At 40.2% G+C, this 144,179-nt stretch overlaps 1 protein-coding gene across 2 annotated transcripts; it reads right to left on the bottom strand.

The window, feature by feature from the left end:
• Window positions 1–45,552: 45,552 nt before the first annotated feature.
• Window positions 45,553–47,389, bottom strand: LOC145117391 (uncharacterized). 2 transcript variants are annotated; one of them, XM_079053687.1, is made up of 3 exons: window positions 47,220–47,389; window positions 46,662–46,794; window positions 45,553–46,556 (listed from the first exon to the last, which is right to left on the bottom strand). In XM_079053687.1, exons 1-3 carry the CDS (start codon window positions 47,350–47,352, stop codon window positions 45,812–45,814), a joined length of 1,011 nt encoding a protein of 336 aa, XP_078909813.1. In that variant the 5' UTR covers window positions 47,353–47,389; the 3' UTR covers window positions 45,553–45,811. The 2 variants fall into 2 exon arrangements, with proteins under 2 accessions (XP_078909813.1, XP_078909814.1); XM_079053688.1 differs by having other exon boundaries at window positions 46,662–46,791; window positions 47,220–47,386.
• Window positions 47,390–144,179: the final 96,790 nt, after the last annotated feature.

Raw genomic sequence — 144,179 nt, forward strand, 5'->3', positions numbered from 1 at the left:
TCACATACTCCAAGACGCAGGAGGAGCATGAGGAGCATCTGCGAGAGGTTCTGGAGTCCTTGAGGAGGGAGAACTTGTACGCCAAGTTCTCTAAGTGTGATTTCTGGTTGCGCGAGGTGCAGTTTCTTGGGCACCTTGTCAACCAGAACGGAATTTCGGTAGATCCGGCCAAGGTAGAGGCCGTGATGAGATGGGAGGTTCCGAAGTCTCCATCTGAGATTCGGAGTTTCCTGGGATTAGCTGGCTACTATCGGAGATTCATCCAGGATTTCTCCAAGATAGCATTACCCCTGACCAGGCTAACGAGGAAGGCTGTGGTCTTTCGTTGGGGGCCTGAGCAGCAGGCAGCGTTCGAGACACTGAGGCAGAGATTGTGCGAGGTGCCAATCTTAGCCCTGCCAGAGGGCATGGAGGATTTTGTTGTGTACTGCGATGCATCCATCTCAGGTTTGGGCGTAGTATTGATGCAGAGGGGGCACGTCATCGCCTACGCGTCGAGGCAGCTAAAGCCTCACGAGGCGAACTACCCGACGCATGATTTGGAGTTGGGGGCTGTTGTGTTCGCCCTCAAGATGTGGCGACATTACCTCTATGGGGTTCGATGTACGATTTACACGGACCACAAGAGCTTGAGGTACCTCATGGATCAGCCGAATCTGAACATGAGGCAGCGTCGGTGGTTGGACGTGGTAAAGGATTACGACTGCGAGATCCTTTACCATCCGGGAAAGGCCAACGTGGTGGCCGATGCGCTTAGCCGCAAGGCGGCACCGATCAGGGATATCTGTCTGAAGATGACAGTGGTGACTCCGCTTTTGGAGCGGATCCGGGAGGCTCAGCAGGAGGCTATGAAGGAGGAACATCGGAAGAGCGAGCGGATTGTGGGACAGGTTTCCTCCTTCGACTATGATAGTCGAGGGTTATTGACACTACATCGTAGGGTGTGGGTACCGTATCACGGGGGTGTGCGTCAAGTTCTGATGGAGGAGGCGCACAAATCCCGATTCTCCATTCATCCCGGGGCAACGAAGATGTATAGAGAACTTCGTCTAGACTATTGGTGGCCCTGCATGAAGCGGGATGTAGCATGGTATGTTGAGCGGTGCTTGACCTGTAGGAAGGTCAAGGCCGAGCACCAGAGGCCACATGACAAGATGCAGGCGTTGGATATCCCGCTGTGGAAATGGGAAGACATCACGATGGATTTTATCACCAAGCTTCCCAGGACCGCACGGGGAGTGGATTCTATATGGGTCATCGTGGATCGGTTGACCAAGATCACTCACTTCATACCGATCTAGGAGAGTATCTCGGCAGAGAAGTTGGCCAAAATCTACATCCGAGAGGTGGTGGCGCGGCACGGAGTGCCAGTCTCCGTGATTTCAGACAGAGATGTACGGTTTACTTCCAGGTTTTGGAAGAAGTTCCATGACGAGCTGGGTACTCGTCTACATTTTAGCACCGCTTTTCACCCCCAGACCGATGGTCAGAGTGAGCGGACCATCCAGACTCTGGAGGATATGTTGCGGGCGTGCGTACTAGACTTCGGTGGTAGCTGGGATACCTATCTTCCTCTAGCTGAGTTTTCATACAACAACAGCTACCACGCGAGTATCGACCGACCTCCCTTCGAGATGTTGTACGGGAGGAGGTGCAGGAACCCTATATGCTGGGGGTGAGGTAGGCCAGAGGGTCATGGGGAGCACCGAAGTGGTGCTCAAGACGACCGAGAGGATCCAGCAGATTCGGAGCAGGCTTCAGACTGCACAGAGTCGGCAGAAAAGTTATGCTGACAAGCGCCGATCAGACCTGGAGTTCCAGGTCGGGGATATGGTCCTCCTGAAGGTGTCACCACGGAAGGGTGTCATCCGATTCAGGAAACGGGGAAAATTGGGCCCCAGGTACATTGGACCCTTCATGGTTCTGGCCCGGGTGGGCAAGGTGGCATATAGGCTGGATCTGCCAGCCGAGCTCAGTCAGATCCACAACACCTTCCATGTCTCCCAGCTGCGGAAGTGCCTAGTGGATGATTCAGCGGTGGTGCCGTTAGAGGATATCCAGGTTGACGACAGGCTGAATTACATTGAGCGCCCAGTCGCAATCCTCGACCGGAAGTCGAAGGATCTGAGGAACAAGAGGGTGGAATTAGTGAAGGTGCAATGGCAGCACCGAAAGGGTTCAGAGTGGACTTGGGAGCCGGTGGAAGAAATGATGGAGCATTACCCCGATCTGTTTCAGGACCGAGCAGCAGACTTCGAGGATGAAGTCTAAAATAAGTGGGGGAGATTTGTAGCACCTGGTTCCTGGTATGTAAATTTATCTAAGTATTTTGCATTTTTAGCCTTGGACTCGGCGAGTTGTAGGCCCGACTCGCCGAGTAGAGCCGGGACATGGAACACGTTTAAGTTGGCGACTCGGCGAGTCCATATTCTGGACTCGGCGAGTCCCCGCTGTCTGGTGAAACCCTAATTCCAAGGGTTTGCACCATATTTAAACCATCCTTATGCGCCCCAAGCTCGCCCCCATTCACCCTCAGAGCCCCCTATATCGTTCTAACATCGTTCCTTGTGAAATTGAAGTGCTTGGTGTGATTTCTTGAAGACTTTGAGAGAGAAAGGAGAGTAGATCAAGAGGAGAGGAAGGAGGCCAGGCATCTTGGTGTTATTTAAGAGATTTCCTTGAGGTATAACTCAGTTTCCCTCTGTTTTCATGCTTATAGTCCCTTAGAGCTCCATTAAAGTCCTTCTTGAGCCATTTCCAAGCTTGGGTATGAACTAGGGTCTGTGATAAGCTGATTAACCTTTAGATCTAGGCATGATTGAGCTCCAGGAGCTCGGATCCACTGCCTTTATGAAGCTATATTGCATGAAAGCCCTAGATCTACTCTTTTAGTGCATTTTGAGCCCTAAAACCTTCATTGGTGTTTATTTACACGTAAAGTTGGAAACTTTACGTGTTAATCAAGCCCTAGGAACCTAGATCTACGTATGGAATGAGCTGGATCCAAGCAAAATCGAGTATATAATAGTGGCATGTGGCCGACTCGGCGAGTCGTTCATCGGACTCGGCGAGTCGAGTCGCGAGTCCTCGAGTTTTCCCCTATTCGTGTTGCTGAGTGTTGTCGTGAGTCATGGGGGGGGGGTGACTCAGTGAGTAGGAAGCCAGACTCACTCATGGAGGAACTCGGCGAGTCAATGCCCTGACTCGGCGAGCCTCAAGAACAGACTCGGCGAGTTGTTCATACGACTCGGCGAGTCTCAGCATAGAATGTTCTTCGGTTGAAGATGAACTCGACGAGTTGTTCATACAACTCGGCGAGTAGGATGAAGGACTAGTGGTCATCGGTTTAGAAGGAAACTCGTCGAGTCAATGCCTAACTCGACGAGTACAGACGAGATTATGGTCAATCGAGTGGATAGGGACTCGGCGAGTTGGCAAGCCAACTCGGCGAGTCGGGTCAACTGGAAGTTGACTTTGATTTTGACTCTTGGTTTAGTTAGGGGTAAATGGTCATTTTACCCTGAGGTCGGTTAGCAGTATTTGACTGAGTGTTTTTGTGGGAATTATAGCCGGAGGATTTCCGGAGCAGCAGCAGCAGAAGTCAGTCAGTTCCCACGCAGATCAGCAGCCACTTTGAGGTGAGTTACCTTCCAGTAGCGGTGGGTCTACGGCCACAATGCCGGCCCACCAGTAGGAGTTGCATGATAGATGATTGTCTCTGTGATATTCATCTAGGGTTGTTACTACCTGTGATATGTTTATGTGCTAAAATGACATGATGCTATGTACTAGTGACTGTAGGGGGAGATAGTCCCCAGATTACTGGCCAATAGGGTCGAAGGGGCGGTCGTGCCCAGCCATGCTAGATAGATTATATGATAAATGTGTTATGTGGTAGTAGTAAGGGGGTGAAATAGTCCCCAGTACCCGGTCGAGAGGACCGAAGGGGAGACATGCACCCAGATATGCTAGTCAATACCCGGTCGAGAGGACCGAAGGGGAGGCCAGCTCCCACTTATGCTAGACAGTACCCGGTCGAGAGGACCGAAGGGGAGACCAACACCCAGATATGCTAGTCAGTACCCGGTCGAGAGGACCGAAGGGGAGGCCAGCTCCCAGATATGCTAGACAGTATCCGGTCGGGAGGACCGAAGGGGTAGGTCGGGCACCCAGATATGCCGGACAATATATGTATGTTATGTAACTGTATGGTAGGTGGTATGATGGGGGAACTCACTAAGCTTTGTGCTTACAGTTTATAGTTTTGTCTTCAGGTACCTCTTCGTCGAAGGGGAAAGAGCTGGCGCGGTAGCGGCACATCATACACACACATTGATTTCCGCATCATGAGTTATTCTGGGATTTGTACTCTGACATTATTATGTTTTTATAAAATGGTTTCCGGACACGCGACATTTTTATGAAATGATATGATCAGTGAATGTTTTATTTCTAATGTTTGCTAAGTATATGTTTCAAAAATGAATTTTTTTTGGCTCGTATTTTGGGATGTTACATGGCGTCACTATACCCCACCACTCTCAACTCATCACTCCCACCGAGGGTAAGGACCCAGTCCTTAGTCCTCCGCAGGTACTTAAGAATGTTCTTAACCGCAGTCCATTGAGCCTTACCAGGATTCCCTTGATATATGCTGAACATGCTCAAAGCAAAGGCCACATCAGGGCGAGTACAAGTCATAGCATACATGATCGAGCCAATAGCGAAAGCATATGGTACTCGACTCATCTCAGCTATCTCAGCCTCTGTACTCGGACTCTGAGTTTTACTCAGTTTGGCATTGCTCTAGATCGGTAAGTCACCTTTCTTGGAATCCATCATGCTGAATCTTTTCAACACCTTTTCCAAGTAGTACTTTGAGTAAGTCCAATTAGTCTCTTACTCCTGTCTCTCAATATCCTTATCCCTAGGATGTATGCAGCTTCTCCAAGGTCCTTCATCGCGAAACACTTCCCAAGCCAGGACTTAACTTCCTGCAAGGTTGGAATGTCATTTCCTATGAGTAGTATGTCATCCGCACACAACACCAAAAAGCTAAATGTACTCCCACTAGCCTTGACATATACACATGACTCATCCTCGCTTATCAAAAAGCCAAACTCTTTGACTTTATCATCGAAACAAAGATTCCATCTGCGAGATGCTTGTTTCAATCCATAAATGGATTTCTCAAGCTTACACACTCTATTAGGGTACTTTGCATTGACAAAACCCTCTGTCTGACTCATGTAAACATCCTCAACCAACTTTCCATTAAGGAAAGCGGTTTTGACATCCATTTTCCATATTTCATAGTCATGAAATGAAGCTATGGCTAGCATAACCCTAATAGACTTAATTTTCGCCACTGGTGAGAAGGTCTCATCATAGTCAACTCCCGGAGTTTGAGTAAAACCCTTCGCCAACCAGTCACCCCTTATATGTGTGTACTTTCCCATCCATGCCGGTCTTCTTCTTGAAGATCCATTTGCACCCGACTGTCTTACGACCCGGTACATTGTCAACCAAGTTCCAAACTTGATTGTCATACATGGACTGAATATCGCTGTCCATTGCCTCTTTCCATTTAGCAGACTCGGGGCCTGCCATGGCTTCCTTGTAATTTTTATGTTCATCCAAATTTACCAGTGTGCTATTACTGATAAACGTATCACCCTCAGATGTTATATGAAAACCATATAACACTGGTGGAACACTAACTCTACTGGATCGCCTCAGAGGTACGGACTCGTCAACTGGATCAACATGAGTTTCCTCCTCAAGTTGATTGCTAGTGTTTGAGGTTCCTTCACTGCTTGACTCTTGAAGCTCTTCAAGGTCAATTGTCCTCCCACTGTCTCCTTGTCCTATAAGCTCTCTCTCGTGAAATACTCCTCTCCTCGCAATGAAGACAACATTGTCACTCGGTCTGTAGAAGAGATAACCAAAGGATTTATGTGGGTAGCCGATGAAGATACACCGCTCACTACAAGGTTCAAGCTTGTCGTGTGTCTCACGCCTCACGAAAGCCTCACAACCCCAAACCTTGATGTGTGCTTACGAGGGAATCTTCCCTGTCTACATCTCGTGAGGTGTTTTGGCAACCTTCTTAGTTGGGACTAGATTAACGATATGGGCGGCAGTCTCTAAGGCATACCCCCAGAATGAGATAGGTAACGAAGCTCGACTCATCATGGAACAAACCATGTCCAACAAGGTTTGATTGCGCCTCTCAGCAACACCATTAAGCTGTGGTGTCCTAGGTGGCGTCAATTGTGAAACAATCCCACATTCCTTAAGATAGTCTAGGAACTCGATACTAAGATACTCACCACCCTGATCGGATCGGAGCATCTTTATCTTCTTGCCCAACTGATTCTCCACTTCTTGCTTAAACTCTTTGATGCTTTCAAAGGTTTCTTACTTATGTTTGAATAAGTAGACATAGTCATATCTACTGTAATCATCAGTAAAAGTCACATAGAAGCGGTTAGCATCCCTTGTGGCGATTCTGAAGGGCCCACACACATCGGTGTGCATGAGATCCAACAAACCTTCACCCCTTTCACAAGTACCAGTGAAGGGTGACTTGGTCAGCTTTCCAAGTAAGCAATATTTGCAAGTGTCATCCGTCCTTATGTCGAATGACTCCAAAACTGCAGCCTTTTGGAGTTGGCCTATGCGCTTCTTGCTGACATGTCCAAGACGACAATGCCACAAGCATGCCTTATCCAGTCCATTGGAAGAATCAATGTGCAACACATTATTTCCTAAGTTGTCTACAACCATCACAGTTTCATATACACCATTATAAGGTAATGCTTTCAAATTAAAAAACCATTATAAAAAGCTTTCATAGCACCAATTTCATTATCAAATGAAAAACTAAAACCTTGTTTGTTTAAATAATGAAAGGAAATAACATTTCTCGCCATTTCAGACGAGTAGCAACAATTATTCAAATATAATTCTAACCCACTACACAACAATAAAGAATAAACTCCAATCTTGGTGATAGGTGAAACCTTCCTATTCCCCATGATCAAGTTTATCTTCCCGTGCTCCACATCCTTTTAGTCCCTGCAAATCAGAACAAATGTGTATTCCACAACCTGTATCAAGGACCCAAGAACAAGAATGTGATAAGTTATTAGACATAATAGTATAAATACCTGCATGGGTGGCCTTAACCTTCCCATCTTTGACATCCTGCAAGTATTTGGGGCAGCTTCGCTTCCAGTGCCCTTTATCATGAAAGTAGAAACACTCTACTTCCTTAGGAATGGAAGAGGGAGCACCAGAACCATCCTTGGTACCACTTGAAGAGGATCCATCAAGAGACTTTCCCTTGCGGCTCTTAGAGGGAGCCTTCATCTTCTTCCCCTTCCCTTGTCCAATTGCCAAAACAGGGGCGGTGGTAGGAGTAGTAACAACCGATTTACCATTGAGACTACTTTCAGCAGTCCTCAAAAGCCCTTGAAGTTTTCTAAGTGTGACCTCCTCCTTGTTCATATGACAGGTCATGCGGAACTGATCATAAAATGGAGGTAAGGAGTGTAGAATGATATCTGTAGCCAGCTCCTCATCGAAGTTCACATTCAATTTTAGCAAACGGTCCACAAATCTTTTCATTTTCTGCAAGTGGGCCGTGATGGGTTCACTATCCTTCATCTTAGTTGTTATCATGGAAGAGATGATTTCATACCTCTCTTGACGAGCACTCTAATGGTATCTTTCCATCAGGTCGTGGTGCATCTCAAAAGGGTAGAAGTCCTCATAGGACTTTTGGAGTTCAGCTGCCATGGTCGCCAACATGATACAAGACACCTTCGTGGCATCCTTCTCATGAGTCCTAAACTCCGTGATCTTCTCAGGAGTACCTGAAGACTCATCGATTTCCTTAAGCTCCTTGTCAAGGAAATATTCCTTGTCCTCATAGCGAGTGACCATCTTGATGTTCCTAATCCAGTCATTGAAATTAGTGCCATCAAAGATGGCTCTCCCACACAAGTTCATGAGAGAGAAGGAGCTAGCAGGGTTTGAGCCAGAAGCAGTGTTGGAAGACATCTGAAAAGAAAGAAAAACAAAGTTTAGATTAGATAAGATTCCCTAATATAACACCCAAATGAAATATTAAGGCTAGGACCTAACACAATATTTTACAATTTGGAAGAGGGATGCCGTAATCTAACTTGAAAAATATTTGAAGGTAGGTAAATGACAATTTACCAATTTCCACCATGAAAAATGAAATTGATTATTAAGTTTTAATTGGATTGAAATTCCTAGATTCCTTTGAGATTCATTGTACTTTTCAATGGCATGTTTAAATCTGGATTATGCCCTTCAAGTTTGTGACTGGGATACCGAGGATCACAAACAAGGTGTGAATAACCATGCAAATTTACTTGGTACACTTGAAGTCAATTATCACCTAATCAATGTGCCGGTTAACCACACATGCTCCATTGATCTATGACAAACATCAAGCTACCCTTTGCCACCCTTACTAGTCCAAGTTAGTGTGCCGGTTAACCACACATGCTCCAATAACGACTTGGCAAGGTGCAAAGTGCAATTTCATGGATTAGCATCAATTTCATATTTTCCTAAAGTAACTAAGATTGAGAATTTAATAAAACATTTAGTTACTTTATAATTATCATTGTACTTTTAATGAGAATTAGTGTCCTATCCTACCTATTCGGCTAACAACCCTCCACCAGTCAAGGAAGCGGTGGGTGAAAGTGGACACCCATTAAACTGCCATTTTATAGGCAGTAACCTTATACCCCCCCTTGTAGACCGACTTCGTGAATGAGGCCTGCTAACGGTATGACTGACTTGTCTTATACATATATATAATTATTAAACTTATAATATTATAATAGTATAAGGGTTGAATTTTAAACTTTTAAAATTCTAGGGTTTAGAATTAAAGTATTCATAAGTGTGACTTTACAAATTCCAAAACTTGAGGTCAAGTTTTGAAACTATTCAAAACTTTTCATTTCCATAACTTATGAGTTTAATGACTTTTAAGGAAAAAACTTTTGGTTTTCCATAACTTGAGGACAAGTTATGGATTCCTTTAAAACCATCTAGATCGTTATTTTAATTAACACAATAATCAAAAAATACATACATGATGTAGTTAAACTCATAAGCACAAGATAATTCATATCTTCAATCTTCAAGAAATTAGCCTAATTATATAAACTAATACAAATCTTGAAATTGTGACAATTATCTTTTAATTGGACAAGCATGATCATTACCTTATGAAAAAACAAATTTCATGGTTCAAAAAACAGTTTGGGGTAATGATCCTAATCCAATTTCTGGCCAAAACTTGAAATTCTGCACACAGGGGCACCAACTTGGCGAGTACATGAACTAGACTCGTCAAGTTGGTCTATTTCTGAGTGGACTCGGCAAGTCGCCCAGTGGACTCGACGATTTTACCAGTCAGAATGCAGAAATTCAAGTTTTTCAACTTTGAAAACCAATAAACATCAAGTATAATAGAAAAAAAATCTTAGGCTCTGATACCACTGATGGGTTTTGAGCATCCTAACAACCTTAAGGTGCACATACAACCCTAAATGCTTTGGATCTATGTTTTTTCTAATTATACATGCAATTTGATTTTCCAAAACATTACCCTAACTAGCATGCAAAACATGGGTACTTGTATAACAAAACTAGTTAGATGACATAAATTTTATTGTAGCTTGATTCCAAAGATTACTAGTGGACAATTTCATGTGCTAAAGGGGTTCTTATATAGTGTGACAAGGATTAGGGTTACATCCATGTAAACCCTAATATACATGACCTTTCATCTTATTTAGGCTCCATGGGTTAAACCTCCATGGACTATCCATGGACTACCATGTTGGTTTAGCCCAACCTAAATAACCATAGGCCCACACTATACGAATCATTGATTTACTAAATCAACCCCTTACATTTAACTAGTCTCTTTTGATCACTAAATTAATTCCAAATTAATTCTTGATCAATACTAATTAAACAATATGATTTCATATTAATATATTAGAACTTATAATATATTAAAAAAAAATCATAAATAGCCTCTTCTCAAAAGTCCATCCTTACAAATGTTCTGGTGACATGCAACCCAAATGGACCATGCTACTCTCGGGTCAAGTACATACCAATTGTAGTTATGGACTTAGACACCTTATCCAACAACCTCGTCTTCCTTATATCCTCGTCTGTAGCATACTGCGGGATCAACAGTGCTCGTTCCCGAAACTTGGCGGTGATCTCCGCCAAAGTCTCGGTGGTCTGCTGGAGCTCCTGGAACTCCCTCACTAACCGTTGCACCTGAATGGGTGGTGCAAACTCCAAATCGAAGCGTCTGGAAAACTCTACCCATGTCATCTCAGCCACACCAGCTGCCCCCACCTGACTGGTCACCTCTCCCTACAAGTCTCGGGCTCGGTCCCCCAGCATACACAAAGCAAACCCCACCTTTTCTGCATCATGGCAAGAGCTCGTGCGCTGGGCGTTCTCCATGTCTACCACCCAACATCGGCTAACTATGAGATCCATGACCCCGATGAACTCTGGCCCCCACACGCCTTGAACTCCCGGTACGAGGGAGTTCGGGTCCCGAACTGGCCTGCAACAATATCTGCTCTGAACGACCTGAGTCGCTCCTCCATGATCTCCATTATCCCTTCCTTGACTGTCCCAAAAATCATTGGGGTAGAGTCAAGGAAGCCCCTCGTAACCTCGGATGCAATAAGCTCGTGCAGCCTCTCGTCAATCGGCGCTGTACTGTCGCCCGGCCCAGATCCTGATCCCCCTGCTCCAAGTCGTGTCACCACCATCCTGATAAGACAAAATGATCAAGATAGTCAAAAAGGGGGTCCTCCCACACCGGTTCTCCTTATAGCTACCTGTACCTTCCCCAAAGCTCCGCCTGATAACTCTAATTCGTCCCATAACAAAACATATCTCACGGGCTACAACATAATCAAATCCTAGGTTATCCTAAGATTTTCTCAATCCCATCAAACCAGAACTCAAATCAATCATAACAGTTGCCTTATGCATGCAAATTATACACAGAACAAGATCAAATAGACTTTCGAATAACATACTCTACCCTAGGACCACAACCGTACAAGGAACAGGAAATAAGGCCAAATCAATCATTCTAAGGCTATAAGATCCTGACCTTATACAATTTTTAAAGCATACACATAGCATAATCCATCCGACTATCATAATCCAATATCAGTATAACATGGCTAACATATTGGGGAACCACTTACTTGAGCTCGGCCGATCACGCGCATTGCAGTCTCCCCTTTTTCCGATTTAAGAATTTTTTAACTTTGATTTTTTAAAACAATTTTACTATTTCCTTAGTTTGAGTCCTGACACACCCGAGAGTGTGCCCGACTCCCTCAAACCAAGGCTCTGATACCAACTTGTAACGACCCAAACTTTTCCAAATAATTTTTTCATTTTAAATAATCAAAACATTCCCATAAACCATAAAATCTCATTGACAATTGTTTTCAAATTCATAACATCAACATTTCATTTCAAATATCAGAGTGTCCCCATAAAAATGCCTGAGAGAGTGCATGACGCGCCATCAAGCCTTGCCCTTGACCTTAGGCTCTGAAGTACCTGAAACAATCAACAAACTGTAAGCTAATGCTTAGTGAGTTCCCCAGAGCATACCCCACACAATCCACATTATCACATAATCCATATTAGTTATATAAGCTCCATAAACGACAAGCCATGCATACAAACATATAAGGATATCGTGGCCTCCTCCCAGGGTCTTACTACAGGATGCCATGGGCTCCCCCTCATGGTCTTACACCTAGATTCCATGGGCTCCCCCATAGTCTTTAACTAGAAAGCCATGGGCTCCCCCACATGGTTTGACATCCAAGTGCCATGAGCTCCCCCATGGTCTTTACCTGAAAAGCCATGGGCTCCTCCACATGGTCTTACATCCAAGCGCCATGGCCTCCGCCATGGTCTTTCACGCAAGTATCACATATACAACTACAATACCACCTAGCATATAACCAACTAACATACCACATATCACTATATCAACTAGTATACCACATATCACAAAATGGGTCGGCCTTGGTGCCTTAGACCCATTGGTATGGCGAGGAGACTCACCTATCAAGAATGCTGAACTGATAAGATATGATAAGTCCCAACCCGCAGCTCCAACTCAACTGCCTACAACCATTATGTGACTAACTTTGTCAAAATCCTGAAATACCAAATATTCCTTCAAAGTCAAACTTGGTCAACCATGGTCAAAGTTAAGGTCAACAGTCCATGTTGACCAAACTCGTCGAGTGCATCCAGCAACTCGTCGACTTCCTTTAGTGTTCAGAAAACTGGGAAAAACCCTAACCAACTCGCCGAGTTTACTCTGCATACAGAAAAATGGAAAACCCGATCCAACTCGTCGAGTTGCCAGGGAAACTCATCAAGTTTTCCCTTGTATTAACATATTCAGTCCTTCAATTCGAATCTAAAGCCCTAAACTACAGATCCAGTCCCTTAGGACTGAAATACCACGTAAAGTTGCAAACTTTACGTGCATGCAAGGCTTCGAGAGGCTAAAACACTAAAACTAAGTCTCATACAAGGTTTAGGGCATGGAGAAGGGCCTAGAATAGATAAAGTGGACAACTTTATGTTCATGGAGGCCTAGAGGTGTCCAGATCTTAAACCATATCCACATGACAAGTTCAAATCTGAGAATGACACCATTATGCACCAAAGGTGACCATATTGTAACGCTCTGTTGCGAATTGACTCCTGGTCTGAGGATGTGGCTCGAAGGTCGGTCATTATAAGGATTATGGCTTTGGTAAGGTAAGATCTAGGCCCATTTGGGTGCGGGTGATGTATTAGAAGTGATCCGGGTGTGTGGTTCGTGTTTTGGAGCCTAAGGGTATTTCGGTAAAGTGGCAGTTCGGGATTTTGTAGAAAATGAATTTTTGTTCAGAAGGTCTTAAGAAAGTTTTGAGTTGATGGAAGTGTAGGGCTTCTCGTCACCTTTCCGTGGATATAAGGATCGTCGGAATCGGACTTATAACGAAGAAGTTATAGCCTTCGGAAGTTTCGTGGTTTTCAGGCTTAGCTGAATACACGGGGCGTACACAAAGAGTACGCAGGGCGTACTATTGAAGAAGGAAGTATGTTGGGCATACATTGGAGTACACTGGGCGTAATGACCAGGATGGTCGTGAATGTTCTTCGGAGTACACTGGGCGTACCAGAATTACGCTGGGCGTACGCCAGTCAGATTAGAACCCTATTTCAGGGTCTTGGACCCTATTTAAGCTCCTTATCTCATAACCTAACCCTAATATCTTCAGCTTCCACCCCTTTAATCCTAGAAATCATCATATATCATCCATGGTGGCATTTTTGAGCTTATGGAGTCCATTTTTGGGATGTTTGGCCTATATTCAAGAACATGGAGCTTGTTGCAAAGATGGGAATCAAGGAGGAGATTATGGATCTGGATTTTGGGACTTATTTGTCAGCTTGATAAAGGTAAAAAGCTTGGAACTTGATTATTCATCTTTTAGATCTACCATTTATGGGTTTTGGTTCCTTTTTGGTCCCAAGGATGAAGCTTTATGGTTGAAATCCGATTCTTAGGCTTGGGGTTGCCACCCTTGATGCTATTTGAGTCCCTAAGACAGAAAGTTGCCATCGTGAATGTCTTAATGGGTTCATGCATGAGTTAGGGTCCCTTTTATGGAAGTAGAATGCCATTTTTGAAGTTTGGGTTTGTTTGGGCGATGCAAAGTCATCAAGTCAGTGACTTTATGGATTAAGACGTTAGGTAGAGCTCAAATCTGTAATTTGGTCCCTTGGTTTGAAGCATTAAGCACTTAATGGATTTTATGCATCATCCATTTGTACGCTGGGCGTACAACCCTTTTGCCCAGTACACTAAGCGTACAGAAGAGGTACGCTGGGCGTAAGCTCTCAGGAAGACTTGGGCCTTTGTGGACTTCGGACCTTTAGTCCCTAATGGTTTTGGGCCTGGGTTTGCTGATAGTTGGGCTTGAATGAAATAGTTGGGCCTATTGGGCCTTGTGGCCTAATATAGAAATGGACTTCACATTATGGGCCTTGGTTTGGGCCAATTCTTGGACTTGGTGGCTACGGGCCTTCGTGGGCCAATTAGGGACAAGATTATTGACTAAGGCAAATATTGGGCTTTAGTATAAGGTCCATTAGAAAGGTCCGGTCCCAATTTGGAAAATTGGGCCATTGATAGTTTTATGGACATTATAGTGTCGGGCTTTCGTTTTGGGTTTAGGCCTTAGTTTGGAACTTTCTAGACCAGGGGTAGAATGGTCATTTTACCCCTTGCATGGATTAAGGATTATGGTATGGGACCCAATTGCTAATTGGGTATATTGTTTGGTAGTGACAGCTCGGGAAGCTGGCGGGGCAGCAGCTAAAGAATTCATGCGGGAAGCTTCTGCAGTGCGAGGTGAGTCTTCTCACCATACCAATGGGTCTAACGCACCAAGGCCGGCCCATTTTCTAATAGTTGGTATACTTGTTGTGTAGAGGTGTGTGGCATATTTATGTAATGATACGTGGTAGAGCTAGCTTTTACAGCTAATGGTAGAGATAGCCTTTATGACTAATGGTAGAGATAGCCTTTGGGGCTAATGGTAGAGATAGCCTTTCTGGCTGATGGTAGAGTTAGCCTTTATGGCTAAGGGTAGAGATAGCCTTTGTGGCTAGTGGTAGGGATAGATTTATAGCTAATTGATATGAGATATGTGGTAGAGGTAGCTTTTATAGCTAATTGATATAGGATATGTGGTAGAGGTAGCTTTTATAGCTAATTGATATGAGATATGAGGTAGAGGTAGCTTTTATAGCTAATTTGATATATGTTATGTGGTAGAGGTAGCTTTTATAGCTAATATGATATGTGGATTGTGTGTGTGGTATGCTCTAGGGAACTCACTAAGCTTCATGCTTACGGTTTACAGTTTTGGTTTCAGGTTTCATCGATTGGAAAAGAAGGGATCGGAGAGATTGCATCGCACACACCTATGATTTCCGCAATGAATGATTTTGGGATGAATTCTGATAAATGTTATACTTAATGATTATTTAAAATGTTTGAAATAAATGGTATCAATGTTAGATTATATTAAAAGTGAAATTTTTACCCTTGATTTTTGGGTTGTTACAAGTTGGTATATGATCTTTGGTTTGAGGGATTCAGACATATTTTCGGGTGTGTCTGAACTCAAACTGAGGATCTGTAAAGTTTTCAAAAGAAAAATGTTTTTAAGGAAAGAATTTATCAGACGAGAAAGTGTGTGGTGCATGCAATCAGCTGAGCTCAAGTAAGTTTCCCCAGAATACCCATATATGTTATCTGTTATGATTTGGTTTATGAATCTGAGAATCACATGCTAGTTAGCGCTAGGAGAGATGCCTTTACATGTTGTATGAGCTGGTAGACTTGCATGCTATTGTTGAGTAGTCAGTGATAGATTGGCCTGATATGTGATGCTTGTAGCTTTGGAAATATTGTATGCCATGCTTGAATGAGAAGGATTATTGGTATTAGTAACTGCTAAGTGTATTTTTAAAATTTTATACGGTTAGGATCTTATAGACTTAGAATAATTGATTTGGCCTTATTTCCTGTTCCTCGTCTGGTTGTGGTCCTAGGGTAGAGTCTATTATTCGACAATCTATTAGATCCTGTTCTGTGTATAATTTGCATGCATAAGGCAACCGACAGCGAGGGTGGATGTGGACAGCATCGGTTGTGGTATGTGGGCCAAATGTTCTATGATAGTTTGTAGGTCGGAGATTTCCCAAGGGTGAGCCTAGGATGAGATTAGTGACATGAGTCGCCAGATTGTGAATTGTATGTATAGATAGAGTTGTTTGATTGGAATATGTTGGTTAGTTTTCCGTTGTCCGAATGCTGCTTGCTTTGTGCTTTGTGGGACTTCTAGCAATGTGAGCTAGCTACTAAGTGAATATGCTAGGTCATGTGTGGCACAGGCGGGATAATCTCAGAATAATGGATTTTGCCCTATTGTGCAGCTCTCGTTTGAGTCTAACCGTTCTAGGATTGAGCCTATTACTCGAAGGATTATCTAATCTCTGTTGCATGTGGCTATATTCATAAGGTAGCTAGTTGACATTATTGGTAATCTTTCAGCAGCTGAGGACAGGGTGGGTTGGGAACCTAGGAGAGCATAGGATATGCTCCAGTGAGTTAGTGGGGCGATTCAGTGAGATTGGGAACCTAGGGGGAGCCTCGGAGGTGCTTCGGTGGATATTGTGTTGCTGTTTAGCAGACATTTAGTACATCATGGGAGTAGGTGACTTAGAAGATTCGGGATGATCCCGGAGGAAAGTATGGATAGGTGTGGAAGGTAGTATTGGGCCCGTACTACTGAAAGGACAGGATCCATACTCGAATTGGGGAAAGTCTTGGAGAACCTAAGAAGCCTAGGAAGGAGAATTCTTGATTATGATTGGACCGTGGGGATATCTGTTGTGCAGAATGAGGATGAGCACGTATGGGAAGGACCATGGTTGGTCCCGGCTCCGGTGGTGAGCCAGTTATTGGAAAGAATGTCAGAATTTTGAGTCCGCTTTGGATCTCTTGTATCAGGCGTCAAGGATTGATTGTGCGATCTATTGCTTTTTGGGATTGGAGACCGTGTATTGGGAGTGGTTTGTAGCCGGTTTAGAGCAGAGGTTGCCCTAGCAATTGCAGTTCAGCCGTGAAGATTGAGTTGGTGAGCGCGTCGGGGCCCTGAATGATATGGATCCCAGATCCGACGGCGGAAAGTAATTAGGAGAACCTCGATGAGAGAGGTTCAGGTCAGATGAATCTAGTGGAGGATCTCGGGTGGAGACCCAAGAAATTCGGATCCACTTTTGAGAGGCCAGTAGGCCGAGTTCAGTGCAACGCTTGTGGAAACTGCACGATGGAGTTTCGTTCCAAGGGTTGGGATTGTCGTTGGGACTGAAATGAAGTGTTACATCATCTTCTCAGGGTGGTCGAGGTAACACATAAGTAGGTGGTCAGGATTCCTTCATATGTTTGCGGATATGCTATCTTCTGCCACTTCAGGTGGATGTCGGGAATTTGCATCACTTTGGAATTGTGATAAGTTGGATCTTGGGTCGGTTATCTGCTATTGTCTGAATTAGCAAGAGTTTTCAGATGCCAGTCATCATGCCAAGGAATCTTTGAGGAATCTTCAGATGGAAGTACCTCGCAGGACGGGTTCCGCAGGTACTGTGATTGGTCAGAGTCATTGTCAGAATCTGTTAAGTGATCTGGGTTGCTACAGGTGTAGCAGTTTTGGTCACATCAGCAGGGATTGCCCACAGGGGGCAAGCCCGTTATATTCTCGTTGTGATCAAGTGGGCGACAAGGAGGTCGACCGTTTGATGATCAGAGAGGATCAGTGAGTACATCTGCTCCAGTTATTTTGGGGTTGTTATCTCCGTTGGTGGTTGAGTTGATTATGTTCAAGAAGAGTCATGTGTCATCTGCATACCATGGATCTTTGGTGGAGTAGCACGAGGTCGCCTCCTTATATACATCAAATTCCCTGTATTCGAATTTCATCTTGGGTGTAGTCGGGATTGGATCAAGGGCTTGTGCGAGGGAATCATGCTAGTTTTCAGTAGCCTTAGTATTTTGTGATTGGAAGAGCATTCGGGATCACCGAGGGAAGAGAGAGAGTTGTTTCTTAGGTCTTGGTTATACTATCCGTTCGTTGGACTCTGAGGTCTGAGTGTGATATCTCTTTTAAGCATTTGAAGTCATTGATGTTGTTGGGATACAAGAAGTGTCAGCTGGTTTTCAGGAGTTATGTTGTTTTGGGAAGGGTTACTTTTGGTGTGCTAGCTTTGGTAAGCACCGGTCGTCAGCAGGGTGAGTATTGGAACGTAAGGAGGATTGGGAATCCTTCAATTTTTATGTGTCGAGCGGACTTAGTTAAATCTAAGTGGGGGAGAAACATTCAGGTATCCAGAACAGAAGCAAGGGTGAAAGTGTTGTAAGACTACGGGGGGACCGTAGCATTCACTAATGTTCAGTTAGGGTGGGAGTGTTGTAAGTCTGCGTGTGTAGCCGTAGCATTCACGAGGTTGGTGGATAAAGGTTGGGAGTGTTGTAAGTCTGCGGGTGTAGCCGTAGCATTTACGCGGTTGTTGGATAGTGTTGGAAGTGTTGTAAGTCTGCGGGTGTAGCCGTAGCATTCACAGATTCGTTCGGATGACTTAGGCCAGGGTGGGCCAGTTCGCGAGGTCGTGAGTAGGTCACAACATAATTGGAATCAGGAAACGATAGGTCGAAGGAGACCGGGTATGATACAAGAATACAGTTATTCTGGTAGCATTCACCTTTTTACATTGGATTCAGTGGCGACGGGTCGTCAGCCTATCTCGATCGGATGGATCAAGGGATTGAAGGAGTGATGAGTAGCGGTATAGATAGGGCAGTTATTGTCAGACGAGGTATCCTTCAGAGATCATGTAGAATTGTTATACGTGTGTATTAGCTCAGCAATCGGGTAGGTGTACGGTGTTTCGGACAGTTGGCAGACAAGTTGGGACAAGGGAGGTCCCGGTTGTCCTTCAGGATAGCAACTATGTGACAGCAAGAAGAGTTGGAGCGACGTCAGTGATTTGGGGTTCGTATGTGGATCTGCATGTTATTCGGTAGCCGCAGTTGACCGGTGATTTTGCTCTTTTGGAAGCCTCAAGGTATTACGGGTGGAAAGTATTCTATTTAGGATGGTTTTCTTATAGAATCAGTTCGATGATGATTCGATGTGGGCAGCCTGTCAGGGAGACAGACGATCTCGAAACTTCAGATTTTAGATGGAGCAGATGTGATCAGGTTGCAAGGAATTCGTTCATCTTCAGGTTCTAGAACCCTACGAGGGGTTGTTTCAGTTGCCTTGGGAAGGTTGTGGTATTCTCAGGTTTGTGTCAGTGACGTTCAGGTTGTCTGGTATGTCGGGGATGGTGATGCATGATTTCGAGGACGATATCTAATTTAAGTGGGGGACAGTTGTAACGCTCTATTCTGAATTGACTCCTAGTCTGAGGCTGTAGCTCGAAGGTCGGTCATTATAAGGATTATGGCTTTGGAAGGTAAGATCTAGGCCCATTTGGGTGCAGGTGATGTATTAGAAGTGATCCAGGTGTGTGGTTCGTGTTTTGGAGCCTAATGGTATTTCGGTAAAGTGGCAGTTCGGGCTTTTGTGGAAAATGGATTTTTGTTCTTAAGATCTTAAGAAAGTTTTGAGTTGATAGAAGTGTAGGGCTTCTCGTCACCTTTCCGTGGATATACGGATCGTCGGAATCGGGCTTATAACGAAGAAGTTATGGCCTTCGGAAGTTTCGTGGTTTTCAGGCTTAGCCGAGTACATGGGGCGTACACAAAGAGTACGCGGGGTGTACTATTGAAGAAGAAAGTACGTTGGGCATACATTGGAGTACGCTGGGTGTACTGACCAGAATGGCCGCGAATGTTCTTCGGAGTACGTTGGGCGTACCATAATTACGTTGGGCGTACGCCAGTCAGATCAGAACCCTATTTTAGGGTCTTGGACCCTATTTAAACTCCTTATCTCATAACCTAACCCTAATATCTTTAGCCTCCACCCATCTAAACCCTAGAAATCGTCATATATCATCCATGGTGGCATTTTTGAGCTTATGGAGTCCATTTTTGGGATGTTTGGCCTATATTCAAGAAGATGGAGCTTGTTGCAAAGATGGGAATCAAGGAGGAGCTTATGGATCTGGCTTTTTGGACTTATTCTCAGCTTGATAAAGGTAAAAAGCTTGGAACTTGATCATTCATCTCTTAGATCTACCATTTATGGGTTTTGGTTCCTTTTTGGTCCCAAGGATGAAGCTTTATGGTTGAAATCCGATTCTTAGGCTTGGGGTTGCCACCCTTGATGCTATTTGAGTCCCTAAGAAAGAAAGTTGCCATCTTGAAGGTCTTAATGGGTTCATGCATAAGTTAGGGTCCCTTTTATGGAAGTAGAATTCCATTTTTTAAGTTTGGGTTTGTTTGGGGCATGCAAAGTCACCAAGCCAGTGACTTTATGGATTAAGACGTTAAGTAGAGCTCAGATCTATAATTTGGTCCCTTAGTTTGAATCATTAAGCACTTAATGGATTTTGCGCATCAGTCGTTTGTACGCTGGGCGTGCAATGTAGTACGCTGCACGTACAACCCTTTTGCCCAGTACGCTAAGCGTACAGAAGAGGTATGCTAGGCGTACGCTCTCAGGAAGACTTGGGCCTTTGTGGACTTCGGACCTTTAGGCCCTAATGGTTTTGGGACTGGGTTTGCTGATAGTTGGGCCAGAATGTATCTTTGGGCCAGTAATGGAATAGTTGGGCCTATTGGGCCTTGTGGCCCAATATAGAAATGGACTTCGCATTATGGGCTCGGTTTGGGCGAATTCTTGGACTCGGTGGCTGTGGGCCTTCGTGGGCCAATTGGGGACAGGATTATTGACTACGCCGAATATTGGGCTTTAGTATAAGGTCCATTAGAAAGGTCCGGGCCTAATTTGGAAAATTGGGCCATTGATGGTTTTATAGACATTATAGTGTCGGGATTTCGTTTTGGGTTTGGGCCTTAGTTTGGATCATTCTAGACCAGGGGTAGAATGGTCATTTTACCCCATGCATGGATTAAGGATTATGGTATGGGACCTAATTGCTAATTGGGTATATTGTTTGGTAGTGACAGCTCGGGAAGCTGGCGGGGCAGCAGCTAAAGAATTCATGCGGGAAGCTTCTGCAGTGCGAGGTGAGTCTTCTCACCATACCAATGGGTCTAAGGAACCAAGACCGACACATTTTATAATAGTTGGTATACTTGTTGTGTAGAGGTGTGTGGCATATTTATGCAGTGATATGTGGTAGATATAGCTTTTACAGTTAATGGTAGGGATAACCTTTGTGGCTAATGGTAGAGATAGCCTTTGGGCTAATGGTAGAGATAGACTTAATGGATGATGGTAGAGATAACCTTTATGGCTAAGGGTAGAGATAGCCTTTGTGGCTAATGGTAGAGATAGATTTGTAGCTAACTGATATGAGATATGTGGTAGAGGTAGCTTTTATAGCTAATTGATATGATATATGTGGTAGAGGTAGCTTTTATAGCTAATTGATATTAGATATGTGGTAGAGGTAGATTTTAGAGCTATTTTGATATGTGTTATGTGGTAGAGGTAGCTTTTATAGCTAATATGATATGTGGATTGTGTGTGTGGTATGCTCTGGGGAACTCACTAAGCTTCGTGCTTACGGTTTACAGTTTTGGTTCAGGTTGCAGCGCACACACCTATGATTTCCGCAATGAATGATTTTGGGATGAACTCTGATAAATGTTATACTTAATGATGATTTCAAATGTTTGAAATAAATGGTATCAATGTTTAATTATATTAAAATCGAAATTTTTACCCTTGATTTTTAGGTCGTTACACATATACATTCATAAGATGAGATTTAAGCAAATGTAGGTCAAGGTAGAAACTTTATACCTCAATATGGTTGCCAAAACAGAGTAGATGTCGGATCTACTGCTTCTCCCTTTACTCCAACCTCTTCAAGCTCCAAGTTCCATCACAACCACAAAAAAATCACTCTCCAAAGCACTCACACACACTCAAGAAGGTATAAGGCTCAAACTAGGGTTTCTCTGGGCTGTACGGAAGATGAGGGAGGCTACAAATGAGCCATATGTTCTTTATATTGGGTACAAAACCCGGAAAATTAGGGTTTTCCTTTCCAGTGTCTACTAATCGAGTCGGGGCCTTCTAACTTGTCGAGTAGACCCTAAGTCCCGCGTCCAAAAAGATCTCTACTCGTCGAGTTGAGGCTCCCCAACTCGTCGAGTCCTAGTGCAAAAGCCTAAAAATTTCAGAAATAAATGATACCTAAAACAAGAGTTACAAATCTCCCCCACTTGAACTACAATTCGTCCTCGAAGTCTGCCGATGCAAACAAATTCGGTTAGTGGTATCGCATCTCATCTTCCGGCTCCCATGTCCATTAGGAGCCTTTTCGGTGCTGCCATTTCACCTTCACTAGTTTCACTTCCTTATTGCGAAGGACCTTAGTCTTCCTATCCAGAACCGCAATGGGCCTCTCAATGTAGTTCAGGCTATCATCCACCTGGATGTCATCCAGAGAAATAACCGCGGCCTCATCTGTGATATACTTCCAAAGTTGAGACACGTGGAAGGTGTTGTGTATCTGGCTAACCTTGTTCGGCAGATCCAACCGATAAGCCACCTTGCCCACTCGAGCAGACATCCTGAACGTTCCAATATATTGGGGCCCTAGCTTGCCCCTCTTCCGAAACCTAATGACACCCTTCCATGGTGACACTTTTAGCAAGACGAAATCTCCCACATGAAACTCGAGGTCCGATCGACCCCGGTCAGCATAACTTTTCTGAAGGCTCTGTGCGACTCGCAGCCGGTCGCATACCTGCTGAATCAACTCGGTATTCTTGAGCACCACCTCGGTGCTCCCCATAACTCGATGCCCTACCTCACCCCAGCAAACAAGGGTCCTACACCTCTGACCATATATGTCACAAGTAGCATTTCTGCCTAGGAAATTCTATCCATGGATGATCAACTCTCAATGTATCTTGTAATTCAAAGTTTAATGATATACATAATACTTATTCAAAAACAACTATTCAAATCAAAACTCTCTCGTGAAGCCCAAAATCTAATTCAATACATTCCGTACACTCTACTTGGGGTTGTAACCCTAAATTCCCGGTTCAAACATTTATTGGGCCAGGAATCATTTATTGGGCCTAATGGACCAATAAACATACAACTTGACTATTTTGGGCTAAGAATCCTTATATGGGCCCTAATTGGACCCACATTCATTAAATTATAACATTTTGGGCCATAATACTTTTCATGGGCCTTATTGGGCCTAAAATGTCTCACTATATGTTTATGGGCCTTATTGGGCCGTAAACAATTTTCTTGAACCTCAATGGGCCGTAGACCCAACTCCTTTATCATTTTTGGGCTGTAAACCCATAAAGAGGGCCCAATGGGCCGAAATCTTCCATTTTGGGCCTTATAATTTCGAGTATGTTCAATATTAGCCCAAGCTTCCCTTTTCTCTTATTCCTACCTCTCATTCTCGGCCACTATATATATATATATATATATATATATATATATATATATATATATATATATATATATATATATATATATATATATATATATATATATATATATAAGAGAATGGATGAAGATTAAACATGAGCATAACAACTCATGTTTAACCCCCATGTATCTAGAGGAAATCTCATGTTTCTAGGTAAGTAATTACCTCACAAATAACAAGATTAACACCCCCCTCTCTCTTCTCTCCATACTTTCGGCCGTAAGGACTTCACCACCATCATTCTTCATTTCAAACACAATATTCTCTCATCTTTTCCTCTCTAGCACAAGAAATCCATCCCTCCATTCTTCCAAATTTTCGTGAGTTGTAAGTGTACATCAAGAACTCTTCATCAAAGCTCGTTCATTCTTGGTAAGTTTTAACTAAACTCAAGATTTATTTAATCCATTTCAATCTAAATCATTCCTCTTACACACATGGTTATCGTGTTCATGCTCTTAGAACCTCTTAAAGTTCAAAAATATCTTTAAAGAGCTTGCTAGGTCGAAAACATCTCCAATCTCCTTCCAAAAACCGATCTAACAACCCAATGTGAGTTTATACCCCCTATTTTGGGTTTTTACTTTGTTTTGGGGGAGAATACAAGTTGCTTTGTGTAGATCTATATGTATATGCATGTTTATGTGTGTTTTTCATGATATGTGTTGAAAACTTCACAAACCCAAAAGATATACTAAAACATGATGATGTTTGTAAAATAAAACACTTGATGCATCTTATCATGAAAATGAAAGGATTAAAAACATTTGAAGGATGTTTGAAACAAAGATAAACCATGTAAGGGGCCAAATTTGACAAAATGAACAAAAGTGAGGTTCTTATGTAACTCACGATTTTTGAGAGGACCAAAAAGGGTTATTTTAAATGAAAATGGATCCTTATGATATTTATGGTTTTAAAAGGGCTAAAAGTGTAAATTTTCGCAAATGGGCCTCACTTTGGGCCTTCACGACTTCATGGGCTAATTTTGGAAACTTTTGACTTTTGTGTAATTAATTGTCATTTTGAACAAATTTGAGCCATCAATGTTATTTTTCGGATTTATGGGCTGAAAATGATAATTTTATTAAACTTGGGCCGAAAAAGATAATTTCTATGCATTTGGGCCGAAAATGTAAATTTTCATAAAATTGGGCCGAAATTGTTATTTTTCACAAAAGTTGGCTAAAAATGTTATTTTATTTGATACAAGCCCTTAAATGTAAACTTTTGGTCTAAAGGGACCTAAAGTGTCATTTTTACCAAACACATGCCTAAATTGTAGTCCAATGGACCAAAAATGTCAATATTACTAAAAGTGTGCCTTTTATGTCATTTTGGTAAACAATTGAACAAGAACAACAATACAATAACAAACGAGTCAAATACGTTAAATTCACTCCTATTGGGCCTGGAATACACACTTCATGTCTATTGGGCCTTAGTGGCCCACTTACATGCTGATTGGGCCTGGAATACACATTAAATGTCTATTGGGCCTTAGTGGCCCACTTCTATGCTTATTGGGACTGGAATATACATTACATGTTGTTTGGGCCTTTGTGGCCCATTTACATGCTTGTTGGGCCTAATAAACTAAAAACATACACGAAAACAATATATACTGTGCAATTCAATATTCGCGTAAATTCAGTTAAGACTCTTGTGAGACATTTCGTTTGTTCATATCTATCTAGTGTACAACTGTAGCCTGTAGTTATAAGCAGAGTCTCCTGGAGGGAGAGCGAGAGTTTGTGTATAGATCTATACGGGGTTGACACCCTACACCTGAGCTGTTCGCTACAGTTAGACTAGGCCAGTCTAGGGTGACAAAGCTTACCTTAAACAAGTCGGCGTCGGAAAACGTCATGACGGACCGACCAATCATTATCAAGTATGGTTATAATGACTCACAAATAAATTAATTCCACTATAAAATTTACGGAATACGTAAACGATTCTACAACTACCATTCTATACAAATACCAACTCTCGGTCTTTAGGTTTTTAATACTACCACACTTTTACAAGCAGAAAATATCGGATTTTCTGGAAAAAATGTACATTATACATCACCTTCTATTTACAAGAAACATCAGATTTTCTGGAATACTCGTTTTTATACATTTTTCAAAACAGGAAATACACATGCATAAATACTTGACTCGATACACTACTTTCAACCATTTTACAGAAAATATCGGATTTTCTGGTGTTTACAAATTTATACAAAACTTTTCATAGAAACATGCTTATGAACTCACCGACATTATATATGTTGACGTTTTCAAAATAACTTGTATTCTAAGGAAATCGTTAAGCAGGTGGACATCAAGAATATGTGGAAATTTGTTGCATTTTCTTGCTATTATAAACGTTTATATTTTGGGATGTAACTCTTGTAAACAATTACAATGATGTATTGTTGTATTATTTCTCGTGTGATGATGATGCATGCTTTGTTTCAATTATATTCACTGTGATGATATTACAAGATGAAGTCACCTCAACCCCCGGACGTTTCCGCCATGCTCTTCGGTTCGGGGGTGTGACAATATAACATCTCAAATGGTGGTCGGTCAATACTAGCATGATAACTATTGTTATATGAAAACACTTCTAGTGGGAGGTATGTATCCCAACTCCCTCCAAAATCCAACACGCATCCCGAAGCATATCCTCGAGTGGCTGGATTGTCCTATCACTCTGGCCATCTGTTTGGGGGTGGTAAGCCGTGCTGAAATGTAACTGAGTGCGCAGTTCCTCGTGGAACTTTCTCCAGAATCTGGATGTAATTCGGACATCCAGGTAAGAAACCACTGACACTGGAACCCCGTGCCTAGCCACCACCTATCGCACGTAAATATGCACTAATTTCTCAGCAGAGATGCACTCGGAGATCGGAATAAAGTGGGCACTCTTCGTCAATCTATCCATAATAACCCATATGGAATCCACACCCCTCGTCATCCTCGGTAACTTCGTGATGAAGTCCATGGTGATCTCTTCCCATTTCCACATAGGAATGGGTAATGACTGAACGTTGTCGTGAGGCCTCTGATGTTCGGCCTTGACCTTCCTGTTGGTCAAGCACCGCTCCATGAACCATGCAATCTCTCGCTTCATGAAGGGCCACGAGTAACTCAACCTCAGATCCCTATACATCTTCGTGGCCCCCGGGTGAATAGAGAACTTGGATCTGTGTGCCTCCGCCAAGATCTTCTGCCTCACACTCCCGGTTACTGGTACCCACACCCCGCCACAATGTGTCAGAAGACCTCGACTATCCCGAACAAACAGGGGAAACTGACCCCGAATCGCTCTATCTTCCAGTTCTCTTTCTTCAAACCCTCCACCCGAGCCTCCTTGATCATATCCAACAATGGAGAGATCACTGTCATCCTCAGACAGACATCCCTAATCGGAGCACTTGCCGCCTTGCGGCTCAAAGCATCGGGCACCACATTGGCCCTCCCTGGGTGGTACAAGATCTCGCAATCATAATCCTTTAGTACATCCAACCACCTCCTTTGCCGCATGTTCAGGTTCTGCTGATCCATCAAATACTTCAAACTTTTGTGGTCAGTAAAGTTGGTGCAACAAACTCCATACAAGTAATGCCTCCAGATCTTGAGGGCGTACACCACTTCCCTCAATTCCAAGTCATGAGTGGGGTAGTTCGCCTCACGAGGCTTCAGCTGCCTCGAGGCGTACGCAATCACATGCCCCCTCTGCATCAAAACAGCGCCTAACCTTGTGATTGACGCATTACAATACACCACCAAATCGTCCAACCCATCGGGTAGTGCTAAGATCGAGGCCTCACATAACCTCTGTCTCAAGGTCTCGAACGCCAAATGCTGGTCCGTGCCCCACTGAAAAGTCACATTCTTCCTTGTCAAACGAGTCAAAGGTATAACTATCTTAGAGAAATCCTGGATGAATCTCCGATAGTACCCCGCTAGACCTAAGAAGCTACAAATCGAAGATGCATTCTTCAATACTTCCCACCGCATCACCACCTTAATCTTGGCTGGATCCACCAAAATACCCTCTTGGTTGATGATGTGCCCCAAAAACTGCACCTCTCTCAACCAAAAATCACACTTTGAGAACTTGACATAAAGCCTTTCCGTCCTCAGTGTCTCTACTACCTCCCTCAAATGCTGCTCCTTGGTCTTAGAATAGACCAAAATATCGTCGATAAACACGATCACTGACCGATCGAACATCGGCCTACACACCCTGTTCATGAGATCCATGAACACTACTGGGGCATCGGTGAGCTCGAATGGCATCACCACAAACTCATAGTGACCATACCGTGTCCTGAAAGTTGTCTGCAGTATATCCTCATCCCTAATCCTCATTTGATGGTACCCCGACTGAAGATCAATCTAGGAAAACGAAGATACACCCTGCAGCTGATCGAACAAATCATCGATCCTCGGGAGCGGATAACGGTTTTTCACCGTTAGCTTGTTCAACTCCTGATAATAAATACACATCCTGTGTGACAGGTCCTTCTTTTTCATGAACATGATCAGGGCTCCCCACGGGGAACTGCTCGGACGAATAAACCCTTGGTCTAGCAGCTCCCGAAGCTGCGCAGACAGCTCCAGCATCTTGGGCGGAGTTAGCCGGTACGGTGCATTGGCTATCGGAGCGGCACCCGACACCAAATCAATGTGAAACTCCACTTGCCTCTCGGGAGGCACCCCTGGCAACTCATCAGGAAAGACATCCCGAAAATCTCGTACAACCGGTACACTACCCAAATCTGTCGTGGGCTCAACCCTCGTATCTGAGATGTATGCTACAAATCCCGAACAACCCTGATGGAGAAGTCTCCTAGCTGTAACGCCCGCGTTTCAGGGCTAAGCATTTTTAGATGATGTAATAGTCTAGGTCAACTATTGTAACTCTTTTTGATGTAATAAAGATGAAATATTTGAATACTATGTGAATTATGTGTATTTGTGTGCTCATTATTTAATTATAAATGTATAATTAATAAAGAATAAAAATAAGCGTCAAAATTAAAGTGTGAGATAAACCCAATATCTTTACATAAAGTTGTGGTGGTCGAAACAAGGATTCCGGAGATATAAAGAACGCTGAAATCCGAGTTATAACGAAGAAGTTATGACCCGTCGAAGTTTCTCGACGGAACCGGCACGACACCGGGAAACGTAAATAGTGCATTTACGATGGAGCGAGTTTTTGCCTTAACGATCTAAACGAAAGTCGTAGAAAACGTTAAACCGAGAGCGTCCATAAAAAGAACGCCCAAATCTGACTTCGTATGAGGAAGTTATGATTTTTCGAAGTTTCGGCTTACTAGTGTACAGCCCGAAGTTCGAATATTAGATCGAGCGGTTTTTAGCCGACACAACCTAAACGATAATCGAAGATCTTGTTAATAGTAGCATAACGATAAAAAGACAGACGAAAACGGACGTCGGATGAAGAAGTTATGAATTTTTAACGGACCAATCCTGTCCCGGCCTGTTAAAAATATAACTTTTAAAATAAAGTCAAAATTAGCCGACGAAGTCTAAACGAAAGTTGTAGAGTACGTTCCCGCCTTCGCGTGGATATAAATAACGTCAAGAACGGAGCTCGTATGCGAAAGTTATGATTTTTAGAAGCCGGGAAGGAAAATTGTTAAATCTGCAAGGGGGTGGTGACGTGGCCAAATCTCAGCCGTCGCTTGCTGAGCACGACCTCGCATCCGATGAACGCCACGTAGCCTCGCACTACGCCCCGCGTCTGAAGCTGGGTACGCCCGGCGTACTTAGCCTTATCCACCTCCGAGAGTAGGCGCGTGTGAAGCCAGCTGGAAACGAGCTGGAGACCTTATCCGAGCCTTACGCGCCGCGTAGCCAAGGATTATGCCCAACGTAGTCTGAGGGCTCGCAGGCTATAAAAGGGGGGCGAGGGTTTCCGGATTTTTCACTCATTTCTTCATTCCTTTCTCTCTCTACTTTCTCTCACTACCCATTTTAACCCCCTAAACCCTAGGAAAAATCCCTAGCACCCAAAGGAAGCCCCGAGGCTCCCGGAGTCTCGAGAAAAAGGGTCTTTCGGTTCGGAAACGCTGCTCCGAGCAAAGCCCGATTTTCTTTAAAATCCGCTGTAAGTGAGATACGCCTACGCTATTTTTAATATAGCTTTTAAATAATTATAGTAATGTTATTAGGTCCTTAAAATAATTATTTAGGCTATTATTATGAGTTATATTGAGTGTTATTTAACGCTTATATAATAATGATAATAGCTAGACTATTAATTAGTTGCAGTTAACGTTAAAACTAAACTCTAGTGGTATTGATACTAGGATTTGGTCAAGGAAAAATTGTTTTGAGATAACGAAGCGCTATCCGAGTACCGAGTCACCACCTAATCAAGTGAGTGCATAGTTACTTTCATCTTACACATAGATATGAAGTATTTAATATAAATTACGTGCTATGTGTGCATATTGTCTGAATACTTGCTGTCTATGCTGGGTGAAATATTTTTATACACGTTTTAAATGATTTAAACTGTATATGTATTTTATATCTACAAAATGTGTTGGGTAAAACATGGGTACATGTAATAGTTGCTGTGTGACAAAATAAAATAATGAGAGGCCTCGTTATAGATGTTATTGATGATCCAGTCATCTAGCAGAGTATAGATGACGACCACAGACTATTCTAGACAGTCCAGTGGAACGCTAGCAGGCTCACAACCTGTAGGTGTTTATTTGAACTGTGTGTTTACCAACAGTACTCCATCCCCCACATGGTTGCCTTATTTGACATGAATTGCTGAGGAATCCCTGAAGCATGTGTGTGTCGCCCCGATGAAAGTCCTTAGACTAGGTCCCTTGAGTTAGATGTTTTAGGGACGTAAAGTGAGGATAACGGGAACAGGTAATCGGGTTTGTTTGGTTTGATAAAGTTAATAAACTTATTTATTGTGGGTTGAAAACCCTATGTGCTCACCAGGCTCCCAAGCCTGACCCACTCAGTTTCTTGTATTACAGGTAGTGGCGCATGAGCATAGATGTTTGGATGAGAGATAAGGGATTATAGGCCTGTAAATACGAAATAATGTAGTTAGGCTTATGTTGTACTGTTTATGCTTTTGATCTGTATCGAACATTACATCCCGAGTTTTTTAATGAAATACATTTCTTTGGAAATGCTTTTGATAAATCTTTATCATATTTTGTTTTGGGACAAATTCCGCAACACTTATATTTAAAATGTTACTCTGATTTTCAAACAAGCATAAATAAAATCGGTCTTTTCTGGCCGTGAAAATGGGGATGTCACACTAGCCCTCACATCTGAATAGAGGGTTGGCCCCTGCGAGGCCCTCTCCCCATGAAAAACCAGTTCTCCCTCACTTGGGGTTTGAAATCTCACCAGCTAGCGCTCACAATCTATCATGGCTATATTGGCTCCCAACAGTCCATCTTAATGATCACCTTCAACCCTCGCAACTCTGCGGTACCAGATCAACCAGAAACCTCTCCCCAAATACATTCAGGACACAGTCCCGATATACCCTCGCAACACTCACAGTACGGTCATCTGCAATCTCAACCTCAAGCGGGGAATCCAGAGTCCCTAGAGCATCTCGAAACTTCTTGCTAAGCGCAAGAGATACGAACGATCGGGTAGCACCCGAATCGAAAATAACGTGAGCCGACATACCATTGACCAAAAAGGTCCCTATTCAGGAGCACATATATACACATAAGCAATAAAAATCAATATCAAGCAGAAAAATAAAATACATACCAACCACGACGTCTGGCGCTACCCGAGCCTCCTCGGTAGTCAGCTGAAACGTGCGACTCTTCACTGCAGGAGCATTCTGATGGGTTTTAAGCATAAGAACAATCCTATGTGCTCATACAAACCCTAATGCTTGGATCTCGGTTTCTCTATTGTACATGCTATGAATCCAAGACTTACAAACCCTAGATCTATCAAATAAGAACTGAAATAAGGGTTTAGTAATTACCTTTGATTGTTATATAGCAATAACAATCAATCCTTGCTTTGATTGGCTTCAGAAAGCTTAGTGCCTCAAGTGTTGCACCTCTAATGGAGTCACAAACACCACTAAGCAACTTGGATGAAGAGGGAGGAGAGAGGAGCCACCAAAAACGGCTGGAAACCCTAGAGGAACTCTTCGCCACGTTTTTGGGGCATAGGGGTCCTATATATACATGTAGGCTATTAGGGTTTGCAACTAGGAAACCCTAATCTGACTGCTTAAGCCCTAAGCAGTCCAATGGACCATTCCAGAAGGCCCTTGGACGATTTCTTTATGGTCCTCCATATAGAATTCGTCCATTGCCATCTAATGGATCCTAAGCCCAACTTTGTAACTATCTTATAATTACAATATCAGTCCCCTTAATTTAATTAATCTCTTTTAGTCACAAAATTAATTCTTAATTAATTCTTGACTAATATTAATTAAACAATATGATTTCTCCTTTAATATATTATTCTTATAATATATTAATAAATCATAATTAAACCTTTCTCTCTCCTTAATTCATCCTACATATTGCTATGGTGAAGGCAACCCAAAAGGACCATGCTCATAATCGGGTCAAGTACATACCAAAATAGTTATGGACTTAGACACTAATCCAACAGTCTCCCACTTAGATAAGTCTAATAACTATTCTGCGTATGACTTCAGAACCTGATCAGCAATCATAGCTTCCAAAAGCCGCTGTGAACTCTGATCTTATCAGATACGCGTGTCCTTTAGATAAGGGATCATATATTCCTCCATTCTACAAGATATCGTATAGACATGAGACATGGATTGAAATCATTCTCTCAGTCTATGTGTCGTTTCCCGATTTCCGATTTATGACGACTGACTAATTGAACAAATCAAATCAGTCCTGGCCCGGCCGAGCACTTTCCTTTTTCATCACTAAATCATCGAGGGGCCCACAGATATCGCTTTTATCCCACCTTGGGTAAAAGGAATGGATAAACTTTGACTCAAATGCTTGCTTGCACCTACTAATCGAATCACAGACAACAATAAGTTTTATAACACCAAGTTACTGGTGCGTTTACTTATCATCAATGTGCAACCGACCAGCAAATAACAACTCACACGTCTCGGTTTCAAGAATATACAATGTTATCGTCTCACCAATCACTCGTGATAAAACCATGAAGTGATTCTAGTGAGCGTGGGTTTGATCCAATACTTTAATCTTATCAAAGCACTCATGAACTCTGCAGCAAACTTGTGCTATGTCTAAACACTTTAGACAATCTACAGACAGATTCATGACAATCTTCCTTCATACCTACTTCCAACGTATGACCGACTGTGGAGGTTCGAATAACCTAGTTATTCTGGAAGTCAAAACATGCAAAATGAAACGCAATAATAATATTAATCCTATATGGTCCCAAAACTTTTGAGCGTAAATAAAAACACTTTTATTTAAACACCATATTGATTACTCATTATTCATTACTTACTGTTTCAGAAAATCAACTCATTACTCGAATTATAACCATAATTGTCCCATGCTCCAAGCATACACACTTTGGTTTCCTATGGTCCATACTTTGTGAAATAGATCAATTGAAAACTTTTCCAATGAAACTCATTTCATAATCCCCAATCCTTATTATTAGTATAAGAATACCAAATTCTTGCCACTTTTAGAATATATCAGATTCTAACATTTTATGCAATGATTCTTTCGTAATGTCATAGCAAAAAAGTCACCAAGACCCGGCTAATAAAATTACAAGGTATTCTATCGGAAATTGTTACAAGACAATTCCCTAGACGTGAAGTCTCACATTCAAAGTACATTCCTTTGAACATCCTTCTCGCATAAAAGTTTCTAATATAGACATATTTCTTAATATCGAACTCCCATTAATGGAAACATTTCCATATTTGCCATATGACAACTCATTCTTAATAGAATCTTATCTATTCATAATAATGTCAATATAGTCCATCCAGTACTATACTTCCAACTACTCACAAGCGACAAATCCTCAGTGAACCTCAGATTGTCCTTTGATAGTTGTTTAATTATTTTAGTCAAAACCGACTCTAGTCCTTTTTCCCTCTTAATGCCCTAGGCATTTGGAAAATTTTAGAATGGTCAAATATTACAGCATATGCAATCGATCCTATACCCGAAGCGTATTGGACACGATGCATAATGTCTCACATAAAGACGTGATACTTTATCAGCCTTCTGCCATAATATTTTATGTGCCCTGTTCCCACAATTCGAACTATGAAGACGGATGCCGTAATTATAATCGAATTTTGAGAATGCACTATGTATCCTTGACTATATTTATTAACGTTTCTCGATCTAAGCTTTAGAATTTTGAAACGAAGTATAATATTCTCTCCCTTAATTATAGCAAAACAACTTTTCAACCCTTGCAACTTTGCAAAGTGAATCTTTGTTTTCTATAATTAATATTGCTAACTTGCAATACTTACCATAATAATCATGCTCCCACTAACATGATGATTATTTTCTTACCAGCATAACACTTATACTCCCACTAGCTTTGACATGTATTCAGAAAATAATTGAACTTCTAGAAAAAAATGCTTATTGAATTCCTTAAGTTCATATTTCTAATACCTAATGCTTTGATAAGCCTTTATCTAAGCTTTTTAAGCTCATACACCTTTGCCTTAGATAGCTCACATGTGTGTCTAAACAATTCAGAATTTGAGAATACAATTTTCACAATTGCTATCTTCTTAAATTCTCTCTTAGTGAAAGCATTTCCTCACAATCATTTTCATGAAGGAGGAAAACCTTATGACACTTAGATTTTATGATGTATGTGTTCCTATCCATGTGAATTTGTCAAAACGAAAGTTTGCGACAAATCCAAAACCATATGGACTGAACTTGTTCAATCTTGATTTCTTGCCTCATGGTAATATGAATGCCCACCATGTCTTCCAAGCAACTCACCCTTTCATATCAATGTACTTTTCATTGATCAAGGTGCTTTATCTTTATGCATTCAAATGAGAACTCATAGAACTCACACGCATAATTAACTCAATTGGAATGGCACAGAAAAAGAGTATGTCATCCACGATAGGCTTTAAACCTCAAGTCGTGTGCTAGTGATGATCAACTAGGTTTACTCTTGATTTGTTCTTGAAACTTTTCAAGACCATTAAGACTCCCACTGACTCCTTGACATATAAGATTCTCTTGTCAAGAAACATTTCTTGACAAACAAATATTCAAGAGTTAGTGTAGCCTTTTTGTCAAGTTTAACACTTCACACAATTGGTCCTGGTTGGTCTTTGACATCACAACTTACCAATTTCAAATGTGCAAGAATAAGAAAACTTTTCCAAATTCCACATTTGTCGAGTGTTATAAACCTACTTAAGACTTGTCATTCATGTCAGAATCTTGACTCTAAGACTTGATATTGGAACGAAGTATGATTGACTTCTTGATTTAACCATTTCTACAATTCTCGATTCTTCTTCTTAGACATGCAATTGCACTAAGACTCACTTAGAGGATCAATTGAGATATGGTTCTTAATCATTAAGACTTATCATAAAACACAATAAAAGGTACTCTCCCTTCTTCTTAGAATAGAGAAACTTTTATCTTTCTCCCTACTTGATTCTTCTTATTCGTTCTGCTATTGATTGAAACTCTTTCAATCAACTCAGAATTATACTTAATCTTATAAGTATAATCATATTTACTAAACTTTAGTAAATCATGACGAATACTCTTGTGGTGGACTTGATCAACGCACAACCTAGTGTACTCGATCTCCTGGTCCTTCTCTTGACACTTTGCCAAAGAATTAGTCTAATTTCCAAAATATGAAGTTTCTCATTCATCACACAACCAAGTTGTATGATTCCAAGTTTCTGTCCAATTGAAACTTGGGCGATGAGAATATTCCTTTATTTGGCAAATCCTCGACATTTCACAAATAACATAATCAAGAATCACATCCAATTCAACATTGCTAAAATTAGAAATACATAAACATCCATTTTCATATATGCCATTGCAAGGATAAATAAATAGGACTAAATCAAAATTCATTTTATTGCGGAAAAACTTGTCCTTACAATGCAATTCAAATGAAAACTATGCTATTTCAATTTCTAAGCAATCTATTCTAACTCTAAAGTAGTAGCTCAAAAATCCGATCTTCAAGCAATGCGATCGAAATCCATTTCTTCACGATCAGATTCAGCTTACTTCTTCCCTTAAGCTTCCTCTCTTTTCTTCGATCCTACAAAACATCAAAATGTAATCTTATCACATCATGTATTGAAAATCAAAGAATAGGAACTTATAGAGTTAGTTATTGGATTTTACCTGAAGTAGAGCCATACGTCTTGACTCTCCCATCTCTTAGATCTCTCAGGTAAACAGGGCAGCTTCGTCTCCAATGCCCCTTCTCTTGGCAGTAGAAACAGATGGACTCTTTTGGAATGGTACAAGGAACTATCTCCGAATTTACCTTTTCCAGATTTCCAATGTCACCATTTTCAATGTCCATTGAAGTTTGGGAGTTTGATTTTCCAGATAAATTTGCTTGATCAGTACGCCAAATCATTTCTGATTCAGCAGCTATAAGCAAATAGGTCAAATCAATGAGGGTCACGTCATGGTCCATCATATAGTACTCTCTAACGAACTCACTATATGATTCAGGAAGGGACTGAAGAACCCAGTCAACAACCAACATTTCTGAGATATCGACACCCATCATCCTTAACCTATCAATGTGTGACTTCATCTCTAAGATGTGTGCACACACAGGTTTCCCATCTTCGTGCTTACTTGCCAAAAGGGATTGAGTGAGCTTGAACTTTTCAAGCCTTTGAACTTGTAGGTTAGGGAGAATAATTGGAGGAGGTGGAGGAAGTGAAGCATGACTCTCATTTCCTTGATCGTATCGTGGAACGTCATCTTCATTTGGAAAGTTTGTTCCAAGGGACTTGGGAGGACCATTGTAAGATTTAGACATCTACAACACGTGAGAAAATTCAAGTTAGTTGATAAGAATCCTTGATGTAACACCCAAATGAAACATCAAGGCTAGGATCCAACACAATATTCTACAACCTAGAAGAGGGATGCCGTAATCTAGTTGCAAAATATTTGAAGGTAGGTAAATGACGATTTACCAATTCCCACCATGAAAAACGGAAAAGAAATTTAAGTTTTAAATGAATTGAAACTCCTAGATCTTTTGAGATTCATTGAACTTTTCAATGGCATGTTTAATCTCGATTATGCCCTTCTATTTGTGACTGGGATGCCGAGGATCACAAACAAGGTGTGAATAACCATACGAATCACGTGGTGCACCCAATTGCTACTATCACCTAATCAATGTGCCGGCTAGCCACACACGCTCCATTGATCTATGATAAACATCGAGCCACCCTTCGCCACTAATGTCAATCCCAAATTAGTGTGTCGGTTAGCCACACACGCTCCACTAACGTTTGACAATGGTACGAAGTGTAATTCCATGAATTAGCATACAAATTCACATTTTGCCCTAAAGTAACTAAGATTGGGAATTTATAAAAGCATTTAGTTACTTTGTACTTCATTATACTTATAATGGAAGGTTTCGTCCTATCCTACCCGTTCGGCTAACGACCCTCCACTAGTCAAGAGTGCGGTGGGTAGGAGTGGATACCCATTCAATCGCCATTTTATAGGCAATTTCCTTAAACACCCCTTATAGACCAGCTTCGTGAATGAGGCCTACTAACGGTAAGACTGACTCTTTACTCATATATATAATATTAGACTTTTAATGTTACATATATATAGTATAGGGTGTATTTTACACTTTTAAAATACTAGGTGGTTTTATTAACTTTCTCTTTTAATTAAACTTTTAATTAACTTAACAAAACCATGAGGGTGTAATTTGAACTTTTCAAAATACTAGAGTTTTAGAATTTAAATATTACATAATTAAACTATTAATCAAAATTTTAAATTCCAAAACTTGAGGGCAAGTTTTGAAACTTTTCAAAACATTAGGGTTTAACTATTTAAATTTCAAAAACAAAACTTTTAAGTTCAAATCAAATTTAAACTATAAAACCTAGGGATCAAATAACAAATAATATAAATCAAACAATTAATTTTGTGATTATCTATATTTGACCTAATTCAATTTCTTGCAAGATAAGTTACCCAATTAATACAAATAATCAATTTTAATCATATAAGGAATTTATTATCTAATCAATTGGTAATTATCTTGTGTTTTGGCAAGGATAATCTTTCAATAACAATAAAATTCGAATTTTATCAGTTAAAAACATATAAGGCAATTATTCTTCACCAAAACAGCAAGAAATCCCGAGATATCCTCTGTCTGAGTCCCAAACTCGCCGAGTAGCAATCTGAACTCGCCGAGTAGGGCCAACTCGCCGAGTCCAGATACTGACTCGCCGAGTTGGTTCGGGCAGAGGCAAGAAAATCGTTTTTCAGCAAGAATTCGACAATTGCATCACATACAACAGAAACCAATCAAGGCTCTGATACCACTGATGGGTTTTAAGCATAAGAACAATCCTATGTGCTCATACAAACCCTAATGCTTGGATCTAGGTTTCTCTATTGTACATGCTATGAATCCAAGACTTACAAACCCTAGATCTATCAAATAAGAACTGAAATAAGGGTTTAGTAATTACCTTTGATTGTTATATAGCAATAACAATCAATCCTTGCTTTGATTGGCTTCAGAAAGCTTAGTGCCTCAAGTGTTGCACCTCTAATGGAGTCACAAACACCACTAAGCAACTTGGATGAAGAGGGAGGAGATAGGAGCCACCAAAAATGGCTGGAAACCCTAGAGGAACTCTTCGCCACGTTTTTGGGGCATAGGGGTCCTATATATACATGTAGGCTATTAGGGTTTGCAACTAGGAAACCCTAATCTGACTGCTTAAGCACTAAGCAGTCCAATGGACCATTCCAGAAGGCCCTTGGACGATTTCTTTATGGTCCTCCATATAGAATTCGTCCATTGCCATCTAATGGATCCTAAGCCCAACTTTGTAACTATCTTATAATTACAATATCAATCCCTTTAATTTAATTAATCTCTTTTAGTCACAAAATTAATTCTTAATTAATTCTTGACTAATATTAATTAAACAATATGATTTCTCCTTTAATATATTATTCTTATAATATATTAATAGATCATAATTAAACCTTTCTCTCTCCTTAATTCATCCTACATATTGCTATGGTGAAGGCAACCCAAAAGGACCATGCTCATAATCGGGTCAAGTACATACCAAAATAGTTACGGACTTAGACACTAGTCCAACACATTCGCCTTAGCAGGGCGGCTATCAATGATACTCATCGTAGCGGGCGCAGGCGCCGCCGCTGCTCCTCCTCCTCCCTGCAGCCTCGGACAATCATCTCGTTTATGGCTGGTCTAGTTGCAGTGGAAACAAATCAAGCCCTTCTTGGGGAAATCCCTGCTCATGTGACCCGGTTGGCCACACACGTAACATCCCGAGCCTGCCGCTTGACAAACCCTACTGTGCGGTTACCTCACTTGGCACACTTACCCCAGCCCCGCTGACCCCTACCAAAAGAATCAGAGGTCTTAGGCTTTTTAGCCTGACTTACAACTGTCTGTGTCTGCTCTGGTTTCTGCTTGGCACGAAAATCCAACTCCATCTCCCGCTCACGGGCCTTCTCCACCATCGCATTTATGGTTTTACACCCTGTAAAGGTCACAAACTCTCGGATATCATCCCTCAGCATGGAATGATACCTCGTCCTCCTCATATCCTTGTCTGTAGCATACTGCGGGATCAACAGTGCTTGTTCCCGAAACTTGGCGGTGATCTCAACCATAGTCTCGGTGATCTGCTGGAGCTCCTGGAACTCCCTCACTAACCGTTGCACCTCAATGGATGGTGAAAATTCCAGATCGAAGCGTCTGACAAACTCTGCCCTTGTCATCTCAGCCACACCAGCTGCCCCACCTGACTGGTCACCTCTCCCCACCAGGGCAAGAGCTCATGCTATGGGCGTTCTCCATGTCTGCCACCCAGCGTCGGCTAACTATGTGATCCCTGACCCCGAAGAACTCTGGCGCCCCACACGCATTGAACTCCCAGAACGAGGGAGTTCAGGTCTCGACCTGGCCCGCAACAATCTCGGCTCTGAACGACCTGAGCCGCTCCTCCATGATCTCCATCATCCCTTCCTTGACTGTCCCAACAATCTCGGCTCTGAATGACACCAATATGCACCAAAAGTGACCATATACTTTCATAAGATGAGATCTAATCAAATGAAGGTCAAGGTAGCAACTTTATACCTCAATATGGTTGCCAAAACAGAGTAGATGTCGAATCTACTACTTCTCCCTTTACTCCAACCTCTTCAAGCTCCAAGTTCCTTCACAACCACACCAAAATCACCCTCCAAAGCACTCACACACACTCAAGAAGGTATAAGGCTCAAACTAGGGTTTCTCTGGGGTGTAAGGACGATGAGGGAGGCTACAAATAAGCCATAATTTCTTTATATAGGGTACAAAACCCGAAAAATTAGGGTTTTCCTTTCCAGTGTCTACTCGTCGAGTCAGGGCCTTCCAACTCGTTGAGTAGACCCTAAGTCCTGCGTCCAAAAAGATCTCTACTCGTCGAGTTGAGGCTCCCCAACTCGTCGAGTCCTAGTGCAAAATCCTAAAAATTAAAGAAATAAATGATACCTGAAACAAGCGTTACAGATTCGTAAACGAAAAATATCTGAACCATTGTTACATTCTGGACAAAGATGTGTATGGTCTGAAGCAAGCTCCACGAGCATGGTATGAAACTCTAACTAGATTCTTAAAACAATCTAAATTTAAACAAGGCTCGGTCCACCCAACCTTGTTTCGCAAGAAAGACAGTGACCATCTGATGATCGTCCAAATCTATTTTGATGATATCATCTTCAGATATACTAATCCTAGATTAACTTTTGAGTTCCGAAAATTGATGGAGACTAAGTTTGAGATGAGCTCAATGGGTCCGATTAACTTTTTCCTTGGTTTGAACATAAGACAGAGTAAGGAGGGAATCTTTATCAACCAGGAGGCTTATACGAAGACCTTACTTGAAAAGTTTGGAATGGTGGGAGATTCAAAGGTGAAAGTTCCAATGGCATTCAGAACGAAACTAACACCGTCATTGGACAAACCAGCCGCTGATATGACACTCTATCGTCAAATGATAGGTTCATTGATGTATCTAACTGCTAGTCGTCCAAACATCATGTTTTCCGTTTGCTATTGTGCTAGGTTTCAAGCAAATCCTCGCGAACCCCACATGACCGCTGTAAAGAATATCTTCAGATATCTCAAACGAACTACCTCTCTCGGAATTTGGTACCCTTCAAGCTCAGGGTTCTTTGTGCAAGCATTCTCTGACGCTGATCTCGGAGGTTACGGTCTAGATCGAAAAAGTACAATGGGAGGATGTCAATTTCTTGATGGCAAACTCGTAAGTTGGCAATCGAAAAAGCAAACTTGCGTCTCCCTCTCAACCATTGAAGCTGAGTACATTGCAGCAACCTCTTGTACTTCATAAGTAATCTGGATACAAAGTCAGCTTCGTGACTATGGGATTAACATGAAGCGAATCTCCTTATACTGCGATTCCGAAAGCACCATTCGCATCTGTCACAACCTAGTGCAACACTCAAAGACCAAACACATCACACTGCAGTACCACTTCATAAAAGATCACATGGAAGATGGAAATGTCGAAATCCACTTTGTTAGATCTGCTGATCAGCTGGTCGACATCTTTACAAAAGCCTTACATGAACAATCATTTAATCGCAATCTTCAAGGCTTAGGAATGATAGAATCTGAATCAGTTTCGAAACCCCCTTCGCTCTAAGAAAGTATTTTTCATACTGCGAATGGATGCGAACGCTCGTAGTAGTTCGTAGTCTACTGTTCATCCGCGAACGCTCGCAGTAGTTCGTAGTCTACTGATCATCCGCGAACGCTCATAGTGATTCGTAGTCAACTGATCGTTCGTAGTCTATTGTTCATCCGCGAACGCTCGTAGTGGCTCGTAGTCCACTGTTCATTCGGAGATTCAGAACTTCTTGTATAATTTTGTATATTTTGTTTGTTTCCTCTTACATGATTTTCTGTTTTATTTCTTTTTCTGAAATTTCAAAAATCAAAAAATATTTTATTTGTTTCTGTTTTTATTTTTTTTTCAGAAATTTGAAAAATCCAAAAATATTTTATTTGTTTTTTATTCATTTTTCAGAAAAAATCAAAATTCTAAAAATATTTTCTATTTTTATTAAAACGTCAAAAATAATAAATAATTGAGCAGGATTGACAGGACAAATCATGATTCTCTCAAATTGCGAATGATGGGGCGGGTATTGACTTCCTAATCTTTACACTAGTTAAGTGTCCCTAGAAGCATGCTGTTGCATGTAGCCCGAAGCCTCTGAGACTCTATGTTCGAAGCCTTAACGACTAGATAATACCAATTGTTTCTTCCCAATCATGCTAATATTCACATAAGTCATTGAGCTACCTTACTCTTCTCACAATGAGTTAAGAGTTGACTGCTTAGTCACTTTCGTATAGCAGAGGTACATTTATCTTCGGAACCATCTCTAATATTTCTCCATCACATTCGTATTCACTCTAGTAACCCTTGAGACTATCAGAAACAGCCACTGAGGTTTATGGTTACACAATCTCTATGTTTATGATCTTAAATTCGTTATCACCACGAATTAAGTGAAACCCACAATCCAACACATCTTTGAATTGATGGTGAACAATTAATATGTTCTAGCTTTTCACCATGGAATTAACGCATATCATCCTTTTTTGATTCGTACCTTGAAATCTCTTTTTATTTTTGTGAGATCTTAATGAAATGCTCTTAGCCTAAGACATTTCTTCCCATAAGATCCAATTTTGATTTTTGTTGAGATTTCTATATCATCCAACTACTCCAAAAAGTTCCAAAGCCTAAGACATTTCTTCCCATAAGACTTGTTCTTATGACTACACTGGTCAGACAAGTACTTCTTCCAAACGTTCATACTTATGTTAAGTTTTGGAGTTTGGTTGAAGTTGAAGCCTTATTGAAAAGATGCCTTTCACTGTTTCTCAACAAACAGATGATCGTAATTCAACGGGACACCAAACAGGCACTTCAAAGTCTATCTTGACTGCGAAGGAAGAGATCGTTGCCCGTGATCCATCTGATTTATGTCTTTATTGACATCATTAGAATTCCATCGAAAACTTGCTTTATTCCTTTATCTTTGGCACACTCTTGCACGAAGATCCTTGTGATTTTCAAAAGTCTGGTTCGTTGTCCTAATGGTCATTTTCAGATTCGGAGTACAGGAAATGGTGATCAACTGCGAAAGTGAGCAAATGAAACAACGATATTTAATGGTCATATCATATTAGTTATAAAAGCTACCTATACCACATAACTCCACACCGTCGACCGCCTCTCCGGCCTCCACTTCTCTACCTCCGGCATTCCTAATTTCAAATGTTCCAAAATTTCCCTATTTCGACTTCTTAGGTTCAAAATGTTTACTGATTTAATATTCCCTGGTTCGATGTTTCCTAATTTCAGCTTCTAACCTTCCATATATCATTGTAAATTCCGTGTTTCTATGTTTCTTGATTTCATCGATTGCAAATTCCATCTTTTTTACATAATGTTTTCATGTTTCCTCGTTTCCTTGTAAAATTCTCAGGTTCTTAATGCCATGTTTCTTGATTTCTTGTTCTTCTGAATTAGGTTTTACATTAGATGGTTTTGTTGTTTGTTTTTGCAAGGATTAATATTACACGTGATGCTGGTTACTTGCAATCATTAGCATTGTTGTTATTTCATTTTTATGCCAATAGTGGATCATAGTTTGCTTGCTAGTTATTTTCCAGTATTATTAATTAGAAATGGTTTGATCATAGTTTACTTGTTTGTAAGGTGTATTTTTCTAGTGAGAAGTGTTTCTAATTGCTTAAGACATTCAATATTTTTTTCGTTTGGTTCATTGATACGACTTATCTTTTATTTTTTTTATCTTTACTTTTTGAAACCATCGTAAGTTTTGTACCTAAAACATTGTATCTGCAATATTGTATCTACAATGATATTTGTTGACTTAGATTAAAAAAATTGTTTGTTGGTTTTTGTAAAAAGAGATTGTTGGTTATAATGAAATGAGACATAATAAAAAGGTAGAAATGGTGTTTGTAAAAAAATTTGATAAACAATAATAGCAAAAAGTTAAAAAAAAAACATTATATTAAAAAAACAATAAAAAAAGAGTTAAAAAATTGAAAGTTTTAGAAAAATATAATTTTTTTAAACTATACCTATTTGGTAAATATTTTTAAAACTACACCTATTTGGTAAATATTTATATAGAAAACATCACTTTGGTCAAAAACTCGATCAATTGGTACATCCTGGTTCGTAAGACTCTGCTAGGGATTATGCCGATGCTGTTTAAAGTTCAAAAGCGACAACAACCATGAAGAATCTGCCTTCCTTATTGACACAAAGGGGAAGATTGTTGGGGTTATTTTGTGTTGTGTCAATAATTGTATTGTATCGTTTTAATTAATCTTCTGTAGCTGGCTGGGCCTGTCCACCCGATATTATTGTGCTAGGGTTAGGGTATAACTAGTTCATGCATGTACCGTGTTTCAATTAATGATTCTGTAACCTCACACTGCCTTTACAGTAGAAGTTCTTTATCGAACTCTTCTAAGGCAGTGCTTTTTAATCATTCAGCACAACTTTGATCTCCACTCTTTGTGTTTGATTCCTTTACCTGTTTTGAATCTATCGATCTTATCGTATTAATCTGGTCATATCCAAACCATCTTTAGATATAGTCTACTCAATATTATAGATTGAAATATTGTTAATTCTTATGTTATACTAGTCAGTAGTTTCATAAATGTCATGGCAAGAGTTTGCTTTAAAATAAAGAGCACATTTTATAAATAATAGTATAACCATTTTCATAATACAAGTCAAATCCATCTTCACAACGCATAAAATGAGATAATGTGTCTTGCCTTATTATGCAATAACAAATCAGTAAACCATAGACTAAACACTATAGAGAATGAGTTTATAATTTCCAATCGTATTGACAACATCAGTTTGCCCATTGTCTAGATCATCGAGCTCTCTGCATCTTAATTTTCTTCTTCACTTTAGTCCTTTTATAATAGTACAAATTTTAATACCACATCATGTTTCAATTACTTAGGAGTTAGAAGTAAAAGTGCTATGAAGTTACAAATAAACTTGAACTAATAGACTCTTTGGCTTTGAGCTAATGTAGCTCCTTAAGATATACTGACAACTTCGCCTCACATGTCCCGTTTCCTTGCAATGGAAATAAAAATTTCCTAAAGATTCATAGATTGAGGTATCTCAGAATCAGCCTTGCCCTTAGGAGGGTTTGCCCTCTTCCTCTTGACGCTTTCTTCAGGAGAAAGAATGTTGAAGGGTTTAGATTTGGTCATGTCAGACTCTACCGTCTTCAACAATTTCATGTAACCCCAAAGATATGTTGTTCATGTCATAGTCAAGAATTTTCAAGATTCAAGAAATGCTTTTATTGGTGTTTCCTTTTTTGATGTTCAAGAAACTGTAAAAATGACGAATATGAGTTCAATTATTTGAGTTACGACTTCTTTGACTTATTGTCAATTAGTATATTTTGATTTGATAACTCTTTCTCTACATCAGGAAACTTCGACATCCCTCCTCTCTAAAAGTGTGTATGCCTAAATTGCTCAAAGTGTGGGCCCACCTACATTTCTGAATCTTTTTTTTTTTTTGTATATCCGTACCCTATAAAATATAGTAGTAAAAAGCGTATTACCAATGAAGTTTAGAACCTTAAACAACATCCATATCAAATCAAGACTTTGACAAGCAAATACACTAAGTAGATGGCCATGAACCGAGTCTCTATATAGTTGTATCGTATTGTTTCATAACACGTATCAAAAGAATCATTGAACATATGTTATATTCATCGAGGACACTAAAACCCAACAACTTTAAATACATAATTGAAAAAAATAAAATAAAATGCGTACGACATGGAGAATTGACACTTCAATATACGTCTTAGCCAAAACCACATGAAAATGTTGTACTTGTACCCAACCTTTCGAACAATCCAACAAAAAGCAAAGAAAACTTTACAAAGCCTTCGTTATATCTCTATAAGGAAAACCAAATAAAAAAAACGAAAAACAAAAACAAAATTATTATACCTTCGAGCAAACCCGCATATTATAAAACCAATTATGTACCCGTGCGTTACTCGGGTATATAAAAAAATAAATGGTGTATCGAAATTTACATAGATCAATCATATTCATATCTGATGAAAGACATCAGGGTATGACCCCATTTGGTAGATATTGAAATCTGATGCATTGTTGACTTGTACATCATGCATATGCATATGATGTTGCCATTGACCTACACATCCTTCTTCAGATTTGACATTAACCCCATTCAATTGAAACATTTCCCCTTCAAATGTCATCTGTTCAAACCCTGCAGATAGGCTTCTTGTTGTGTTCATGTTTGAACTATTTCCGGTGGTGCTTGATCCTGAATGATCGGAAAAGTCGGTGGCGGTGGCGGTGGCAGCGGCAGTGCACCGGTGATCAAAACTTGCTAAATTTGGTAATGACGTTTCGTAGGTTGTTTGGTATGGAGCTAAAAGATTTGAGTTGTAGCTTATTGGATCGATGCCCGATTGGAATTCCACCAAGAACAAAGGATCACAAACTGATTTGGTTAAGAAAGTGTCGCGTATTGAGCTTGTTTCCATTGATGACGATGAAGATAACATTAATCCACCATTGTTGATGTGGAAAGCCTGCTCTAATTCAGCTGTCATTGGCATTGATGATGACGAATTTGGAAAAAAATTTGACTTTTTATCGAAAAATTCAATCTTTTTGTCTTTAACATCATCGTTGTCGGTGATTGGCTTGTGGGTGTTTGGATCAATCCCTTGTTTTATCAGTTTCTTCTTTAGACACGAATTCCAGAAGTTCTTGATCTCGTTATCTGTTCTTCCTGGCAATTGTGCAGCAATTTGAGCCCACCTGGAACCCATTTTAGCACAATTTTTAAACAAGATTCAAGAAAAAAATGGACACTCATTTTGTGAAATGGAAGAATCGGATGTTTTTGAAGTCGAATTTTATTACCGATTGCCAAGAACTTGATGAAGATTGAGTATAAGCTCTTCTTCTTGTTGAGAAAACATTCCTCTTTTAAGATCGGGCCTCAAGTAGTTTATCCATCGAAGCCTACAACTCTTCCCACATCTTTGCAATCCTGCTTTTCGTTCAAGAATCCGGAAAAAAGTCAAAAAGTTTCCAACTTTATATCAATACATACAAATATACACAGAAAAACAATGAAAACCATGTCCATTTTTACAATTTGCAATGAAAAGACTCGATTTTTTCTGTAACAAAGAGGGAAGAGAACACTTTTCCGTAACAACAAGGGAAGATCAAGAATCGACAAACTGGTCTTTTGTATTGGGATTGAGAAAAGATTCTGATTAAGGATAAAAACCCAATTGGTAATGTAAAGAACACTCGTTTGTTTCAGTATTTTATTGCAATTCGAAATAAAAAAAAAGACTTTGGGTTTTATTTGGAGAAGACAGGTATAAATAACCAAAACGGGCCTTTTTCCCTGCAATTCGCATCAGAAAACGACCCCTGAAACAGAAGAGAAGAGAAAGAGGTAAAAACCAGCATGTTTAGGAACTGAACTCCAGCAACCAACACCAAATCTTGTAATGTATTTCAGAAGCTTGTCATCTTCTTCAGGAGACCATAATCCTTTTCTAAGCTTTTGCTTGACACAGCAAGAATGGCGACCCATGAGACTCTGTTTAAAGAAGAAGCTGCTTGCTGTTGTTATCACTGCGAATATATAAGCAGGGGGGAGGGAATAATGGGATTTTAATAAAATAAATAATAGTAATAAACTTCAAGTATGTAAAGGATGTGTCTTTTTTTGAAGTGACATATCAAGAAGTTTTAAAATTATAATTTAATTAACTTATGTCACATTATTTTAATTATTTAACGAAACAAAATTATAATTTATTATCATCTTAAATAAATCTATTAAAATCGATAATATAAAATAATATGTCGCCAATTAAGATATATATCATTAATAAAATTGAGTAAGCTAACTTTAATGTTATTTTAAGACAAAATTATAAAAATGGTCTATGTGGTTGACAAAATTATATGGTTATGATCCAAAAAGTTTTTGTGGTGAATGTTCAAAATTGGATATTTTTAGTGATTTTGGTCCCTATCATCTTAAAAAGACTATTATACCATTTATATTTATTTTTTTATTTGTTATTTTTATGTTAATATTTTTTAATTAATTAAAAAACTCTCTCTCTCTCTCTCTCTCTCTCTCTCTCTCTCTCTCTCTCTCTCTCTCTCTCTCTCTCTCTCTCTCTCTCTCTCTCTCTCTCGGGTTTGGTCTTTTCACAAACTTGAGATCATCTTATGAACACAAACACATTATCAATAACATCCATATCTTCATAAACACATACACACATCAGATTTTAAGAGCATCCATATCTTCATGAACACATACATACATCCGATTTTTAGGCTTTTCTGAAAATACATACATACATCAGAATTTTTGGGCTTTTTCTTCAAAACACACATACACACAAAATTATGAAGATACATACTCAAGAATAACACACATCATAGGAGGATTTTTATATATCTGCACTAGGAGTTTTCCAAGTGCCACCACTGTCCGCCATCACCACCTGCAACCACCTCCATCTCCACCTAGAAATCACCGGACGCCACCTGGTGATAAGGTTTTAAATCAGAGGAGTTTTCCAGATCTGCACTTGGGTTAAGGTTATTCAGACGGCAGCGGTGGCAGCGTTGATATCTGAAAAACGAAGATATCGACTCCATTATCAGTTGTTTATCCCCAATCTCAAAACTTCACATGAACATCGCCATTTTTTCTGGTTTCATCGATTTCAGATTATTAATTCCACCGAAAGGAATATCGATTTTGTTGAAAGTAAGATCGAATTTTGGAAAACTCATGTAAATTTGATAGAGAAGAAATTGATGATTTCTGGTCAAAAACTTATCGTAAGAGTGAAATCAACACCTGGAGCTTATTTCTTCTGGTCGCCGGCGAGTGTGAATCAGATTGGGTGATTTTATCCGGCGAATTTGGCGCTGGATACTTCTAGGGTTTCGATGGCCTTCTCTCTTTTGCAGTTTACTCTAAGCTAGGTGTTTCAGATCTTATATCGGAGTCCATTACTCCGTAAACTGCTTCCCCTCGATCAAATTTATCCCCTTCTTCCTCCAGAGTCCTTATTGTCTTTGTCCCCCAACGTGTGTGAGTGTGTGTGTGTGTGTTTACTTTACATATTTGTTTGAAGGTTACTCTGAGAAAGTTCTGTGTTCATCAATAGACTGTGGGGTTTTTTTAGATAAAAGACAAAGGGAAAGGGAGAGGAGAAAAAAAGACGAGGAATGAGAAACGATGACAATCATAGGGGCGGTTTCTAGGTTCTTGATTTTTGATACATTTGTTTTCTTATTGTTGTATGTATGCGTGTTTAAGAAGACGAAGTTAAAGAACCCAGATGAAGATTTAGTTCAAGATGAGAGAGAGAGAGAGAGATTTGTAGATTTTATTTTTTATTTTTTAAGTAAAAGAATAATAAAAGAAATTAAAAAATAATTACTTAAGGGGTATATTCGTCATTTCAAGGTGGGTATGGACCAAAACCACACAAAAATGACAATCATGAGGACCAAAACCGCACAAGATATTCGAAATTGGACCATTGGCACACCACCAAAAGTTTTTGGACCAAAACTATAGAATTTTGCCAATCACAGGGACTATTTTTGCAATTTTGTCTAATTTTAATGATAGTAACATTTTTTTTACAAAATGACCACTCGGTCCAGAATGAGCCATTCCAGAATAAGTGTCGGAAATGCGATGTCCGGAATCGACAAAACTACAAATTTGGTCCCTATGGTATTCAAAAAACTTTGGATACGGTCCAAAAAGTTTTCAACTTGCATGGAAGGTCTAAAATTAAGGTTTTTCTGGGTTTTTGGTCCAAAAAACTTAAAAAGACGGTTATGCCCTTTTGATTTCTTTTTCCCTTTTCTATAAGTATTTTAATGCTATTTTGATTTAAAAAAAAAGAATTTTCCACCCCCACCCCCACCGTAGTCTCCCTCTCCCCCCCCCCCTCTCTCTATCTCTTTGACTATTTCTCTCTCATTCTCTTTCTTTTTCCACCTTCTTCTTCCTCATTTATGGAATCCGAAAAAAAAACCCAAATTTTTTGCTACTTGGCTACCAGATTATACAGACTGGTTTGTTAGAATCTCGATCAACGGCATGAATAAAATCATCATAATGTGTAACAGGTTACATTCATGATACTGAATGTTGATCTTAAATGCCCCTGCTGCTACAAGAAGGTCAAGAAAGTCCTCTGTAAATTCCCTCGTGAGTTAATTTCACCCTGCATCTCCTTAAGTATAAACAACATCTTGTTCGATTACTTCCTATATTTTTGTGTCTCACAAGATTTTCTACGTCAAAGATGATCTTGATAATCTTGTTTGATTACAACTTAAGAGGCGTAATGTACAAGTTGGGTTATCTTTACTATAAAGATAAGAACTGACTTTTTTTTTCCTTGTTTTGGGATAATAGAAATAAGAGATTAAGTGTTTGAAGAGGACAAAAATAAGGTTATGCTCACAGTCGTATGCTGCGATCCTGAGAAGATTAGAGACAAGCTTTGTTGAAAAGGTGGGAAGGCAATTCAGAGCATTGAGATCGTCGAGAACAAACCAGAAACACCGGAAAAACTTAAGCCTGTCGATAAACCAAAACCCCCACAACCTGAGAAGCCGACAGTGATCGAGAAAAAACCAGAACCCAAGCCCCCTCCAGTTGTAGTTCCGGTGTCGGCGCCGACACCGGTTGAAAAGCCTAAAGTGGATCCTCCCAAACCCGATCCCCCAAAAGCCGATCCCCCGAAACATGATCCACCAAAACAGGATCCACCGAAAAAACAAGATCCAGTTCCAGCTCCGATGCCACATGTTGTTGTCCCATAGCTGGAGCTGGTGAATATGCTTGAACCGATGCATAGATACCCGCAACCCTTCTGTCAACCGTCGTTTCCTGTTTCAGTGTGTTACCAGGAGTGCTATGAAGGTCGCGACTGTTCTAGCGAGAACGGTGGCGTCTCCTCAAGGTTGACCGGTGGTGGTTATGTTGGTACTTTATTTTTCTGAAATAGGAAAGAGATATATGTGTAATGTAGTAGCCTAACAGGAGAGAGAGAGAGAGATTTAATTTTTTATTTTTTAAATACTAAAATAAATAAAAAAAATAGAAAAAAGAAATGAAAAGGGTAAAATCGACTTTTCAAGTGTATCAAGACCCAAAAACCCAGAAAACCCTTGATTTTGGACCTTCTATGCAAGTTGAAAACTTTTTGGACCCTATCCAAAGTTTTTTGAATACCACAGGGACCAAATTTGTAGTTTTTTCTCCGGAATCTATCTCTCCAGAATGTGACGTTCAGAATGCGTGTCTAGAATATGCTTCCGCGACTCATATTCGTCAGGAATCTATGACATATATGATTGATTTGACTATACATTAATGATTGATATGACTTCCGAAATGTCAGTCTGAAATGAAGTTCCGAAATCCGGCATGAACCACTATAAATAAGAACTGGAATTGTAGAACCTTTAGAACTCCAAAATTGTAGAACCTTTAGAAGTGCGCAATGGCAGTAAATCAAACACAACCGTGGACTATACAGGAAGATATCACGCTTGTTCAATATTGGATAATAATTGAGGATAATATGGTTTTCCTCATGCTGCCACATCTAGTGTACGGATCGCGATGGGCACGCTTGAAAATTTTGTTTCACTTTGAGTTATATGTTCCACAGTATTGAACTGAAGAAGAAGTGAAGGCTAAGATTGTAAACATACGGTCAAAGGTGAAGAATTTTATCAACATTTATCACAAGTTCGAGAACGAATTAATGGATGAAGATAAACAAGTAATTTTGCAACGGGCAAGGGTGGAATACAGACAAAAAAATAATGGGTTTGATTTTCCATACGAACATGCTTGAGATATTTTTAAAAGATGTCCCGTATTTTTAAATTATGCATTTGGTTATTTTTATGTTTAATAAGGTTATGGTAGTTGTAAATTATGTTTTTTCTATCTTTGTAACGTCTACCAAATATTAGACCAATAATAATATCTTTCATTAATCACTCCAAAAATCGATTACGAACATAATTAGTTGTGATTACATAAGCAATAAAACGACCATCAATGTGTTAGTTATTTCCCATTCATATGGAGAGGGAAGAGGGTGCACATTTTGGGTCTGGTAGGTAGTTTGAAACACATCAGCCCGATAATATATCTGAACCATATATTCTAATTCAATGATGTTTGATAATGTGATGTTGCAATAGCATGACCGTACTCTATACCCAAACTGTTCCATTTCCCACATGAACATGTATGACAGTTCAGATCTACAACACAAGTTCTTTTAAAATAAAAAATGCAAAAAATGTAAGACAGGAACGAAGACGAGATCTCGGGCGGGATCTTTGTTGCTTGCCACCGAACAGACTTTTGCATCCTCCTTTAAACACCATCTGTGCATACGGGGTTAGTATGCTAGTCAACCTCCCTGAAAGGTAAATATTATCATTTAAGTTAGGGAAGTTATTATACAAGAAAAAAATTCAATGTTTTACTGTAGTTTACCTCCCATGAAATAGCGTTCCATAAAAATCCATTGAATGTAGTCACGAATTGCCTCAGTAAGCGTTATTATCGGTACATTGCGTTGATTAACAGATGATACCTGTAACATCCCAAAATTTAAGACCAAAAATTTCATTTATAATTAAGTTATTATAAACCAACAGTATAAAAACATCCATAATAACATCCCATGTCAAAACCAAAGTGCCAATAATCAAAACATGTTATCATTAAAGAATATCAGAGTGTAATCCCAAATATCTCATGTGCGGAAAACATAGTGCGATGCGCTGCGATCGCCGACTCATTTCCTTTGAAAACGAAGTACCTAAAACCAAAACTAAAAACCGTAAGGACGAAGCTTAGTGAGTTCCCCAAATATCACATACCATACATATCAGCATGTTGCCTAGCATATATGGGTGCTGGCCTACCCCTTCGGTCTCTTTCAACCGGATACTACCATACATAACTGTGAGCCATACAAATCAATCATATATCATAATTATATAAAATGCTATGTGCCAAAACATAGTCTTGCCATTATGCCACGGGCCGCCATGTGGTCTTTCTTGCCAAGTCGGGGGCCACCCCCTTCGGTCTTACAGACAAGTGCCAAGAGCCACCTCCTGGTCTTCCATGCAAGCATCACAAAGACAACTAGCATACATATTGTTCTACTTAGCTAATCAGCATACAGTGTGCCAGGAGCCACCTCCTGGTATTTCATACATAATTCCTAGGGCTAACCCCCGGGTCTTCCTACCGTACATAATAGCATACAGTGTGCCAGGAGCCGCCTCCTGGTCTTTCATACATAATGCCTAGGGCTAACCCACAGGTCTTCCTACCATACATAAACTAAATGGGCCAACATTGGTGCCTTAGAACCATACAAACAGTGAGGAGACTCACCTCGCACTGCTGAAGTCCCGCGAATAAATCCCTGGCTGCTGGCTGACAGATCCCCAAACTGTCAATCATCAAAACAACACCCAATTAATAATTGGGTTCTAATGCATAACCATATGTACACACTTAGGGTAAAAGGACCATTTTACCCCTAACCTAGCTTGGTCCAAGACCAAGGCCCAAACTCACACTTGAAGGCCTAAAAGCCAAATAATCAACCAAGGCCCATTTATGGCCCAATTTTCCAAATTGGGCCCAATCCTTTCCAATGGTGCTTATCCTAAAGCCCAATAACTTCCTTAGTCCACAAACTTGTTCCATTTAGCCCACGAAGGCCCACCACAACCCAGTCCAAGAAATGGCCCAACAAGAACCCAAACCCAATTAGGGTTTTTCACATAAAATGACGATTAGGGTTAAGTGTTCCTACTTAACCCATTAAGGACTTAATCCATTAAGTCCACCACTCCACTAGTCCAAACATACAATGTAATCGGGCTTGAGTCATAACTTCACTCCAATGGTGTAAAACACGGGTCACGGTAATTCCAAACTAACATATTCACAATTAGGGTTTTCTAAACCCTAATTAGGGCTTCTAACCCAACTACGCGCCAACAAAGTTCCAAATTAGGTTTTTAGATTAATTAGGGTTTCATTAGGTCAATTAGGGTTCCATTAGGCCGGACACCACCCATTGCCACCTCGGGCGGTGGTGGTCGGCGACGGCTCACGGAGGCAGCCACCACCTCATGGTGGTGGTGATTATGATGTTAGGCCAAAATGCATCAAGATATCCCGAATAACAGTCCAATTCACACCCAAGCGCATACAACCACCCAAGGTGGCGGCAGAATGGCGGTGTGAGGTGGCAGCCACCACCTCACGGTGGTGGTGACCGGTTTTTTCTATAGTTCCTCCTGCCAAAATCGTCCATACAACATTTCCCATAAAAAACGCACGCACACACCAATATATACCCACAGCCACCCACACACGATGGTCAAAGGTGGCAGAAAAACAACAATGGCGGCAGCCACCATGGTTGGCTGCCATGGTGGCTCTCTTCAACTTCCGGCCAGCCAAAAATTGCACACACAATCACAATTGCAACATCGATTCACATACACACACGTGAAGCACGGGCACCCACCATGCCGGACTTCGGTATTGGAGTCACAAGGAGTTGCCGGTGGTTCACTATGGTCTCACGGAGGCGGCGACTGTATGGGAGGGATTAGGGTGGCGACGCTGGAGGTGGTTGATGAGAGAGTGGCGGCTGCACTAGAACTAGGTTTAGGGTTTAGATGAAGGAGGTAACGTGATATACACGTGTCTAAGAGGGTGGAGGGGAACGAGTTTAACTCCCGTATCCAGCTCCCCCAAACTTTATATAAAAACTGACATTTCTGGTCCCTCCATCTCTCAATGTTTTCAATGTAAGGCTACAATTTACAAAGCAGCTCCCAGCATCCAAGATTCATAACAATTCAAGTCCGAGAAGTTACCATATAGCCACTCCATGACAATTTTTTTTCAACTTAGGTACATAATTTACCCTTTTAGCCCCAGCCATCCAAAATCTTTTCATATTAAGTCCAAATGATACCAAACACCCCCTGACTTCTGAGAATCTTTACAAAATAAATCCCGGAATTACACTTTAACCCCCGAAGATTCAAATTTTGTCATTTGGCTCCCCGAAACCAACACCCCACTAATTATTATTTGATTTTGGCTACAATAATATAAAATAATAATAAAGATTACACCTCGGGTTTCTGGGTTAATTATTTACTTGATTTAAATGGAACGTTACAATTCTCCCCCACTTAAATTAGATTTCGTCCTCGAAATCATTCCTTACCATTCCTGTCACGCCAACAACTTGAGCAACATGGCCACAATTCCGAGCATACCCTAACCTTCCTAAGGCAACCGGAACCAACCCTTGCAGGGTTCTAAAACCAGAAGATCAATGAATTCCTTGCAACATGATCAAATTTACTCAATCTGACATCTGAAGTCTCAAGATGGTCTAACTCCTTGACAGACGCCCATACCGATCCAAAGCTGAATCCATTCCATAAATTTCCTAACTAACTTCTCAGCTTCTGCTGTTAGGGATTTCCGTTAGAAGCAGAATCACTGACCAAATACCGCTACAGATCACTTACACTTGACAGTAGGCTCAGATAATCCATAGAGTAGGAGATCCATCCCTGCAACGGTTAGAATCAGACAAGAGCTGCGCAACAATGTCAAATCAATTACTCTGAGATTATTTAATCCAACTGCAAGTGACATGGCACTTTCGATCCACAAGCTACTCCACACACAAATCCCCAAATCATTACTACCGTCTGAAACATCACGCTGCCTCCTATCTGCTTTCCAGAAGCAACCGAGACCTCCCTGGTCCCCAACTTATATGTAATACTGAATTCTTGTTCAGTTGTTGAGCCAAGAGCAACCTCACAGTCGCCCCACATGACTTCTGAAGAGGACTTTGACTATCGAAATCTGCCCTAACCATATTGCCCCTCATGGCTCCATTATTCCTTATGATCTTCCCGATCATAACGGTCCAACTACATGTCGCCATCGAATCTAATACGAATAGTGAATGCTACCAGAACCACTGTAGTCTTACATCATGTCTGGTCTCCAACGACCTACCGTTTCCTGAATCCGATCATATTGTGACCTACTCACGTGCGTGCGACTGACCCACCCTGACCTAAATCATCTGAAGGAATCCGTGAGTGAATCACAAATCTGTCACACTCTCACTGTCGAATAGGGACCGGTGAATGCTACGGGCCACCCCGCAGTCTTACAACAATCCCATACTAACTGAACACTAGTGAATGCTACGGGCCACCCCACAGTCTTACAACGTTTCTACTCTATCTTCCAACTAGTGAATGCTACGGGCCACACCGCAGTCTTACAACACTTCCACACTACCTGCTAACTAGTGAATGCTACGGGCCACGCCGCAGTCTTACAACTCTTCTACACTATCTGCTGACTACTGCTACGGGCCGCCCCGCAGTCTTACCACATTCCCCATGCTATCTGGTCGTTGGTGAATGCTACGACTATCCTGCAGTCTTACAACACCTTCCCTGTTATCTGGCTGCTGGTGAATGCTACGACTATCCCGCAGTCTTACATCACTTCCCACACTAACTCAACCGCTGACCATAGTCTCGCCGCTGATTACCAACCCGAACACACCCAAAGTCGAGCACCCACGCGGTCTAACATCCCACACTGAACTCATGTCCTGAATGGGATCCTCAACCTGGTTCCCCATAGTCTGCTACACATTAATCAGATGTGATCCTAAAGTCGGGAAGTTTCCCGAACTTCCAATTCACATTATCCCCCATACAGGCAGCCACTTGGGCCACCTTTTCCTTTCCTGACAGGGATACGAGCTCATCCCCATTTCATGCTTGCTTCTATCCTGGGTACCTGAACGGTTCTCCCCCACTTCGATCCGACTAAGTCTCTACGACATAGAAGAAATGGAAGGATTTCCGATCCTTCCTACCTTCCAATTATCGATCTGCTGACGACCGGTGCTTACAAATGCTAGAGATCCATTGCTATCCAATCTCATCGATTACCTAACTCATGAAATCCGGAAGAATACACTTGAGACCTTAACCAGTCTGATAATCCAAATCACCTCCCATGATACCATACAAATTCTTGGAGTTCTTATGCCGGCGACTAAGAACCATAACTCTTGTCATGTACTGACGAATCTCTACTCTAATTTCTATCCTAAAGGAATCATTGAACTCCAACCGAATTTAGTCCACACGAAGGTACGATTCCCTGGACACATCCAATGGTCAAACAACTCATGCAGCTAGTATCACCATATTCAGGCTACCATTCCTTTCCTAGCACGATAGTTCCTTGAACTCCAAATCTCTTCCCTAGGTGGATGTCGATCATACCCGAACAAATGACAGAACCACTGAACCTCGCCTTCGCTGGAGAACCATCCCACTAATTCCTGCCCAAAGATCCTCCAAGATATACTCCTGAACAGATTCCTGTCAAATACCCAGAACAATAAAGGTACATGCGGGAACCACCCCGCAAGATGCGTCCATCTGGAGATTCATTAAAGACTTATCGGCATGCAAAATGGCATATGACAATCCTTATTCACTCCGACAATAGCAGAGAACCGACCCGAGATCTGACTTATCCAAAATCACTCACAATTACAAAGCGATACAAATTCCCGACATCCACCTTGTAGCAGTAGAAGATGACATACCCGCAACATCTGAAGGAATCCTGATCACCTTCTCCAGAGATACTTCGACCCTCCTGAGAACATGGTTCAAAACTCCCTTTTGATCCTAATGACAGGAACTACCAATAGGATCCTCCTTCCTGAAGGATTCTAAGGATCCACATGCTTTGGGCTCCGGTGAGCCCCTAACTGCCCCGCGACTATTTTCGGCCCGATAGGCCCTGAGACGACTATCGAAAGCTCCAAAATCCCTTCCTTGGATGAACGAAAGACCACCAAGGTCCATTACCAAAACTCTGCAAGTAATCTCCGATGAGATGAACTTCCGCGATCACGCATCGACTGGCTCAGGCCCTACTCCTGACCTGGAACCAGAATCCGAATCCCATTCCTGAGTGCTCAACACCATACCGAACTGACATTCAAGAGATCTAAATATACCCAAGAATCCTCATCCCCCAGGCTTCTTAGATTTTCCAAGACTCTCCCCGATTCGAGTATGGATCATGTGCTTTTAGTAGTACGGGCCCAATACTACCTTCCACACCTATCCATACTTTCCTCAAGAATCATACCGAATCCTCCAAGTCACCCTCTTAAACTGATACCCTGAATGCTCGCTAACAACGCAACCAAATCCACTAAAGCATTTCCTAGGCTTTCCTAGGTTCCCTAACCCACCCAGTCCTCAGCTGCTGAAGGATTCCCATTAATGTCAACTAGCTACATCATGAGTATAGCCACATGCAACAGAGATAAGATAATCCTTCGAGTAAAAGACTCAACCCTAGAACGGTTGTACTTAGACGAGAGCTGTACAATAGGGTCAAATCCATCACTCTGAGATTATCCAGCCCGTGCCACATGTGACTTAGCATATTCACTTAGCAGCTAGCTCACATTGCTAAGAGTCCCATAAAGCACAAAGCAAGCAACATTCAAACAATGGAAAATCTAACCAACATACTTCAACCAAACCATTCTATCCTCCTGTCAGGAGTCTATACTAGCATGTGATTCTAAGGCTCATACAATCAGGCATAACCTAAACAGGCCATGATATCACTGACTATTCAGTACTAGCATTCAGTTCAGTAAGCACATACAGTAGGCATATAAGGCATCCTTCCTAGATCCTTAGCCCTGATCTAGCATGCGAATCACATAATCATATCACATCACATAACAAACATGTATTGGTATTTTGGGAACCACTTACGTGAGCTCGACCGAGTGCACGCATCACACTCCTTGCTCTTTACCAAGAATCCTTAATTTTAAATTTTAGAAAAGTCATTTTTCTTGTAATAAAAAAAAAATCTTTCAAACCCTATATTTGAGTCCAGACACACCCGAAAGTGTGTCTGAATCCCTCAAACCAGGGCTCTGATACCAACTTGTAACATCCCAAAATTTAAGACCAAAAATTTCATTTATACTTAAGTTATTATAAAACCAACAGTATAAAAACATCCATAATAACATCCCATGTCAAAACCAAAGTGCCAATAATCAAAACTTGTTATCATAAAACAATATCAAAGTGTAATCCCAAAGATCTCATGTGCGGAAAACATAGTGTGATGCGCTGCGATCGCCGACTCCTTTCCTTTGAAAATAAAGTACCTAAAACCAAAACTGAAAACCGTAAGCATGAAGCTTAGTGAGTTCCCCAAATACCATATACCATACATATCATCATGTTGCTTAGCATATCTGGGTGCTAGCCTACCCCTTTGGTCTCTTTCAACCAGATACTACCATACATAACTGTGATCCATACAAATCAATCATATATCATAATCATATATAATGCTATGCGCCAAAACATAGTCTTGCCATTATGCCACGGGCCGCCACGTGGTCTTTCTTGCCAAGCCGGGGGCCACCCCCTTCGGTCTTACAAACAAGTGCCAAGAGCCACCTCCTGGTCTTCCATACAAGCATCACAAAGACAACTAGCATACATATTGTTCTACTTAGCTAATCAGCATACAGTGTGCCAGGAGCCACCTCCTGGTCTTTCATACATAATTCCTAGGGCTAACCCCCGGGTCTTCCTACCATACATAATAGCATACAGTGTGCCAGGAGCCGCCTCCTGGTCTTTCATACATAATGCCTAGGGATAACCCCTGAGTCTTCCTACCATACATAAACTAAATGGGCCAGCATTGGTGCCTTAGAACCATACAAACAGTGAGGAGACTCACCTCGCACTGCTGAAGTCCCGCGAATAAATCCCTGGCTGCTGGCTGACAGATCCCCAAACTGTCAATCATCAAAACAACACCCAATTAATAATTGGGTTCTAATGCATAACCATATGTACACACTTAGGGTAAAAGGACCATTTTACCCCTAACCTAGCTTGGTCCAAGACGAAGGCCCAAACTCACACTTGAAGGCCTAAAAGCCAAATAATCAACAAAGGCCCATTTATGGCCTAATTTTCCAAATTGGGCCCAAGCCTTTCCAATGGGCCTTATCCTAAAGCCCAATAACTTCCTTAGTCCACAAACTTGTTCCATTTAGCCCACGAAGGCGCACCACAACCCAGTCCAAGAAATGGCCCAACAAGAACCCAAACCCAATTAGGGTTTTTCACATAAAATGACAATTAGGGTTAAGTGTTCCTACTTAACCCATTAAGGACTTAATCAATTAAGTCCACCACTCCACTAGTCCAAACATACAATGTAATCGGGCTTGAGTCATAACTTCACTCCAATGGTCCAAAACGCGGGTCACGGTAATTCCAAACTAACATATTCACAATTAGGGTTTTCTAAACCCTAATTAGGGCTTCTAACCCAACTACGCGCCAACAAAGTTCCAAATTAGGTTTTTAGATTAATTAGGGTTTCATTAGGTCAATTAGGGTTCCATTAGGCCGGACACCACCCATTGCCACCTCGGGCGGTGGTGGTCGGCGACGGCTCACGGAGGCAGCCACCACCTCATGGTGGTGGTGATTATGATGTTAGGCCAAATTGCATCAAGATATCCCGAATAACAGTCCAATTCACACCCAAGCGCACACAGCCACCCAAGGTGGCGACTGGTGGCAGCAGAATGGCGGTGTGAGGTGGCAGCCACCACCTCACGGTAGTGGTGAAGGGTTTTTTCTTTTGTTACTCCGGCCCAAATCGTCCATACAACGTTTCCCATAAAAAAACGCACACACACACCAATATATAACCACAGCCACCCACACATGGTGGTCAAAGGTGGCAGAAAAACAACTATGGCGACAGCCACCATGGTTGGCTGCCATGGTGGCTCTCTTCAACTTCAGGCCAGCCAAAAAACGCACACGCTATCAGGATTGCAATAGCGATTCACACACATACGTGAAGCACGAGCACCCACCACGCCGGACTTCGGTCTTGGAGGAGGAGAATGACGACGGAGGGGCGACGAATGGAGCTGTGGAACGTGCAACGGCAGCAATGGTAACGATGACACCAACAGGCAACGTTCAACGATGGCGATGTAACCCACGGTGTTCACGATGGCGCGACGGACGCCTCAGAGGAAGGAAAAACGCAACAGCAACCTCGGTACCGGCCTTCAGGCCTGTCATCGGAGTCGCAAGGAGTTGCCGGTGGTTTACTTTGGTCTCACGGAGGCGGTGGCTGTATCGGAGGGATAAGGGTGGCGGCGCCGGAGGTGGTTGATGAGAGAGTGGCGGGTGCACTAGAACTAGGTTTAGGGTTTAGATGAAAGAAGTATTGTGATATACCTGTGTCTAGAGGGTGTAGGAGAACGGGTTTAACTCCTGTATCCAGCTCCCCCAAACTTTATATAAAAACTGACATTTTTGGTTCCTCCCTCTCTCAATGTTTTCAATCTAAGGCTACAATTTACAAAGCAGCCCCCAACATCCAAGATTCATAACAATTCAAGTCCCAGAAGTTACCATATAGCCCCTCCATGACAATTTCTTTTCAACATAGGTACATAATTTACCCTTATAGCCCCAGCCATCCAAAATCCTTTCATATTAAGTCCAAATGATACCAAACACCCCCCTAACTTCTGAGAATCTTTACAAAATAAATCCTAGAATTACACTTTAACCCCCCGGAAGATTCAAATCTTGTCATTTGGCTCCCCAAAACCAACACCCCGCTAATTATTATTTGTTTTTTTGGCTACAATAATATAAAATAATAATAAAAATTACACCTCGGGTTTTCGGGTTAATTATTTATTTACTTATTTATTTAATTTAAACGGAACGTTAGAATACCAACATGAATTGTGGAATATCAATGTTCAGTACATTCCAACTAATGTTAAGGAAATAGGCTCTTGCCCATTTTGCATTACCGATGTTGGCAAGCACCTCATGTGCATAATGGGTTAGCCGACATAAGTTTTACTCAAAATCAGACATAGTATATGACTTAGATGTCATCCATAAAAAAAGGTTCCAATGTTGTGCGAGAGATGCCTGTTGTGCGCATATACATGAACACACTTTTAAAAGTATACTGTCACACCCCAAAACCAGAATGGCGGAAACGTTCTGGGGTGGAGGACGTCATGTGTAGTATCACAACCAATGAATAATAGCAATCATAGCAACACAACCATTACAGTGAATACTTAAATAAAAATGTTTACATCAGTTTGAAACTTTGTCTGAAAGTTGTTTGAATTACATCAAATAGCTTGTAAAATATAAACATAACACTCTTATTGCTCCAGCTTCTCAAAAATCCAGCAAGTACATGTCTACTGATTTCCTAAGAATACAAGCAGTTTAAAAATATCAGCATAAAGCTGGTGAGTTCATAAGCGGTATTTTGTAATGAAAACTTGTTGATGAGATCGTAAAGGTGTTTGTATAGTTTCAAGAAAATCCGATATTTTCTTTAGTGAAAATGTAGTGTTTTCAATTCTGTATAAAACCATGAATGCCCTTTACTGAAAACTATAGTGAAATGCGAAAATAATACTTCATGTGACTAGATAATGCTAATCATGATGTATAAGTATTTCGTACGTGAAACCATTCTATGATCGATTCTGTTTGAAAACCTTGGAAATTCTCTAGTTGCAGTGTGTATTAGTTCTATTTAGTAAAATAAAACTGTTGAAGAATGACCGTTTGTAAACCAAGAGCGATTTATACATATTGTGAGTCGTATAACCATACTTGATATGACTAGAGACCTTTCCAACGTTCTTCAGGCGTCGAGTTAAATGAAATTTGTCACCCTAGGCATGCCTGCCCAACTGTAGCTAGCAGTTTGGGTGTGAGATTGTCAGTCCCGAATAGATCTATTCACAAATCTCACCCTCTCCCTCCAGGAGACTCTGGTTATACTATGATATGATTTATCCCTGTACACCTAAGGGTACAGTATTGAAGTAGCGCCTCACAGTAACGTACAATCTAGTTTACATGTAGTGTAGTAGCGTTCTACCATAGCGAAAATCCGTATGTATACCGTATGTAGTGATAATTATAGTTATGAATACTATGATAAAGTAGTGATGTAAACTGTAAACTGTTTCTGTCTTAGAGCATATGTTTAGTAGTGAAAGTTTCTATACTTGTTATGTTTAGAAAATCCCAAACTATACTGATTATAGTTTGCATGTATAACGTAGTGAATATCGAGTCCGAAAAACTATGCAATTTTAGTGAAAACGTCCCTTATGCTCAACACAGTACAAAAGGGTTAAAGTATGAGAATTGCATGAGTTTTATATTGTTGAAAACATTTATGTTTGGCTTGTATCCCCCCTGAAAACATTAAAAACACGGAAAATGTAGGGGTATGAACTCACCTGTAGTGAGCGATACGACTGAAGGATCGGACTAGGATGCTAGGTGTCAAGTGAAGACTTGAGCACACACACGGATCCTAATTAGCATATAAGGACACATATATGCATAAGATTAGAGTTTATACAACTAATCATGAAAGGTAACACCCTATTTGTACTAGGTAACTCTAAGATTGAGGGATATGAATAACATATGATTGCATACTAAGGGTGTACGACCACTCAAAGGAGTTTATGGCCAAAATGGCATGACCAAGGGAGTTTACGGCCCATGAGTTTACGGCCCATGAGTTTACGGCCCATGAGTTTACGGCCCATGAGTTTACGGCCCATGAGTTTACTGCCCATGAGTTTACGACCGTAAACTCATGCTACTTTGTGCATATGGGTGTTTTAAAAGGCAAGAAGTATTGAAGAAGGGTTCTAGGTTCATGTCCAAGCCTTAGGAAGAGTTTAAGGTCCAAATGCACCACAAACTAGGGTTTATGGCCAAGGGAGATGCTCTTGGCTGTAAACACCTCATGTTCTTGGAAAAGCTTGATTTCAAGGCTAGCATTTTGAGTCTTAACTAGATAACAAGAATAGGGAAGTCATACTTACGATTTGAAGGTAAAGGAGGGTGTTTTCAGCCCAAAACACCTAAGTGTTCTTGATGTTCTTGAGAGAGTTTTCGAGTTCCAAGCCTTAGAAATGGAAAGAGTGCAGAAAAATGGACCAAGCATCCTACTTATAGGCGGAAGTTTACGGCCATCATGAGTTTACGGCCGTAAACTCATGGTCCTGGCCGTAAACTCCTCATTTGAGGGTTTATGGCTTAATCAATGGTTTGGAACATTAGTTGACCCATTCTAACACTTGATCCCTTGATGTACTAAGCTTATAATGCTCAAACAGACTCTAAACAGTGCTAAAAGTTAGCAGAAACAAGTCTGACTTTGATTGAAGTGAATAGTTTGTACAAGATAGAAATTTTAGGTTGTCACATATACCCATGATACGAATCAGGGAACACATGACCTATGAAAGAACTAACAATATCTTCCATATTTTCTATGAACGATACTTCCCTATCCAATCCGAGAGCTTCCTTTAACCTCATAAGGAACCAGGTATAATAGTCGAGATTATTTTCCATAACTAGATCAAATGCTATAGGGAGGGTCTAGTTGTTCCCGTCGATAGAAACCACTACGAACATTGTGTTTAGGTAGTCCCCTCTTAGACGAACACTACCTATGAAGATGACAGACAACAAGCAACCTATGAATTCATGGAGTTGTATTTTTTTGGGAACACAAAACAATTACTTTAGATGTAGAAACGTTATAAATTTTAAAGAAAAAATAGAAATGTGGAAAAAAATATATCACACATCTAATAGCCACAAAACAAGCTTGGAAACGATCCATCACATCAGTTTTGATATGAGTGTAAGTATGTGGGTTGGTTCATCTAAGGTTGTGTAGGTAAACCGTGACATCCCCAATTTCACGGCCAGAAAAGACCAATTTGTTTATGCTTTATTTGAAAACCAGAGTATACTTTTGAAGAAATATGTTGCGGAATTTGTTCCTAAAAATATGATAAAGAATTTATCAAAGCATTTATGAAGAAATGTATTTTCATTATATTAAATACCTCGGGATGTCATTGTCAATACAGATCAAAAGCATAAACAGAAACAACATAGGCCTTACAACATCTATTTATTCTAGTGGCCTATAATCCATTGATCTCTAATCAAATCATCACTCCTGTGCTCTCTTGCCACTACCTGTATACAAGAAGCTGAGTGGGTCAGGCTTGGAAGCCTGGTGAGCACATAGGGTTTTCAACCCACAATAATTAAGTTTATTAATTTCATCAACTCAATCAACCCGATTACCCTTTCCCGTTATCCTCACTTTCTGTCCTTAAAGCATCTAAATTAAGGGACCTAGTCTAAGGATTTTCATCGGGATGACAACATTGCTTAGGGGATTCCTCAACAATATATGTCAAATAAGGCAACCATGAGGGGGATGGAGTACCCCTGGTGAACACTTAGTTCAAAAACACCTATAGGTTGCGAGCCTGCCAGCGTTCCACTAGACTGTCTAGAATAGTCCGTGGTCGTCATCTCGTCATCTATACTCCGTTAGATGACTGGATCATCTAATACATCGAGGCCTCTCACCATTTACTTCATCATCTATATCATCTACCCATCTTTACCCATCATAATTATAGGTATAAAATACATATACAGTTTAAATCAAATAAAACATGTACATTTTGTTCATCCAACATAGAAATCAAGAACACATATAATATGCACACATAACACGCAATTTATATTAAATACTTCATATCTATGTGTAAGATGAAACTAACTATGCACTTACTTGTTAAAGTGATGATTCCAAACTCGGGCAGCGATTTGCTTCTAACAATTCTATTTTCCTTCAACGAAACCTAGTATCATTACCGCTAGATTTTAGTCTAATATTTATTGCGATTATTTACGAGAGATATTGTTTTATAAGTGTTAAACAATACTTTTCAACCACTATGTACAGACAGGGGCCAGATATGAAACACCGGAGGGCAGGACCATTTTGGCATATAAGCACTTCTGAAATCCAACAACCCTATACGACCCTTCAAACCAGATTCCCCGTACCGCGAGTAGTTAAAAGATATTATAATAACACTTTATATTTTATAATACTTAGCACATATATTATTTCTAGGTTCATAATAACGACTTATGACTAGAAATATAAGTTACACTGAAAACAGAATATTGTAGCTTAACTTACCGACTTTTAACGAAAACCGGGAAATTACGCAGCCAGAACTCCGACTCTAAAAACTTTGTTCGTCGGCTTTTTAACGACTCGGAGTTTCTCTATCGCACCCTAAAAGTAGGAGAAATTAAACAAGAAATAAAGAAGGATTTTAGAAAGAGTTTAGAGGAATGGTGTAAGAAAATGCGAAGAATTCATCTTTTATTTATAGGGGTTTGATAATAGAGTAGGCCCTAAGTTTTGTCCGTATCTTCCGCGTACGAGCTCCGTTTTCTATGTTCTTTATATTCACACGTTGGTATTTACGAGTACTACAACTTTCATTTAGTCCCCGTCAGCTAATTCTCATTCTATATCAGATTTACAAATCCGTATCAAATTTATCGCGCTCGAAAAGTAGGGACTAAGTTTCATCCATATCTTTAACATATGAGCTCTATTCTCGATGTTCTTTATATCCAGGTGTTGGTATTTGTGAGTACTGAAACTTTCATTTAGACTCCATCAACTATTTCTCATTCTATCTCAGATTTACAAATCTGTATCGAATTCGACGCGCTCGAAGAGTAGGGACTAAGTTTCATCCATATCTTTTGCATACGAGCTCCGTTTTCGACTGTCTTTTTATCGTTGAGCTCCTATTAACGAGATCTTCAATTCTCATTTAGATTGTTTTGGCTAAAAATCGACCGATCTAAAATTCGATTTCTGGGCTGTGCACTTCCATGCTAAATCTTAGAAAAAATCATAACTTCCTAATACGAAGTCAGATTTGGACGTTCTTTTTATGCACACTCTCGGTTTAACGTATAGTATGACTTTCGTTTAGATCGCTAAGGCTAAAAAGTATTTTATCATAAATTCACTTGTTACGATTCCCGGTGTCGTGCCGGTTTTGCCGCAAAACTTCGACAAGTCATAACTTCTTCGTTATAAGTCGGATTTCAGCGTTCCTTATATCTCCGAAATCCTTGTTTCGACTACTTCAACTTTCTTCATAGATCTTGGGTCTATCTATTAGTTTATTTTATACGGTTATTTTTATTACTATTTTATTACGTTGTTATAAATAAGTATAATGCACGTAAAATCACATAAATCACATAATACTCTGTGACATCCCCATTTTCACGGCCAGAAAAGACCGATTTGTTTATGCTTTATTTTGAAAATCAGAGTAACCTTTTAAAGAAAAGAGTTGCGAAATTTGTTCCCAGAAAAACATGATAAATACGTTATTAAAGCATCTCCGAAGAAATGTATTTTATTCATTTTAAAACAATGGGATGTCATCGTCAATACAGAAACATAAGCATAAACAGAACTTACATTCATTATTACTAGTGATTTATGTCTCCTTAATCTCTCAGTGTAATGTAACTTCATATCGACACCTGTGATACAAATAAACTGAGTGGGTCAGGTTCGGAAACCTGGTAAGTACATATGGTTTTCAACCCACAATAATATAATTATTATGTTTAATCATCAAACAATCAACCCAATTACCCATCCTCATTATCTTCGTTATTCTTAAGGGTCTACCCTAAGAATCATCTATCCTGCATTCGTTCATTCCGAAGTCGATCGCTTCCAGGGTTTATATGACAAACACTAAGTCCATAGCTGCCAATACTCGTTCGTAAAGCACTAAATCCATAGCTGCTAATCTTCATTTATCAGGCACTAAGTCCATAGATACCAGCGTTTATCTAACATGTACTAAGTCCATAGCTACCAATGTTTCTGTAACAGGTACTAAGTCCATAGCTACCAGTGTTTCTCTAACAGGTACTAAGTCCATAGCTACCAGTCTTTATCTAATAGGCACTAAGTCCATAGCTGCCGATGTTATTTATTAGGAACTAAGTCTATAGCTGCCAATGTTTACTCATACCATCTTTCATATCTCATCGTTCATCTACCCATGTTTTACCCAACATATTCGTAGATATAAAATACATATACAGTTTAAATCATTTAAAACATGTATAAAATCGTTCATCCAGCATAGAAAGCAAGTATTCAAATAATATGCACACATAGCACGTAATTTATATAAAATACTTCATATCTATGTGTAAGATGAAAGTAATTATGCACTCACTTGTTAAAGTGATGATTCCAAACTCATACAACGCTTCGCTTCTTAACAATATAATTTCCTTCGACGAAACCTAGTATTATTACCACTAGATTTTAGTCTAATGTTTACCGAGACTAATTATTAGTCTTAGAATTATTATTATTATATAAGCGTTTAAACAACAATTTCCAACCACTATGTACAAACAGGGCCAGACATAAAACACCGGAGGGCAGGACTGTGACAACCCGAAATTTCTATCTTGTACAGTCTTTCAAATTCAATCACAGTCACACTCGTTTCTTCTATCTTTTAGCATTGTTCAGGGTCTGTTTGAATGTTCTAAGTCTAGTACATTCAAGTTTTGGGTTTAGGGATGAGTTAACTTAAGTTCATCGTATTGTATTCGGGCCAAACACTCCATTTAGAGGAGTGTACGGCCGTACACATGTGCATGACCGTACACAGGAGTGTACATCCGTACACATGGGTGTACGGCCGTACACCCAAGGTGGCCGTGAACCCAAACATATATATGTATATATATATATATATATATATATATATATATATATATACTTTTCCTTCATTTCTTCACACTCTTTCACACTTTCACCTCAAGAAAACCGATTCTCTCTCAACTATCATCAAGTTCTACACCTTAATCTTCAAAGATGTAAGTATTCCTTCCATTGAATTGTTGATACATGGCTTTATCTACTGAAGATCCATGTTTTCATCCCTGAAATCGTCTATTTTGGTTAGATCTTCAAATCTTAATCCATTTCACCAAGAACACCAAGAACACACACATGTTCTTGAGCCTTGAACTCCTTAGAAGACCCTCAAAAGTGTGATTATTCCTTCTATCATCTAGTTAGACATGTGAAACACTTGATTCAAAGCCTTAAAACATCATCTGACTCAAGATCATCAAGGGTGTACGGCCGTACACACTTGGTGTGGCCATACACACCTCAAAACCTTCCAAAATGATAGTTTTGTCCATCCTCTTGTTGTGCAATTGTCACACCCGTTTCCCCAAGGATCAGACACCCATTTTTGCATGTTTCTTCAATGAGTGTACGGTCGTACACTCCATGGCCGTACACATCATGGCCGTATACTACATGGGCCGTACACATCATGGCCGTACACTCCCTTAAGTGGCCGTAAACCCCTTTAGAGCAATCGCATGTGATTATAACACTTCAATTCAAGTGTTTCCTAGTCCCTAAAGTGGTTTCTGTTGAATTAGTGTCTAAGGCTGTAACTATATTTGGTAAGTACTTGACCCGGTTATGCATGGTCCTTTTGGGTTGCCTTCACCATAGCAACTTGACAGGATGATTTGTTAAGAGAGAAGAAATATTATTAATATATTATGAGAATAATATATTGAGGAAATAATAATATTATTTGATTAATATAAGTCATATATTAATTGAGAATTAATTTGGTGACTTAAGGAGTTTAATTGAATAAAGGGGCATAAACTGTCAAATGTGTGATAGTTGTATTTTGGGCTATGTATCCTTATGGATATTAGGGTGAACGAAATTTAGGGGCTTGGGAACCTTAATTTCGTCCAAGCCTTGTATCTAGAAGGATCTTGGATTGCTTAGGGCCTAAGTCATTCAATTAGGGTTAAAGGAGAAACCCTAATAGCTCATAGTATAAATAGGACCCTTGGGATGGAGAAATCGACACTCTTGCAAGCCAAGAAACCCTAGGGCCGATTTCTATCCCTCCTCCCTCTCTCTCAAGATCATCTTCTTGCTATTTGGTGTTTGTAAGCCATTAGAGGAGTGACAATTGTGACTCTAAGCTCCAAGAAGAAGAAGTATCAAGCAAGTAATTCAAGGTATTCTTTCAGATCTGATTTCATATGATTAGATTCAATATATTACATTAGATCTAGTATTGCAAGTCTTGGATTCAATGCATGTTCAATTAGAGAAACCTAGATCCAGGCAATTAGGGTTTGCATGTGCACATAGGAAAGTTCTTATGGCTCAAACCCATCAGTGATATCAGAGCTTTGATTGATTTCTATTGAATTGATGCATTGGTTGATTGCTTGTTGCTTACAAAATTCGATTTTTGTGATTCTGACTGCTGTACTCGGCGAGTTCCACTGTGGACTCGGCGAGTAGCTCCAACTCGGCGAGTCTATAGGGGAACTCGGCGAGTTCAAGCGTCAGAGTGAGGTAGTTTCGGAATTTCTTGCTGTTTTTCTTGAGGATACTTGCCTTAACTGTTTTGGGTCATTAAAATCCGATTTGAATCATATATATGAGTATATTCTTGACCAAAATAAAAGATAATTGCCAATTAGTTGAATAATAATTTCCTTATATGATTTTGATTGATTATTTGAATTGAATTGGTAAATTGTCATGCAAGTAATGTTAAGTAAGATCAAATTGAGATAATCTAATTTGTTGACTTATATTATTTGCTATTTGATCCTTATGTTTTGAAAAGTTCAAAAACTTGTCCTCAAGTTTTGAAATTTATATTTTGTGATTAAATGTTTAATTTGAATAATTTAAATTTCAAATCCCTAGAATTTTACAAGTTTAAAATTCAACCCTATACTATTATATTATTACACGCTTAATATATATATATATATATATATATATATATATATATATATATATATATATATATATATATATATATATATATATATATATATATGTATGATTTACAATGCTAGTCTTACCGTTAGTAGGCCTCATTCACGAAGCCAGTCTATAAGGTGGGTATAAGGTTGCTGCCTATAAAATGGCGCTTAATGGGTATACATTCACACCCACCGCTTGCTTGACTGGTGGAGGGTCGTTAGCCGAACGGGTAGGATAGGGCAAACCTCCTCTCATTAATAAGTATAATGAATCTATATAAAGTAACTAAACATGTTTTATAAAATTCCCAATCTTAGTTACCTTAGGAAAAGTGAATTGATGCAATCCCATGAAATTACACTTTGTACCCTTGCTAAGACATTAATGGAGCGCGTGTGGTTAACCGGCACATTAATTGGGTTCTAAGCAAAGGTGGCAAAGGGTGACTCATTGTTTGTTATAGTTCAATGGAGCGTGTGTGGTTAACCAGCACATTGAATAGGTAACTGTAACAGTGGGGGCACCTTGTACATTTGCATGGTTATTCACACCCACTTTGTGATCCTCGGCATCCCAGTCACAAACGAGAGGGGCATATCGAGATTTAAACATGTCATTGAAAGGTTCAATGAATCTCAATGAAATCTAGGAATTCTCAATACATTTAAAACTTAAAGCTTATGTTTTTCATGGTGAAGAATTAGTGAATCGTCATTCACTTACCTCCAAATTATTTGCATGTTGGATTACGGCATCCCTTTTCTAATGTGTAAATAATGTTGTTGGGTCCTAGCCCTAATTTTTTATTTTGGGTGTTAATTAGGGACTTAATCTAATCAAACTTTGTTCTTTCTATTTGTAGATGTCTAACGCAAACAACACAGCTGCTAGCTCATTTCCTCTAATGAGCCTTTGTCAAAAAGTGACATTCGATGGAACGAACTTTAGCGAATGGATAAGATACATTCGCACAATCGCGCGTTACGAGGACAAAGAGTATGTTCTCGATGAGAAGCTCAAAAAGATCAATCCAGAAACTGCTACTCCTGAAGAAATGGCTGTCTTTGAGAACCATGAGCGTGATGCAACGAAGGTCCATTGCATCATGATAGCCACAATGAACTCAGAATTCCAAAAGTCCTATGAGGACATGTATCCTTATGAGATGCATCTAGACTTGATGGAGAGGTATCACCAAAGCGCGAGGCAAGAGCGCTATGAAATCATAACGAATATGATTACTGCTAAAATGGGAAGTGGAGAGTCTCTTACTGTGCACTTGCAAAAGATGCAAAGGTATGTTGATCGTCTTCGCAAGTTGAATGTCAACTTTGGGGAAGATTTGGCTATCGACATTGTTCTTCACTCCTTGCCCTCATGCTACAACCAATTTAGGATGACCTACCACATGAACAAGGAAGAGGTCACCCTAAGCAAACTCCAAGGGCTCCTGAGGACTGCTGAGAGCAACCTCAAGGACAAGTCCGTTGCACCAACTCCCAATCCACCCGTTGCTCCTGTTTTGGCTATTGGACAGGGAAGGGGCAAGAAGAGGAAGGATTTTTCAAAGAACCACCACAAAGGAAAGTCCCAAAATGGTTCCTCTTCTAGTGGGACCAAGGTTGATCCTGCTAAGCCCAACCCAAACCCAAAGGAGGCAGAGTGCCACCATTGCCACAAAATAGGGCATTGGAAGAGAAGCTGCCCGGAATATCTGCAAGCCATCAAGGATGGGAAGATCAAGCCATCTTTTGTAGGTATTTACACAATTAAATCTAATGATTCATCTCATGCTATTTCTTGGGTTCTTGATACAGGGTGTGGTTACCACATTTGTTCTGATTTGCAGGGACTAGGAAGAAATAGGGATGTGGAGCTTGGAAGAATAAATCTGATCATGGGAAACAGAAGAACGTCGCCTGTCACCAAGATTGGAGTGTATTCTTTAGAGCTTAGGAATGGTTTGAATTTAGAATTAAATAATTGTTGCTACTCGCCAGATATGGCAAGAAACATCATTTCTTTTCATGGTTTATTTAGACAAGGATTTAGATATTCGTTTAATAATGAGAATGGTTCGATTTATGCTTATCTAAATGGTGTTTTATATTTTGAAGCAATGTCTTGTAATGGAATTTATGAAACTGTTATGGTTGTAGAAAACCTAGGAAATGATGTGTTGTGTATGGACTCTTCCAATGGTATGGATAAAGCATCCTTGTGGGATTGTCGTCTTGGACATGTCAACAAGAAGCGCATAGCCCAACTCCAAAAGGATGGAGTGTTGGAGTCGTTCGACCTTAGGGAAGATGACACGTGCGAATCTTGTTTACTTGGAAAGATGACCAAGTCACCCTTCACTGGCACTTGTGCGAGGGGTGAGGGTTTATTGGATCTCATACATACAGATGTATGTGGACCCTTTAGATCCACCACAAGGGATGCAAATCGCTTCTATGTGACTTTCACAGATGATTATAGCAGATATGGGTATATCTACTTAATCAAGCACAAGTCAGAAACCTTTGAAAAGTTCAAAGAGTTTAAACAAGAAGTGGAGAATCAATTGGGCAGGAAAATCAAGATGCTTCGATCTGATCGAGGTGGAGAGTACCTAAGTCTTGAATTCCACGACTACCTCAAGGAATGTGGAATAGTTTCACAATTGACGCCACCTAGGACACCACAATTGAATGGTGTAGCTGAGAGGCGTAATCGAACCTTGCTAGACATGGTTTGTTCCATGATGAGTCGTGCTTCACTACCTATCTCATTCTGGGGGTATGCCTTAGAGACTGCCGCCCATATCCTTAATTTAGTACCCACAAAGAAGGTTGCCAAAACACCTCACGAGATGTGGACAGGGAAAGCTCCCTCGTTGGCACATATCAAGGTTTGGGGCTGTGAAGTTTTCGTAAGACGAGAAACTCACGACAAGCTCGAACCTCGTAGTGAGCGATGTATATTCATCGGCTACCCACAGAAATCCTTTGGATATCTCTTCTATAGGCCGAGTGACAATGTTGTCTTCGTTGCGAGGAGAGGGGTTTTCCGAGAGCGAGAACTCATAAGCCAAGGAGACAGTGGGAGGCAAGTCGATCTTGAAGAGATTCAAGAATCTAGCGATGAAGGAACCTCTAACACTGGCGCTCAACCCGAGGAGGAAACTCTAGTTGAACCAATTGACGAGTCCTTACCTCTTAGACGTTCCGAAAGAGTTAGAGTTCAAACCCAGTTTTATGGTTTTCATATTACTACCGAAGGGGACACGTATATTATTGATGGTACACTAATAAATCTAGATGAACCTAATAGCTATAAGGAAGCCATGGCAGGCCCAGAGTCTGTAAAATGGAAAGAGGCGATGGACAGCGAGATTCAGTCCATGTATGACAACCAAGTTTGGAATTTGGTTGACAATGTACCAGGTCGTAAGACGGTCGGGTGCAAGTGGATCTTCAAGAAGAAGACCGACGTGGATGGGAACGTGCACACTTATAAGGCGCGATTGGTTGCGAAGGGTTTCATTCAGACTCCTGGAGTTGACTACGACGAAACCTTCTCACCAGTTGCGAAGATAAAGTCTATTAGGCTGATGCTAGCCATTGCTGCATTTCATGACTATGAAATATGGCAAATGGATGTAAAAACCGCTTTCCTTAATGGGAAGTTGGCTGAGGATGTTTACATGGCTCAGCCAGAGGTTTTTGTCGATCCAAAGCATCCCAATAGAGTGTGTAAGCTTGAGAAGTCCATTTATGGGCTTAAGCAAGCGTCTCGCAGATGGAATCTTTGCTTCGATGAGAAAGTCAAAGAGTTTGGATTTGTACGAAGTGAAGATGAATCATGTGTATATGTCAAGGCCAGTGGGAGTATAGTTAGCTTTCTCGTTTTGTATGTCGATGACATACTGCTCATAGGAAACAACGTCCCGACTCTGCAGGAGGTTAAGTCCTGGCTCGGGAAGTGTTTCGCTATGAAGGACCTCGGAGAGGCTTCCTATATTTTAGGAATAAGGATAGTGAGAGAACGAAGTAAGAGACTTAGAGGACTTAGTCAGAATACTTACTTGGATAAGGTACTAAAACGTTTTAGTATGGAAAACTCGAAAAAGGGAGAACTACCGATACAGAGTAATGCCAAATTGAGTAAGACTCAAAGCCCGAGTACAGAAGCTGAGATAGCTGAGATGAGCAGAATACCCTATGCTTCCGCAGTTGGCTCAATCATGTACGCTATGACTTGTACTCGCCCTGATGTGGCCTTTGCTTTGAGCATGGTCAGTAGATATCAAGGGAACCCGGGCAGAGCTCATTGGATTGCGGTCAAGAATATACTTAAGTACCTTCGGAGGACCAAGGAATGGTTTTTAGTCCTTGGAGGGAGTGATGACTTAAAGGTGCGAGGGTATAGTGATGCCAGTTTTCAGACCGACAGGGACAACTACCGTTCGCAGTCAGGCTGGGTCTTTACCCTTAATGGGGGAGCGGTGACTTGGAAAAGTTCCAAGCAAGAAACAGTAGCTGATTCAACGTGCGAATCAGAGTACATTGCAGCGAGCGAAGCGTCAAAGGAGGCTATGTGGTTGAAGAACTTCATTGGTGATCTTGGAGTTGTGCCTACCATAAAGGAGCCTATGGAAATTTTCTGTGATAATGAAGGAGCGGTTGCCTTGACCAAGGAACCGAGGGATCATGGTAGATCTCGACATATCGACAGAAAATATCATTTTATTAGACATCGAGTAGAAGAAGGACACCTCGTGGTAAAGAGGGTATCGTCAGAGGATAACCCAGCAGATCCGCTTACGAAGGGACTTAGCAGGGTTAAGCATTTGCAGCACGCTAGGAGCATTGGGCTAAAGGACGATATTAGTTTAGATTAGATAGTTTGGAAACGTGTAATAGATAAATATAATTGACATTTGATGATTAAATAAAGGAGTATTATTTATAAGTAAAGCTACTGTCTTATGTTAATTGTTTAACTATTGCTTCATTTTGCATGTTTTGACTTCCTGAGTAATTAATTATTTGATAATAATCGAATTATTCGAATAGTCCACAGTCGTTCATATGTTGGAAGTAGATATGAATGAAGACTGTCATGAATTGGTGTGTAGATTGTCTAAAGTGTATTAGACATAGCAAAGGTTTGCTACAACGTTCATGAGTGCTTATGAACTTGATTTGAGCATTGGAATAAACCCGCACTTGTTGGAATCACTTCATGGAATTTATCACGAGTGATCACAAGATGGTAATATCATATAGTCTTAAAACCTAGATATATGGTTTATTGTTTGTTAATTGGTTATGCATTGATAATACGCAAACGCATCAGTAACTTGATGTTATAAAACGTATTGTTGTGTGTAAATTGATTAGTGGATAATAAATGCATATAAGTCGAAGTTTATCTGTTCCTTTTATCCTAAGAGGGTAAAAGCGATATCAGGGCCCCTCGATGATTTGATTTGACTTATGTGCCGGGCCCGGTCAGGACTGAATTGATGTGTTCAATTAAGTTATATGTCAAATGAATCTGAGATCGAGAAACAAATTGCAGGACAATAAGTATGACCATGTTCCATGTAATTGTCCGCACGATATCTAGAACAGAGGATTATACAATCCCTTATCTAAAGGACAGGATACTGATAAGATCAGAGTTGACAGCGTCTTTGAGAGCTACGATTGCTAATCGGATTATATTTGGTAAGTACTAGACTTATCCAAGTGGGAGACTGTTGAATTAGTGTCTAAGACTGTAACTATATTTGGTAAGTACTTGACCCGGTTATGCATGGTCCTTTTGGGTTGCCTTCACCATAGCAACTTGACAGGATAATTTGTTAAGAGAGAAGAAATATTATTAATATATTATGAGAATAATATATTGAGGAAATAATAATATTATTTGATTAATATAAGTCATATATTAATTGAGAATTAATTTGGTGACTTAAGGAGGTTAATTGAATAAAGGGGCATAAACTGTCAAATGTGTGATAGTTGTATTTTGGGCTATGTATCCTTATGGATATTAGGGTGAACGAAATTTAGGGGCTTGGGAACCTTAATTTCGTCCAAGCCTTGTATCTAGAAGGATCTTGGATTGCTTAGGGCCTAAGTCATTCAATTAGGGTTAAAGGAGAAACCCTAATAGCTCATAGTATAAATAGGACCCTTGGGATGGAGAAATCGACACTCTTGCAAGCCAAGAAAGCCTAGGTCCGATTTCTATCCCTCCTCCCTCTCTCTCAAGATCATCTTCTTGCTATTTGGTGTTTGTAAGCCATTAGAGGAGTGATAATTGTGACTCTAAGCTCCAAGAAGAAGAAGTATCAAGCAAGTAATTGAAGGTATTCTTTCAGATCTGATTTCATATGATTAGATTCAATATATTACATTAGATCTAGTATTGCAAGTCTTGGATTCAATGCATGTTCAATTAGAGAAACCTAGATCCAGGCAATTAGGGTTTGCAGGTGCACATAGGAAAGTTCTTATGGCTCAAACCCATCAGTTTCCTATCATAATTAGTTGTTATATACACTAATTATATCCATATATGTATCATTATTTGCTTAATAGGATCCATTGTGTTCAAGACTTCACTTGACACTTAGCATACTACCTCGACCTTTTACTCGAATCACTAACTACAGGTGAGTTCATACCCCCGTATTTTCATAGTTTTTACTGTTTTAAGGGGAGGGAATACAAGTCTAACACAAAGATCTTGTGTTATAAACAAATGGTTTAAAATATCTTACCAAAATGGATTTCAGTTATCATCAAATCAAATGGCTTTCAAAGATTGTATCAAAATGACATCAAGTCACCAAAATGAATTTCAAAATATCAAACTTCTTTTAAATGTTTTTATAAACTCATAATTGTCCCAAAAATCATACTAGTATATATATATATATATATATATATATATATATATATATATATATATATATATATAAATAAGATTTAAAAGGCTTAGGACTGATAACCCGCTTTGGTTCCTTTTCCTTGTTTGGATGTGGGATTACAAGTATATGTATACAAGTATAAAAGTTAGTTCATTAAGTTCAATTACCCTTTGTAACATGTTGAGCAAGGGGTTGCATTCATGAATACTCAATATCAGTTCAGAAAGTACATATAAATTATAATAGGTATAATTTATGATTCACAGAACATTAATTCACTATTCAAGTATACTAAAGTACATTGTTTTATAAGAATAAAGATTTGATTCAAAACTAATCAAGAGTATACATCTTTCAGATACATGTTAAGCATACCAATTCAAGAACAAAGAGTCTGTCATTTATTTCAGAACGATTGGGTTTTTCTTAACTATTATACATGTAACGTTTATATGCTTTTTATGAGTCAAGTAGTACAGGTTGTTTAATTCATTTAAACAATATAGTAAAGTCCTGATATTATAACCAGAATCTCCAGCCGGGGATCGAAACAATGTGTGTATAGATCTATATTGGGATTGACAACCCCGCACTCGGACTGATAGCTACAGTCAGGCATACATTCCTGTGAGTGACAAATTCTTATCAACAGTTTTCAGCACATTCATAGCGTTGGGTCAGGCCATCTAGTCAGTATGGTTATAATAACTCATATAAAGATATTAACAATACGTTAGTGTATAATTAACTAAACCTAAGTACATTTTCAAAGTATTAGTTTACAAGATACAGTTTACAGTATTACATTACAGTTTACAATAATAGTTGATGAAATCAGACACACTCTCAGATACAAGTTTACAAAAGGATTACAAATACAGAACATTGGTTTACAAATAGAACAATTTTATGTAACTAAAAGTAGTTTTCATATACAGCAGAAAATATAGGATTTTCTGGAACAGTTTACATATTCAAGAAACATAAAACATTCTTTCAAACATAAATACTTATGCACTCACTCAACTTTATGTTGATACTCTCTTTTCAAATTACTTGTATTCTCAGGGAACCAGTAGACAGGTACTCCCCGAGCTTTTGAGAAGATGGAGCTATTTATGTCTTGTCTTCTTCTTTTGTATAACTATTTGGTTTCAGTATACTATGATGAAACACATGTAAATACTTATACTTTTTAAATACAGTGGTTGTTTGTACTCTGATTACTATAATGCACGTGTTGTGATACTACAAATGAAGTCCTCCATCCCCAGACGTTTCCGCCGTCTGGTTTGGGGGTGTGACAGATTGGTATCAGAGCATTGTTTATACTGAACTAAGTATATCAATCCATAAAAGATATACAAGCTATAAATACATTTGGGGCTAAGAGCTCTGACTACAAGTATACTTTTTAAAAATTTAAGTATTTTTACAAGAAGTATACTAACACTCATACCTACAAGTACAATATCACAGTTATAAGAACTTAAAAGTATTTGGATGTTGAACATTACAGTCAAACCTAGGCAGTTATGTAATCATATATGGGATTAATATAGCCTGATCAACTATATTGATTTGAGATATGATCAACATGTGTTTGGGAGTGATAGTGGTGTTGCGGCATGTCTAAAACTTACCAACTATTCATATTCAGAAGAACTCTAGAATAGAACATAAAGATTAAAATACTATAGGGGCATTTTAGGCACTATATACTAATAACAAACATGTGTAAACAATAGAACAATTGAGGGTAGAACTATAAATATTAAGGGTATATTACAATTATATATAATTAAAGTTATATAGACTTAGAATATGTGATCTAGCTTCATTTCCTGTTCCTTGTTTGGTTGTAGATTTAGAGCCGGGTCATTTAATCGAAGGTCGGTTATACTCAAGTTATATATAATTAGTATACACTTTATAGTTATAGTAATACCTAGAACAAGTCATACATAATACATTACTTGTTAATTGTAGGTCTCTCTCTGTGAAACTTGTATCCTTAATCAATCGTTACTAACTGTATTCTATATCTCTTATCCCTATTCTCGCTTAGATAACAATGGCTGGATTTCATTTACCCGGAGACCCATATTTTCCCAATCAAGGACAAGATGCAGAGCTAGAAGATAATCATGCAATTCCATTGGATGATGACTTCGCAGAGAACTTTCCGGAGAATTCTAACTCCAAGCCAGAGGTCAGTGATCTACCCCTGGTAGCTCCAATCCCAAATCCTAACCCTCGTCCGGCTTTTCAAGGCCTGACGCCTCTGTAGGTGGAAAGCTTGAAAACATGGAGTCAAGAGCAGGTTCAACCCATGCCATACAACGGAGACATAAGCTTCTACAACCTGAGCGAAGGAGGCTCAGCAGACATAGTCCTGCCAATTCTGGTCCGCAGGGTTGCTCGAAATGAAATACAGGGTAGGACAGCCATCAACCGAATCATGGAAGTTGATGCCAATGCGGGAGTTAATACAGTCTGCATTCTTCGTCTTGAAGATGCTCGCGAGAGAGCTACGAGAGACAATGAGTCTCTGCTGCAAGAATTAGCTGTAACTCGAGCTGAAGTCATAGAGCTTCGAGCACGCCTGACAGTGTATGAAAGACATCTACTTGCTGTGGAGCGTCAGCTGGCTGAGTTGAGGGTTTGTCTAGATGATAACTGTCGCCAGTAGGAGATGCTCTACTCATTTCCTGTTTACTCTTTTGGTTATAGTTAAAGTCTACGGATATGTTCTAGCGTTATTTTTCATGTTTTTCAATACGACCGCGAAAATTTAATTTTCGGTAGGTCTGTATGATGTCGATGTTTTTCCCAGAATTTGGTATATTGTAGACCTGTTTAGGGTCTAGTTTTCAGACTTTATGTATTCTATATGCCAATATTATCGACATGCATTTTCATACTCTTTGAAAAATAAACACTTAATTTCATATCATTCTGTTACAAGTTGTACTTGTCGTAGACTTCTATTCCAATTCATTACAAGATTCATGTTGAACTAAATGTTTTAGTTTAGAGATATCAAAATTCATATTCACTCTTGATATCTTACCATATTTGCATCTTTTGACTTTTATAGAAAAAGATGCCTCCTCGTAGAAATCCAATACGTAACACTGTTAATGAAGCATCGACGCCACCTCCGCCACCACCTCCTCAGTTCGACGCTGCTATGTTCCAAGCGGCGGTCACGGTGGTGGTAGCGGCTGCCATGTCTCATATCAATACTCCTGGTGCTAGTGGGTCGGGAGCTAGTACAAATCCTTCTAACCATGGCGAGAGTCATGGGCACTCGCGAGAGTGCACTTATAAAGATTTTTCGAATGCCAAACCCAGGGCATTTAACGGGATTGGGGGAGTTATGGCATTAAGACAGTGGATATAGAAGACAAAAGCAATTTTCGAAATCTGCTCCTGTTCTGAGAGAAGCAAGGTTAAATTCGCTACTTGTACCTTTACGGATAGAGCTTTAACATGGTGGAATGGCCATGTTAAGTCACTGACTCTTGTAGTGGCTAAATCGATAAGCTAGGAGAACTTAAAAGCCATGTTAATGCGGGAATACTATCCGCGAGGGGAAATTTAGAAACTCGAGCAAGAGCTCTGGGGTCTTACAATGGTTGGTTCTGATATATCAACCTATACTAGTAGATTATGTGATCTGGCAATTCTTTTCCCTGATATGGTTGCTCTGGAGAGCAAAAAGATTGATAGATATATTTGGGGACTGTCGCCCCAAATTCAGTAAAGTGTTTTAGCTTCGAGGCCTGTTACCTTTGACAGTGCCAAAGAGCTGGCACAATCTCTTATTGACCATGGAGCTCGTCAAAATCAGTGGTTGCTGCACCAGAACAACCGAAGGGAAACAACAACAACAACAATAACAACAACAACAGCAAGAAGAAGGGTCGGAACAAGAGGAAGGGCAATTTTTCACAGGAATCGTCAAAGAAGCAACAGCTAGTTACAGTCAACGCTGCTACTGTACCTGCTGCTGTTCCTATTAACCCTGCACTAGCTAAGACTTATGTTGGTAACCTCCCCAAGTGCAACAAGTGCAATTATCACCATAATGTAAATTGCCGGGAAATGCAGTGTCGTAACTGCAACAGAAAAGGGAATACTGCCCGATTCTGTAAAGCACCACCTCAACCACTTAACCAAGTACCTGCTGCTGGAGTAGGTCAAGCATGCTACCAATGTGGCGAAGTGGGGCATTTCAAGGAAGATTGTCCTAAAGCTGGAAATGCCGGTGGAGTTGGGAGAATTTTAGCCTTGGGTCACGAAGAAGCGGTAGCAGACCCCGCAGTAGTCACGGGTACGTTCCTTCTCAACAACACTTATGCATGTATTCTATTTGATTGTGGTGCTGAGAAGAGCTTTGTGAGCCATAATTTCAAACACTTACTAAATAAAAACTCCCAACCCCTAAAAGAAACATTCACAGTCGAAATGGCTAACGGGAAATCCGAATCCACCAACGATATATACATAGGATGTATTCTTACCTTGAATAAATTTTCGTTCCCAATAGACCTTATGCCGGTCTCTATCAAAAGTTTCGACGTCATAATAGGTATGGATTGGTTGTGCTCTAACCATGCTGACATCCTATGGTATGAAAGGGCCATTCGTCTGAACTTGCCAACTAACAAAACTCTTGTTATTTACGGCGACAAACCCGTAACGAACCTCCAGATTATTTCTTGCATCAAGGCACAGAAGTACCTTCGCAAAGAGTACTGTGCTTTCTTAGCTCACGTGGTAGACAAAAAGCAAGAAGTGAAAGATATCGCGAGCATTCCTGAGGTCTTCAACTTTCCCGACATTTTTCCCGATGATCTTCAGGAGTGCCTCCCGAACGACAAGTCGAATTCAGAATCGACTTAATCCATGGGGCTACCCCTGTAGCCAAATCCCCTTATCGTCTTGCACCTTCTGAAATGCAGGAATTATCCAGCCAGCTTAATGAACTCCTTAGCAAAGGTTTCATAAGACCAAGCTTCTCACCCTGGGGAGCACCGGTCTTGTTTGTGAAGAAGAAGGATGGATCATTCCCTATGTGCATATACTACCGCGAGCTGAATAAACTTACCATTAAGAATCGATACCCTCTGCCTCGCATTGACGATTTATTCGACCAACTTCAAGGTGCGAGCTACTTCTCAAAAATAGATTTAAGATCCAGGTATCACCAGTTACGGATTTTGGAGGATGACATTCCCAAAACCGCGTTCAGAACTCGTTATGGTCATTACGAGTTCGTAGTGATGCCATTCAAATTGAAGAATGCACCTGCTGTGTTCATGGACCTAATGAACAGAGTGTGTCGTCCATTCCTGGACAAATTCGTCATAGTCTTCATTGACGACATCCTTATCTACTCAAGAAGTGAAGAGGAACATGGACAACATCTTCGTCAAGTATTGCAAACTCTTAGATCAGAGAAACTCTATACGAAGTTCTCAAAGTGTGAATTTTGGATCAGGAAGGTTGATTTCCTAGGTCACGTGGTCAGTTCAGAAGGAATACACGCCGACCCTTCCAAAATAAAGGCAATTGAAAACTGGTCAGCACCCAAAACACCTACAGAAATCCGTCAATTCTCAGGTCTTGCTGGCTACTATCGCAGATTCATCCAGAATTTCTCTTGAATAGCTAAGCCTCTTACCACCCTGACGCAAAAGGGTGTAACTTTTAGCTGGGGGGGGGGGGGAGCAAGAAACAACGTTCCAAACGCTGAAACGAGCTTTGTGTAGTGCACCGATCCTATGTCTTCCTGAAGGGACAGAGGATTTCGTAGTGTACTGTGATGCTTCTAATCAAGGGCTTGGATGTGTTCTTATGCAAAGGGGAAAGGTTATATCCTATGCCTCAAGACAGCTAAAGACACATGAAGTCAACTATACAACACATGACCTTGAACTAGGAGCAGTAGTATTTGCTATGAAGATCTGGAGACATTACTTATATGGCACGAAATGCACAATATTCACGGACCATAAAAGTCACCAGCATATCTTCGATCAGAAAGAGCTGAACATGAGACAACGACGGTGGGTTGAGCTACTGAACAACTACGATTGTGAGATTCTTTATCACCCTGGTAAAGCTAACGTAGTAGTTGATGCCTTTAGTAGAAAAGAATACTCGGGACGCCGAGTAAAGTCATTGACCATGACAATCCATTCACATCTGTTCACACAGATCAGAGAGGCTCAACTCGAGGCCTTAAAACCTGAAAACGTGGGAGGTGAAACCTTGAGAGGAATGGATAAAAACTTTAAAGTCAGGGATGATGGAGTCTATTGTTTCATGAACCGGATCTGGACACCAAAGTTCGGTGGTTACAGAGACGTGGTTATGAATGAAGCACACAAAACCCGATACTCCATTCATCCAGGTTCAGAAAAGATGTATCTGGACCTCAAGAAACTATACTGGTGGCCTAACATGAAGGCTGAAATTGCTACCTTTGTGGGCAAGTGCCTTACTTGTGCCAAAGTCAAGGTAGAATACCAGAAACCTTCAGGTTTATTACAACAACCTGAAATCCCTGAATGGAAGTGGGAGCGGATTACAATGGATTTCATAACCAAGTTACCCACGACATCGGGTGGTTATGATACTATTTGGGTAATCATCGATAGATTAACCAAATCCGCACACTTCTTACCAATCAAAGAGACCGACAAGATGGAGAAACTAACAAGAACTTACCTCAAAGAAATCGTTAGACTGCATGGTGTGTCAATATCTATTATTTCTGACCGAGATAGTAGATTCACTTCTTGTTTCTGGCAGTCTTTACAAAAATCTTTGGGAACTAGGCTGGATATGAGTACAACCTACCATCCACAAACTGACGGACAAAGTGAGAGGACGATTCAAACTCTAGAAGATATGTTGCGAGCTTGCGTGATAGACTCTGGAAAGGCATGGGATACTCATTTACCCCTTGTTGAATTCTCTTACAATAATAGTTATCACACTAGCATAAAGGCTACTCCTTTAGAAGCTCTCTATGGCCGCAAGTGCATATCACCTCTATGTTGGGCTGAAGTGGGTGACACGCAGCTAGCTAGAAGTCAAGTTCCTGACGGTGCTCTCACTGGTCCGGAAATCATTCGCGAAACCACAGATAAAATCGTACGAATCCGGGAGCGACTTAAAGCTTCCACAGATAGACAGAAAAGCTATGCTGACAAAAGAAGAAAACCTTTGGAATTCCAGGTTGGTGACCGCGTCATGTTAAAGGTCTCACCCTGGAAAGGCATGATACACTTTGGAAAGCGTGACAAGCCGAATCCAAGGTACATAGGACCATTCGAGATTCTTGCTAGAATCGGTCCAGTAGCTTACAAACTCCAACTACCTCAAGAATTAAGTAACATACATCCTATTTTTCACGTCTCACACTTGAAAAAGTGTCTGTCCGATGAGACTCTTATAATTCCACTCAATGAAATCGAGATCGACGAGAGCCTCAACTTCGTGGAAGAACCAGTAGAGATCATGGACCGAGAGGTCAAACAAACGAAGCAAAGCTGTATTCCTATAGTGAAGGTTCGCTGGAATGCCAAGCGGGGACCTGAATTCACTTGGGAGCGCGAGGATCAAATGAAACTGAAATATCCTCATCTTTTTGCTTAATTATTTGTAATTGCTTAATTGCTTAAACTCTAATTTCGGGACGAAATTCTCTCTAACGGGGGGATAATGTGACAACCCAAAATTTATATCTTGTACAGTCTTTCAAATTCAATCACAGTCAGACTCGTTTCTGCTATCTTTTAGCATTGTTCAGGGTCTGTTTGAGTGTTCTAAGTCTAGTACATTCAAGTTTTAGGTTTAGGGATGAGTTAACTTAAGTTCATCGTATTGTATCGGGCCAAACACTCCATTTAGAGGAGTGCACGGCCGTACACACGTGCACGACCGTACACTGGAGTGTACAACCGTACACATGGGTGTACAGCCGTACACCCAAGGTGGTAGTGAACCCAAACAGATATATATATATATATATATATATATATATATATATATATATATATATATACTTTTCCTTCATTTCTTCACACTCTTTCACATTTTCACCTCGAAAAAACCGATTCTCTCTCAACTATCATCAAGTTCTACACCTTAATCTTCAAAGATGTAAGTATTCCTTCCATTGAATTGTTGATACATGGCTTTATCTACTGAAGATCCATGTTTTCATCCCTGAAATCGTCTCTTTTGGTTAGATCTTCAAATCTTCATCCATTTCACCAAGAACACCAAGAACACACACTTGTTATTGAGCCTTGAACTCCTTAGAAGACCCTCAAAAGTGTGAGTATTCCTTCTATCATCTAGTTAGACATGTTAAACAGTTGATTCAAAGCCTTAAAACATCATCAGACTCAAGATCATCAAGGGTGTACGGCCGTGCACACTTGGTGTGGCCGTACACACCTCAAAACCTTCCAAAATGATAGTTTTGTCCATCCTCTTGTTGTGCAATTGTCACACTCGTTTCCCCAAGGATCAAACACCCATTTTTGCATGTTTCTTCAATGAGTGTACGGTCGTACACTCCATGGTCGTACACATCATGGCCGTATACTACATGGGCCGTACACATCATGGTCGTACACTCCCTTAAGTGGCCGTAAACCCCTTTAAAGCAATCACATGTGATTATAACACTTCAATTCAAGTGTTTCCTAGTCCCTAAAGTGGTTTCCTATCATAATTAGTTGTTATATACACTAATTATATCCATATATGTATCATTATATGCTTAATAGGATCCGTTGTGTTCAAGACTTCACTTGACACTTAGCATACTACCTCGACCTTTTACTCGAATCACTAACTACAGGTGAGTTCATACCCCCGTATTTTCATAGTTTTTACTGTTTTAAGGGGAGGGAATACAAGTCTAACACAAAGATCTTGTGTTATAAACAAATGGTTTCAAATATCTTCCCAAAATGGATTTCAGTTATCATCAAATCAAATGGCTTTCAAAGATTGTATCAAAATGACATCAAGTCACCAAAATGAATTTCAAAATATCAAACTTTTTTTAAATATTTTTATAAACTTATAATTGTCTCAAAAATCATTCTAGTATATATATATATATATATATATATATATATATATATATATATATATATATATATATATATATATATATATATTATATAAATAAGATTTAAAAGGCTTAGGACTGATAACCCGCTTTGGTTCCTTTTCCTTGTTTGGATGTGGGATTACAAGTATCAGTTGTTTGTCCGAGTGTCATTTAAATTTTACTTATATATATTTGTTTATGTATACAAGTATAAAAGTTAGTTCATTAAGTTCAATTACCCTTTGTAACATGTTGAGCAAGGGGTTGCATTCATGAATACTCAATATCAGTTCAGAAAGTACATATAAATTATAATAGGTATAATTTATGATTCACAAAACATTAATTCACTATTCAAGTATACTAAAGTACATTGTTTTATAAGAATAAAGATTTGATTCAAAACTAATCAAGAGTATACATCTTTCAGATACATGTTAAGCATACCAATTCAAGAACAAAGAGTCTGTCATTTATTTCAGAACGATTGGGTTTTTCTTAACTATTATACATGTAACGTTTATATGCTTTTTATGAGTCAAGTAGTACAGGTTGTTTAATTCATTTAAACAATATAGTAAAGTCCTGATATTATAACCAGAATCTCCAGCCGGGGATCGAAACAATGTGTGTATAGATCTATATTGGGATTGACAACCCCGCACTCGGACTGCTAGCTACAGTCAGGCATACATGCCTGTGAGTGACAAATTGTTATCAACAGTTTTCAGCACATTCATAGCGTTGGGTCAGGCCATCTAGTCAGTATGGTTATAATAACTCATATAAAGATATTAACAATACGTTAGTGTATAATTAGCTAAACCTAATTACATTTTCAAAGTATTAGTTTACAAGATACAGTTTACAGTATTACGTTATAGTTTACAATAATAGTTGATGAAATCAGACACACTCTCAGATACAAGTTTACAAAAGGATTACAAATACAGAACATTGGTTTACAAATAGAACAATTTTATGTAACTAAAAGTAGTTTTCATATACAGCAGAAAATATAGGATTTTCTGGAACAGTTTACATATTCAAGAAACAGAAAACATTCTTTCAAACATAAATAATTATGCACTCACTCAACTTTATGTTGATACTCTCTTTTCAAATTACTTGTATTCTCAGGGAACCAGTAGACAGGTACTCCCCGAGCTTTTGAGAAGATGGAGCTATTTATGTCTTGTCTTCTTCTTTTGTATAACTATTTGGTTTCAGTATACTATGATGACACACATGTAAATACTTATACTTTTTAAATACAGTGGTTGTTTGTACTCTGATTACTATAATGCATATGTTGTGATACTACAAATGAAGTCCTTCACCCCCAGACGTTTCCGCCGTCTGGTTTGGGGGTGTGACAAGGACCATTTTGGCATATAGCACTTCTGAAATTCAACAACCCTATGTGGCCCTTTAAACCAGATTCGCCGTACCGCGAGTAGTTAAAAAAGATATTATAACGACACTTATATAAGTCGTATGTAACGATTCGAAAATCCTATCGTAAACAACGTTAGTTGTTCCGTTACTCGAAGAACTATTTATGCAAAGTATTTTAGCTTTTTGAGGTTAAAATGTAATTAATTAACTAAAAGTAGTATTATTTAATATCTAAAAGAATTAATAAAAATTAAAAGGTGTGTAATTTAATGAAATTGACTTATTAGGGTAAAATATAATTCGTTTAATGGGGTAATTGGGGTTGAGGGACTCAAATGTCATAAAAGGAAACTTTAATTGTCAAGACTCTAGGGTTAGGTTGGAAAGGGTTTAAATTTAACAATTGAGGGGGGCATTAGGTAAATTATGGCATAACTCCTCATGGAGAAGGATCGATCCTTCTCCTTGGCGTCCATTCCCTATTCACGTCCAAAAAAAGAAAACGGCAATATCTTCTTTTCTTGTCTGTGTGTGTCGATTGGGGAAACAAGAATGAAAAAACAATTCCTTGTGTGTATGATCGTGCGACGCAAGCTGCAAGGGAAGAAAAAAAAACGACTTGAGAGGGAAGAAGACATCACGAACCAAAGGAGGAGGAGGGAGGAAAGAAACCTTGCTTGATCGATCTTAGAGAGAAGAAAGAGGGCTGCGATTTTGGCCAACAATTGGTAAAAAATTCTCTTCTAATCTCTTTTGTTGTGTTTATATATCAAATCTCATGTCAATTGATGATTGTTGTTGCCAATTCTCTTCCTAATTGATTACTACAATCTCATCTTCTTCTTCCTAGAAACCTTTGAAAGTTCATATGGTTTAATTCCATTGGTGTTGGGTGTTTTTGATGGCTTAATTGCTGTCAAAATTTCTTATGAACACCTTAAATGATTTCCTTGTTCAAGTTCATGTTTTTGTTATCTTCATTCTTTTGGGTTCGTGTGATTAATTTCCTTCATCTAAGACCTTGTTTTGAACCATCCAAAAGGTCCTCAAAACAGTCCCTAAAAGGTCTTAATGTGAGGCTTAATGGTGGAGAAAACTCAAGCCCTAGTGGTGTTCTCTCTTTTAGCAAAGTACCTTATTTTTCCCATATAAGCAATGTACTTTGAATCATGACTTGAGGTTGAAATTGTTATTTTAACTTCTTGACATGTTGCTACTGTTAAGAACTCGATTTACAACTTTATAGTTGATTTTGGTGGTGGCTTAATGGGTTAAGTTGTCAATTAACCCTAAGAATGCATTGCTGGGAAATTCTGAAAATTTCCCATTCTGCCCCTGTTTTGAAAAAAATGTAGAAAAATCATTAGACGTCGTATCAGTGATCCGTAAATTCTCAAAGTTTTAATTTGAGTATAGTTTGTCCATGAATTTTTCCAAGACCTGTTGTTTCCTCCAACTTAGGTGAAAATCGTCTTTTTCACTGACTGGTCGGAAATTAGCTGCACGGATAGACTGTTTTGTAAAAATCATATAAAATTGTAGAAAAATCGTTTGGACTTTTAAAAGTACTTTCTGAAAATCTAAAAGTATAAGCTACTGGAATATTAAAATATATTGTATAATTTTCTGTTCTTGGTGGTGTTAAAATGGCTTTGAACAGGTGGCTGTTACGGGTCAAAATCTGGAACTTTGTTCTAAACGTTCGTCTATGTGTTTAGGCATTCTACTCTCAACATTTTGGGTCATCTGTTTGGTATTCTCATAAAGTACACAACCGATGTCTTAATACTATCATTCAATCATCTTGCGTGTAAAATTGAGCAACTATAATCATTTACCTAAAGTCTTGAATCATATAGTGATTTTTGGTGAATGTTGGAATTCTGCACAGCAACATTTCCCCATCTTGTGAGAGCTATAGCTGCTAATCTGGGCATAATTGGAAGATGATCCTCTCTCATGAAGTTCTAGGAAATCGAGTCTAGCTTCCAGAATGTCCAATGTAATCCCAAATGGAGCCGTAGATTAGGTTTTATGCTTAAAACACTGAACAGGGGTCGGGCAGGGAAAATATAAAAATTAATATAAAAGTTAGAATAAAGTTGTATTTTTGAAACATATACTTTATTTGTTAATTGAATGTTATGTGTGGTGTTTAGTTGGAGCCTTGAGAACTTCAAGTAAGTTCAAGACTTGGAATAGAATGAAGATTTCATCAAGGCTAAAGGTGAGTTCATAGTTTTAACTCACTAAGGTTGCATTATTGAAACGTGCAATCCGTAGATGGTGACTTGATTCACTTTAGGATGACCATGACATTACTTGTGCTTGATGATGATATGATATTTGTGATGCTAATATATGCTTTGTGCTAATGCCATGTTATGACCTAATTGCTATGTTGCTTACACTTTGATGAACTTGATGTATATAACATGCTACCTTAAGTTGCTTGAAATATGATGTATGGTTGTGTCTTGATGTGTTGGTTATGAATACATTGCATGTTTAATACACATTTATATGGTATGAATTACATGCTTTACTTAATGTATAAATGACATTGCGGGGTTATGCGTAGAGGGTTTGGGTAGTTTGATGACCTTTGCCTAAAACCTTATCTGGATCATTGAAGGTGCCTACTAGGTTGAAAGAGTACCTATAGGAAGAGCTATAGCCATAACGGTTGTTAGTTTCCGGTCTTTCTAGATGACTGTGTGACACATGGTTTGCGGGCACTTCGGTGTTCGTGGGCTGGAGTGATGTTGGTCCCTCGTTCGCGGCCAACGCAAACATCACGTGGGAATCAGGAGGTGTATCGGTAGAATTGACACAGCTTGTAACGATCCTGAACGACACCGCGAGGTACTTGTACTTTGCAAAGTCGGAGTAGCGAAAGTGGAATCACGGGGTTGGTGTTTCGGGTGGAAGTCATGAGCCACTTAGAGCATTCGGCTGGCCGTGCACACAAGTAGTGAACGGTGTGTTTCTCTTGGGTTAGGTAGCACTAAGGGACACTTTTCTATCAATCGGTTGGATAGATATAATAAAAGGTTGAACATGTAACAAAAGGTTGGTTGCATATTAAAAGGTTGAACATGTAACAAAAGGTTGGTTGCATATTAAAAGATTGAATATATAACAAAGGTTGGTTGTATATTAAAAGGTTGAATATATAACAAAAGGTTGGTTATTAATAAAAGGTTGAACAAGTAAAGGTTATTTATATATGAAATGTGATTGTTTACATGCTATTCAGTTGTTTATATGGTATTTGGTCGATCATATATGTTATGTGGTAGAATTGCGGTTGAACATTTATCCATGTATGCGGTGGAATATATGACCGGTTGACTATATTATGCGGTTGTATTGCTATCTTTACTTGTCTATCATTTTTATGCTTCATCATAAAATGAATGATTGACCCATTTGGGGTTTGTATGTTTTATGTGCAACTTTATGAACTCACTCAGCAGAGGCTGACACTTGCATCTTTTCTCTTTTGTGCCTTATGATTGGTGCAGACAGTTTAGAAGATTGGCCTTGGTGAGAGGGGTTCTTATGGGTAGTAGATTTATATTAACGATACCACTCTTAGACACGTTTTGGTTATTTACTTTAAAGTACTATTGTTTACATTTTAAATGGTTTGGAATTATGTTTGAATTTTGAAGTAACGTTGTCGTTTCGAAAATGTTTTGAATAAAAAAAACTAAGCCTTCTGCTAACGTATTCTGTTAAATAAATGTTTTAAAAAGAAACAAAAATTATGGTAAAAATCACGACGTTACACATAATAATAGCCCAAATATTTATTATAAGTTCATAATAACAATACTAATTTTAAATATAAGCTATATTTAAAATAGGGTAAGCATAACTTACTTACAAAGGGGTTTAACTAGGAGTCGGGCTCTGCAGGGGCAGAACTTCGTCGTTTAATCTTTCTAAGAAAGATTCTTGCAGCGCTTCGGCGCTCACCTTACTATACTAAAACTACAGAAAGAGAAGTCGAATCACGAGGGACCAAAATGCTCGGGGGATAAGAAGAGAAAGACTATTGAATCAAGAGAATGGTGCAAGAAATATGAGAGCCTAGAAACTCTTATTTATAGTAATTGAATTTTCAAAAAACCACCCTCTATATTTACTTAAATGACTAAAAACTCCTTTATAATACTATTTTAAATAGATTTAATGATATTTGTACTAAACTAATGTCGAAAGTACTCAACACTAGTCTTATAACGACCGCATCGTCGATATCTTTCTAATAATATATATATATATATATATATATATATATATATATATATATACACACATATATATATATATATATACACACATATATATATATATATATATATATATATATATATATATATATATATATATATATATATATATATATATATATGATTTACACTTTATTTTAATACGTAAATATGCTATTAAAAATTATAACGCGTTCCGTTTTTGACGTTCTTTATATCCACGCGTAGCTATCGACGAGATCTACAACTTTCGTTTGATCTCCGTCGGCTAATTTTGAATTTATATTTTTGTCCATATTTTTATAAAACTAAATAATTTGCTAAAATCATAACTCTCTCGTACGGGCTCCGTTTTTGGCATTCTTTTTCTCAAAATTCCTATTTTAAGGAGTACTACGATTTTCATTTTGGTCGAATTAGCTAAAAGTCAACCGTTCTCTTCGTAGCTTTTTACGTAATACATTCGTTGTGTGCGGCTGACTTTTATATGTTATAAAAATCATATCTAATTCATATAATAATATATATGTTTTGGCGCACTTATTTTTACGATTTACGGACGATTCCACTGATTTTTCCTATTTTATTATATTTTAATAATCATGAAACATATAATATTCAAATAATTCTTCTTTGTTACGTCAAATAGGTTACAATTGTTAACCCTAACTATTACTTTGGTTAAGATTGTTTATCCTAGATAATAAAAAAAATCATTTTTAACGCTTATTATGTCTTAATTGACTAGCCCGAATCTGCGAGTGTTACAATTATCTCCCCCCTAGGATGATTACGTCCCGGAATCATCAAAAAAACAGGGCTTGTATAATGACTCCGTTCATTTCCTTTCCATCCTAGGTGGTAATCGTAACTCTTATGTCCTTTCAAATGAGTATCTAACTCTAGGACTCCTTGACTGCTGGCGGTGCGCAATCTTGCACCCGCTCTTTATCCTGTGTTGGACTTTCAATCTTAACCTCCGAGTTACAAACTCAGTCCTTATTGGAGACTCCTTCTCTTTTTAAACAGACTTAAATTAAGATAAGTTCTTTACTTCGATTGCTGTAACAGACCGATGAGACATGTTCTAATGAGATATCGTCGTATGATGCAACGCTTAGACTTAGGTCTTTTAGAGTTAAATTCCAGAACGAAATATACCTTCCTTCATGATCTAACGTGATATAATCACATTCTAGCATGTAACACTTCTAGCTACAAGCTTCTTACCTTAACAACGCTTGCGATACTTCTATTGATCGCTTCGATTATCTTTCACTTCAATCTTCTGAACTAAGTCAGATGCTACATCGATCTTGGTACTTTGAACCACGTAACATATTCATCTTAGTCGGACTCGATTTGATATGACCACTAGGGTCGAATTAACAATCATCTTCTTAGTCATTACCGAAACGATGGTAACGACAGACATGAACAAAACGGAATCAATTACTAGCGCCTTGGTAACCTTGTGACTTTCCATGATCTAAGTGCGAGTCCTGTGCTTCTGGTAGTATAGGCCTCTACTACCATTCACACCTACTCATACTCGTCCCAAGTATTGTCTCGTAGTTTTCCAAGTTATTATCACAAAAACAATTTTAACACATACAAATGTGTCCAAACAATCATATAATTTTCTCTAGACTCTACTAGGACTTCTTCCATGCGTATCTTCGATCATTAATTATGCTTCAACTCAGTTGGTAATGGAAATGTCAGACGATGGGATAACTTCATGGATTATACCAAAAATCTTTCTTTCTGCTAATCGAAAGTGTACTTCTCCCATACTAGACGTATTATTTATTAGACGCATTCTAAAGGCAAGATATCACTCTTACGATATCTTACGATAGGTACTATTCAGTATCGCAAGCCTTCTCATTTCCTTCATTTACTCAATTCACTACGAGTCTTCACCATGATGTTCTGCACACCAAAGCAGTCGTTTGGTGTATCGAGACGAGAATAAAGATAGAGCAAGGTTTAGATGCGTATTCCTCCTTATTACATCGAAAAATTATATGCCAGTTCTAATATCGTAATTAAACGTTTAGAAATCTGAACACATAAAATTTCTAGATCCGGTCGGCAACAGACCATAGATCCGATCAAACGATAGCATAAAGCATCATAAATTATTAAGCACATAAAAGCATGTTAGGCATCTTCCCTAATTAAGCTAGTGCTTGTGTCTATTCAGACGTACTTCCTAAAATATATTAGACACACTCCTCACGATCATCGCTTAGCATTCTAAGTTTAAGTCTAGAAATAAATCCTTATTCCTAGTTCACTTAAACTAATGCTCTGATACCAACTGCGACATTCCCATTTTCACGGCCAGAAAAGACCGATTTGTTTATGCTTTATTTTGAAAATCAGAGTAACCTTTTAAAGAAAAGAGTTGCAGAATTCTTCTTTGTTACCTCAAATAGGTTACAATTGTTAACCATAACTATTACTTTGGTTAAGATTATTTATCCTAGATAATAAAAAAAATCATTTTTAACGCTTATTATGTCTTAATTGACTAGTCCGAATCTGCGTGTGTTACATACTCAAATAATTCTTCTTTATTACTTCCAAAATAGGTTACAATTGTTGACCCTAACTATTACATCATCATACTAATGCTTAGCCAGAAACACGGACGTTACATAAACAGACATGTTGTTAAAGTTTTGTTCGTGCTCACTCTTTGAGAAACTCATCTTGAAGTAGTTATAAGCAAGGTTCTAAAAAGCTCGCCATGACTCCGCCATGACACGCTATAGCTCCAAGGCTAGTACATGCCGCCAAGCTTTAGCAAAACGCCGCCTTAACTCATATATATGTATAAAAATGAATAATAGTTGAAAATACATATAAAAATATTAATTATATACAAAATTGCCGCCTTAAGTCACGCCTTACAAACGATGTGGATCGCCAAGGCTCGGAAAAGCTTGAGGTTTGACATTACCGCCAAGTCACGCCTTACGTTATTTAGAACATTGGTTATAAGAGATAATTATGGATGATCTAAAGTAAGCGTCTAAGTACATATATATGTAGGGGACGAAAATTGAGTTTTTTAATCCGGAACAAATGTCCAGAACGGGTCTCCGGAACTTATATATGTGACTCCGTATTGTCACTTCAAAAGCGTAGATAGATTCCTGTTTCAGACATTGGTAGTCCGGAATGTAAGTCTGGAATGTAGGAAGATTCTTATTCCGGACCAGAGCTCCGAAATGAATATCTTGTCAATGGAATGCGCTATTCTGGGGAGTGTGTGGGCAACATAGCTCCAGAATGACTACCATGTCTCCGGAATGTGCAATTCCGAAGAAAGTTGTCATTTTTCAAAAAAAAAATTAATTGATATTATTATTAGGGAAAATGACTTATATGGGTAACTATGTTTCAAAATCGTTTAAAAAATACCATTCAAGTTTGGTGTGTCCAAAAAACACCATGCAAGTAAAGCATTTGTACAAAAAACACCAACGAAGTACATTCTTTGTTCAAATTTGACATTTGGTAACCAGCAATTACCGGTAAAAAATAAGTAAAGGAAAAAAAAGCAATAGGAAATGACTCAAAGAGGTAACTATGTTTCAAAATCGTTCAAAAAACACCATCCAAGTTTGGTATGTTCAAAAAACACCATCCAAGTAAACTTTTTGTACAAAAAACACCAACAAACTATATGTTTTGTTCAAATATTACCCACCGGTAATTGGTTCTTACAGGTTAAATGATAACTTGGCTTAACTATTATGACATGGCATGATAATGATTGACAAAACAATAAATGATATATTCCTCATTTAAAAACCGATTTAGGGTTTCTTCATGAAGAAGTTATGGCCTTCGGAAGATTGACGGTTCTTGACCCTAGCCGAGTACGTTGGGCGTACGCTAGGTGTACGCCGGGCGTACTGGCTCGACATTCGGATCGCAGAGGCTTCAACATATGATGAGACTATACACAGACTTGTTTAACTTAGGCCTCGGGCCCACCTGATTGTAGCAGGTCATTTTTTGGGCTTAAGGCCATGTTGGGGGTTCTTGGGCCATATTAGGCCTTAGATGCCTTGTAGTTGGGCTTGGATGCCTTTTTGGGCTTTTTATGGATTTGGGCCTTAGGGGGAGGGAGGTCCATTGAGGCAGGGGTAAAGGAGCCATTTTTTCCTTAAGTTAAGAATTAGGGTTTTGGACTTGAGTTCGAGATCATCACTTTAGAAGAAGATGAGCAATCATAGGAGAAGAATAAGTCATTCGTTCATGAAGAAACCCTAAATCGGTTTTTTAAAGGAGAAATATATCATTTATTGTTTTGTCAATCATTATTATGCCATGTCATAATAGTTAAGCCAAGTTATCATTTAACCTGTAAGAACCAGTTACCGGTGGGTAATATTTGAACAAAACATATAGTTTGTTTGTGTTTTTTGTACAAAAAGTTTACTTGGATGGTGTTTTTTGAACATACCAAACTTGGATGGTGTTTTTTGAACCATTTTGAAACATAGTTACCTCTTTGAGTCATTTTCCTATTGTTTTTTTTTCCTTTACTTATTTTTTACCGGTAATTGCCGGTTACCAAAGGTCAAATTTGAACAAAGAATGTACTTAATTGGTGTTTTTTGTACAAATGCTTTACTTGGATGATGTTTTTTGGACACACCAAACTTGAATTATATTTTTTGAACGATTTTGAAACATACTTACCCATATATGAGCTAGTTTACTCAATTTCCTTTATATTAATCGTATTTATTTACTTTTTTATGATATAAGTCATATTTATAATTTTAAAATTTAAATGACATGATTTAGAATCGTCGATTAATTACCCACTGATCTCTAAGTCACTAACTAGTCTCTAGTAGGCCGATTTAACACTCCCTGGCGACTATTACAACATTGCTTTCATTTCAACCGTAACAATATGCCAAATCATTTCATTAATCAATCATTAATAACATTTTATAATTTTTTGATACATTTTTTATTTACATAAACTAAACTAAAAATTACCTCCAACAATAACGATATAACTTTCGTGATTTCCGCTCGCATTGCTAAACCCCTATCATGGACAGCTCCCGTTAGATCGTCGACGTTTGACATTGATATTTCAAATCATACTTTCCCGTGTTCTTGTACCCCAAATGTTTAATCATATGTTCATTGCGAAATTGATTGTTGTTTCATGAAAATTGAAAATGAATTCTATTATTTTACATGATGAAATTTTTGAATAAAAGGAAAAAAAAATATAGCTATATTTGTTCATTTTCACTTATACATTGCTATAATGATGAAAATATCTTACATTCTCTATAGTCAATTTATAATTTAAAATATAATATATTTTTATTTAATATTATGATTAATTAAAAACTAATAATAGATAAAGTAAATCATACTTAGAATTGAAGTTAAGAGGAAGAAAGAAAGAATCAAGTGGGTTTGAAGCATTTACATTGGATTGGATTAGATTTCAAGATATCTTTGTCTCTCTGATTTTGGATAATTTTTACATAAACCCAAATGTGTAATCATATATTTATTTGTTTTTGACACATATATCAACGATATTTATTAAAAAAAAAACAATTAAAGAAAAATATTAGGATATAAGAATTGCATTCACGCATTATTTGTAATTAATTTAATAATGTCGAACTATATGATTTAAAATTAACGGTTTTGGATTCTATTTATTTCGAAATAATCAAAATTATAAAGAAACTTCGATACTTTTCTTTGAGAAATCTCAAAGTCTCGTTATATTAAAAAGAACAAATTACGCGAATGGTACTTTAGGTTTTGGTTTTTTCCCTAATGTAGTCCTTACGGTATTTTTTTCCCTCAAATAGTACCTATGGACGATAAGTTGCACACGTTTGGTCCCCGAGTTGGATGTCCCTCCATTCCAACGTTAAGCTGCCCCCATCTGACTTGCACATGAGGGTATTTATGTCATTTTACCCTAAAGAACATTTTCTGAACATTTTATTAACGCCTATATTACTTCTTGTTCTTCCTCCCAATTCAATTGATCACTACTACTGTTAGAGAAAGAAAGCTGCAGAAAATGCCGATATGTGCTTGTGGAAATCGTGATCTAGCCATCGTCATTTCCTGGTCAGATCGCAACCCTGGAAGGCGATTTTGGTGTTGTCTTCGTAATGCGAGAAGGTGTGGTTGGATTGGGTGGTTTGATGAGCCCATGTGCCCTAGATCGGTGGACGTGATACCTAGGTTACTCAAGTCTATGAACAAGCTCCAAGTATCCCTTCAACAAGCTATCATGCAAGCTAGGATGTATAACTTAATCATTCTCTTTAGTTGGGGTCCTTTTGCAAATCCTTACTTGAAGCATGGTTGAAGTTGCGTGTCACACCCCCGAACCGGGACGACGGAAACGTCCGGGGGCGGTTGACGTCATTGTACAGTATCATAACAATTGAATATGAATGAAACATAGCAACCAAACATCATACATTGGAAATACACACTTACATAGTTTACATATTGAACTTGTTCATCAGTTACACAAAAGTAAGAAAAGTAAAATTTCTTGAAGTCGCACCCCTTGATCTCATAGTCGAGCTTATTACCTGCTACTGGATCCCTAAGAATACAAGTCGTTTTGAAAAGCGTCAACTAAAAAGTTGGTGAGTTCATAAGCATTTTTGTATAAAATGGTTTTGTACTTGTTTAGAGTAGTTCTCATGGTGTTTTCAGAAAATCCGATATTTCTATAAAATAATTTGTAAGTCTCGTTCTAAAACTGTGAATATATGCATGCCTGTCCTAGATTATCTTTTGTTTGCAAAAGTGAAGCGAATATTCCCAGAAAATCCGATATTTTCTAAAAAGAAATGGTTTGAAATATTTGTGTCCGATCTTGTATTAATGCATGTGTGTTATTGTTTACCAGAATGCAAAAAGAGAATGAAGTGAATGTAAAGAGAATATAAAGAGAATGCAAAGAGAATGTAAAGAGAATGCAAAGAGGATGTAAAGAGAATGTAAAGAGAATGCCTCCAGACAACCTGATGTTGTCTGTGAAAGAGAATGCCGGTAAAACAACCCTCGAGGTTGAGTACCGGCGCGAGTAAGTTACCGAGTAATCCAAAGAGAAAAGAGAATAATTTCCCCGTAAATTTTATAACGTTAATTCTTCTAAGTGAGTCGTTATAACCATACTAGATAATGACAATTTCGCCTGTCATGGCGTTGTTGGACGCCGACGGAATAGAATAAGGTTTTTGTCACCCTAGACTGGCCTAGTCTAACTGTAGCGAACAGCTCAGGTGTGGGGTGTCATCCCCGTATAGATCTATACACAAACCCTGCTCTCCCTCCAAGAGACTCTGGTTATAACTACAAGCTACGATCGTACACTAAATAGGTGTCAACCGACACGTTTCACTAGATCCTTAATCGAATTTACGCGAAAAGAAACATATAAAGTACATTCCAGGCCTACTAAACATATAAGTGGACAACTAAGGCCCACTAAGCATATAAAGTATTTCTAGGCTCAAAAGGAATGAGATTATATATCCCGGGCCCAATATACATGTAAAAGGACAACTAAGGCCCACTAAACACGTAAGAGGACACTAAGGCCCACTAAACATGCAAAAGGACACCTAGGCCCACTAAGCATGTAATAGGACACTAAGGCCCACTAAACATGCAAAAGGACACTAAGGCCCACTAAACATGCAAAAGGACACTAAGGCCCACTAAGCATGTAAAAGGACACTAAAGCCCACTAAACATGTATATTATTTCCAGGCCCAATAAGGAAGTATATATATATATATATATATATATATATATATATATATATATATATATATATATATATATATATATATATATATATATATAAAATACATATAAGTTAACATGTCTAGATGTTTTAAAAGTATATACAAGTTATACAAACTTGCATCTAACACATGTATAAGAGCTTTTAACATGATAAAAATAATTTCTTCTTTTTGACCTTTCTGCCCCTGTTTTTAGAAAAATTATAGAAAAATCATCTTAAGTCGAAATTTGGATCCGTAAACTCTGAGAGTTTGGAAAATGAGTCTACTTTGTTCATAATTTTTATTAGAGTTTTTAATGTCCTCAAAACAGTGTGAAAATATTCATCTTCACAGACTGGTCCGAAATCATTCCTGAAATGACAGACAGTTTTGTAAAAATCGCCAAAAATTGTAGAAAAATCATATGAATGCGTGCGAGTAGTCATTTTAAAGGTATAAACCTGAACGTGTTGCATGTTAAACAGTTTTGAAAAATATTATAATTAAGGTGGTCAAAACAGTCAGTAATTAGACCAAAACGTTTCTGTTAAAAGCTGATTTTTGAGTTTAGGTTATACATGTTAGAACACAACACTTATTTTTGATATTTTGAGTGTATAATCCCAGATCTACAAGTTTATATGTAATATATATGACACCACATACTTTTCTCGTGGTTTTCATGAAGATCTAAGTGATAAACTTTATGTTCAAGTAAAGATCTAAAAGTTAAACACATAACACAATGGTACATGCAAATATCCAACGGTTAAATGAGAGTTGACTTGTATCCTCCACCCGAAAACATGAAAAATACGAAAGATATGGGGGTATGATGCTCAACTTGGGGTTTTCAAGATGTAGTTGAAGAAGATGAAGAATTTTTGAATCCTAGCTTGAGCTTGGAAGGAATCTTGAAATGGTGGTTGATCTAAGCTCCATATTCACGAAAATGGAGTTGTAAGAGGAAAGATCTTAGCATAGACTTGAAATAGTTAATCTAGAGATGAATATGGACTTACCAAGTTATGATCCTTGAAGAAGTTTTCCTTGAAACACACACACCCCCCACAAATTTGAGAGAAGAAAGGGTGAGAGAGTTCTTGAGAGTTGAGAGGAAAAGTGAGTTGAAGATGAAATGTAAATGAGAGTGGGGGATGGGAGTTTGGCCGGTTCAAGAAGAAGAGAGAGAGAGAGAGAGAGAGAGAGAGAAAAGCTTAGGGCATGGATACATTTTGGTTAATGATCTTATGCATGGAAGTTTGTTGTGTAATAGCCTAGATGTATGTTGTATATTATTGAGGTGGCATGCTTAGGTTAATCCTCCCATTTTTTTTTAATTTTTTTTAAATGGGACCAACCAATTCAAGGAGATTCTTTGGCCCAAAGAAAAGCCCAAACGAGATCTTCGGACCAATAGGGCTCAAGGAAAGGCTTTCGGTTTTGGCTTGGCCCATTAAGGGGATTTGGGCCGAGAAAGCTTGGACTAAGGCCCAAAATTGAGTAGTCTTAGCTTATTGGTTTAAGTTATTGGGCTTATACGAAGAAGTTTCGACTTGAATGACAATGTACGCAAGTATGAACTTAATATAATTGACTTTTTAATTTCACTAAAGGAAATGTTGTAAGGTTACACGAAGGAAATTATCTTGCACAAGGATTAACATTTAACCGTAATTTGCTAGTTGTGACATTGCGTCTGAATGTGGTGTCTGAATGCAGGAAGTATTGTCGTGGTCGTAGGGTTAATGTACTGGTGGTCTTATTTTGAGTCTGAAGACAGGAAATTGTAGCATGGTTTATGTAGTGTTTGTGTCTGTTTTGAGTTTGAATGCAGGAAATTATGTTATGGTTAATATTGTCTGAATGATATAATCTTTGTGTAATCAAATAGTTTAATTTCAGAACAAGGTTATTGTGGCATGGCTTATGTGTGTTGTATTGTTTCCATTTGTCCATACACTTTGAATATCCCAAATATTATCTGACAACAACACCAATTTAACAAAAATGTTATTGTATATGACGACAACAGTTCACATTGTTTCATAGTTTACCAATGTGTACAAAGATTCAAGGTCAACATGCATGACCATACAAAAATAGGAGCCCAAAGTAAGTGTTACATAAACATAGGTGTTAACACAACCATAAAAGTAAGTTGAAAATTACATCAAAAGACCTAACACTTAACAACAACACCCTCATCCTCACTTATTTCCTCCCGTGTCTCCAGTTCTTTGGTCATTTGGTCCACCTTGACCTTTACAAGTTCGTGAATTATGCCCTTTGTTGTTTCACTTTCCACATGTGACAGTCGTCCACTTCTTGGGCAGTTTCTGCCCCTGTGTAGCAGGTTCATCATATGCCCTCTTTGTAACGCTCTGAATTTTCAAACAAAATTTTTTCATTTTTAAAATCACATAAAACCCAATATCTCATTTCTCAAAAACCACAAATGTATAAGTTGTCAAAACACAAGTCAACAGTTGTTTGATAATATCCCAGAATCCTCAAAACATAATCTCTAACTGGTGTGCACAATCAAGCTGGTGCCTTCCCGCGATCCTGAGAAGTACCTAAAACACATATCACACAACACTATAAGCACGAAGCTTAGTGAGTTCCCCAAAATACCACATACACAAATAATAAGCCTCTCATGGCTATAGCTTGGCATGGACCCTCTGGTCATGCGTCTCGGTGAGGACCCTTCGGTCTCACGGCTCGATATGGACCCTCCGGTCATGTGTCTCAGTGAAGACCCTCCGGTCTCACAGCTCGGGTTGGACCCTCCGGTCATGTATCTCAGTGAAGACCCTCCGGTCTCACAGCTCGGGTTGGACCCTCCGGTCATGTATCTCAGTGAAGACCCTCTGGTCTCACAACTCGGTTTGGACCCTCCGGTCCTAACTCAGTAAGGCACAAAATAATATATAACATAAATCACAAAGACAAAATGCATAATATCACATAACTCAGTATAAGCACATAAGACCCTCTGGTCAGTAACTCAAATAAAACCCTCTGGTCACACAGTATTACCACTCAGGTAAGTATAGTGAGAAGACTCACCTCGTAAGCAAAACAAGTATGTCTCGTACTCAACGATCGGTCTCGACTCCGCCTACATATCATAATCATCTCTAATTAACACTTTGTAATAACCAATCTAAAGATAATAAGCTAACCCCTTTAGTAACTCTTGGAAAGGATGAAAAGACCATTTTACCCCTCCATGGTCTCCATATCCATCAGTTGACGAATACCTAAAAGTAAACGAAAGTCAACACTCGAGTCAACAGTCCATGTTGACCCAACTCGTCGAGTGTACCTATGTGACTCGTCGAGTTCCTCCAGTTCTCAGTAAATCGGGAAAAAATCCAACTCAACTCGTTGAGTTGTCTCATCAACTCGTCGAGTTTGCACGTGTCCAGACTATTATGGAAAACCCTAACCAACTTGTCGAGTTGGCTCATGGACTCGTCGAGTCCCTCTAGTCCATTTCTCATTTAGACGATTCTAAGCGGAACTAAAGTCCCAAACTCTAGATATAGCCTCCCAAAGTTGAAATACCACGTAAAGCTGCAAGCTTTACGTCCATGCATGGCACCTAGGGCTCAAAATTCCAAAACAAAGCTCTATAGAAAGTTTAATGTTCGGAACTTGGCTAATAGCTTGATAAAGCTTGGATCTTTATGCTCAAGGGACCTCATACAGTCCATATCTGAAGTTTCAACTTCATGTCATGCTCAAATGACTCAAAGGCTCAAAGGGAAGATGCAAATGGCCACAAACTTCCTAAAGAAGAGATCTAACCAAACAATCTTCGGGTTGGGTCCTCCAACTCATCGAGTAGAGTCTAAAAATCATGAGGGTATCTCCACCTCTACTCGGCGAGTTGGGGCCTCCAACTCGTCAAGTTGCCTTGACAAAATGAATATAATATAATTAAATATTATACCTAGGAGTCGGGGTGTTACAATTCTCCCCCACTAGAATCAGACTTCGCTCTTGAAGTCATTCTCCGGAAACAACTCTGGGTACTGCTCCCGCATCTCGGACTCCGGCTCCCAAGTCCACTCGGATCCCTTCCGATGCTGCCACTGAACCTAAACCAAGGGTACCTCTTTATTCCTCAATACCTTCACTTTCTTATCCAAAATCGCCACTGGATTCTCAATGTAGTTTACGCGATCATCCATCTGAATGTCCTCTAAAGGGACCACTACCGTCTCATCGGCTACACACTTCCTCAGCTGGGACACATGGAAGGTGTTATGAATCTGAATCAACTCTGCAGGCAGCTCTAACCGATAAGCTACCTTACCCACTTGAGCGATCACTCTGAAAGGACCGATGTATCTAGGGCCTAGCTTGCCCCGCTTCCTAAATCGAATCACCCATTTCCATAGGGATACCTTCAGGAGAACATAATCTCCGACCTGGAACTCTAGCTCTGAACATCGCCGGTCTGCGTAACTCTTCTGACGACTCTGGGCCATCAGTAACCTCTGTCTGACCTGCTGGATCTGCTCTGTCATCTTGAGCACTATCTCAGTGCTCTCCATCACTCTCTGCCCTACCTCTCCCCAACAGATGGGAGTCTGACACCTCCTCCCGTATAAAAGCTCAAAGGGCGGCATACTGATACTGGAGTGATGGCTGTTGTTGTATGAAAACTCATCCAAGGGCAAGTAAGTGTCCCAACTTTCACCGAAGTCCATAACACATGCACGGAGCATGTACTCGAGCGTCTAAATCGTCCGCTCGCTCTGCCCGTCTGTCTGTGGGTGGTAAGCGGTGCTGAAATGCAACCCTGTACCCAACTCATCTCGAATTTTCTTCCAGAACCAGGAAGTAAAACACACATCCTGATATGACACTATTGATGTTGGCACCCCATGCCATGCCACCACCTCTCGAACATAGATCTCGGCCAATTTCTCCGCATAAGAGCTCTCACTTATAGCCAGGAAGTGAGAACTCTTCGTCAACCGATCTACAATCACCAATATCGCATCAACAGCTCGCACAGTCCTCAATAACTTGGTAATAAAATCCATGGAAATCTACTCCCACTTCCATAGAGGAACCTCCAAAGGCTGCAACTTGCCATGAAGACGCTGGTGATCTGCCTTGACCTGGTGACAGGTCAAGCATCTCTCGACTACCCATGCCACATCTCTCTTCATACAAGGCCACCAATAATCCCTTCTCAAGTCCAAATACATCTTAGTGGCCACAGGGTGAATAGAAAACCTCGACTTATGGGCCTCCTCCATTAAAGTCTGTCGAGCTCCACCCAAATATGGCACCCATGTCCGCCCATGATAGGTCATAAGCCCACGACTATCAGTCTCAAACTCAGAAAATCTGCCTGATCACCCGCTCTCTCTTACGATTCTCTGGTCTCATGGCCACTGCTTGGGTCTCTCGGATGGTATCTAAGACTGGAGTCATCACCATCATCCTCATGCACACGTCTCGGATCGGAGCACTCACTGCTCTACGACTCAGGTCATCAGCTACCACATACCTTGCTAGGATGATACAAAATCTCACAGTCATAGTCTTTCACTACATCCAACCACTTCCTCTGTCTCATATTCAGGTTGGGCTAATCCATAAGGTACTTCAAGCTCTTATGGTCCATGTATATGGTACATCGGACACCATAAAGATAGTGGCGCCAAATCTTGAGGGCGAATACCACATCCTCCAGCTCCAAATCATGGGTGGGATATCTCGTCTCGTGAGGCTTTAGCTGCCTCGATACATATGCTATTATGTGCCCCCTCAGCATCAACACGTCACCCAAACCGGAAATGGATGCATCACAGTAGACTACGAACTCCTCTACTCCCTCCGGAAGGGCGAACACTGGAGCTTCGCACAATCTTTGGCGAAGAGTCTCAAATGAGGCCTGCTGCTCGGGCCCCCAGACAAAGGTAACACCCTTCCTGGTCAACCTGGTGAGAGGAACGGAAATCTTGGAGAAATCTCTTATAAACCTCCGATAGTAACCCGCCAGACCCAGAAAACTCCTGATCTCGGACGGGGATCTCGGCACCTCCCATCGCATAATTGCCTCAATATTGGCCGGGTCGACCAAAATCCCATTCTGATTAACGAGGTGTCCCAAGAACTGGACCTCTCGTAACCAGAAATCACACTTGGAGAATTTGGAATAAAGCCTCTCCATCCTCAATACTCCAAGAATCTCCCGAAGATGCTCCTCATGCTGTTCCCTAGACCTCGAGTACACCAAAATGTCGTCGATGAACACGATCACCGACCGATCCACCATGAGCCTGCACACCCGGTTCATGAGGTCCATGAACGCTGCCGGTGCATTGGTGAGCCCGAAATGTATCACCACAAACTCGTAGTGCCCATAACGAGTCTAAAAGGCCGTTTTATGGATATCCTCCTCGCAGACTCTCATCTGATGATACCCAGATCTCAAATCAATCTTGGAAAACCAAGACGCCCCCTGCAACTGATCGAACAAATCGTCGATCCTCTGTAATGGATAACGGTTCTTGACCGTCAGCTTGTTCAACTCCCGGTAATCGATGCACATCCGGTGTGAACCATCCTTTTTCTTGACAAAAAGGATCGGTGCTCCCCATGGTGAGCTACTCGGTCTAATAAAACCCTTCCCCAGCAGCTCTTGGAGCTGCGAGGACAACTCCTGCATCCCAGGCGACGCAAGGCGATAAGGTGCCTTGGCAATAGGCGCCGCACCCAGAATCAGATCGATCCGGAAATCCACCTGCCTCTCAGGAGGCACACCTGGTAATTCCTGGGGGAAAACATTCGGGAACTCACATACTACTAGAACATCGGAAATAGAACTCAACCGCTCAGTGGCAACTCACGTATCCATCACGTACGCTAAAAACCCCATGCATCCCTGCTGTAAACTCTGCCTCGCTCAGGCGGCAGAGTAGAAAGCTGATCCCGATCTAGTTCCCTCACCATACACAATAAGTACTCCCCCACTAGGGTCTCATATGGTCACCATCTGACACTCACAGTCAATCACGACTCCAAACCGGCTCAACCAATCCATGCCCACTATGACACAGACATCACCCATCGCTATCGGCACCAGATCTATCGGGAACTTAACACCGAAGATCTCTAAAACACATCCCCGGAATACATCAGTGGCAAAGACCGCATGCTCATCGACTATAGAAACCCTCAGTGGTCGACTCAATGCCTCGCGTCTAACACTAATGTGACGACTAAAAGATAAAGACACGAAAGATCGACTGGCACCCAAGTCAAATATCACCAAGGCAGGCAGAGAAATCACAAAAAAGGTACCTATATGCGGCACAATATAAGCATAATAAACCTCAAAATAACATAACTAAGGACATACGTACCAACAACAACATCAGGCGCTGCGCAAACCTCCTCCGCAGTCAGCTGTAAAGCTCTCCCACGAGCTCTCGGACCCTCGACCTTCCCTGGCCGACCATCAGTAACACGTAAAGCAGCAGGAGCAAAAGCCTCGGCTGATCCCTAAGTGAGCTGAGGACACTTGGCCTTCCGAAGATCCCTCATGGCTCTTTCCGCACCTGCCACAAGTGCGGCCCTTCTGGCCTCCTGCTCTCGAATCAACGGGCTTAGCCCGCTTCATCGTCGACTGCGACTGTGATGGTCTCTTATGTCTCCCTTGCTGCTCTCCCTCCTCTCTGGTCTGAATCTCCAGCTCAATCTCTCTCCTCCTGGCATTGGTCTGCAACTCAGCCAATGTCCGATATGACGAGTTCGCCACGAACTCCCGTATATCTCTCCTCAATATGCTCAAATACCGGCTCACACGTGCCTACTCAGTAGATACGTGCTCAGGACAAAACAGCGCCCTCTCATAGTACATCCTCGTAAGCTCTGTCACTGATTCTGTCTTCTGCTTGAGAGACAGAAACTCCTGTGCCAAACATGATGGGTTTTTGAGCATTCTAACACTCCTATGGTGTGCATTCAACCCTAGAAACCTTGGATCTATGTTTTCTCTATTATACATGCAAATATTCATTTTCCAAGGTTTCATCCTAACTAGCATGTGATTGGGGTACATGTAATATAAAAACTAGTATAATGACATACCTTTCTTGTTGCTTGGATTCCTTAAGACCTTGTGAGCCTAGCACCCCAAATGTGATGCCTCAAATGCTTCACACAACACCACAACTCTTGGAATAACTTGAGAGAAGTACACTTGTGCACAAATTCGGCTAGCCCTCACCCTTATGCCTTGCCGATTTTGCTCCATATGAGGCTCTTTATATAGTGTGCCGCATTTAGGGTTACACCATGTAAACCCTAATGTGCATGGCTTTTCATTTCCTCCATGATCCATGGGTTTTAACCTCCATGGGGCATCCATGGAGCACCCAATGGGACTTAGCCCAATCTAGGGAATCATGGGTCATAAGCCCACTATATAAGAATGAATGATTTACACAATCAATCCCCATATATTTAATTAGTCTCTTTTTGATCACAAAATTAATTCCAAATTAATTCTTGATCAATACTAATTAAATAATATGATTTCATATTAATATATTAGAACTTATCATATATTAACAAATCATAAGTGTCCTTTTCTCATTTTGTCTATCCAATTGTTGCGATGCCATGCAACCCAAATGGACCATGCCAAGCCGGGTCAAGTACATACCAAATATAGTTATGGACTTAGTCACCTTATCCAAAAAAACATTCCCTCTCCACCTGGGGAACATACTCATCTCTGAACAACTTGGCAAACCTCTCCCAAGTCACTACAGCATGATCTACTGGGGTAAAATCAGTCGTCACGAACTTCCACCAGTCCATCGATCCCAAGCGAAGCTGGTTTAGTGTGAACCGAACTCTTAAGTGCTCTGAACATGAACACGTATAGAAACACCCCTCAATTTCGGATATCCATCTCATGGCAGCAATCGGGTCCTGGGTCCCTGTGGCCTCGCAGCAGCTATGGCTGCGGTGGCTGCAGCAGCATCAGCCTCCGTGACAGCAACGTATCGCTCATCAAACGTCTCAATCAACGTGGTCTTAATAGACCCGAACATCTCTGGTATAGCCTCTCTGATAGCTGCTGCCACCTCCTCATGAATGATCCTGCGGATCTCTTCGTCACTGGTACCACTGCTCCCGGGGTTGTTGCGGGTAATCACCATAGTGTCTTTGAAACACAACACGAAAATCATCAGAGACTAGCTCAAGCACTCACGCCATTACCCACCCCTACATGCTCCTTAGTATCATAAGGTTCTTACTTGGGTCGCATACAAATCCGGTGCTTTTAGTAGTACGGGTCCAATACTACCTTCCACACCAATCTGTAGTCGTCCCAAGTCCTCCTCCTAGGATCCTAATTCACAAGTACTCTATCCCTCACGGATATCAAACTACTCTCTCGTTAGATTCCTCAATGCTCATCTAGGTATCTCTCCTATATTACTCAAAACTCTCTCTAAAAGATTCCTGCTATGTATCCCTACTCAGCACACATACAAAGCAAATAGCAGATAATATCAATCAATAGCATTTCCTAGACTAAGGCATCATGAATCAGGCAACTCTAGCTCTAAATCCCTAAAATACCTAGCCTATCCTCTAGTATGCAACTCTAATATCTCATAAGTATCTCATAATATAAACAAGTAATGGTATTTTGGGAAATCACCGTTCCGGCTCTGGCTGATTGTACACACTGCTCCATCTCGTTTTCTCTTAAAATCTCTTACTCGTTTTAAAAAAAAATCATTTCTTTTTAGAAAATTTTCTCAAATCCTCAGTTTGAGTCTAGACATACCCGAGAGTATATTCGAATCCCTCAAACAAAGGCTCTGATACCAACTTGTAACGCTCTAAATTTTCAAACAAATTTTTATCATTTTAAAATCACATAAAACCCAATATCTCATTTCTCAAAAAACCACAAATGTATAAGTTGTCAAAACACAAGTCAGCAATTGTTTGATAATATCCCAGAATCCTCAAAACATAATCTCGAACTGGTGTGTACAATCAAGCCGACGCCTTCCCGCGATCCTGAGAAGTACCTGAAACACATATCACACAACACTGTAAGCACGAAGCATAGTGAGTTCCCCAAAATACCAAATACACAAATAATAAGCCTCTCATGGCTATAGCTCGGCATGGACCCTCCGGTCATGCGTCTCGGTGAAGACCCTCCGGTCTCACGGCTCGGTATGGACCCTCCGGTCATGTGTCTCAGTGAAGACCCTCCGGTCTCACAGCTCGGGTTGGACCCTCCGGTCCTGTATCTCAGTGAAGACCCTCCGGTCTCACAACTCGGTTTGGACCCTCCGGTCCTAACTCAGTAAGGCACAAAATAATATATAACATAAATTACAAAGAGAAAATGCATAATATCACATAACTCAGTATAAGCACATAAGACCCTCTGGTTAGTAAGTCAAATAAGACCCTCTGGTCACACATTATTACCATTCAGGTAAGTATAGTGAGAAGACTCACCTCGTAAGCAAAACAAGTATGTCTCGTACTCAACGATCGGTCTCGACTCCGCCTACATATCATAATCATCTCTAATTAATACTTTGTAATAACCACTCTAAAGATATTAAGCTAACCCTTTTACTAACACTTGGAAAGGATGAAAAGACCATTTTACCCCTCCTTGGTCTCCATATCCATCACTTGACCAAACCCTAAAAGTTAACGAAAGTCTACACTCGATTCAACAGTCCCTGTTGACCCAAATCGTCGAGTGCACCTATGTGACTCGTCGAGTTCCTCATGTTCTCAGAAAATAGGTAAAACTCCAACTCAACTCGCTGAGTTGTTTCATCAACTCGTCGAGTTTGCACGTGTCTAGACTTTTTGTAACGACGTAAATTTTCAAAAGAATTTTTCATTTTTAAAACATACTTTCATTCATAAAATATCATAGTAATCCAATGTATCACATGTCATCACAATAAAAAAATCCCAAGATCTCCAAATACATAAATCCTCTCAGTGTGTACGGATCATGCCGGCGCCTTCCCACGGTCCTCGCTAGTACCTGAAACACATAACACAACAACTGTAAGCATAAATGCTTAGTGAGTTCCCCAAAATGCCACATACCACACATACGCCTTTCCAGGCCATAACTCTGTAGGATCTTCCGATCCATGTGTCTCAGGGGACTTCCGTCCCAAATCCCGGTAGACCTTCCGGTCCTACCCGTATCGACCTTCCGGTCCGTAACCTCTTGACCTTCCGGTCCATATCATCCTGACCTTCCGGTCCTTATCATACATAACATACATAGCACATACATATCACATAACCGCATATAGCTCATACATCTCATATCATACAAGACCTTCCGGTCACACATAGGTACCCTTCCAGGTACAGTATAGTGAGAAGACTCACCTCGTATGATGTCTAGTAACTCACGTGCTCGATATCCCTGAATCTCGAAACAACGACCTAGCCCCGCCTAATCACATACACAATATTCTCAAATAAACAATGGCTCTCAAAGGCTAGATTACATCCCTTTTTACAATCCCACAGAAGGGTAAAAGACCATTTTACCCCTCCCTGACCCAAAAGTCCAAATGTTGACCAAGACCCTAAAAGTCAACGAAAGTCAACAGGGGCAGTACGCGGCGCGTACCAGCTCTTGTACGCTGGGCGTACTCAGACGATCCAGAATCGGGGTCTCGGACCCTTACGCTGCGCGTACTGAGAGTTACGCCCAGCGTAAGTCTCAGTCTCAGCCATTCCATGGATTTTGGTCTTAAACGGTTAAGACACTTCTTCAACTTCCAGATCTGACTCTCCTTAAGCCTCTTATCCCATAAAGTCAGAACCTTTAAGCCTTTGCATGGCTGTAAAGGTCCCTACACCCTCTAACACCTTTCCTTTCTCTTCCAAAGGTCTAGATCTCATGCATGGCTCAATATTTACGTCCAAGATTGCATTTTTATGAACATACAACTCATATAGTCCTGAAATATGATAGATCTAGGCCAATGGAGACCATTTGCTCATAAAGTCTCCATCTTGGGACCAAAAACCCTAGAAATTGGTCCAAGAAGCACACAACACAAATGACAAAGCAAGTTTTGAGCTTTTTACTTCAGGACGAAGCTCCAACCTCTGAAAAACTCGGATCTACTCTTTCCCACAAACTTCTAGCTTCCAAAATGGCCTCTTCTTCTCTTCCACCACCTTGAAATGACACTTAGAAACTTAGAATACCAACACACTAGCTAGAAACGAAGGAGGAGTCTCTTTTAGGGTTTCACTCTGTGGAATGGAGGCTGAGGTCAAGGCCATAACATTCCTTTTATAGTGCACAAGCCCCAAATTAGGGTTTTCACCTGGGCTCACTACGCCCAGCGTAACGCTGGGTACGCCCCGCGTACCCAGGCGAGTCCGCGTCCAAATTAAGCGCGCGAGTACGCGCAACGTACTCCTCAGTACGCCCAGCGTACTCACAAGCCTAACATTTTACTTAAGGGACTTAACTTGACAACTTGGGAAAAGGAGAAGGGTTAAATAGCTTTAACTAAATTTCGGGATGGTACACTTTTGGGGAAAACCCTAACCGACTCATCGAGTTGGCTCATGGACTCGTCGAGTCCCTCTAGTCCATTTATCATTCAGACGATTCTAAGCAGAACTAAAGTCCAAAACTCTAGATCTAGCCTCCCAAGGCTGAAATACCACGTAAATGCACTTCCTAAGTAGACGATTCAGGCTTGCATCCACCTGAATGTCCTCTAGCGGTACCACTGCCATCTCATCGGCAATGCACTTCCTCAACTGAGACACGTGGAAGGTATCATGAATCTGGCTCAACTCCGCACGTAGCTCCAATCGATATGATACTTTGCCTACCCTCGCAGTCACCTTGAACGGACCGATGTACCGGGGCCCCAGCTTGCCCCTCTTCCTGAGTCGGATCACTCCTTTCCAAGGAGACACTTTCAGGAGTACGAAGTCTCCCACCTGGAACTCCAGCTCGGATCGTCGCCGATCCGCATAACTCTTCTGACGACTCTGAGCCGTCAGTAACCTCTGTCTAACCTGCTGTATCCGCTTTGTCTTCTGAAGCACTATCTCAGTGCTACCCATCACACGCTGCCCTACCTCTCCCTAGCAAATGGGAGTCCGACACCTCCTCTCATACAACAACTCGAAGGGAGGCATACCAATACTAGAATGGTGGCTGTTGTTGTAGGAAAACTCAGCCAATGGTAAGTACGTGTCCCAACTTCCTCCGAAGTCCAACACACATGCTCGAAGCATGTCCTCGAGTGTCTGAATCGTCCTCTCACTCTGCCCGTCAGTCTGGGGGTGGTAGGCGGTGCTGAAATGCATTCTCGTACCCAACTCCTCGTGGAACTTCTTCCAGAACCTGGAAGTGAAACGTACATCTCGATCTGACACAATCGAGATCGGTACCCCATGACGCGATACCACCTCCCTCACATACAACTCTGCCAACCTCTCAGCAGAAGAGCTCTCACTGATAGCAAGAAAATGCGCGCTCTTCGTCAGCCGGTCGACGATCACCCAAATGGCATCGACACCCCTCGCGGTCCTCGGCAATTTGGTGATGAAATCCATGGAAATCTGTTCCCACTTCCACTAGGGAACCTCAAGCGGCTGCAACTTGCCATGCGGACGCTGGTGCTCGGCCTTAAACTTGCGACAGGTCAAGCACCTCTCGACAAACCACGCGACATCCCTCTTCATACAGGGCCACCAATAATCTTTCTTCAGGTCCAAATACATCTTCGTGGCCCCGGGATGGATCGAGAACCTCAATCTATGTGCCTCCTCCATCAGAATGGTACGTGCCCCGCCTGTATACGGCACCCAAATCCGACCCTGAAAGGTCATAAGCTCACGACTATCGGTAACAAACTCAGGTACCTGTCCAATCACCCGCTCCCTCCTGCGGTTCTCCGGTCTCACGGCCTCTGCCTGGGCCTCCCGAATGGTGTCCAACACCGGGGTCATCACTGTCAATCTCATACAAGTGCCTCGAATCGGGGCACTCTCCACCCTACGGCTCAGCGCATCAGCTACAACATTAGCTTTGCCCGGGTGGTACAGGATCTCACAATCGTAATCCTTTACCACGTCCAACCATCTCCTCTGACGCATATTCAGATTGGGCTGATCCATCAAATACTTTAAGCTCTTGTGGTCCGTGTGTATGGTACACCGAACCCCATACAAATAGTGACGCCATATCTTGAGGGCGAACACCACTGCCCCCAACTCCAGAACGTGGGTGGGATATCTCGTCTCATGAGGCTTCAGCTGCCTCGATGCATACGCTATCACATGCCCCCTCTGCATAAGTACTGCACCCAACCCCGATATCGATGCGTCACAATACACCACAAAATCCTCCATGCCTTCCGGGAGGGCTAACACAGGGGCTTCGCATAACTTCTGGCGAAGTGTCTCAAACGAGGTCTGCTGCTCCGGACCCCATGAAAAAGCAACACCCTTCCGGGTCAATCTGGTGAGAGGCACGACAATCTTGGAGAAATCCCTGATAAATCTCCGATAATAGCCGGCCAATCCTAGAAAACTCCTGATCTCGGTGGGAGATCTCGGCACCTCCCAACTCATCATTGCCTCGATCTTGGCCGGATCGACCAAAATCCCATCCTGGTTGACGAGATGTCCCAAGAACTGGACCTCCCGTAACCAGAACTCGCACTTGGAGAATTTGGCATAAAGCCTCTCCGTCCTCAATACCCCGAGAATCTCTCTCAGATGCTCCTCGTGCTGCTCTCTAGATCTCGAATATACCAGTATATCGTCGATGAACACGATCACCGAACGATCCAACATCAGTCTACACACCCTGTTCATGAGATCCATGAACGCTGCTGGTGCATTGGTGAGCCCGAAAGGCATCACCACGAACTCGTAATGCCCATAACGAGTCCTGAATGCCGTCTTCTGGATATCCTCATCACGCACTCTCATCTGATGATATCCAGACCTCAGATCAATCTTGGAGAACCAAGACGCTCCCTGCAACTGATCGAACAAATCGTCGATCGTCGGTAATGGGTAACGGTTCTTGATCGTCAACTTGTTCAAATCCCGGTAATCAGTACACATCCGGTGTGAACCATCCTTTTTCTTGACAAAAAGGATCGGCGCTCCCCATGACGAGCTACTCGGTCGAATAAACCCCTTCCCCAGCAGCTCCTGAAGCTGCGAGGATAACTCCTGCATCTCTGGCGGTGCAAGGCGATAAGGCGCCTTGGCGATAGGCGTTGCCCCTGGAACCAAATCAATACGGAACTCTACCTGCCTCTCGGGAGGCACACCCGGCAACTCCTCAGGAAAAACATCCAGGAACTCACGCACTATCAGATCGTCATCCATCGAACTTGGCCTCTCGGCGGCCACTCGTGAGTTCATCACATATGCCACAAACCCGCTGCAACCCTGCTGTAAACTCTGTGTCGCTCTGGCAGCCGAACAAAATGCTGACCCACATCGGGTACCCTCGCCGTACACCGTAAGTACTCCCCTACTGGGGTCTCGTATCGTCACCAACTATCGCTCGCAGTCTATAACAGCCCCAAATCGGCTCAACCAATCCATGCCCACTATGACACACACGTCCCCCATCGCTATCGGGACCAGATCTATCGGGAACTCGACACCAAAGATCTCGAGTACACATCCTCGTATCACATCCGTAGCATACACCGCTCGCTCGTCAGCTATGGAAACTCGCAGAGGTCGACTCAATGCCTCTCGTCTGCTACTTATGTGTCGACTAAACGCTATCGATACAAAGGATCGACTCGCACCCGAGTCAAATAACACTAACGCAGGTACCAAACTCACAAGAAAAGTACCTACGCATATCATCATATAAGCACAATATCTCAACTTAGCATAAATAAATAAATAAGGAATACATACCAGCCACAACATCAGGCGCTGCGCGGACCTCCTCCGCTGTCAACTGGAAAGCTCTCCCGCGAGCCTTCGGTGCGTCAGCCTTCGCTGGCCGAACCTCGGTAACCCTAGCAGCAGGTGCAGATCCCTGTGCTGATCCCTGATGTAACTGCGGGCACTCGGCCTTTCGATGGCCAGTCTGGTTGCAATGAAAGCAAACCATAAATCCCTTGGGGCAATCCTTGGCGATATGCCCGTCCTTGCCACATTTGTAGCAAGCACCCGATCGACAGACCCCATCATATCCCTTGCCGCACTTCCCACAAGTGCGGCCCTTCTGGCCTCCAGATCTCGTATCAGCGGACTTGGCCCGCTTGGCTGCCGGCTGAGACTGTGCCGGCCGCCGATCCATCCTCTGAGACTCGGCCTCCTCCCTGGCCTGAGTCTCCAACTCAATCTCCCTCTTCCGGGCATTTGCCTGAAGCTCAGCAAATTTCCGGTAAGTCGAGTTCGACACGAACTCCCGAATATCGCTCCTCAAAACGCCCAAATACCGGCTCATGCGTGCCTGCTCAGTAGACACCTGCTCAGGGCAGAACATCGCCCTCTCATGAAACTTCCTGGTAACCACAGTAACAGAATCAGTACCCTGCTTGAGGGTCAAGAACTCCTGAACCAACCGTTCCCTCTCCACCGGGTGAACATACTCGTCACTGAACATGGTGGTGAACCTCTCCTAGGTCACCGCTGAAATCTCTGCAAGAGTGAAGCTCGCCGTCACGAACTTCCACCAATCCTTCGCTCCCAAGCAAAGCTGGTTCAACGCGAACCGTACCCTCAGATGCTCCGGAGATGAACACGTGTAGAAGCATCCCTCAATATAAGAAATCCATCTCATCGCAGCGATCGGATCCTGCGTCCCGTCAAACTCTGGTGGCTTCGTGTTGCTGAACTCTCGGAGCAACAACGAGTCACCTCCCTGCGGTCTGGCAGCAGCCACAACTGCAGTAGCCGCAGCAGCCACAGCCTCAGTCACCGCTGCGTACCGCTCATCAAAAGTATCAATCAATGTGGTCTTGATAGACCCAAACATCTCCGGAATCTCGGCCTGAATCGCCACCGCTACCTCATCGTGGACCATCTGACGAAGCTCCTCGTCACTCACGCCACTCGGCTCAGGTCTGTGATGTGTCCCAACCATGATGTCTCTGAAATACAACATAAAAATATCAGAGACTCGCTCGAGCATACTCGCACTCGATAACTCAACCCTACTTGTTCCTTAGTACCCAAAGGATTCTTACTTAGAGTGCGCACTGCTCCGGTGTCTTCAGTAGTACGGGCCCTATACTACCGTCCACACCGCATTAGTATTCACCCTAAGTCCTCCTCCTTGGATCCCAGATCACAAGTACTCTATATCTCACTGGCATAGGCTACCCTTTGGTAGACCTCTCATCAGCTCCTCACCGCTACCTACTCGCTCTCAAGCATCACATAGCAGCAAAATCCTCCCTAGGCTAAGGCATCACAAAATCAGGCCACTCTAGTCCTAATATGAATACCTAGCCAACTCTAGCATGCATATCATATCATAATATATCTCATAACATATAATGTAAGGGTATTTTGGGAAATCACCGTTCGGGCGCTGGCTGATCGTACACACTGCTTCCTTCTGCCTTTTTCAAAATCTTTTACTCTTTTTAGAAAAATTGTTTATTTTATGAAAACTTTCTCAATTCCTCAGTTTGAGTTCAGATTCATCCGAAGATGTACCCGAATCCCTCAAACCAAGGCTCTGATACCAACTTGTAACGACGTAAATTTTCAAAACAATTTTTCATTTTTAAAACATACTTTCATTCATAAAATATCATAGCAATCCAATGTATCACATGTCATCACAATAAACAAATCTCAAGATCTCCAAATACATAAATCCTCTCAGTGTGTACGGATCATTCCGGCGCCTTCCCACGGTCCTCGCTAGTACCCGAAACACATAAAACAACAACTGTAAGCATAAATGCTTAGTGAGTTCCCCAAAATGCCACATACCGCACAAACGCCTTTCCAGGCCATAACTCTATAGGATCTTCCGATCCATGTGTCTCAGGGGACTTCCGTCCCAAATCTCGGTAGACCTTCCGGTCCTACCCGTATCGACCTTCCGGTCCGTAACCTCTTGACCTTCCGGTCCATATCATCCTGACATTCCGGTCCTTATCATACATAACATACATAGCACATACATATCACATAACCGCATATAGCTCATACATCTCATAGCATACGAGACCTTCCGGTCACACATAGGTACCCTTCCAGGTACAGTATAGTGAGAAGACTCACCTCGTATGATGTCTAGTAACTCACGTGCTCGATATCCCTGAATCTCGAAACAACGACCTAGCCCCGCCTAATCACATACACAATATTCTCAAATAAACAATGGCTCTCAAAGGCTAGATTACATCCCTTTCTACAATCCCACAGAAGGGTAAAAGACCATTTTACCCCTCCCTGACCCAAAAGTCCAAATCTTGACCAAGACCCTAAAAGTCAACGAAAGTCAACAGGGGCAGTACGCGGCGCGTACCAGCTCTTGTACGCTGGGCGTACTCAGACGATCCAGAATCGGGGTCTCGGACCCTTACGCTGCGCGTACTGAGAGTTACGCCCAGCGTAAGTCTCAGTCTCAGCCATTCCATGGATTTTGGTCTTAAACGGTTAAGACACTTCTTCAACTTCCAGATCTGACTCTCCTTAAGCCTCTTATCCCATAAAGTCAGAACCTTTAAGCCTTTGGATGGCTGTAAAGGTCCCTACACCCTCTAACACCTTTCCTTTCTCTTCCAAAGGTCTAGATCTCATGCATGGCTCAATATTTACGTCCAAGATTGCATTTTTATGAACATACAACTCATATAGTCCTGAAATATGATAGATCTAGGCCAATGGAGACCATTTGCTCATAAAGTCTCCATCTTGGGACCAAAAACCCTAGAAATTGGTCCAAGAAGCACACAACACAAATGACAAAGCAAGTTTTGAGCTTTTTACCTCAGGAAGAAGCTCCAACCTCTGAAAAGCTCGGATCTACTCTTTCCTACAAACTTCTAGCTTCCAAAATGGCCTCTTCTTCTCTTCCACCACCTTGAAATGACACTTAGAAGCTTAGAACACCAACACACTAGCTAGAAACGAAGGAGGACTCTCTTTTAGGGTTTCACTCTCTGGAATGGAGGCTGAGGTCAAGGCCATAGCATTCCTTTTATAGTGCACAAGCCCCAAATTAGGGTTTTCACCTGGGCTCGCTACGCCCAGCGTAACCCTGGGTACGCCCAGCGTACCTATGCGAGTCCGCGTCCAAATTAAGCGCGCGAGTACGCGCAGGGTACTCCTCAGTACGCCCAACATACTCACAAGCCTAACATTTTACTTAAGGGACTTAACTTGACAACTTTGGAAAAGGAGAAGGGTTAAATAGCTTTACCTGAACTTCGGGATGGTACACTTTTGGGGAAAACCCTAACCGACTCATCGAGTTGGCTCATGGACTCGTCGAGTCCCTCTAGTCCATTTATCATTCAGACAATTCTAAGCAGAACTAAAGCCAAAACTCTAGATCTAGCCTCCCAAGGCTGAAATACCACGTAAAGCTGCAAACTTTACGTCCATGCATGGCACCTAGGGCTCAAAATGCCAAAACAAAGCTCTATAGAAGGTTTAATGTTTGGGACTTGGCCAATAGCTTGATAAAGCTTGGATCTTTGTGCTTAATGGACCTCATACAGTCCAGATCTGAAGTTTCAACTTCATGTCATCCTCAAATGACTCAAAGGCTCAAAAGGAAGATGGAAATGGCCACAAACTTCCTAAAGAAGAGATCTAACCAAACAATGATCAAGGTGATAGCTTTTTACCTCCAAATAGCAGCTAGCACTAAAGTAACACCAGATCCAAGGGCTTCTTCTCATTCCAAGCCTTATGCTCTTCTATCTCCTTCCAAGAATGCACCAAATCACACACTTTTAGCCTTTCTCTCTCATAGATGAATACAACTCGATTAGGGTTTATCTTAGTGTGTCAAAATGATAAGGTAGGCGGAAATGAAGGCTTAAGGTCCTTTAAATAGGGTACAAACCCTGAAAATTAGGTTTTCTCACTCAGCACCTACTCGTCGAGTTGGGTCCTCCAACTCGTCGAGTAGACTCTAAAAATCACGCAAGTATCTCCACCTCTACTCGGCGAGTTGGGGCCTCCAACTCGTCGAGTTGCCGTGACAAAATGAATATAGTATAATTAAATATTATACCTGGGAGACGGGGTGTTACACTCTTCATTTTCTTCTCGGGCCTACCCACCTAAAAATGTACATAAAATTAAATTGTTGTTCTTCAGAAACTGCAGTTATATTGATATATGGAGACATACCTGAACAAAATGTTTGGGTGGAAACAACTTGGTTGGGCATGGTGATTTGGGCCACATCAATCTACCATTTATAGATTCAATTTTGTGTTTATACACTTCTGCCCATGTAACTAGCCAGTAGCATGGGTGGACCCAATGCTCCATCTCAGGAACATTCTTTGCACCATGTTTAATCTTATCCCATATTGCACTTATTGCATGTGAGCATAACATGCCTGTAATTTCCCAATGTCTACATGTACATGTTTTTTCATCCAAATTCACAATAAACTGATCACCCCAATGAGTAGTGACTTGAGTTTTAACCCCATTGAAAATACACTTGTGCTTTTGTGCTTGTCTTTTCATTTGATTAAGAAGAGCAGTGGCAGTTGGTGTGAGAGGACCGTGAGATCAATCAATCTCTCTTTCGACATTGCAAATTCTCATCATCGAATACTCTCTAATATACTCTAAACAATAAATGATAGGTTTATCCCTACCACATTGTATTTCTTCATTCACAACCTCACAAAGCTTATTCAACAAGATGTTAGTATGTGCCCTCCTTGTTTAGTGATATAGTACAATATGAGAAAAAACCTAACATGACAAGTAAATGTAAACATCATTGAAAGACGAAGTGCTAACCTGAGAAATGAGATCTTGCCCAATGAGCTGGAGGAATCTGTATCAGCCAATCACGAGCTTCAACATTGAATTTTTTAGCTCTTCTAATGCTTTCTCAAAATGCCTTACAGTATTAGTAGTTGCACACGTCCAAACAAAATCTTTGAGCTCTTTATCCTTCCACTGTCTTTTCATATATATATATATATATATATATATATATATATATATATATATATATATATATATATATATATATATATATATATATATATATATATATATATATATATATATATATATGCCTCAGATTGAAGCTATGCTTAGCTTGAGGGTAAAGTTTGGCAATTGCAGAAATGATGCCCTAGTTAAATATTTCAATAGTTATTTGACTAAATAACAACAATATCAAATTAAATTGAAGTATATGTACGTTTTGCCTATCTGAGATGAAAGTGAAATTTGAATTAGCATAAAGTTCCAGATCATCACCAAGTTGTTCCAAAAACCATTTCCATGAATCCGCGGTTTCATTTTCAACAAGTGCATATGCAAAAGGATATATCCCATTATTGGAATCTACCCTTACTACTGTCAAAATTTGACCAGGATAGAGACCTTTCATGAAAGTACCATCCAACCCTATGAAATCCCTTAGATTAGCTTTAAATCCTTCCTTCAATGCTCCTAAATAAATGTACATTCTCCTAAACGTCCTTGTATCAGAATTTATATTTGGCTCAGTGTGACAATAGATCTTGACAGTAGTACATGGGTTTCTTTCCATCAACTCTAGTCCATAGTCCCTCAAGATAGCATATTGTTTCTGAAAATCCCCAAAAAACATGCTTCTGAGCCAATGCCTTTGCCCGATTTACCTTCATTGTAACACCCTGATTTTCAGGTATTTTCAAATTCATCCCTTGGTTTAAATTATAAGTCAATTTGATCCCTAAGTCCAAGAATTTTGCCTTGAAGCCCTAGTCGCATTTTGGTAATTTTGAGCTGGATGAGTACGCTAAGCATACATGTGTGTACGCTACGCGTACTAGGGCGCGCCCTAGTACGCTGGGCGTACACTCACGTACGTTGGACGTACTCACATAAGAAGGAAACCCTAAATTTTAGGGTTTGAAGGGTATTTAAGAATCATATTGGCTCATTTCCTTTCCACCTTTCAGCCTACACTCCCTTGGGACGTTTTTGCAACCCTAATCTTTGAGTATGCCTTTTTGAGCTCAAGTGCGTGCTTTTTGGTGTGTTCTTGGTGTGTTAGAGGAAGAAGAAGATCCTTGGGGAAGCTTTGGTGAAGGAGCAACTTGTTGATCTGGGATTCCTACCTTCTTGAGAAGCTCCAGAAGGTATAAAGCTTCAATCTTACCTTGTTTTCTTTTAGATCTTGCCATACGGGAAATCTATGTGTTCTTAGTCCCTTTTCTTGGTGTTAATGAGCATATGCTACTCTAAGATCAAATGATCCGTCCTTTCTGAAGAAATGAGGTGCAATAAGTCATAAAAATGCTATATTGGCTCTTTTGGTGCATGCATGAGGACTTTAGTGGTTAAGACAAGCTAGATTGTTGATGTTGGGCCTTATTAAGACATGCATGACCATAAAGTTGGAAACTTTATGGTTTGGAACACCTTTTTGGACCTAGATCTGAAAGTTGGACGTTGGACTGAATGAGATAAGTTCTTAATCACATTTTGCATGGCCACCGCGTACGCTGGGCATAGGCGGTCAAGGGCGCGTTTCCGATCAATGATGTGTACGCTCAGCGTACATGTAGCACCCGCAGATTCGGGATAGCCAATTTAGAGACAATAAGCGTCAAAAATGACTTTTTTATGGAAGATTATTTAAAATAAATAATCTTAACTAAGTTATAGCATAAGTCACAAGGGTTCCGTACATATAAAGAATGCTGAAATCCAAGTTATAACGAAGAAGTTATGACCTGTCGAAGTTTCGCGACAAAACCGGCATGACACCGGGAATCGTAACAAGTGAGTTAACGATAGATTACTTTTTAGCCTTAGTGATCTAAACAAAAGTTATAGAGTACATCTCCACCTACGCGTAGATATAAAGAACGTCAAAAACAGAGCTCGTATGAAAAAGTTATGACCTTCCGAAGATATAGCTGTCTGAGAGCATGACACGTGGCAGAAACCCTAATCTGTCAGGGATCACGACATGAGCAGGAATTCTCACGATGTGAGGAGTCAAATAGACAAGTTTCAAGGCTAGAATGCAGATGGCAAGCCTACAGAGTGATAAGTTTAGGGCTCACGACGTGAGCATGAATTCACGACGTGAGGAGTCAAACGGACACCTTCCGAAGCTACGAACGCAAATGGCAAGTTTACGAGGTGATCAGGCATGGCTGACGATGTGAGCATGAGTGGCACACGACGTGAGAGAGCCAAAATCAGCCAATAAATAGCAAGTTCGACCCTTGCTCTTCTTGCACCTAAACTTTTTAAGGCTAGAATACAGATGGCAAGCCTACGGAGTGATAAGTTTAGGGCTCGTAACCTGAGCATGAATTCTCATGACGTGAGGAGTCAAACGGACACCTTCCGAAGCTACGGACGCAAATGGCAAGTCTACGAGGTGATCATCCACGGCTCACGACGTGAGCATGAGTGGCTCACGACGTGAGAGAGCCAAAATCAGCCTATAAATAGCAAGTTCGACCCTTGCTCTTCTTACACCTAAACTTTCTTTCTCTCTCTTGTTTGCTGAAGGCGTTCCGCGTCCCAAGCCCGACGATCACAAACCGCTGACCGTTTCTAGTTAGATTCTATCAACTCACGCTACTAAGGTGATTGCATAGTTACTTTCATTTTACACATAAATATGAAGTATTTAGTATAAATTACATGCTATGTGTGCATATTATCTGTATTTTTGATATCTGTGTTGGAAGAACGATTTATCCATGTTTTAAATAATTGAAACTGTATATGTATTTTATATCTACAAAATTGTTGGGGTAAAACATGGGTAGATGTAATAGTTGATGTATGATAAAATGATGAGAGGCCTTGATGTTGACGATGATCCAGTCATCTAGTGGAGTATAGATGAAGACCACAGACTATTCTAGATAGTCTAGTGGAATGTTGGCAGGCTCGCAACCTGTAGGTGTTTGTGAACGACGTGTTGACCAGTGTACTCCATCCCCATCATGTTTGTGAACGCTGAGGAACCGCCTTAGCAGTAGTGTCCACCCCGATGAAAATCCTTAGGCTAGGTTCCTTACTTCAGATGTTTTACGAACAAAAAGTGAGGATAACGGGCACGGGTAATCGAGTTGTTTGATTTGATGAAATTAATAAACTTAAATATTGTAGGTTGAAAACCGTATGTGCTCACCAGGCTACCAAGCCTGACCCACTCAGTTTATTGCATTACAGGTAGTGGCAAGTGAGCACATAAGTGATGGTCTGATGAGAAATCAATAAATTATAGGCCACTAGAATAAATAGATATTATAAGGCCTATGTTGTTTCTGTTTATGCTTTTGATCTGTATTAACAATGACATCCCGAGATTTTTAATATAATGCATTTCTTCGGAAAGAATTTGATAAATTCTTTATCATATTTTTAGGAACAAATTCCGCAACATATTTCTTTAAAAATATACTTTGATTTTCAAATAAAGCATAAACAAATCGGTATTTTCTGGCCGTGAAAATGGGGATGTCACAATATAGCTGAGCACGCCCCGCATACTCATCCTGTTGGGTTTTCGAGTTTAGGCTTCAAGTGTTGGGCACCTTTTGGGCTTCAGTGCTTGGGCCCTTATTGGTTCATCTGTTTATGATTGTTTTGAACCAATTGAAGTGTTGGACCTTGGGTAAGGCCCAAATAGGAGTTGGGCCCAATTTGGAAAATGGGGCCAATTATGGGACACGGGTGATTATTTATTGTTGGGCCTTTCTGGATCAAGATTTGGGCCAGGGTCGTAGCCCATCTAGGGAAAGGGTAAAGTGGCCATTTACCCTAAGTGTGGATTATTAGTCAAGGATTGTAATCCAACTATTAATTGGATGATTATTTTGTTGTGTTAGTGCGGGGATTTTAGTAAGCTAGCAGCCAGAGACTTTTAGTGTGATTTAACAGTGTGAGGTGAGTTTTCCTCACTATACTTTCGTGTCGAAGGCACCACGGTCGGCCCATTGGTTTGATAACCTAATATTGTTGATGTGCTGAGTATGGGATAGATATGAATGCTAGGTTTGATATGCTAGTCTGGTAGATCTGTAGGACTACCTGTGATACTGTCTGTTTATCTTTATATGATATTATATGTTATATATCGACATATTGTGTGGGTTAGGTTGAGGTTGTAATACTCCGTGCTGTAGCCAACAAACCCTGGAGCATACCAGTTATGAGTTGAGGGCCAGGGAGGGTTAGCCAGGCTCATACTGAGGGCTCATGAGCATTCCAGATACGAGCTGAGGGCCGGGAAGGGCATGCCAGACTCGTACTAGGGGCTTAGTGGTATTCAGTCCGAGGACTGATCAGGCCCGGGAGCAAGCCAGACATAAGTTGTGGACCCAGGGGGCAAGCCATGCTTATGTTATGGGCTCAGGGGTAATCCAGTCTGTTAGCTGTTAACCCAGTGCATGCTGTTATTATGTTTATGCTATTTGTTATGCATTGGTATTTTAGGGGAACTCGCTAAGCTTTGGGCTTACATTTTTGGATTATGTTTCAGGTACCTCAGAGGATCGTGGGAAGGCGAAGACGTGATCGTGCACCTCCTCATGTTTTGTTTCATGATTTTCGGATTACTCTGATATTGAAATAGTTTTGAAAAACTATTTGTAAACAAAGATGGTTTTAGGTTTATTTAAATGTTAAATTTTTTCATGAATTTTATGGCTGCTACATTCATTCTTGATATGTTCATCTCGACCCAGGGGGAAAGCCATGCTTATGTTGTGGGCTCGGGGGTAATCCAGTCTGTTAGCTGTTAACCTAGTGCATGTTGTTATTATATTTATGCTATTTGTTATGTATTGGTATTTTAGGGGAACTCGCTAAGCTTTGGGCTTACAGTTTTGGATTATGTTTCAGGTACCTCAGAGGATCGCGGGAAGGCGAAGACGTGATCGTGCACCTCCTCATGTTTTGTTTCATGATTTTGGGATTACTCTGATATTGAAATAGTTTTGAAAACTATTTGTAAACAAAGATGGTTTTAGGTTTATTTAAATGTTAAATTTTTTCATGAATTTTATGGATGCTACTTTCATTCTTGATATGTTCATCTCGAATTGTTGGATGAGATCTTCTTGAAGTGCATTGACTGGAATGCTTGGATTACTCTCAATTTGCTTCACAATGTTTGTTGCAATGAATTTGTAGTTACAAGCTTTAATGGTTCTTGATTTCACACAACGATGTTCATTAACTAGGGTGTTCACCCCCCAATCATCTGTCTGTTTAGGTCTGGACACTAGTACAACCCAAGGATATTTACCCTCTTTCATATTTACTGTTTTGTCCTTGAATCCAGTCCTTGACTTTGTCCAGGGCCTACCAGTCATATCTGGGATCACTCCTATACATTTAGCCCTTATCCTTGTTTAGTCATTTTTTTCAAAATGTAAATCCCTTTCGTTTCTACTGCATGTTTGTTTATATAGTCTTTCACATCTTTCTTTGTTTTGAACTTCTGTCCCAATATGAAAGCCTTTGGATGAACTACACACTCAGAACAAGCTTTTGCTTTTCCTATGTCTCTCAACATCCTCTCTCTGTTGTTATCTTCACCTACAATAGGTGAATCAAACGATTCTGGGTCTATAACCTCCAAATCTTCACTTTCAGTAAAGTCAACACCACTACCACTTGCTTCTTTGGTCATTTCTTGAACCCACTCAACATCTTCATCAACATGTATATGAAAATCTTTCATATCAACATCCACATCATCTACAATATTTTCTAAATCCACAAAGAAGTCTTCATCCTCACTATCGTCATCTGTCTTATTACCTTCACTCCTACTACCCTCACTCTAAGCACCCTCACTAACACTTTCCTTACTTCCTCTATATTCATCCTCAAAACACTCAACATATTGTAGATTTTTTCCCCACCATATTCTGTGTCTACATCCCCATTACCTCACAATCATCCGCTGGATCAGCATCCCCTTTTGGTTGGTGATCATCCCCTGTGTCAACAGCTCTTTTACCTTGGTTATCCTCAAACTATACCCCCTAAAGGGATCACTCTCTCGATCAACTGAGTGTTTTTTGTTGATCACAGGTTTATAGGGTACAATCAACTTTGACAAATCAGTGGGCGCATTTAAATCCAACTTTTTACTACATGACCCAACTGATTTCCTTTTCATTCTAACCCTATTCATTTCAGGAGAATGATCCCCTTCAACTTACTCAATACGAACCATCAATGGGGACTTAAAGTAAGGGACTACTCTATTCTTCCCATCCTCAATGTATACATTAATTTCCTTATGATTAGGCACATACCTTGCCAGCTGAATGACTTCCTGATCGGTACCAAGGGGTAACAACCCACTATCCAAGTCTGTCTCTGGGATCATGAAATGGTAAAACATTATACCTCCATCATTTTACCCTAAAACTGCCATCATATCATCTAACTCGATCCATGTCCACAAAATCAAAGTGATCCACAAGCCCATCTATGTACGATCTTCCAGATATCGTATTTGTGAACAAACCCCCATGATTTATCTTGAATGTGCAAAAGCTTGAAATAGAAATTGAGGTGAAAATTCAAGAACAAAATGTTACTGATGGAGGAAAGCAAAATTACATGTGTACAACATTTCGTCAAACCTAGCATTACAAGGTCCGTGCTTACCATATTCTTTACGTAGCTCAGGTGGTTGGGTGTAGTGTGGACGTAACGACCACAATGTGAGCACCATTTTCCTCGACACACCCTTGAATCAGTTGAACTATGTTGCCGGACGACGATAAAAACTCACAATTGAAGAAGAGGTGATGATCAAAAGGTTTTCTTGGGGAAAGAGATAGAGTGTCAAAGTCAATGTCTAAAACAAAACCCCGCCACCTTAATGGTTAAAGTTATTAAGTTAAATGTTCAGAAAAGGTCATTTAGAGTAAAATGACATAAATACCCTCATGTGCAACAGTGCAAGTCACATGGGGGCAGATTAACGTTGGAATGGACAGACATCCAACTCGAGGACCAAACGCGTGCAACTTATCGTACGTAGGTACTATTTGAGGGAAAAAAGAACCATAGGGACTACATTAGGGAAAAAACCATAACCTAAAGGACCATTCGCGTAATTTGTTCTTTTAAAAATTTAACGGTTAAGTCTTTAAATAAAATAAAATAGAAAAACCAAAAAGACTAAGAAATTCCATAACTTGAATCTATTTTAACATTTTCAAGAGGTCATATATATATATATATATATATATATATATATATATATATATATATATATATATATATATATATATATATATATATATATATATATATATATATATATATATATATATATATATATATATATATATATATATATATATATATATATATATATATGTTAGAACAAAGTTCTAGTGGGATCGATAGATTCTAAGCAGATAAACAATTAAAGACGTAATGAAGAACACAGGAATGGTTTAACTGATGTTGAATGATTAAAATTTAACACCTCAGAAGAGCTCGATTAAGAACTTCGACTGTAGAGGTGTTTAGGTTTAAAAAGCAATAATCACTATAATCACGTTCCTTTCTAAGGCATACATGTATGCACTATTTATAGCTAAACCCTATAATAATCACGGATGGACAGGCCCAATCCGGATATACAATACTAAGCCCATGACGCAACAATACATACCCAACAATCTCCCCTTTGCGTCAATGGAGCTGAAAGCTCAGTTCGGTTGAGCTATAGAAGACTTCTTGATAGTCTTGAACACCTTTGGTATGATGGCCAAAAGAGTATGACGAAAGGTGATATACCACCGAAGCATGTCCGTGAAGTTCTTCTTGTCTGCCTCAGAGTTCTGCTTGCACCGATGGATGATACTAATAATGTGCTCTAAGCAGTCTGTTGAGAACAGATGTTTGTCAACAAGAGCGAAAAGAAAACGATTGGCTTCGCCTCTTGTGAACATCACCGTAAGATGTGTAGAATCAATTTGGCCCATCTTTATTTTATTCACATCTCCAGGTTTTGCTGTTGGCTTTACAGTTGGTTTCTTATTCATAACTTTAGCTATCTCCTGATCCATTGCAGCTACTTCATGGATATAGGAGGCCAACATCCTCTTCAAATGATCCAGGATCGGCTCATATTCTTTCGGATTGGTGAGCAGTATGTTAAACAACAAGATCCAATCATGAGGATTCAAATTTGGAAGATCTGCCAGGGATATAACCGAAACCGAGTTTGCTGAACCTCGGGTTATTTTGAAATTAACATTGATAAACTTCCCGGCAAGAGAAGGTTTCAGCACCTTGACAGTAATAATTTTCTTTGCACTCCATGTCAAGTACTGAGGCTGACCGAACTTCAGATAAAAATCAATAAGTTCTCGATCAACTTTAGGATGAGGGAAGGGAACTTGAGCAGTCGAATAAAAGCAATGAAATGTAAATGCCTTTCATGTTATAGGCATATCGAACTGTGAGTTCTTTGAATTTTCACAATCAAAAGAAGCGACAGGTTCCATCCAGTATACGCTTGGAAACTCTATTTCCTCTTTGATGAGCGTTTCTCTTGTCCAGAGAGAAAACAAGGCCTTTTTACAGTTTATAGCATCTTGCTCTTCCTTGTTCTTTCGCTCCCTTTCTTCAGCTTCCTTCGCAACCCGATGGGTTTCATCCAATTCTTTATCCCTTTTCTTTCGCTTCAGGGCTTCGGCTATAGTTTCATCTTCTTCATCACTATCATCATCCAATCCCTTTTTCTTATCTTGATTACCAGAACCCGAAGCTTCATTACCCTTCGGTTCGGTTTTGACAGTGACCTTCGGTTGAGCACCTTCTCCCCCTTGTTTTGGAGGTACGAAACTCTCCGAAACACCCTTCATTTCATGTAAGAGAGCAAGGGCAGGAAGAAGTTTGGAAGTCAAATGATTCCTGATGGTCAGAGTAAGTATTGGATCATGAGCACTAAGAAGATTGGTAAGCATATTCTTGACATCCCCAGCACAACTCCGGAATACAGCTCGCTCTGTCTTTAACAATGAAATTTCCTTTTCAGCTTGAGCTAATTGCACTTTCTGAACTTCAATAGTAGAGGCTTGGCGTGCAAGATCTTCTTTTACTGCACCCTCCTTTGCTAAATCAGCTTGGAGTGTTTGAAGATGAGAAGTCACGGAGCTAAGTAGAGAAGTGTTCTCAGCTTGAATGGAAGAACGAACAGACTCAAATTTAGTTTGCTCCTCTTTGAGTGACTTGGATAAGGAATCAACTGAAGCATTCACTTTGGCTGCATTGGAATCAGCATGTCCTTTGAGTGATTCAAGAAAAATCTGAGAGCTGTGAACAAGTTCTGCAACTAGCAATGGCCTTCTGGCAATAAGAAGTGGAATCCTCAACGGCCTTCGTCGATTTGTCAATGGCTCCAGTATATTGCTCAAAAGCAGTGTCTAGAAAAGCTTTGAGCACAACATCGTTTTATGACTTGTTAGAGGCAAGCAATTGATCAAGCTTTTCATCAATACTCTGCAACTATTGTCGTGTGACAGGAGCCTCTTCATCGTCATCTGTTGGAAGCCGATAGAGACTGTAATAAGTCGAGTCAAACTCAACATAATCACCACCGAGAGTGGCACCAGAATCGGTTGAAGGTAAGGGTGAAAGAGGTTTGGAAGTAACATGAGGTTCGGTTTCAGTATTCGCCCCCGTATCAGATACGTTGACGTTTAGTGGAGGTTCGGTTGTAGTGGTGGTAGTTGCTTGGGAAATGATAGGAGGTGGTAAAGTAGTTGTAGAAATCGGTATGGTACTAACTGGTGGTGGTGGTGGTACAAAAGTTATTGTTTGAGATGTGGGAGGTGGTGGAATTGGAGCAACCGAAACTGGAACAATGGTTTTCGGTGGAGATGGAGGAGGTGTTGGAACCGTGTCATTAAGAGGTTCGGTGGGAGTTGGAGAACGAGGAGGTGTGTTACCTCTCGGTGATTCATGATGCTGAATTTCCTCGTCCTCATCCTCCTCATCATTGTCTGAGCTGGGAGGAGAAGGACTCTTTGATTTCTTCGCCATCTTCTTAACCTTCTTTGGAGCCGAAGAATCACCTTTATCAGCCTTTCGCTTTTTAGACTTGGCAGCTTTAGACGAAGGACCTTCGGTTGTCACTTTCTTGGTAGTTGCCCTTTTTCCTCGATTGGCTGGCTTCTCCATAGCATCCAAAGCAGCTTGCTGTTCAGGAGTCAGTACTCTCGGTCCTTTGGGAGGAAGCTTTCGGTACTCAGCCATCACCTTACTTTCGGCTGACACACACCTGTACATCGTCTCAGGTATGTAACCATTGTGGGAGAACTTTGTGGCATCAGAGAAGATGATCTTCTTCGTGTGAAAAGTAGCCACATTTGAGACCAGGGCATCCTTCATTACTGGAATCTGCAAAGAATCAATAGCCCTTCGCGTGATGATGGTCCAGAAGCGACCACAAGAAATTTCAGAGTGTCTCGTTGAAGTGTTAAGACTTTGCACCACCTGTGACCAAATAATCCACCCATTGTCGAGATTAATCCCATTGTAGAGACCATAGAGAATGGTCAGAAAACCCTTACTGGTACCATCTGACCCAACAACCCTCTTCGCCAAACTCTTGTTGAGAAGAGTAAGCAAGCCATTCCATTGCGGCGGCAAACATGATTTCTTAACCTTCGTCACTGTGGTAAGAACATCAGTGTAGCCCATCTCGTAGAGCATTGTAAATAGTTGAGTTGTGGTTATGAAATCGGGAGAGATAACAGAGGCATCGACGGCAAGCTTTAACAGGGAACATAATCGCCCTTTTGAAATTGATGCCTTGTGCGAGAAGATTTGAAAGTAGATCCTCTCCTTGTTCTTGTCATAGGTTGAAGTAGAATAGACTTGCGATAATAGAGACATCGGTACTGATTCCACCTGTGTGAGTGCGATAACCAGAGGAGAGTATTTGAGGCATTCAACAACGTGGAGCATGTAGGAATCATACAGAAACGGGTTCAGTTGAATGATCATGTTCTGATTGGGTTTGATCACGAGCAATGAGGACGAAGCAGTTTGATCTTGAACAGATGAGGAATCCGCCATTGGTGAGGTACGGAAGAAGATGAACAGTTGTAGATCGCCTGGTGTATTGAGAGAATTTGAAAAAGGTAAGAAGGTACAATATGTGTGAGAAACCTTTTATATACCGTTTCCAGGAGAGAGAAAGAATCTTCGTGATGATGATACGATCACTGAAACGTCGCCTGAAAAAGCGTGATGTGACAGCTTGGTTTCCCCAGATAGACGTCATCACGCGTGGGTTTAGGAACCGTTCAAATTCACGCGCCCAAAATCTTATCCACATATCGTCTTTTCAAATTCACCTTCGCTTCAGATATGATAATAGCCATTTTCGCACCTAAAAGAAACTTCACACAGGCCATAAGAAACAACCAGAATTTTGGAAAATCACAAAGTATTTTCGTGCAAGAGTGTGCCAAAAATTAAGAAATAAAGCGAAATGTGTATAGGATGTGAGTGATGTCTATTAGAAGACATAAAGCAGATGATTCCGGGCAAGAATCTCTTCCTTCAAAGTCAAGAGAGACTTGAAGTGCTTTCGTGGTTTCCCGAAACAATACGATCGAGTGCTTGTAAAGAAACACCGAAAGGCTTCTTTTAAATAATAGGCTTAGGGTGGCTTATCTTCAACTGAACATCGATTCTTAACATAAGACCGAATGTTGGATGAAGTACTTGTGAGACCGATGTGGTCTGTTGAACAAGTAGGTTGGATATAATTTGCTGTGAATGAAGATGTTATATAAATCTCAAAAACAAAACCAAACTGGATCTTTTTGGGAAGAAATGCCTTGGTGTTAGACAATTTCATAAAAGACCACTAAAAAATAAAATGAGATTTTGTCAGGTAACAAGTAAGATCTTGAATATAGAGATTCACCGTCAATTCATTGTTGGTGTTGGATTGTGGGTTTCACTCAGCACGTGGTTTACGTATCTAAGATCATAAACACAAATTTAATGCAACCATAAACCTCAGTGGTAAGCTGAGAGTCTCAAGGGTTACAGTGGTGAACCGAAAGTTGATGGAGAATGAAAGGAGGGTGGTTAAGGAACCGAAAGTACCTCTGCTATATAAACGTGACAAAGCAGAAAACTCTTAACTCATTTGAGAAGAGTAAGGTAGCTCTTGACTTGAGTGGAGTTTAACAACCTGATTGGGAAGAAACGACAGGTATAGATCGATCATTAAGGCCTAGCTCTTAGTCTTAGAGGCTTCGGTCGACATGCAGCAGCATGCTTCTAGGAACACTTAACTATTTCATATGAAAAGAATCATACCTGCCTTAGCTCCAAATTATGTTGTACTGAAATACTTGGGACCTAATTAAAAAGAACAAGCAAACAAACAAACCACACAAACAAAACAGACAAAACAAAACAAAAAAAACTTTTAGAAAAATATTTTTGGAGTTTTTGAAATTTTCTGAATAATAAAAACATAAAAATAAAAGAAAAAATATTTTTGGATTTTTGAAGTTTTCTGAAAAATAATAAAAACAGAAAAAATAAAAGAAAAAGAAATTAGCACAAAACACTCTTAAAAAATAATAATAATAAAAAAATGAAAGAGAAAATAGAGTAAGAAAATAGACTTGAAAGAATGAACAAAATTTACAACCGAAACCAAACCTTAAAAGAATGAAGCGAAATAAGCCGAGCGTTCGGTTCATTTCGGTTCCTTAAAATTCCGGAGCCGAAATAGACCGAGTGTTCGGTTCATTTTGGTTCCCGAAAATTATGGAGCCGAAATAGACCGAGCGTTCGGTTCATTTCGGTTCCCGAAAAATCCGGAACCGAAATAGACCGAGCGTTCGCTCTATTTTGCTTGTCTAATTTTTAGAGAGAGGTTTAAGCGTTCGGTACCAACTCTGCTTCCATCATTCCCAAACCTTGTAAAATTATATTGAAGCTTGCTTCTGGTAAGGCTTTAGTGATTATGTCAGCCAGTTGATGAGAGGACCGAACGAAATGTACTTCCACGTTCCCATCTTCTACATGGTCCTTGATGAAATGGTATCTTAGTGCAATATGCTTTGTCTTTGAGTGTTGCACTGGATTGTGGCATATTCTTATCGCACTTTTTGATTCACAATAGAGAGGTATTTTCTTCATGCTTAGTCCGTAGTCCCTCAGTTGACTTTGTATCCATATCACTTGAGAGGTACAGGATGCTGCAGCTATATACTCAACTTCGGCAGTTGAAAGAGACACACAGGTTTGCTTCTTGGACTGCCAGCTAACAAATTTTTGATCCAGACCACATCCTCCAAGATCGGCGTCAGAAAAGGCTTGAACAAAAAATCCAGATCTAGCAGGGTACCAAAGACCGAGAGAAGAGGTTCGCTTCAGATAACGGAAAATATTTTTCACTGCCACCATGTGAGGTTATCTTGGATTAGCTTGAAACCTGGCACAATAACAAACAAAAAACATAATGTCTGGTCTACTAGCCGTTAGATACATAAGAGACCCTATCATTTGACGATAGAGTGTTACGTCAACAACATGTTTTTCCAAAGATGGTGTTAACTTTGTGCCAAACGCCATAGGAACCTTCACTTTTGAATCTCCCGTCATACCGAACTTTCCCAGCAAGTTCTTCGTGTAGGCCTCCTGGTTGATAAAAATACCTTCTGGTCCCTGTCTTATATTCAAACCAAGGAAAAAATTAATCGGACCTATTGCGCTCATTTCAAATTTAGTCTCCATCAACTTCCTGAATTCAGCCGTTAAGCAAGGATTCGTGGAGTCGAAGATGATGTCATCGACATAAATCTGAACTATCATTAGATGTTTGCATTCTTTCTTTCGAAAGAAGGTTGGGTCAACCGAACCTTGCTTAAATTTAGACATTTTAAGAAAGCAAGTTAAAGTTTCATACCAGACCCTCGGTGCTTGCTTCATACCATATACAACTTTATCTAACACATAGCAATGATCAGTGTATTTCTCATTCACGAACCCAGGTGGTTGCTCAACATACACCGTTTCTTCTACTCCATTCAAGAAAGCACATTTTACATCCATTTGGAAAACTTCAAAGTTTTTATGAGCAGCATATGCTAGAAAGATTCTGACTGATTCCAACCTTGCTACATGAGCAAAGGTTTCCTCATAATCTATCCCTTCTTCTTGGCAATATCCCTTCACCACCAACCAAGCCTTATTGCGTATAACGTTCCCCTCTTTGTCCAACTTATTCCTGAAGACCCATTTTAAGCCGACCACCGAAGCATCCTTTGGAGTGGGAATCAACCTCCAAACTCGATTACGTTCAAACTCATGGAGTTCATCTTGCATGGCTTGTACCCAATCAACGTGATCAAGTGCAACATTAACTGTCTTCGGTTCGACTTTGGATACAAACGAGTTAAACATACAGAATTCAACATTAGAGAATAATGCAGTTTGTTTCGCTTTCAATTGAGAACGTGTTAGAACCCGCTCAGATGATTCACCGATTATTTGTGCTTTCAGATGATCCTTAGTCCATTTCATTAGAGGAGGGTAATTTGGGTCATAAGCTGGATCCAACTCTGAATTTACTTCTTCTTCAAGTTCTGATTGATTACCTTCATCATTTGTATTCTCTTTCTCCCGCTCAAATGGCGAAGTGTATCCCATATCAGGTTCAGGATGCTCCCCATCGGTTGGAGTTGGATGCTCCCCCTCGGTTGGAGTTGGATGCTCCCCCTCGGTTGGAGATGGATGCTCCGGGGTTGGTCTTGGTGCAGATGAACGCTCCCCCTTGAATGTTGAGCTGTTGTTTGGAGGGTCAGTTGAGGGTTGACCATCAGTCGGTTTAGGAGGTTCATTTTCCATTTCTTTTGTAGCTTCATCGATGATCTTTTTCAGATTGTCGATTTTGTTGTCTGCTGCTTTAGCCTCTGAGTGTGCAGCCCTTTCTGGTTCATCAAATAGCCTCATGTATTCTTCAAACAAGTTGGAGATGGGAACCGAGACTTGTCCTGATTCAGGAAATATTTCCCCAAGGCACTTTCGCTTCTTTGAATTTTCTTCATGTAGTTGTCATCAAAGGTCACATAGTATGTCTCTTCAATACGTTTGGAACGTTTGTTCAAAACTCTATAAATAGCCAAGAAAAATTCCCTCATCGGCTTTGACGTCAAACTTGTTTCGGTTCTCTTTGGAATTGAAAATGAAGCACCTTGAACCGAACACGTGGAAAAATTTAACGTTGGGCTTTTGATTATTCAGAATTTCATACGGAGTGATGGAGAGTCGTTTGTTGAGTAATGATCAGTTCTGAGTATAGCACACGGTTGCAACTGCATCAGCCTAGAAGTATAACGGAAGAGAAGCGAAGCTTAGCATGGTTCGGGCTGCCTCACATAAAGAACGGTTTCGTATTTCAACAATCCCTTTCTGTTGTGGTGTATAGGGGCTTAGAAGTTGTAAGATATCCCCTTTTCAGCCAGAAAGTCTTCAAAATCTTTATTCTTGAATTCAAGCCCATTGTCGCTTCTGATATTCCTCACCAGCTTTCGCAGCTGCACTTCTACTTGCTTGATGAACGTCTTCAACTTGGGAGTTGCGTCTGATTTCTGTTTAAGAAAGAAAACCCAGGTGAAGCGTGAAAAATCATCTACTATGATAAGAATGAACTTACTACCACCGAAGCTTTCGATAGCCGAAGGTCCACATAAGTCAATATGCAGATGTTCAAGAGATTCAACAATCTTTGTATTGATACGTGTAGGATGGCTCTTTCTGCTTTGTTTTCCCATCTCACACGCTGCACATAGGTGTTCCTGTTGGGTTTTAGTATACTACCACTCCTATGGTGTACATGCAACCCTATAAACCTTGGATCTATGTTTTCTCTATTATACATGCAAATATTAACTATTCCAAGGTTTCATCCTAACTAGCATATTATGAAGCACCTATACTACAAAGTTCTAGTTAGATGACATACCTTGTGATGTAGCTTGATGTCTTCAAGCTTTAAGAGCTTAGCCCCAATAGTGTGGAAGCCTCAAATGGAATCACAAATCACCAAAACACCTTGGAAGAACTTGAGAGAATATGTATGCACACTAAAATCGGCCCACTCTTATTTTCACACACTTGTTCCAATTTTGTGAGCCAAGGACGCCTTTATATATTATGGAGGATTAGGGTTACATCCATGTAAACCCTAATACCCATGACCTTTCATTTACATAGGATCCATGGGTTAAAAGCTCCATGGACCATCCATGAATGCTTAGCCCAACCTAAATGAACTTGGCCCATTCCATATATATAAGAGTCCATATTTAATTAGTTCTTTTTGATCACTTAATTAATTCTAAATTAATTCTTGATCAATACTAATTAAATAAGATGATTCCATATTAATATATTAGAACTTATAATATATTAATATAAATCATAAATATACTATTCTCAAAAGACTATCCATATAAATTGTGCCGGTGAAGTGCAACCCAAATGGACCATGCCGGGTCGGGTCAAGTACATACCAAATATAGTTATGGACTTAGACATTAATCCAACAGTTCCTTATCAAACTTGAGAAGAGGAAGGCCTCGAACATGATCACCAAGCACCAACTTATTAATGCCTTTGAAGTTCAGGTGTGATAGAAGTATAGCACACGGTTGCAACTGCATCAGCCTAGAAGTATAACGGAAGAGAAGCGAAGCTTAGCATGGTTCGGGCTGCCTCACATAAAGAACGGTTTCGTCTTTCAACAATCCCATTCTGTTGTGGTGTATAGGGGCCGAGAAGTTGTGAGATATCCCCTTTTCAGCCAGAAAGTCTTCAAAATCTTTATTCTTGAATTCAAGCCCATTGTCGCTTCTGATATTCCTCACCAGCTTTCACAGCTGCACTTCTACTTGCTTGATGAACGTCTTCAACTTGGGAGTTGCGTCTGATTTCTGTTTAAGAAAGAAAACCCAGGTGAAGCGTGAAAAATCATCTACTATGACAAGAATGAACTTACTACCACCGAAGCTTTCGATAGCCGAAGGTCCACATAAGTCAATATGCAGATGTTCAAGAGCTTCAACAATCTTTGTATTGATACGTGTAGGATGGCTCTTTCTGCTTTGTTTTCCCATCTCACACGCTGCACATAGGTGTTCCTGTTGGGTTTTAGTATACTACCACTCCTATGGTGTACATGCAACCCTATAAACCTTGGATCTATGTTTTCTCTATTATACATGCAAATATTAACTATTCCAAGGTTTCATCCTAACTAGCATATTATGAAGCACCTATACTACAAAGTTCTAGTTAGATGACATACCTTGTGATGTAGCTTGATGTCTTCAAGCTTTAAGAGCTTAGCCCCAATAGTGTGGAAGCCTCAAATGGAATCACAAATCACCAAAACACCTTGGAAGAACTTGAGAGAATATGTATGCACACTAAAATCGGCCCACTCTTATTTTCACACACTTGTTCCAATTTGGTGAGCCAAGGACGCCTTTATATATTATGGAGGATTAGGGTTACATCCATGTAAACCCTAATACCCATGACCTTTCATTTACATAGGATCCATGGGTTAAAAGCTCCATGGACCATCCATGAAAGCTTAGCCCAACCTAAATGAACTTGGCCCATTCCATATATATAAGAGTCTATATTTAATTAGTTCTTTTTGATCACTTAATTAATTCTAAATTAATTCTTGATCAATACTAATTAAATAAGATGATTCCATATTAATATATTAGAACTTATAATATATTAATATAAATCATAAATATACTATTCTCAAAAGACTATCCATATAAATTGTGCCGGTGAAGTGCAACCCAAATGGACCATGCCGGGTCGGGTCAAGTACATACCAAATATAGTTATCGACTTAGACATTAATCCAACAGTTCCTTATCAAACTTGAGAAGAGGAAGGCCTCGAACATGATCACCAAGCACCAACTTATTAATGTCTTTGAAGTTCAGGTGTGATAGGCGTCGATGCCACAACCAGCTTTCATCAGTGTTCGCCTTTGACAGCATGCATATTGCTGGTTTTCCTCGAATTGGATTGAGATTTAAAGGATACATCTCTCCCTTGCGTTCAGACTTCAACAAAACCCTTTTAGATTGCTTCTCAATTATTTCTGATCCCTCACCATCGAATGAAACCTTCAAACCAGTTCCCACAACTAATTGTGATACACTGATGAGGTTATTGTGCAATCCTTCCACATAAGCTACTTTTCGAATCGAGAAGTCTCTGTTGGTTATCATTCCATATCCTTTGATTGTGCCATAAGAGTTATTTCCGTACTTCACACTTCCACCATCCTTAAGGGACCGAAACTCCGTCAGCTCTTCCCTTCTTCCTGTCATGTGACACGAGTAGCCACTGTCTATGTACCATTCTTCATCGAACTACTCGTCACTTATAACCTGCAAATTCAAGCAGATTTAGGAACCCAAAGTTTCTTGGGCCGTTGTGAGTCTATTACAGAAAAAGGAATAGCAGTAGAAATATCAACCAAATAAGTTCTTTTTATTAGAGTTGTTTGGTCTTTTCTTTTGATGGTATACACCTTGATTTCGTTTTTATCTTGTTTAAATTTTGGTGTATTTGTTGGTGTGTTGTTAGATGGTTTTGGTATATTCTTTTTAATCCTAGGGTTAGCTGACTTTTTCTTATTATTGATATCAGAATCTGAATCAAGCTTTCCCTTTCCTTTGATGTCCTTTTCTAAATTTGGTTTTCATTGGGAGTTGGAAGGACCGAAACTTGACTTTCGGTTGTTAGGCTTGACGTTGGGACCGAAACTAGACGTTCGGTTCTGAGCCCTGGTGTTGGAACCGAAACTTGACTTTCGGTTCTGTGCTTTGGAATAGTAGGAGTTTGGACTAAAATTTGCTTTTGCTTTTAGCTTTTCCTTTTCTTTGGCAATTGACTCTTTCTTGCAAGGAACGTAGTTGGGGTTTTGAGATTTCCAATAGCGTTTTTGCTCATTCAGATTTTTCATGTATCTTTGATTTCTTTGGCGTTTCTGTTCAGCTAACTCCTTATGAGATTTGTGAATATTGAAGCTTGATTTTGGCTTCTCCTTTTGAGTTTTGGCAGTCTTGGAAGGAACATTCAGTGTTTTCTTTGGTTCTTCAGGTATCTCCTTTGTTCCACTTGTGCTTGGTTTGTCAAAACTTGAGGGTTTGTTGATGGGTTCTGCAACGTATCTTCCTTTTACCCTCCATGAGGTTTGCTCCGATAAGCCGATGGTTTCGTCTGCGTTGTCAATAGGGGCTGACCAGAAATAATCGTCGCACCCTTCAGCATTGTCTTTGTCGACCAAGATTTTCAATTCTGCTGTTTGTTTTGCAGTGACCCCTGTAACAGCATATACCTGATTTGGCACAGTTTGAACCTTTTGATAAACCATTGCTTTCTCTTTGAGTTTCTGTGGCTTGTCCTTTGACAGGCGAGTGTATTCAATCGAGTTTTCAGATATGAGGGGTTTCTCATTCTCGGTTTCGCTTTTCATAAACTCAGAACAACCAACCACATCTTCTACCGAGATTTCGCTCATCTCACTTTCCTCATCAAATTCAGACGTATTTTCTATATTCATTTTATGTTCTGAAATTAATTTGGCGTTAGACGATTCAAATGATTGAATGGTCTCGGACTTAATTTTTAACCTATCATTTTCATCTAAAATTTTTTTGAGCATACACTTATGTTCCTTAGAGTCAATGAAGGTCTCTATCTTGTCCAATCCGATTTTATAAGCAATGGACGTCTCTTCTGAGGACATTATGGATTCACATTCAGCGATGACCTCATCCTCCTTAAATTCAAGGAAGGGTAAGATCATCTTATGAATCTTTTTCCCTATTTCACAACTTAAGTGCAACTGAGCAATATTTGTATATAAGCGTTTAACAATTAAACGAAAAACATTCCTTTGTTTTAAAAACATTAAATTGTCTCGTTGCAAATAAATAATTTCATCCCTAGCCCTATTTAACTCCGTCTCCTTCAGCTCAATCCACATCCTTCTCTCCTCACTCTTTGAAGACACCCTGCTGAGTTGGTCAGTTAGGTTAGAGTTCGCTAAGCGAGTTTGCATGAGACTACCACTTAAGTTAGAAAATTTAAATTTTAATTCATTTAATTCTTCTTCATAATTTGTTACTGGAACTTTAGGTGATTCAAGGATGGATTGTACCTTTTTGATCAACCGATCACAGTCGTTGATCTTCTGACACACGGGCTTGGCTGAAAGCACTTGTCCTCAATCACGTTCGGCTCCTTACACTCATTTTCGGTTGGTCTACCAGCTGTAACCATCAAACATTTTCCAGCCGAACCTGTATCCCTCGCCACATAAGCTCTTCCGTGTGTGGGCTTTCTCACCTCTTCATCCTCAGAATCGGTTGACCAGACTTCAACGCCACCGAATTCATCTTCATCTACATTTTCCTGCACAATCAAGTCAATGAACTGTTAGTTGCCTTCTTTTTCTTGATATCTTCCAACTTTCGCATGTAATACGCCTCATCATCTTCACCATCTCTTTTCTCAGCCATCTTCCTCAGCATGCAATCTTTGGCAAAGTGGTTCTTGCCATGACAATAATTGCAGTCGAAACCAGAGTCTCCTGCAAGCTTGCTCTCCTTCTTGTTGTCATCAATTTGAGAAGTATTCTTCGCTTCATCTTTCACCTTCTCAGAGCTGTAACTTCCCTGCCAGTTTCGGTTCTTATTGACAGGGAACTTCTTTCGTGCAAACCTTTTTGGATTGGTGACCATCATTGCATACTCTTCACTTGTAAGGTCACATTCAGACATATCTGACTCCTCCTCTTCTTCTGCAACACTTTTGCCTTTTGAGACAAGGGCTAACGATCCCATACCCGAAACTACCTTCGCCTCCTTGGTTACCACACTCTTATGGGATTTAAGTATGCCCACAAGTTTTGCTAGTGAGTAAGATTTGAATTGTTCGTGAGCTTTCACTGTTGAAACCACTGCCATCCATTCTGGTCTCAAACCATTCATGAAGGTTACCTTTTGCTCGATCAATTTTCTTTCTATACCATGCTTGATCATCTTTCTAAGGAGATGATTGAAGCGATCGAAGGTTTGTACCAGTTTCTCTTCAGGTTTCAGTTCGAAAACTCCAAATTCAGAGAGTAGCAGGGTTTGAATAGAGTGTTCTAGATCTTCATCGGTTGAATAAAGTTCCTTCAACCTATCCCAGATTTCTTTGGCCGTCGTGCATGAACCAAATAACCGAAAAGTGTCAGATTGCAGAGTGAATCTGATCATTCTCATGGCCTTCACATTACATAGCAACTTGTCCTTTTCAACTTGTGACATCTTATCTACGTCCGCCACGAGCTTATTATATTCCTTTTGAGTCTTCACTGTCGTGTTCGTTCCAGAGTGAACAAACGGCCCAAGTGTGATTGCTTCCCAGATGAGATAACCATTATCTTCAGATCCAACCACGTAATCTTCAAAGTGATGCGCCCATACTTCATAGTCTTGAGTGTAAAGAATGGGTACCCTTGTAGTGGATCCAATGCTGTTAGACATGTTGATGGGATTAGTTTGAGAATCTTCGTGAGACATGGTGAGCCTTTCCTTAGAACCGCTAGAATATGACCTGTAAACTTGAGATTAGGGTTTTATCAAACACAAGAGTTACCTTCGACAGGAAGAAGACGGCTTCTTTATATTCGATAAAAGCGGAAACCCTAAAGAATTCTTAATACAGAAGGAATGTGTATTGATCACACAGTCTCCTGCTCTGATACCAATTGTTAGAACAAAGTTCTAGTGGGATCGATAGATTCTAAGCAGATAAACAATTAAACACGTAATGAAGAACACATGAATGGTTTAACTGATGTCGAATGATTAAACTTTAACACCTCAAAAGAGCTCGATTAAGAACTTCGACTGTAGAGGTGTTTAGGGTTACAAAGCAATAATCACTATAATCACGTTCCTTTCTAAGGCATACATGCATGCACTATTTATAGCTAAACCCTATAATAATCATGGATGGACATGCCCAATCCGTATATGCAATACTAAGCCCATGACGCAACATAACATACCCAACAATATATATATATATATATAGATATATATATATATATATATATATATATATATATATATATATATATATATATATATATATATATATATATATATATATATATATATATATATATAGAGAGAGAGAGAGAGGGGTGTTTGGTATGGGTAAAATGGGCATCTATATAGAGTCTAATTTTTTTGGGGCCCAATTTTAAGTTATATATATATATATATATATATATATATATATATATATATATATATATATATATATATATATATATATATATATATATATATATATATATATATATATATATATATATATATATATATATATATATATATATATGTGGGTGTTAG

This window comes from Lactuca virosa, chromosome 5 (genome assembly GCF_052849685.1).
Source record: "Lactuca virosa cultivar CGN04683 chromosome 5, Lactuca_virosa_CGN04683_v6, whole genome shotgun sequence".
NCBI lineage: Eukaryota > Viridiplantae > Streptophyta > Magnoliopsida > Asterales > Asteraceae > Lactuca > Lactuca virosa.

Excerpts from the sequence above, each read along its gene's own strand:
- LOC145117391 (XM_079053687.1), bottom strand. The coding sequence starts at position 47,352 with ATGGGTCGCCATTCTTGCTGTGTCAAGCAAAAGCTTAGAAAAGGATTA. Across the intron at positions 46,795-47,219 it reads TTCAGTTCCTAAACATGCTG|CAGGATTGCAAAGATGTGGG; the intron begins GTTTTTACCTCT and ends TTGAACGAAAAG. Across the intron at positions 46,557-46,661 it reads CATCAAGTTCTTGGCAATCG|GTGGGCTCAAATTGCTGCAC; the intron begins GTAATAAAATTC and ends AATGGGTTCCAG.